This window comes from Pseudopodoces humilis, chromosome 1 (genome assembly GCF_049639895.1).
Source record: "Pseudopodoces humilis isolate 2021_Gansu_Grassland_sample_001 chromosome 1, ASM4963989v1, whole genome shotgun sequence".
NCBI classification, from domain to species: Eukaryota; Metazoa; Chordata; class Aves; order Passeriformes; family Paridae; genus Pseudopodoces; species Pseudopodoces humilis.
In genome coordinates this window covers 9,042,253-9,186,431 of record NC_142200.1, presented here as the reverse complement: position 1 = coordinate 9,186,431, position 144,179 = coordinate 9,042,253, and the positions used below count along the sequence as shown (strand labels likewise).

The following is a 144,179-nucleotide window of genomic DNA, read 5'->3' as shown; positions in this document are numbered from 1 at the left end:
CAGCAAAGCCTTCCCATCCTGTTCCCCAGAGGCAAACTATGCTCTCTCCACCATCCCACGCCACAAACCTGGGACATTGCCAAGGATATCTGCAGCCAAAGGAGGGGAATGTAGTTTCCTACCACAAGAAACAGAGCTGCCAGTGCAGATGTTTAATGTGTACTCTTCTCTGCAGATCTGTGCTAAATAGGGAAGCACTACCCAGTTCATATGGAGGAACTGATGTGAGCCTTCATCCACAAGTCAAACTACAGCTGGTCTGAAAAACATGGGGAAATGTGAGCCAGAAGCAAATACCCTGGCACTGGACACAGCTTTGTGTTACTCCAGTGCTAACATTGCTTCCTACTTACACCATACTGCATAAGCCACTTCAAGGAGTGCCTTAAAGCTAATGCTAAAACATTACAGAACAAGAATGACGTGCGGGATATAACTGAACCATGCACTGGAGCTGCTTCCCTCCACAGCCAGAGCTATGAGACACCACCAGTGGTTTGCTCACATGTGCAATTAACCAGCAACACTTTCTGCAGCAAGGTTAGGACACAAATTCCTGTCATGTGCTCCTCAATTTAGCCTCTCCCTCTTTAAGAGCAATCCTAGAGGTAAGCATTGCTCACACTGTTTGCAGCACATATCCCTGCATTTAAATTCACTCACTGAGATGCATGACTGCTTCTTTTGGTCATACACTATGTCTGTGAGTGCATATGACACCTGTAACTTATAAAGGAACATTTTCTAAGCTGCTGTGACATTCATCTGTTTGAGTTCAAACAACCTCTATTCAGTTATTCATAAAAATCTCAGTTTGGGACTCCAAACTTCTGGTCACAGAATACAGTTACAAAAAAAGTACATCAAGAAATCAGGAAGACCCCAGACTTATTTCTTGTTTAGAAAATCAGTTAGATATGGAACCTTTTTCTTTTCAGGCGTCCAGATCACATGCTTTCACCTTTTCTACATATCCAGTCTCAGTCCATGATACAACTTTTTGGAGAATATCAGCTAACACATTAGGTTACATATGGGTATAGCTGAGATCAACATCATTGGCCTCTGCACAGAGTTTGGACATTAAAAACAAGGAACAAATATCCTAAAAAACCCCAGCTAAATCCATTGAAGGTTCTTTTATCAGATACTTTATACCCATCGAAGCAAGTTTTCTGAAGCATACAATAATCTACATATTAAGATTTGCTGTTAACAAAGGTTTTTTTAGACATCCTTGCAATTTGGGCTTGTGTAATCACTCTTTCCTGAAGATACTTAATTCATTTGGAACCAGCATTTCTTCAGGTATCTCATTATTTTCATGTTAGTTTTGCATCGTGCATCAAGTTTTAGAGATTGATCCTTCACTATCACACCCCCCCTACATAGAGAGTATATCTAAATTGTTCTGATGCATAGAAATTGTCCTTCTGCATAGAAGTTGTCCTTCTGCCATCATGCCCCATCCTCTTCCCACCAGCACAGGATGCAGACCATGATGCAAATAATTAATATGCTTGCCTCCCTTTGGGTTGACTGATAAAATGGAATCAGACAAATGAATTTTTGGTCCCCACTGATCTTTGAGTACACTGTGTTATGACAGGGTGTGAGATGACATGTCAGATAATGTATAGTGTCACACTCTCCAACTATTTGATGCCATTTAATGTAATGCATCCTGGCATGCCATGATGGGATGACACAAAATGAGAAAGAAGCCAAACTGGAAATACCAATTACCCATTCTTAACCCTGAGGCAACAGGGGGAAAATATGCCTGTGTCTGGGTGACCCTTGCTCTGCTTATTGCCTAATCTTCATCATTCAGGGAGCTTGTTTCGGGTACTCCTCAGTCCGAGGTCATTACCGACCATTCCGATGGTCAAAGTGTCTGTAACTCTCCCCTTCATCAGAAATCCAGGAGAAGCAGCAGAGAAATCAACTGAAAAAAAATTGTAAATCGCTGTTCCCAGAGTGTCAAGTTGAGCTGATATTTCATGTCTAATGAGCTGTAAAGCCACAGGGAATAAGGAATAAAGAAAAGGCAGGAGGGAGCAGGGAGAAGGGAGAGTGTGCTGGCAGGCAGGCTGAGTCAAAGCATCCAAGGACTGCACAGACAGACAGGGTCGAGGCTTGTAAGCTGCCCAGCAGAATGGAAACAAGCAGGTGTAGGAATAACACATCCTGTTCTGCTGCAGGCCAGTCCTGGAGAAGGTCACTCTCCCAGCCCACCCTGAGAAGCTCACTGTCACCTTTCCCTCCATTTGAAGTCGACTTTCTGACCTATCAATAACCTGCTCAGGTATTTCCTGCCTAAACTGGTCTCCTCAAAAGATCTAAGTCAAAGCATTGCTTCCTCTTTGACCCCTCAAGTTCTGAATGAGGCCACACTTTCACACCAGGGAATGTTGGCAGAGTGGAGGAAAAGCAAACCCCCAGCTGAGAGGCAGGGATGGGATCCCATGGGATCCCATGTCTCTCTGCTGCACCAGAACAGCACCTGTGGCCAGCATCAATTAAAGTGCCAAAATAGTCCTGGCTAGTGGCACAAACAGGGTGATAGAGAGTGATGGTTTCATGATACCTGAGTTTAATACCACAGACAGGGCAGAAGTCAACAATGTTTCAGCAGTTCCCTTCTCACCTCCCAGCTTCACATCTTCTCTCACCCTCGCGACATAGCTCTCAAAGCAACAATTTCCACCCACTTGCCTAGACCCCAGATTTCAAATGCATCATACCAGGAATGAGTTCAAATCAAGGAAACTGCTTACATTTGATCTAAATCTACTGTACCTTGTTTCATAAGTCTATGAGGCTCTGCTTTGCAAATACTCCTCTGCCAATCTCAGTGGCCGTGATCTCTCATCACAGTCTTTTTGCCCCCATAACTTGTTCCTGTAACCCTCCCAATAACTGTGCATCCCCACTGCCTTTTTCTTCAAGCATCAGTGGGAATAACTACATATAGTTGCACATGCCTTGCCATCATTTGCTCGTCATTCTCCCAAAACCCATTATGATGGGTTAGCTGAAGACACTTGGTTCTTCAGATTTTTAAATGGGATTAAAGGAAGGCAAAGATTTTTACATGATACAAAACACCTCTCCTACAAATCCTGCCCTCAACATGTTCTATGTTGAAAATCTCTAAAATAAAATTTGTATTTTTGAGCTTATTCATAATACTCTTTAAAAAAACCCATACATCAAAAAGCAAACAAATAAACAAAGAAATCCCCAGCACAATTCAAACCAAAATTACACCTCCTTGAACAATGCCATAAATATACATGCATTCTAAATATCTGTCAGAGGCTGCCTTGATCTGTTCCCACTCAGGCTGGCAACCCTCTAGAAATAAAATTATAGCATATTTTCATTCATTTCTTCCATGACTTAAAAAACATTATCCTAGCTATTGAAAAATATTTGAGCAATATTATGAGAAAGATGGGGAAATGTTCCAGAGCACAATGAACACATCTTCTTATATCAATTAACAGTTAGCAACTATGAATATGAAATGACAGATCACAGCTACACTGGACTTATGTAAGGAAAAATTACATATTTTTCACAAAATTGGGAGAATCCTCCTGTCAAAGCTGAAGGAAGTCTAGATTTATCAAAAGAAGAAATAGTTTTGTTGGGCTGTACAGTGTTGTTTATTTTATCTAATTTATTTGAAGTTCTATTTAAAGGTAAGTTCCCTGTTTGGAAGAGAAAAAGCCCAGCCAGTCTCCAGCAGAGTGGCAAAACTGAACAAATTGCAAAATCATACAGTGTAATTGCCAGAAGAAAAGTGCTAAAAGGATGCAATCAAATTCCAACCAGTGGAATACTGAAAAAAAACCCCAAACAAACCCAAACAAAAAAATGAAAATTCAGACATCTGAAACTCTTGCACCAAATCAATGTGACAACTGCATAGTTTAAGTGAGATCTCTGTATGAGGTCCTGAACAAATGATTGTGGGCAGGAATTCAGACATAAAACACTCAGTTCAGAGACACAGAATAAGCCCCATGACATGGCTCAAAGCTACAGGATTTTTTTCAGACCTGATGATTTCAGAGGTGGGTTTTTTGAAACACAATGTATTCAACATCTGTTCAATCCTTGAGACAATCCTACACAGAATCAAAGTACATTTAGGACCTCAATGGAAGCTAATAGAGAAATCAGGAAACAGATCAGGCAGCCTTGAGGTGATCAGCAAGATTCACCTTCACCTAAAACAAAGAGTGTAGAGTCGAGTTGGTCCTCCTGGTCTCTGGTAAGCTGCATCTCTGCACTAAGTGATAAATAACATTATTCAACACTGTCCCACTTCTGACTCTTCATCCTATAGACCATCTGTGGAGAACACCAGCATAGCCCAGCAATCAGTGATTTTTTGTTAAAGTATGGGTGCATCTGTAGAAATGTGTCTATACTGATATACACACACACATGAACAACTCTTTATAAATAGAATATATTGGTGAAACAAGCCTCATGTGATTCCCAATGCATGTTTAATATATTTATGAGTATTTCTAGTTCATTTTTCCTTTTGACTCCAGACCTGTCTGTGCTGTGATCCTTCTACAGTTAAAATAATACACTGGTGTTCAGTGTATAATAATTCAGTGGTTAGATTTTTCACTTCATAAAAAATTCAGTTAAACCTTCAAGGACAGGCACTACAAGAACAAGAACATAAAGTCAAAAGCATTCCACAGGAGCGTCTCAATTGCTTTAATTCCTTATTTTATTGCAGAAAAGCTTTACATGTTTGAGTCATTCCAGTCTCAACAAATTGGTAACTGCAGGTAAGCAAAATGCTTAAACCATTTGGATAGTGAGCAAAATCTCAGTCCTTTCATTGACTACACTTCTGTTGTTAGAGGACTGTTGGTGCTCTGTGAATCTAAAACTCTGCTATTCAAAGGCCAAGCATAAAAGCAAAGACATTAGCTGGTTAGTTGATAAGCCTATGAGCGTTATAATGTCCTGGAAATTACTTTTATGAGCATATTTCCCCCTGGAAAACCCTTTCCTCTAATGTTCAGCACTTGATCTGTTGACACAGAAAAGACTCATCAATATCCAGCCCAAAAAGGCTACAGTGGGCTCTGCAGGAGCACTTCCTACAGGAGTTACACTGAGCTCTGCTCACCAGGCAATTGCGTGCCTTTAGTGGGAAGGAGACACCAAAGGTGGTCTCAGTGCCTGTGGCCAGAACAGCTCTTACCAGAGCTTGACACCTGTGTTTGTGCCAGCCCTGCTGGGGGGCTTCAGCAGAAGGGACACACAAGTTAGAGTAGGTGACCCACAGTCTTATCCAAGGATTTTCCAGCCCGTAGTTCCATGTCACTATCCCAGTATGTGCTTCCAAGTCTTCTTGGAAATTGGTGGAACATTCCAGAAAGCCTTGGATTTTTTTTTCAATCAACTAATAGACCTCATGGTTTAAATCAGGAACACCTGCAGAAGATATTATGTCACCCATGCTCCAGACCTTAGAGCAGAAATGGTCTCAGACACTTGATCAGGAAATCTTATCCCAACGTTTATATTTCTTTCTAGCTTGGTCCCTTAAATAAATAAGGCTCAGGATACTGATACCTTCTTTCAGCCAATCCTTCACCAATAGTTTGAAGGTGTGAATCCACATCAACTGATTGTGGCAAAGGAACAGCAACCTCAGAGAGGCTGCATTCCTACAGTTTTTGTGGACACTGGTAACTGATGGGACAAAGGCTTGTTACTGACAGCAAGGTCGATGTGCAGAAATTTATTTTAGATACTAAGAATCCATATAAATGGTACCTGTCATGCTTGCCAATAGACAAACACATAAGAAACAAGATTTCTAAAGTTCTACTTACCTCCCTCCATCAGGCAGTAGACAATACTTAAAAAGATCAAGAGTCAAACTCCTTGTGTTAACCCAAAGCAGATCATCTCCCTTTACTACTAAATTTTATAAATAGAGGAAAAGCAAGATCAAGATTCTAAGGCCCTTATTCACAAGAAGCTGTTAAGACATGACTTTAGGTGAGACTTCAGCTCATTCACAGCTGACTGAAGGGAATTGGGCATCCTCTGGAAAAAGTTATTACTCAATATTCAATCCAGTATTGGGTGCTAACCCATAAACTATGCCATCATCTTCATGAGGTTTATGTGGGTATAAATTTACAGTAGCTCTAAATGAAGTCCTGAGCATTGTAGCTATCAGATTCAATAATTCTACATGGAGTCCTTTTAATTACCATCAGAAGCCTTTTTATTCCAGAACAGTAAACAACCAATCCTTATCTAGCTAATTGTCACTGAAAGAACAAATGATACAATGCAAATTACAAAAGAGTAGACATAAAATATTATTATTCAAGGCAAAAATTCTGTAGGTAATCCCACCTGAATAATTGGCAGCACCATCTTTGTCCCTCAGGGGTTTAACAGATGGAGGTATACAGGGGTACATGTACCACCCTCTGATCCTGTTTTGCAAAACTGATGACTTGGTCAAGAAATACAACTGATGGAAATTGAGGGATTCTGGAAAAAGTGATGGAACCAAGACAAAAAGAACATTCAACACTTAAGGCAATTAAGATTGCCTAATTATAGTCTCCAAAGAGGATGATCTTCCTTATACTCACAGAGGGTTTGGGGAGCTCACTTTAATATTCCTTATACAGACATACCTGATTAAAGGTTTTGTGGTTGGATTGTGGTTTTCACTTTCACTGAAATCTTGGGAACCAGTCTGAGAAATGATGTTGTAACATTCCTGGAAGAAATGAAAAAAGTAGCGAGTTCTTCTCCTTTCATCTCCTGCAAAGCAAGTCACAAATTATATCGCAGAGGATTGAAGCCTGAAGTCCTGGGCACCTGTAGTCAGCCTTGGCAGGCATTTTCCCACCTTCCTATACAGAGATTTTGGCAGCATTTTCAGAAGTCAGAAAAAGTAATGTGCTTTTCAGCTGACATAAAATGTAATCAGAGTATGCCAGGAAAACCCCAGGAAAAGCAGATGATAGAAACAATGATCCAGTGGAGCAAAATCCAAAGGGATCAGACGTGCAGTTTTCCTCACTTTCACTAAGGCAACTTAGAATAAAGGCTTGTCAGAGAGGGAATGTTTTCCTATACAATGAACCTCCTGATACAGTTAGAAAAAAATAATTAGATAGGAGTAGAGGAATCCTCTGAAGCACACAGAGTTCAAGTGAGAAAGGAGAAAAAATCAACAAAAAAATCTTTGTTTTAAAACAATTCTTTCAACATGAGCTAAGCATTAGCATGGCATTTTGTTCTGTTTATTATTTGTACATCAGTAGGACAAAGATGTCCAAAACCAAGGTTGTTTGTGTTAGATTCCTCACACTGTCTTTCTAAATAGACATGACAAATATGGAGAGGAAGTAAGCAGCATAATTTTCTGAATGAGTAACTAAGAAGAAATTTAAAAACATGCCCAAGGACATTGCAGAAATCATTATCAAGACACTCATGAGCCCAGCTCCTTGGTCACAGTCACTAGCAAATGACTCTTGATACAGGAATCACCTGACTTAGCACATTAACCACATGTTAACCCCCCTGACTACAACACCCTCTTATTCAGTCCTCAAGTGTTTGTAGAAAATGGAAATTAAAGAACACTACAGATCACTTTAAAAAAGCTCATTTTTTTTTTATTATGAACATTAAAAATGAAAAAAAAATAAGAAAAGCTGCCACTTAATTTTAGCAAAATCCACTTAAGCATGATCTCAGCCATCTTATTAATTCCTGACCCTAATATGCCTGATTTCCCATAGACTGTGGGCTCTACAGGTGCTCACCAATTATTCCTGCTTACTCCAAACATTTCCATCCCTTACCTAAAGTCTAAAGGATCTGTCTATTTCAGATAACTGGTGCAGTGTCTTGACTGGCTGGTCTGAAGAAAACAGGCAGAATCACACCCTTGTTATACACTTTTCAAAAGGCAATAAGAGATCACAATGAGGACAGCCAAACATTGGACCAGAGAAGTTATGGTCTCTCCATCCTTGGAGGATTTGAAAACCCAATGGGATGAAGCTCCAATCTCACAGCTGACCCTTCTTTCGGTAGGAGTCTGGGCAAAAAATTTTCTGTCATCTTTTCCAACCTGGATTTACCCCATGACCTCATGATCTTACAGTGCCAAACATATTCTCAGCAGAATTGGAAGTAGATTCTTAATTTAAAGGTGTCCGAAATTCTGCAATATGATTCAGTTAAAATTATGTCTCACTGTAAGAAACAGAAATAGCAGCATCTCTTTTTTCGACATGGATTTGATACTAAACAAAATCTTCATTTTTGTCATTGATACCAGCATTGGTGTTTCCAACAGCAGTCTGAAAGGCCCAGGTGGTTTCCTAGAATTATCTAGGAAATCTGATAGCGGTGTGATAGATGAGTTACTGAAACCAAATCTCCTGGCCCATCCTGGATCTTGTGCTCCCTTCTCTGCCTAAGTAACAGCTCTCACACCCAGCAGGGCCACCTGAAGCACCACAAAGCTCAGCCTGTGCATGTAGCCAAACACGCTGGTCTCAGATGAAATATGCTGAATTCACTGGACAGACAAACTGCAAAGCACATGGGCAGTAGGGGCTGAAGCTTTTCAATGAGCAGTAAGGGCTGCACAAGGCAATAGGATACAAACCCATAACACAAGTGAGTGTTGCTTACTTACCTTACATAACATCGCTTGAGGCAGACAGACCTCAAGTGACTGCAGTCATGACCCCAGGGCAGTTGTTTTTTTGTTTTACCCTAAAGCCTTTGGAACATTAAATTTTATAGACAAAAAAAATCACATCTACTTCCAGACTTTAAGACATTTACAGGTGATCTGACCTCTTTTCAGACAGACCTTGTCCTCTATCTATGTTTTTCAAGAATACCTATTATAATGGGTTCCACATTTTAACTGGGCATATTCATTAATATTTAACACACAGCAGGCGCATTTCAAGGTTCCAAATCTACAAAATTATTTTTCTTGCTTCCTACTGGAAATTTACATGTTATATTATTCTAGATGCAGGATGTTATTTCACTCTGAAAACTTTGATTCTGTTGTGATCATTTTCCCAACATTTTATGCCCCTGTTGTATGACACATCTGATTGATGCAGTGTTTGCTGGATAATGTGTGATGAGCACAAGAGTTTATAGGATACACTCTGGTTGGGTTCATTACTTACACTGTTGGTTGGTGACTTCCAAACTGACTCAAATCCATCCACACAACTGGTCTCAGTTTGCTGAAATGTGCAATTGCCAGCACAGTTTTAGTCTGATGCTGCTGTAGAATCATTCTACAGAATATTAAAATAAAGAACACGGGCTACCACTGTGACAACCTTGAGGATCTGCCACTTCACAGTAGCCAGTAGCTCTATCAGGTACTAACATCACCAAGGACTTGGTGCACACAGTTGAGAAACAGTGGTTTCATTAGCTATCACTGATCAGCTAAATTCTGGAGATTGTCCAGAGGATTGCTTATCTCCAGATACGTGGAAATATAATGCAACTTTAATGCTTTTTATCAAAGTTTGAGATAAAAGACTTGACCTCATTATCAGGTCAAGAGTATGTGCTCTGAGGGTTGTGGAGAGCTACATCAGCCCAGCCCCTACACTTCAGTGGGTTTAATTGCCACATCTCTGATGCATGTTTGAGCCCTGTGTATGCTTGACTTAAGCTGTTTGACCCCATTTCCTGAGATCCCTGTGTGTTTCAGAGATCCAGACCTCCCTCCACAGCTTCCATCATTACTGAAAAAACACAAATACCAGCTTTGAGTTTATAAGAACAGCAAAGGAACATGCAAACATAAAAATATTTGAAGAAAAACCTGCAACATTCCAATAAAATCATATTGGTGCAACTGTTTGAGGATAATCATGGTGTACAGTCAAGGATCTGCAAAAGCATAGCAGCAATTAGAGGCACCACACTTTCTCTTCCCCTGAGCATCAGAAAACACATCAGATAGGCAGCAACAGTTATGTAATAGGAAGCAATAATTTCCTGCAATTTCCACATCAGCATATTATATAATGAACACATTGATGTGTAGCAGACCAACGACCAAGCCGCAGCAGGACGGAACACCGGCAAGCAGATTTATAACTCTTGAAATAAAAAATTTGAAAAGCAGAAGAAGAAAAGGTGTCAGCTCCAATACCACGCTTTTTCAACTAGAAATCTTCCAGGAACCCTACAAATATTGTGCAACATGATTCCACAGAGCCCCAAGAAGGTTACTGAATGAGTACAAGAGCCTCTATTTCGTATCAGTGTAAAGTAAGGCGAGGATGAGAAGCTGTAAGGTAATAGAATGAGACTGCGGGAATTTGGATTCCTGTGTCAGTCCCAACAGAAATACACAAGGTGAAACTAGGAAAGCTACTTTGGGCCAAAGTTCAGAAGTATCTTAAAAAATTAGTTTACCCAGACAAAAATACTCTGTAGCTGGAGATGATTTGCTCTATAGGAAGTTAGTATGGAATTTCTCAGGAATCTTTGGGGAAAAAAACCAACTGGCACTTCTTGAACCTGGCACTGGTGATTAACCCTGAAGACTATACATGTGCTTTGTGTTATACATATGCCAATGTGAAAGTTTAAGCTAAAATCTCTCTCTGAACACTAGTTATTAATATTGTCCTCTCATGCATTCTCATGTTTAGGAGCTTTATGGAGCAAAGACAGTAACCCACATTTTATTGGCTGACAGAGCCCCTTGGGAGGAACTTCTGGAATGGCAAAGGAATCCAGGAAGGCTGGACATTGTTCAAGAAGGAAATTTTAAAGGAGCAGAAGTAGACTATCCCCGTATGCCAAAAGATGAACCAGTGGGGAAGGACACTGGCCTTCAAAGACTTTTGTCTAGGACTTAAGAATAAAGGAGTTTATGGCATTTGGAAGAATGGACAGGCAACTCAAGGATGTCATGAGGGTATGCAAGGAGAAAATTAGAAGGGCCAAAGCTCAATTAGAATTTAATCTAGATACTGTTGTAAAGACAATAAGAAATGTTTATATAAATACATTAACAAAAGAGGGAGAAGGTGAACCTCCACCCTTTATTGGATGAGGGAGGAAACATAGTGACAAAGGAGAAGACTGAGGTACTTAACACCATCTTTCCCTGAGTCTATAAGAGCCAGTTGCTCTCAGCCCCTTGAGACGGAAGACAGGGACAGACAGGAGAATGAAGCCCCCATAATCCAAGGGAAATGGTCAGTGAGCTGTTACAGCACTGACACTCACAAGTCCATGGGGCCAGATGGGATCCACCCAAGAGAACTGGGGGAGCTGGTGGAGGAGCTGAGCAAGCCACTCTCCATCGTTTGTCAGCAGTCCTGGCTCAGCAGGGAGGTCCCAGCTGACTGGAGGTCAGCAAATATAAGCACCCATCCATAAGAATGGCTGGAAGGAGGATCTGGGGAATTACAGTCCTGTCAGCCTGAGCCCAGGATGGCTGCAGAGCAGATGGCCTTGAGTGCCATCAAACAGCACATGAAGGATAACATGGGGATCAGGCCCAACCTGGAGGGGTTCATAAAAGGTAGGTCAAGCTTGATCAATGTGCTCTTCTTCTATGTCAAGGACACCAGATTGGAGGGTGAGAGAAAGGCTGGATGTGTCTACCTGGACTTTAGTAAATCTTTTGCCACCATTTTCCACAGTATTCTCCTGGAGAAACTGGTTTGCTATGGCTTAGACAGGTGCACTGGGTAAAAATCTGGCTGGATGGTCAGGCCCAGAGAGTGGTCAGTGGAGTCAAATCCAGCTGGGGGTCAGCAGCAGTCATGCTCCCCAGGGCTCAGTATTGCACATAATTCTATTTAATATTTTTATCAATGATCTGGAAGAGGGTGTCAAGTGCACTCTCAGTCAGTTTGCAGATGAAAAGTTAGATGAAAATGTTGATCTGCTGGAGGGTAGTAAGGATCTGCAGAGGGATCTGGATAGGCTACATTGATAGTTTGTAATAACAAACCAATATTATATAAAGAATAGAATAGAATAGAATAGAATAGAATAGAATAGAATAGAATAGAATATATAATTATAAGAGGCAATATTTAAAAGTAATCTTTAAAGGGACAAACTCAAAGATGATTATTCTCCAGCTCAGGCCATCACAACTTTCCTAAGGTGTAAGAAGGCCCGATTCAAAGCAGGGTTAAGGTTCATCTATGTCTGCTTAACTCCCTGGGCTAGGAACCCTTCCCACAACATACCATAGTCTTTACCACTGTTTTACCACAGTCTTTGTAACCTCAGTCTTGCATAAAGTACAGTTTACTGTGACTAATAAACACATGAAAGGGTCATGGTACTTCTTCTAGGAAAATCAATTGAAACTGCACAAACATCAAGGAAACCACCTGTGGCCCAAGTAAAAAACTATCATAATCCCTGTGGGGTTGTTTTTTTTCCTAGCAGTGAAGTCTACAGTCAGGGCATGATGAACAAAAATATCAGCATATTAGTATCTATTCAGAAATGGCAGCACTGTGTTTTACAAGACTGAATGCAACAAGTCTTTAATTTTATCAGGCAGTTTCTTTCCAGAGTCCAGAAGGTTATGTGGACCAGGAGACAATTGTTTTTATATTCAGTCTGCAGACTCATGACTCCAGGGAAGTTTTTTTGTTTTACCCTAAAGTCTTTGGAACATTAAATTTTATAGACAAAAAATCACATCTGCTTCCAGACTTCTAAGACATTCACAGGTGATCTGACCTCTTTTCAGCCTCATTAGACTCACTAAATAATTTCAAGCAAACAATTAGACCCCCTCCAATGAGAAAAGCAGTCTGATGCACTCTTAATTGGCACATCTATCCACCACTGAGTATTGCTTGGCTCGTTGCTGCTGTGTGATTTAACACAGTGGTCTGTGCTTCCCCCTGGGTCTGATAGTAACATGACAAGGGATTTTAAAATGTATACATCTGGGAAACATAATAAAGTAAAAATCCTGGGGAGAAACCAAGGCAGCAGCTGTATATTTATTGTAGGTTTTGTGTAAACAGGGCCAAAACACAGCTCTATCAAAGTTTGAAGTTGGGGAAAAGTGATGTAAAGGTGTATTCGGATAAAAATTCATGACTTAAAAGTGACAGAACCTGTGGATGTTTGGACTCACTGAAAGTCATGCAGCCATAGAATTATTTGGGTTGGAAGCGTCATTTAAAGGTCATTTAGTCCCACCTTCCTGCTGTGGCCAAGGACATCTTCCACTAGATTAAGTTGCTTAAAGTCCTGTCCAACCAGACCTTAAATACTTCCAGGAAAACAAAACCTAGGTGTCCCAAATAGGGAACTGTAAATGGAGGAATGAAAACACCCAAGACTCCTTTAATAGAAACACAGATAGTTCTTTGCTTGGAATCTGACATAGCCACAAGGATTTGCACAAAGAACTGAAATCCACGATTCTGTAAGTGTTCTCAGTTTAGGCCAGAAATGTTTCTATGGTCATGCTTCACTCCCATGTCATACATAGCTCAGGAGGTGATAACAAAGGCAGCACTGTGACAGTTCTTGATTTCTTCTGATCTCCAAAACATTCATCACATTCTTGGAAGAAACAAAAATAGCATAAAGAAGTGACCACCTGAGTGGTCAAGAAGAACTGTGTGGAAGGAAGTCTTGGCAGTGCCTCCTCTCTCTCTGTGACACATGGTCATATTGACCAAGGAAAGAATTTGCTCCAGTTATTTCAATTCTCCAAAATTTGTCTTCCTCCTGGGGAGGATTTTTCTTCAGTTCATTAAGCAGGCTTTGGTGGCAGTGCTTGAACAAAATACTTAATGTGCCAGAGTACTAAATTAACTTTCTTCAGGCATAAATGTTGATTTGCAATGTTCTTTACATTAGGCTCCCACTTTAGAACTGGTCCAAAGGGAAAAGACTAGAATGTGCTTTGTGGGAAATCCAATGAAATTCTAGTTACACACGTGCAACTTTGATCCTAAATGTTTTGAGATCTCTCTAAAATATGATGCAAGCTCAGCTATGAAGGGATAAAATGTGCCTCTAACATTCCCCTCAAGTAGCTAATGATGAATGTTGATTACCCAAAAGTCTGGTCCAGCAAAACCACCTCAGTCCTGCCCTCAGGAACCACAGTTGTTGAAGGAGGAGTTCATTTTCCACAACCAAGACACATCAAGGTCTCTGCTGAAAGCACAGGCAATGCTGTCAGTGCAGCTCCACAAGACTTCTGTACCCTAGGGTGAAAACAGGTGTGATCACTGGAACATGAGCAAACCCTACCAACTCATTCCACTTTCCAAGGGAAAATTTGACCACTGCCTGGAAGGGGTTGCTGCAGGCTGGAAATGAGAGATATCCATCCAATTCTAATCCTGTCTGTCAGCTTCTTCTTGTGTCACCTGTGAGATGGCAGTGACATCTCTGCATTTATAGACATCAGCATCAACCACTTATCTCAAAATTTTCTTTAGCTCTCATCAGCACAGAGAAAGTTAACAGTAAAATTCTGGGCAGCACACACCCAACACTGAGGTTCAATAACATCTAGCCTGGAGCATTAAGAGGATAGAAAGAGCTTTCTCTGTTTCACACGGACAGGGAGATGTGGAACATTTAGTCAGACATGATCTCGTGTCCCATCTTGGACAGCAGCCAGGAGCTGTAGTCTGAGAAGGCAGAAGGAGAACCAAGCTGGTCCATGGATGTGGACTAACAATGCTGCCTGAAGAGTGTGCTCTTCCACGTTTTCACAGCAGCTGCATCACATATCAAACCCTGTTCCTCTCTCCCTAAAGCAGCATGACTCATCTTTGAGTTAACCCCACCATTTTTACTGATATCATTTCTAATTATTCTGGGGATTTGGAGCAGAGTTAATGCATTTTATTTTCTCTTTTTCAATGAAAACTATCCAAATATTACTGAAGTCAAAAGGAGTTTTTAGCCCTTGATGGAATCTGGACAGAGACAAACACACAAAAGCTTTATTTCAGGGGACACCCAGCAGATATTCACTGACAGTGATCAATGGATCCCAAAGCAGAAGAGGGAGGACTGGGAACACTGATCTCATTTGGCATGCAGACAGCATCTCCAGTTCCCTGCACGTCCAGCTGGGTGGCAGAGCGATGAGTAAAGGTCGCCCTGGTGACCCCGGCCTGGGTAATGTCCCCATATGGAGCACTGAAACACTGACCTGCACAATGAGCTGTCAGAGCAGAGAGGACTGGACACTTCTTCACAATCAAATTGCAGTGTCAAAAACTTAAGACAGAAACATGTATTTTCCGTCTTAAATCACACTGCTCAGCATAGACAAAAAAAAAGTTTGGGCTTAGAAGGCTTTTCAAAGTCTGTTTTCAGTAAAATAAGGAACTCTGTACCAATTTCCTCGTTAAAAAAATCATAACTGATACAGTAAGATTTATTGGATGAGATTACACAGAAGCATAACATCATTTATGAAGATTACTCTCAATAACTATGAATTTACTTCAAGAATGAGATCCTTAATAGGGGTTGCTGAATTCATTCTGGAGAAGTCAATAACAATATAAATATCAACTTTTCAGTCACGTAGCATAGCCACCAGGACACTGCAGACATTAAAAGTGCTCTCTTTGGCTGCTGGAGGAGGCTCCAGTGATTCCCTCAAATGGAAGTATTTTGTCCTTTTTTGATCTGGTAGGCCAAGTCTGAAATAGAGATTTTGATTTTGGAGATTTTGCAGACTGTGTGCAGCCAGTCTGAGCACCAGAGAGCAAGGCTTTGTATTCTAGACTTTGTATCCCCATCTAGTACCTTGCACCACAGACCAAACAATTCCCACACAGCTCATCCTTTATAGACCTTGATGAAGTCCCCTTTCAGTGGCCTCTTTTCAAGGCAGAATAGGCCCAGCTCTCTCAGCCTTTCATCATATGAGAGATGCTCCTGCTCCTTAATCATTTTTGTTGCCCTCCACTGGATCCACTCCAGGAGCTCCATGTTTCCCTTGTGTCGAGGAGCTCAGAACTGGACACAGCACTCCAGATACACCTCACAGGGGCTGAGGGGCAGGATCACCTCTCCCAGCCTCCTGGCAATGTGCCCCAGGAAACCACTGATCTTGGATGCAAGGACATCGCTGGCTCATGGACAGCTTGTTGTCCACCAGGACCCCATGTCCTTCTCCCCAGAGCTGCTTTCCAGCAGGTCAGCCCTCACCCTGTCCTGATGCCTGGGGTTGTTCCTCCCCAGGTGCAGGATCCTTTGTACTTGCCTTTGTTGAATTTCAGTTGATTCTTCTCGGCCCACTACACTCTTCCTCCTGTTCCGATATCATTTCCACCACCAGATACCACATCACCTGAGTGTCTTTGATAAGTAAGACACTTTTGCAGAGGGAAAATTTGGCACATGCATACATGCCCTCTGGCCTGGCTCCTTTTTACTGGCACTAGTCACTGGCACTGAGAGCAGTGGCTGAGATGAGGTGCTGGGAAAAGTACTGGCCTGAGAGCCATTCAGATGCTTGACACAGACCAGCACATCTCCTTGGCTAAACACAGGGAGGAGTATGTGACCATCTGATGGCATTGACCCTTTTTCTGATACTCCAGGCATGGAGGCAGTCCTTGCTGTGTCAACTCACAACAGGCTCTGAGGTGAGCCACAATCCTGTTCATAGGTTCTCCTGTCCTAGAAGGTACATGCATGGTAGAGGGAGCTATGGGATTTCACAGTGAGACAGTACAGACAGGGAGAGGAGCAATGGAAGATTCAGGCAACTTGGAAAGCCCAGACCCATCCCTCTGGATGGATCAAGAAAACCCTTTGGATCAGCAGGACCTGAAGGTATACCTAATGACCATTTTTTCTAAGGAGCCTTGAAGCCCTGCCTGGCAGAAGCAGTGTCTCTGCCTCCCACAGGCTGGAGCAGAGCTGCACACCTGGTGGCACCAGCCAGGACATTTCTGCTGGAAGAGGAACTCATAGCACATTGCATCCAGGAGGGGCTAAGGATGAAGAGCAGCTACCAGCCTCCCCTGGGCAGTTATCTAAAACATCCTCTAAAATGTGACTGACCTGCCCCAAATCCATCTGCTGGCACATGAGGGAGAACTTGGTACCTTTTGTGCCTTTCTAAACCACCGGTAAAATCTCTCTGTGAACTGGACCACAGCAACCTCCTTGGAAGGCCAGGCTGGAGCTGCTTGCCCTACATGTTCACTCTTCATCATGATTAACTCCTCCGTCACAGAGGGGGACACAAGCATCCATCTCTGCTCGGCCAACTGGAATCACTGGCCAGCACAGCCCGTGCCATTTATCACCAGCATTTACGTGGGAGAGGATGACAGCAGGTGCCATTTGTGTCAGTGTCGCTACGTGAGTCGACTGATTAATTAATGCCACTCGGCCCCCAGGCTGCTGGGAGGGCAAGAAGGAGCAGGAGGGATCATTTGTTAGCTCTCCCTTAGCTCTCGCTGTCTCCTTCAAAGGCCCTTTGAATAGGTGAACAAAAATCCCATGGCGCCTTTGGGCACGGAGGTGGGAAAGGTGATGTTCCCTGGGAATGGCTCTTGGAGGTCACTGTTGCTGGAGGTCCATACTCCAGGAGTGGGCATCAGGGCTCCATGGACTCACTCCATCTCCTGCAACCTTGTTTATAAACACTCTACTTTAAAATGTGACAAAAAGGAAGAAAAATACCAGCAAACACTGGGATAATTAAACAATTGTCCCACATCCTGTAAACAAGGAATCTCTATTACTCATGGACCAGAGCTGATGGGTGCAATGCCATTTCTTTTTGTTGTCACGCTACAATGCATCCATCCAGTTTCACCAGCCCTCACATGACCCTCAATTCAACCAGTTCCAGTAAGTCTGGACAGATACTGATGTGAGACCAACACCCACCCTGTCATGCAAGTCCCCAGGCTGTGACAGAAGGGCTCAGTGACAGACCCCACAGCATTCCTTGCCCGTTTTAACCTACCATGAGTTTTGCAACTGCATGAGTCTCAGTGACATGATATGCCATTTAAGAGTTTCTCAGGGGAAATTTGGGTATGAGGCAAGTCTGGCTCACAGGGGATGAGGCTCCACGTTGCACTGGAGCCTCATTTGGGATTGCCATCCATTCCTGTTACAGAGATGCCAACCTCCTTCCCACAGCATTGCCATTTCTCATTCACCCACAGAACAGTTTTCAGACAGTTTTCCTCACTGCTCTGGGATGAAAAACTCTTCCTGATCCTAATAGTGGCCAAAAGCATTTGCCAAACTTTGAGACTAGGAAGTAGATGACACATTTCAGTGTGGAGAGACATCAGCCAGAACTCCACTACTTTTCAAAACTTGCTCACATCTTGCTGGAGCAAAGGGCATTGATTTCTCTATCATGTATTGCTAAAAATAAAGAAAATTCATGAACTTTTAGCACCCCAGAGGTATTGCCTATTTCCCAGACTCAAAATAGCCAGTTGGCACAGCTTAAAGGTGGCTTACACTCAGCCTGCCAAGTAATGCTACTTCAGTGAAAGCACTGCAGCTCTCTCTTCCCAGCACTTGTGCACACCCTCTGCCCTAGTCCTACATCAGCTAAAGCTAGAAGGAGACTGAAGAAAAAAATTAAGGTGATTTTGCTGAGACTGGATGTGGATCTTTCATTGGATTGTCCAAGATGAAAATACAGCTTTCCATATTATCGAGTACACATTCTGGCCCCTGTTCAGTTTTCTAGGGCATTGCAACTGACAGTTCAGTGAAGTTTGTACAGTAGCAGTCAAATGGGTAAATTCCCTCTGCTCCCCAGCAGCAGTTCCAGGGACACCATGGTCAGCATCAGGCCAACACCTCAGTTCACTGAGGAGCATTTATCTGGATGTATTCCCCTGCATCTCTCAGCCCTCTGAGTTTAGGTGATAAGATGGCCCCCAGCTTGGTTACCCTGCAGGGAAGGTATAGTATGGGGTTAATGCACCAAAACTGACCCATGAGTTAGGACAGCTAGAAGAGTTTACCCCTAAACCAGGATGGGTAAGAGTGATGCTCCTGAAAGTCTTAAATGGGAACCCTGTCTTTTGTAGGAGCAAATATCAGGGAGTTCACTGTGATCCCACCTGTTGGATCTTTGACTGAGAAGAAAAGGGAAAAGCAGCCACAGAAGCTGAGACACTACAGGAACAGGACAGGGGAGACTCCATAAATTGCACTCACAGCCAAAATTGTAACATCTGTATATCCAGTTGGGAACTATCATTAAAACTGATAAAGGGAAAAAAGTAATTTAGCAACTATCAAAGCAGAGCAGCAGGACAGATGATTTGCTGCACCTCCTCCACTGTCCCCTCCTGTCCCTGAGCAGTGGACAGGTTCCACCTGGGGAGGAAGCAACACCCTCTGGCCACTGCACTGCACCAGTCTGGTACATGGGACAAGAGAGGGACTGACAAGAGCAAAGCTCAGGTGGGATTTGGACAGTCCAGACAGGGCAGTCCAGCACACACCAATGCAGAGAGCTCTTCTCCTCTACCTTCTCTCTGTTACACTCCTCTGGTCTGCAGGACAGATCCTCTCTGATTTCTTCTTCTCAGCCCCAACCTGGGCTGAGCACCCTTCCTCTTCCCACAGCCTTGCAAACTCGATCCATCATGCACCCACCCACCATCTCCCTGGGAGCCCCTGAAACCAGCTCTGACTTTGCTTTCCCATCCTGCAGCCTTTGCTGCCATCTACAGCCCCATCACTCCCCACGGGATTGGCATGGGTTGCCCATCCCAGAGGAGCCTATCTGATCTGGGATGCTGCCCTCTCTCTGCTCTCCTGCAGAACTCCCCACAGGTGGCTGAATAATGCATGGGCAGTAATTTCATTCAGGCAATCCACCCTTTTCTTTCTGCAGGTTTAATCGTTAGGAGATAAATTGCCCTCATCCCTGGCTTCCCGGATGAGGAATCGTTAGGGGCCAGACCTGCAATTTATTATATTTTGGCACAGAGAAGGTTTAAACACTCTGGGGTGGGGTGAGGAAAGAATGAGCACTCACAAAGACCATGAATTAATGCTGCTAAATACTCATCTCTGATGACATGTGTTCATAGGAAGAGTGATTGCTTTCATTTGAGGAACAAAGAAAGTGAGGCAGTGGAAACTTGCATGAGACTCTGCAGAAGACCAAGCATTCCCTATCACACTCCAAGTCACCTCAGGCTGCCAGGGGGTACATTCCCACTCCATCATCTCTTGGTACCCAGAAGCATCTTTTCAGAGCAGCACCCCAATATAAAAATAACAAACATTCATTGCTATAGGAAGGGCTTTCTCAGTCAGTTTCCATGTATTTTTGGGATTATTTGTATATGTCCTCTCTCTTTGGAAGAAGACACGAAATAGTTTAGCCATGGCATTTGGGACTTGTCCTTGATTATTAGCACAGAAGCCCTCACTGTCTCCTGATCTGGCTTAATCAGAGTACAGGTAATGCCTGGTCTTTATGTCACTGCCTACCTGCATGCTCTCCCTCTCTTCCAAGGCACACCTTACAAAGGCTTTGCCAGCATCCAATGGGAAGACACAAATCCAGGTGTAGGGAGTTTTTTTAAGCACAACAGGAGAGAACTGAGAACAGTTTACAATAACAACACTCCACCACATGCACCCATCCAATTGAAAAAATTAATAATTGCTCAGTATATATTTTAGGAATGCTATTTCCAGGACTCAGGATTTCCTGAGTAGGTTCACAATGACCACACAGGTTTTTCAAGGTCTCATTTAAATTAAAGGTGATTAGTCAGGTGTCAGACCTCAGAATTACCTCTGATTTCCGCTTGTTACAGTGAAATGAAGACTTCAGGGTGAGTGGAAAAGGGGAGATTCATTGGCCCATTTGGCCCTATGCATATTGGCATTTGACACTTGCTTACTCTGTATAGCAGATGCAAAGATAAAAGAAACTTTTAGGGACATCAGAATACCTTTTTATTGCACAATTAAAACCTTCTGCATAAATCCACTAGATTTCTTAGATTACCAATTAGCATCATCATAATTTTTGCTCAAGTAACCATTTCTCTTTACTGGAGGAACAAAATAAGCATCTTTTTTAACTAAAGATGAAAAATACATCTCTCATTTTTATTCTCTACCAGCTTAACTATAAAGTGACAGAATTAAGACTTCCAAGTCTTGGATTATCAACAATGGTTGGTATTTATGGAAGCATAAATACCTTTAATTCAGTATTAAGGCTCTGTGATAAATCCTCTGCTGATGTAAATTTTCATCACTTCATTAATTCCATGTTAAAAAAGGATTGGCTGATTTTCACTAAGAAGAATGACTGGCCATAGCTGCTGGAAAGCTGGTAAGTCAATTGTCTGAAATTTGTCATGCCAGATAATAGGACTGGAGAAGTTAGGAAGGCAGAGAAAGTCTTTCTGCACCTGTAGTAACTCGCTGGTCTGCTCTGTAATTTAATTAATTTGTAACAGCAGAGAAACTAGGTTTTTTTACAACCTCTGAATCAGAAAAAAAAAATATTTCAAGTATCAGATCTGAGACTTAAAAAAATAAACACCCAATATTTTAAAGTGTGTGTAGGGGGAAATCTATCAGTCAGGCAAGGAAAATGTTTATGTAACATTATGTAATTCTACTTAAATTTTCCGACTCATATAATGACAAATCAAAGCATATGGTGCTTTGGCTCTGTAGAAACATTTTCCCTCAAATATAAGAGCAAAAGTTTCTATTGGGAAAGCTATTTAAGACACAGCCACATTCCCTTCAGCGTTTTGGAGTTATTCTGCATAGAAGTCTCACAGCTGCAGGTGATGGGGCCAAATATCTCAGACATATAGTTTGACTTGGTTTTAACAGGCCTTTGAACTTGTCCCATGTCTTGCTGAGGATATCAAGTCAGAACTTCACCTTGCATACCATTGTGTGCATAAAACACAATAAAGACAGGGAAATTTCATTATTGCTGTAGCATCTAGAAATCTTCATAATAAACCAGTAAACACTAGGAACGTTTCCATTACAAAGAAAGACTGGGGAAAATAAAATTAAACAGAATATAAAATAAAATAATAAAATAAAATAAATAAACCAACTCCCTTTGGAAGAATTCACACATATTAAATTTTTTATTTTCACAGAGAAAAAGGCTTTGTCATTCCAAATCAGAAAGTTTTTCTGTAGAGGTTGTTCTACCTGCTCAGTGGGAATTTCTGTGATTCTGACAGGAACAGGATGATGCTTTCAAGGAGCGATGCATTGTCAGGAAAGGGAAGGGACTGATCAGCATCCCCTGGAAAATAATAACTTCTACTGAATATTTTTCAGCATGATAAATGCCTTTGCATGTGCAGAGCAGGTGCATTTTCCACTACTAGCGTCCTGTAAGGCAATGCAAGTCAGCAGCTGCTGCTCACACACAGTCCTGCCCTAAAAAACACACACCTACAGCAAAGCCAAGGAGCAGGAGGGTTGTTATTATCACAGACTAGTTCAGAGTACGCTATTTCATCCCCACAGCTCTTACAGATGTTGGTGTTCTTCTTGCTGGGAAGCTGTTGATTGCAGCTGGAGAAGTTTAAGAACCAGTCTCAGCTACATGAGGTGCTGCTGCAGATTTTTCACAAATGGGACAGGACCGCAGGGTAACGCGTCACGAGCTTTTATTTCAGGCACCAGTCTCAGCCACAGACACAGGAGATGGTGCAACCTCACTTCTCCACGAGCAGACAAGGATCTCTTTGTTTTGAACATTTTATAAGTTTTTCAGCCAATAGAATATTGCTAAAGCTTACAGACAATTGTTCTATCCAATCATTAGAAACACACATATACCTTCTTCAAATAATGCTTGCTTGTTTTTTTTCTATTAACAATACACAATACTCCTTTATTAAGCTTAAAACCTATTATCTTGGTAAACATATTTTTCTGCAGTCTTAAGGTCTATCTCAGCCAAGACTAAAAACTCAACTATTGTTTCATGTCCTTGCATATTGTATTATTGTATCTTCTTTACTTTCAGGCCTTGCAGCTGCAGCTAGCCCTAAGTCCTCTGCTTTGTCTTTTCTGATGCCTATTTTCACAGCTTATAAAAGTCTTCTTACCTTTATTGTTTCCCACAAGACACACAACCCACAGTCTCCCAATCTTCATTCAGAGATTTCCAGCCCCACAGCTCTTGGATCAGAGCTCCAGCAGCCCATGGACCAAGTGCCCCCACCCAGTCATCTTTGGATGCAGCCCCTCATTTTTGGGTTTGCACAAACAACGTGCACACATACGAGTGGAGGAATGCCAGAGCGGGCAGCATCTCCCCTCGCTCATGCTCAGCCACCAAAAGGGAGTGACACGAGTTTGCGTCACTGGAGGAGGAAATAAGTCGTGGCTTGGACCACAACAAACACTTGCACTCTGGCATCCCACTGGAGACCTTGTGACTCTGGTTGTCCCCACAAGGCAAGAACGCTCTCCTTGCATGTGTCTGCCCCACACTGTAGCAGGGACCTTGATCAAAGGCTTGACATCAGTGACACAAGTGCAAAATCAAAGCCAGAGCTGGCTGCACTCCAAGGATTCATCCTGCTGATGTCTCAGCTGTGCCAGTTGGAATTAGTTATCAAGGAAGAGCTGCAGAAACCATACCCCAAGTGCTGAAGGGATTGGGAACGTCATGTATGGCGTAAACAGGAACTGCAGAGCTGTGGCAGGACCAGCCTGGCCTTTGTGGTGTGGGACAAGGTATGATGCAGTTTACTTCAGCACAGCCTTACTCTCCCTCAGCCCAGAAGTCAATGCTCAGGGATTGCTAATGCAGAGAGCCCAAGGGTAAAAGCAGAGGCCTTTCTAAAATATCAGATGGAATTTCTGTCTTCTGGCAAAATGGACAGAATATATCTGTCCATCTATATTCTCTCTGACCCAGACCAGCTCTTTGTACCTTAGCCTGGTTCCATAGCATGAAATCACACTAGGGAAGAGGAGATTCTACCAACTACAGGCTCAGTCACAAAGCTATTTTTTGGTCTCAGACCCCATCTCCAGGAGCTGCCTGACCCAGGCAGCCTCTTCATGGGCTACAGATTTCACTGCAGTGGGACAACCCCCTGTCTGATGTCTAGAGCTACTGTAAATTCAGTCAGAGTCTTTATTAAAGGGACAATTGATACAAGCAGAACAATACATTCTGCATCCTCCCCTACAACATATTCTTGTGTCTTTGCTGGAAATGCTTCCAGCACAGATAAGCAGTTTTTGAATTTCCTCACGTCCCACTCACTGCAGCATTAACACACTCCAGGTTTCAGCTTGCCCAGAGGGGCAGACAAGACACAGTTCTCCAACAACTTTTGCAGCCTACTCTTGTTTCCCCAGATCAAGGTCTGCAGATCCTGAAAGGGTTTGTGTACCCACAGCATCAGCAGGAATCACAAGATGATACAAAATGGGAACACGCTGACCTTCCAGATGCTTTAAATTCTGGCCAGCACCAGAGAGAAAACATGTAAGTCAAAAATATGATCTTCTTGGGACACTTAAGATGAAAAAGAGTAAAATGCACCATTTAAGTCTGACAGTTGTTACCAAACCCACGCATCTCTCCTTACCTCCCTGCCACTGATTTATGAATCAGATGCCTCATCCTCTGGACAGGCACACACACATGTTTCACATTGACACAGGTTTTCTTTCCCACACATCACTGCTGTGTAAGGTGACCATTTGAACTCATTAATTCACCATACAAAGCAAGTATGTTCGCTGAGCTGGTGTCCTACAGAGCTCAAGTTAAGGGCAGGAGAGTGAAAAGGTCTCCCAGTTTAGGGAATGGACAGGAGGAGGGAAGGGAGCACGTGAAAACGATGCACTTTAAACCCAGCACAACCTGCCTTCTCTTCTCCCACGGCATATGGTGTGCACACAATTTGAATGCAAAAAAATAATTCATCACTTGACAAGCTGAGCATATCTGGAACTGGTGGGTCCCCAAGTCAACTTGAGCTTGAGGAGGAAACACTGCAGCTTTTTCTCCACAATGATACCTGGAGAGATTCAGGTTCCCATACAATGTTTCACTGTGTCTTAATCTCTCAGCTGAAATAGTGATGAGGCTCAGCTCAACCAGGTATGACAGGATGAAATAAAGCAGATTTCTCTCAGCCTCACTCTCTTCCTGACCCAGTCTGAGGGCACTGTTTTCCCCATTGTCAGCCCAATGTTGGGAGGTCCCATATTTGACACCAGAAGTTGAGAGAAACAAGCTCTTTGCTCTTCCCATTAACTGCCACACAATTTGGTATGAAAGAGGTGAGAACTTGTCACTAAGGTGCAGAGCAACAACAGGTAAAGTGCAGATCCTGGCACCCCTGCTGCTCCCTGCTTTCTACCTGTGTCTCCAAGCCCCATCTGTGCTCCATCACTGTGGTACCTGGACCCACAAAAAAACACTTCTACTCATACAAAAGGCTAAAGAACACACACAGCTCATGAGTAATGTTCTCCATTCCCTCTCTCAGAGAAATCAGTAACAATTTGGATAATTTGCAACAAATTCATACTTACTCTTGGATATCATTAATGCTAGAGCTTGGGAATGACTCTAAGGCAAGCAAAAAACTGAGGGGAGGAAGCAAATAAAATAAAAGTGGTAGACAAATGATTTTAAGGAAATAAATATGTGGTTTAAAGTAATTCCATGGTCAAGAAACAAGTTTCTCCAGGAAATTTACTGGACATGATATGTAAATGATAAACCAGAGAAACAAGTGGAAAAAAAAAAAAAAAGAGAAATTACCCACAGCCATGCATATGCTCTCTTCTTTGTTAAAACCCCTAACGTAAAAATGGTGCCCCCATCTCCCACTGAACTTTGGGGTTCTTTGTCATATTTCACAGAACAATGTTTGTCACCTCAAATTGTAATGAAGATGAATTGAAATAATTACTTGCTTTAGGATGCTCAGTACTCCTGACTCCCACAGACAGCTCTGTGCAACTGCCTGAAAAGCCCATAATTAGTAGCCATACACCGTGGATGGAAAAAAAACATGCCAAATATTACTAGAATGCAGTAACATTACTTCCAAGGGATTTTGAGATGCATCCAGAGCAATGGAGACCTGGCTAATTTCTTTTATTTTGCTTTTGGCAGAAGGAAATGGAGAAAAGGGGTTAGACTGAGACTGCCAAGCAGCACAAGAAAATGATAAATATGCCATCAGAAGTTGGCCACAGCAGGGCTCTAACTATAGGGTATGTGGGGAAACCATTTGGGTCCCCTCTTCACCATTTCACAATGCCAGAAAATTCAGTTGATGTAAATTATTGCTCCCCCTTTGACTTCACTGGTATTGTGCCAATTTGTAGCAGCTGAGGATATGACACAACAGTTTTCACTCCCAGCAAACACTGACAAAATTATGTAAAAATACAAGTATATAAGAATTTGAGGTCTAACATCCTACTGGGATAATACCACTGATGGCCCTGGTATTTACATGAGACCATAAAACAGGCTTTTTAATCTTTTCTTGTCCTGACCTTGGGTTTAAGCTATTACAAGGCTGGGTGATAAACAAGCAAATAAATTCTTAGAGCCAACAAGCAAAGGATCATCACAGTCACACTGCATCTGAGTTTTAGTATTATCTTAGGCAATCAAAAGTTTAAAGAGAAAAAAGTCAGCTGCAGCAAAACCACCAGCTGTGAGGGCGGTGTGTGTCCTTGTGTCCATATGGCTTGCAGTGTGCCAGGAGGGGAAATGCCTGGAGCCACTGACACCAGCCCACGAAGGGCCAATTCTCCTGACACAGCAGTGTGTGGAAGAACTCCCTTAACACAATGCAGGCTGGAGGATTTACCACCCCTATCTGTCCCAGGCCCCACAGTCCAAAGCTCCAAAGCTCTTGCAGTGATGTGCCAGGACTTGCTCTTTCCTTGCTGAGGCAGACACCCAAACAAGATGTTGAACCCAGCAATCCTAGCTGAACCTTGCCATTAAACCACTTCAGGAACTGAGTGACAATGACCTTACACCTAACAGCCTGCAAGTGAACACAATCTTCCAAATACCCACAATTTTGAATCTTTCCACTGGAAGCAAAGGCAATGGTAAATATAGCAAATGTCCTGGAACAGGGACAGGAAAGGACATAGGCACAGGCCAGGCAATTCAGTTGTCCTTCCCCTACTGTTACATCAGTCTGACCTGCCTCCTGCAGCCTCACAGCACCAGGGGAATATTCCTGTTGTAGCAATAAAGCTAACTGGAACTCGGAGAAGTTTAGTGCAATAGGTAATACAACATTCAAAATTCCAAGGGAAATAAAAGCTTGAGCCCTGCCCTTATACTGTCAATGCAAAGGGCATTTCAGTAGTAAAGATTCTGCATTTTATTTTTGCTGCATCCACATAAGGCTGCAAAGCAATCCCAAGAAAACAATAAAACCCAAGACACAAAATTCAGCATCGATTGGGTTTTCACATGTTAGCAACATCAAAGTTGAACTGGAAGAGGGCAGTAAGCTTTGACTTTCTGTCTGTGCACTTCATCTGAAGCAAACATTATGTAAACACACACACACACACATATATATATACATATATATATATATATTCACACACACAGACTACTTATGCAGGAGGACACCTCTAATAGTTTGTCTTACCAAACATCCCCAGTGGCTTTTATTACAGCACTGCAAGTTTCCTAATGTTTTATGTCCTCAGATCCTAAAGGGAACTATTAAAGGGCCGACGTGTGATTCAGCATCCATTTGTGGATGAAGAATGCTATCGGCCACGCTGCCACGGCAGGGGGGCAGCAGGTCCTGAGCGATCTCCAGACAATCAGGAGGCAGTTCAAAACACTGCTGCAGGGATGTTAATCCCATCTCAGCCTGCAGTAAAAGCTCCCTGTGCCATTTTGCAATGCGGCAAATGTTCTCTCTTAGAGCAGAAATTTCTTCTCTCGGTTATGTCTTACTACATTTAAAGCCAGTGCCAAGGTTCCTTCCTGCTCCAAAATCTCTCAGACACAGTCAAAATACTTGCCAGATGTCTAGGGGAGCCACTGAATTAACGGAGAGAATATGCAGAAAAATATTTGCCATTTTAAAAGAATATATAATTTCCTTAGAACTTCTCTCTTCCCACTGCTGCCTCCCAATAAACAACTGCCATCTAAGTGATATCTCAGCTAAAAAGAAACCATAAAGATGATACAAAACTGCTAGACACAGGATTTTTCTGTGCAGAGCTACAGCACCAAGGGGCAGCAAGATGAAGGATCCAGTGGTCCACAGGGGCAGCTCGATCCAGGGGTTTTCATTTAGGAGTTACAAATGATTGTCTCCAATCCAGAGTTTGAATCCTCAGCCAGCAGATGCTGATTTAACTCATGGCAAGATCTTGGCAGGAAGTCTGACATTTTCAGAAGATAACTGCAGTTAATGGCACAGATCTACTTAATCACCTCAGTCAGGACAGAATGACCCAGTGTTGTCTTTTGATCTGATTTATGAAATGATGACATCAACTAGAATAAAGCAACTAGCTGCTACAGTGTTGATGACATGTTCTGCAGTGCTTGAACACGTGGTTTTGGGGAAAGGAAGAAGGAGAGCTAAGGAAGCTGCTGCGACAGGGGGTCACATCTTCCTCAAGAACCTCAGCTTGACATGTTAGCATCCAAAGGAACAAAAGCTGGGACACATTTTTTCCCACAAGGCAAAATTTAGGCTTGGAAACCTGCATAATCCCCCTAGAAGAGAGTCTGAAGACATAAAAAATAACTAAAAGGGGAGATACAGTTGGTATTTCAAGTCCCTCCTTCCTAATTCTCCTTAGCTACTGTCCCCTCTCTCCAGAGGGCTCAGCACATCAATAAACACCACCATCAATAAACAGAGCTGGCTCCTTACTGCGACCCCTCCACCTTCAGACTCCTTCAGAGGAGTCACCTCATCGGTTCCCCCACAGCCTCTGAGATCTGCCCCCCACACAATGCACTAGTCCAATCCCCAAATGTCTTCTAAACCAGGGGTCTGCAGCCTGTAAGGTGTGGACCCATCCTTATGGGCTGGAACTGGCCTGTGGAATGGGGAATGGGTCTGTGAAATGCTTCAAGGAAAAACAAACAATCCAAAAATGGACATCTCACTTACCAGCAGGACTTTGACAATGTCGATGGAGAACACTAGTGAGCGGTCAATTGTCAGGCAAAGACCATGATTAATACTTTATTATCATTGTTTCTCATTTAAGAAGTTTTTAATTACAGCTTTGCACAGGGTTACAGTTTTGGTGATTTTACTGGTACAAAACAAACTGGCCTGCAGGTTTTTCTTAACAAAGCTCTGTGGTCCAGTCACTTAACACCACCAGTACACAGACATCAGGCTATCCAGTCCTTGCTGCTTCCAGTGTAGAAAAAAAAGAAAATGGAAAGTGTCAGGATATATTTGCACCAGAGTTTTGTGACCTCCTTGTCTTGCAGACACTTTACAACCCAAGGGTCCGTGCCATGAGTTTATAACTGCACCTGTGCTGGCTCAAGTGTTGCCCTTCAGCAGACAACAGCAATAAACCCATCATCATAGAATTATCACAGAATGGTTTGGGCTGGAAGGGACCTTAAAGATCATACAGTTCCAACCTCCCTGTCATGGACAGAGACACCTTCCACTAGACACCAGATTCCTCAGGGCTCCATCACACTTGTCCTTGAACATTTCCAGAGATGAGGCACCCCCAGCTTGTCTGGGTAATTTGTTCCAGCATCTCACCACCCCCATAGTAAAGAATTCCTTCTGAAAATTTAATTGAAGCCTTCTATATATCAATTTAAAGCCATTCCTCCTTATTTTATCACTGCATGCCTTTGTAGATTGATCTGGCACACCTGACCACAGCCACCTAGATTGTCCCGTAGTCACAATGAGAGAGATACCTGAAGGTACCAGGAATGCTCCAGCCTTGCCAGGCTGCCTTCTCCCATCCCATCTCTCTGCTGCCCACAGATGCCAGGGGAAAAAGTCACATCAGTTTCAAGATGTTGCATCAGCTCTTTGGTCTGCAACAGCCAAGCAGAGAGACACAAGGACTAGGAATGCATCCCCTCCTTTCAGCACACCATTTTGCAAAGCATTCCCTCACACAGCTTTTGAAAAAAACCCCAACCAAACAATCAAAAAGAAAATTATTTTTACTGGATTTTCTTGAAAGAATCAATTTGCTATTTCTAAGCATTTGGATAAATTTGAAAGACACAATCACCAGGAAATTTTCTAAATTAAATTCTGAAAAACGAGGATCATGTCATGTCATCCACCATCTATTAGTGAAATGAAAGACAGAGAGGGAAAAACAGTTTTCACCACAGTCAAAATAACACCCTAAAATGAGAATGACCTTTATGTGTTCTTGCTGCTGAATCTTCAGGTCTCGTGTCATGAAAAACCACGTGACAAGATCCCTGCACAAGATTTCCGGCAAACCGTACCGACCGCAGCATCGTTAATTTAATCTTCCACTGCCCGGCTCTTCTCCTGACTGAAAAATCAATGCTAATAAGCAGCCTTGGGAAAAGACTCTGTTGATGCCTCATCTTGTATGGACTAATTTTAACCCGCTATCTAATGACTAAATGGCTTTAAAGAACCTATAAACCCAACAAAGAGATTTTTAAATGTCTCCTTCCCAAACAGTTCTCTCTGCTGATGAAGACATCTAAATGCATGAGGATGGGTTTATGTGCTACCTCAGCCACTCTGTCAGGAGTGCTGGGGGTGAGGGCCAAAGCCTTGCTCCCCAGTTGCATCAGCCCTCACAATGGTGTGCAGGAAAGCACCAGCAATGAATCCCACAAAGAGCAATTCCACGTTGTTGGAGACAGTAATAGGATCTGAATCAGCTGCAGCTGAAGGAAAAGAGCGTGGTGCTCTTTGCTCATTCAGACAAATTGCTGCTGGAGCAATAAGTGAAGCCTGAAGACAAGTGCGATCTTGAGCAATGGTTAGGGTGGTTTGACATGGCTTTGGGAGGCCTGTTCTCAATTCCTATAGCTTCTGTTTTTCTTGGATGTGAGCACTGTATGGTTTTAACATCCACAGCAAGCGGCACAACAAATTCTATTCTGCCCCCTACATGTGGCAGCCCTACTGCAAATCACACCACCTGGGGACTATTAAGCTGTGTATTAGGATATGGTCATTTTTTAAATACTTCCTCTTACAACCACTCAGCTCTTCCAGTTCATTTGTCTCTTCTAGTCCATGTTGTTTTCCAATCTGTAATCAATAATCACATTGGTCTGATCACCAGAACAGCTCCTCTCTTATTTTTTACCCCTTTCTACAGCTTCTAGCACTTTAAATCAATGGTCCTCAGGTACCTTCGTTTACACTCAAATACGAATAAACACACCAGTATTATTAGTAGAGTGTTAGGAAGATGCCTTGTTTTTTGAAGATCCACCTATCAACACTGGAAAGTGCTTATGAATTTTTCTTCCAAATGCAAAGCTTCGTCCATACTAAACTAAATATTTACTGAGTGCTCACTGAACTTCCAAAAGAAGTTCAAATTTGTTTTCCCCACTATTCAGCAGCTTTGATCATAGATGCAGATACAGAAAAGGATGGATCCAAGATTAAATATTGACTCAGCCTGACCAAAGGCTGCCTCCCTTTAACAAGAGAGGCTGAGAAATTCTCAACTGTCAGTTTCACAATTCCCTCTTGAATACATTTATAATAATGCTTGCTATTAACACAAATGAGGCAGGGGGAGATAGCCCTGGCTGCAGAATACAGCAAAGTATTTATCCCAGCTAAACATCACTGTCTTATCTCTGATAGGAGTAGGAAGGAAACTAAACTGCACTGCATCAAACCAGCTTTTAACACTGAGATCATCCTGATAATCTCACAGTAGACAGTTTATCAGCAGGATCTCATCCATCACTAACACAAACAGGGAGTCTGTGATGAAGTATCATCCCACCAGAGCCCTGTTTCATTCCCCAGTGCCTTGCTTTCATCCCAGTGTCAGCATGCCTGGCAGAGACACCAGTCCAGCCCCCATGGGGCTAATCCCAGGAGGACCAAGGTGTCGGAAGAGCTCTGTGCTCCGGCGAGCTGCCGTGAGCCACCGTCACTTCAAACCCTGAGGCTGGAATGAGGCTGCTCTCACCTGTTACACAGACCCCCAGCCTGTGGCTCACAGGGAAATCAGACATTGCTCTGGGCTGTTCTGTGCCACATTTCAGCACAAGGATGATATTTGGGTAACTGACTGGAGACATATCCCCAAGCACACCAGTGTCCAGCCCACTGGATGTCCAGCATCCCCATGAAGCTGAATTCTGTGTCTGACTCTGCTTCCCCTCTATGCCAAAGGTGGCTGTGTCACCCACAAGGACCACATCTGTGTCCATACTGGCACAACTTACCTGCCTCAGATGGCACAGGTTCCCCAGCACACCATGCCCAAACAGCTCCGTGCCAGTGGCCCCTTGTCTGCTCTCTGCAGGGCAATAGCTGCAGCTCTGCCCTCAAGAACCACCCTCGGCACGTGAGGAGGATGAGGAGGGGGCTGGTCCAGACGAGGTCTTGAACCCCAGCACCTGAGGTGGCTCTGAGCCAGCAGCACACTGCAGCTCCCATCAGAAAGGGCCACCTCTGGGCAACATGCCCAGAATATTGCCACCAACACAGAGTTAGCAGGATGGAAAACAACCCAAAATGTTGCACTGTTGTGCTTTTTAGCTTCTCCAACAGAACATTACATGAAATGGAAAAACTGTATAGAGAAAAAACTGTTGTTTTCCAGTAATTTCCACAAACTTACCATTCTTTATTTGGTCATTTTACAGCTCTCACCGGTCCTTAGATTATCATGCAGAAGGAAAATGGGATGAAGCTGAAAGATAACAAAGCCCTAGCAAGACTCCAACCACGATTAGACATTTTGATGAGTAACGAGCATGACCAGTTATAGCAGTAAATATTTGATGTTATTTTTGAAATGAAGTCTCAGGAAAGATGTAAACTCGCATGATTTGAGAGGCATTAGCTAACCTCTAATTACAGAGGGAAGGGGAGGAATGGAAAGTTTTCTGAGATAAGGGATAACCTAACTGCTTGTTGCAGGGTTTCTTGGAACACCCTTGGTCTGCCGTGTTCTGGTCATTGTCAAAATCCTAGGCTAGAAGGCTTGCAGGTCTGAGAGAGCTTAGCAGCTCCTAAATTCCTAGAAAAGCAATTGTAACTTATACTTTGCTTGCTGCAAACATTTGATTTTCTACAGTAATTATAGAAATATATTTTTATCTAAACCCAGATGTTTTGTTACAGGAAAAACATTACCATAGCTACCTTTTTTTTTTTTTCTCCCAGGAACTGTAATTAATACCTTGTCCATTACAAATATCTGGATTTTATATATGCACATATAAATATACACACACACATAAATATACAAATTGGGTGCTAAAAACTATATTAAAGTGTTTTTCTAGCATATAAGAAAGATAGAATGAGAAAAGAGTTTCCCATTGCAGGAGACCCAAGCTTAAATACTTTTATAGGTCAACTGTATAAAGCAATATGGAAGACCACAGGACTCATTGATATACAATATGATCTATTCAATTCTCTGGAAGTTTAATTATTAATGTCCAGTCTGCTTTACTTCTCTTTCCCCTCTATAGTGTTGGATTCATTTATTTTTTGGGTTTTTCCCCACCCCCCAACTAATTTTCACCACCCATTTTGTAACTGCCAAAGCAAGAGCTCTCCAGCTTTGCCTGGATCCCTCAATGCAAACGAGTCATGACATTACATCACTGTGTGTGCCCAGGTTACAGCCCCTTTTGCTTTCAGCCTGCCAAGGCAGGAACGTGGGGAGTGCTTTATTGTGGAAACAGCTGGTTTTGGTTTTATACAGATGGCCAAAAGATGCTCCTTACAGCTGTGAAGGTTGGTCATGGTCCTCACATCCACAACCTCAACACAGGATGGTTTCACCTCTTGTCCAAAAGTGTGTTCTTTTGCTGTAGCAGGTCACCAAAGGAATTTGATGGTAAACCACAAACTTCTGTCTACACCACCTAGTGATTTCTTGGGTATTACAAGCTCAAGACCAGCAATCTTTCCCCCCACAACTCTGGAAAAGGTACAAGCTGAGGAACGCCACAGGTATGCAGAGAGGTGGCCAGAGAGCTTGTGGACTCCCCAGCCCTGGAGGTGTTCAGGACCAGGCTGAAGAGGGCTCTGAGCAACCTGGTCTAGTAGAAGGGGCAAGGTGGTTGAGGCAGGTCCCTTCCAACCCAAACAATTCTATAACTCTGTGATAAAGCAGCACACAGGGCAGGTGCCAGGACAGATGTGCTGGAGCAGCCAGTGCTGGTCCAGCAACAAGCAGCATTTTGGACTAGTGAGAGCCCCCCACAAGCTGCAGGCCACTGCCTCACCAAGGGTGGAAGTGTTCTTTCTGTGAGAGGGAGGTACAGAAATACCCAAGCTGTGCAGGTCAGGCAGCACCAATACAGAGAGCAGCGAACCTCAGCAGAGGTGCGCAGTCAAATGTGCCTGTTGGGGCTCCTGCTGGGGTTCCTTCTGGGGCCCTGCTGAGACACAGCTGAACTGGAGGAGAAAACAGGTTTCTTTAGGATCTGCCAAGCCCATGGAACTGATCAAAGCATGGCAAACAAAGCACTCCAGGCAGTGCCATGACCAACAGACAAGGGCGTAGTGGCAGCACTGACACATTGACAGTGCCGCTGTGACATGCCACGATCTCCAAAGCAGTGGTGCCAGCCAGCTGGGGCTGGGCACACCCCTCATGAGCTGGAATGCTGGAAGCAATGGTCTGACTTTGGTACAGACCATGCAACACAACACACTCCATTGCAGCACTTGCACTCAGGCTGAGCCAACCTAATGAGCTTCCCATGCTGCGTTCAGACAGCAAAATAAAAAAGTGAGAGGAAGGTGATTCCTGTGGGAGTTGGCAAATCTAGCAACACCAATCCTGGGCAGCCCATTTGGTGTTCACTATGTGAGATTCCCTATGAAAAATTCAGATTATTTTTGTGCATTTTCCTGAAAAACTCCTCCTCTGTGAGATGGCACCTAATGGTCAGCAGCACTAAGACACTGCTGGGGTGGGAGGCAGGATTTGCTCTGCATCCTGATTGGTTTTGATCTTTCCAGTGATGTTACTAAAGAGTTACAAGCCCTTCCTCCTGGCCCAAATTCAAATCTCTTTCTTGAAACCTGATGTTCAGCAAGCACTGATGTTGTGTGCCTGCTGAGAAATGGGCATTTCAGGCAACAGGCTGTTGATTAGAGTAGGTGACAGAACTGCTGAGTGGCCAAATCACTCCTGAAGAAGAAATACAGCTCGATTAGCACCCCTAGAAACTCAGGCAATATAAATTTGTCTGCTTTCCCCATTTACAGCCTACACTGTGCCTATCAGTTTATCTGTTTTCCTTGCACAAAAATCTCCTTAAAAAGGGTGTCTCAAATCTCATCGGTGACTTGGTCACACATTGTTTTAGGTTCAGAGCCTTGCTCCCTGATGCTCAGGCATTGTGTGGTTTATCAGAGCATCAGGCTGTGTCTGAAGAGGGGCTCAGGCTGTCTGCTGCCCCTGCCACTCCTCAGTGTGTCCCCAAAACCCAGCGCTTGGCTCCAGCAGCCCTCCATCTCCAACGCCTTGCTGAGGAGGAAGCGGCGCAGACTGACCAAATTCCGATCCCCTTACACAGCCCCTCAGAGTCACTCTCTGGACGCCTCAGCACAGCCTTGGCTGCTTGCTCAGACCTGAAAATGCAGTGAAGATTCAGAGAGCTCCTCTTCCTTTACAGGAGAAATTGAGTGTGCGATATTCCCAGCCTCAGGCTCAACTGACCCCAGAAATTTCTGCATTGTATGTAGTCTCAAGCTGTGGCTGTTATTATGGACATTATTTGAAACACAAAACAAAACAAAATCACCAAACAGTTTTGGGGAAGAATCCAGCAAAAGCCCCAGCCAAGGGGTGGGAGGGAGATGTAGCAGGCTAAAGAAATCCCTGCAGTGCCCAGTATCAGCTCCTCCCTTACCTACAGCAAAGGTTTAATTGTAACCTCACAAGAGTGGCACAGGAGGTGATGAGAGAGAGCTACACACACAGATGCACAGAGCACTTTACAGTAATAACTCCAAATGCTGATCTAGGTTCTGACCACAGAAATTTCCCATGGTCTGATCTCCAGCTTCCCTAGACTGCAGAAGAAATCTATCCCCTGAGCAGATGGGGTGGGCTTGTTCTCACTTTGGATCTTCCTTTTAAGGATTTCCAGATCCAAACCCCAGATGAAACATCCCATTGCTGGGGAGCTATTTGGGGCTGCAGAGACCAGGACTCAGACTTGAAGGGTAAATATGAATCCAAAGCATGGGAGGGGCCGTGAGCTGGCCAAGTATGAAGCAACATTCAGCTGGAGGGAAGCAGCTGATGAACTGTGAACAGCATCATTCCCAAAGCCTCCCAGACAAGAGACAGCTCTCCCTGCTCTAGGTGAAGAGGGACAGACACTGAAGACGATGGTGCCTGTGAGGCTGAGTGTCCTTCAGCTAAGCACCTGACTGAAACGCTCCTGCTGTGCTTCCCATGACAAGAACCTAGAGAGAGCCTGCTATAACAAAACACACAGTAAAAACTAATTCAAATGTTTAATTAGCTTTTGATTAACAGCATATTTCAAAATCCTTTAGAGACTTTCAGATCAGCAGAGGCACAACTTTGGGAGTCCGGGACTGTTCTGTTTTGAAACGCATTCCCTCCTTGAGAGCAGACATGCAATTACGCTCCTGCTTCAATTGCTCCTCATTTGCAAAGCCAGAGCATGAAGCAAGTTGTGTTAATGTGTCAAAATGGGGAGAGAAATAAAGAGAGCAATGGATCACTGAGTCTTTGAAGGGAAAAGCAATATTGCAGTAATTTATAGGAGGGAGAGTTTGCAGGCGGGACAGTCGCTCTCAAAGAACAGCGGCACTCAGCCAGTAAATAGGGCTTGTTTGAGAAGAGCATCACTGCCATCTTCAGGATGGTTACCTTCTCTATCCCAACATGCAGCAGCTTTCCTGGGAGCAGTTTTTGATTTATACAATACAGAAGAAAGCTTTCTGCAACTCCAGCCAAAGTTATATTTTCATTTATTATTGATGCTCTGTGGAGGATGTTTTGGTCCAATGCTTCCCAACTTCTGGATTTTGACACCTCAAATTGCCTATGCAGGAACACCTCATAAACATAATTTCCAGTGCAAACTTCTGGGACACTTCAGTGCAGTAACATTTCCTAATGGACACCTCATACCCTTTATTCAATCCAGATTAAATGTCTCTAAGGAGCCACCCTCTTACACTTCTCTTGCAACATGTTTACGTTAGCGTAAGACAAGTGTTAAGAAACTCCTTGTGACATCAGCCAACTTTCCTTCCAATGGCATTAAGTCATCACTCTTCGAGCCAGAACAGTCAATCAGCTGCCACAAAAAGAAAGCATCTCTAGCCTGGGCCTCCAAGGGACATTTCACTCTCAAGCACTACAAGTCATTTCAAAGATGTACAGTACTGAATGTAGAGTCTATCACCTTAAAAATAACAGTAAGGGTACTAAAGATGATAAAGGCTTTAAAGCCATCTGCTTTAAATCTGCTTTAAACCTGCTTTAAAGCCAGAGAGAGCACAGTTAGGATGGCCACATTACTTAAGATCACATGTTCCAGTATGCACTCCCACACTGTTTAATTGCACCAATACTGATCAGGGGTCACACAGCTGGTTATGGGGACATCAGTTTTATACTGCAACAGCTCATCTCTCTCTGCCCTGCACTTGGACACATCTCACATGCCCCTTCACATGATGGGTGTGTTTCCAGACCAGTGGATGAGCTGGATGTGTGCACATACTCCTTTGCCTAAGTTGGCCCATCATTTGGCCAATGTTAAAGCATCACTTTGACATAATAGGCACATGGGAAATCACATAATGCAGGAACACAGGGAGGAAGGATAAAATAAGCAGCTCAGTTGTTTCCTTGCCAACATCCAAGGAAGAGATGGGTCAGGCCATGTATCAGGCCAGATACATGTTCTTGCCAGACCAGTTCTGACATGGGGTTGTCTTAGACTACCATGACCACGGAAGTCACCTCTGTCACCTGCAGCAGGAGCTCTCCCTGCTTCTGAGGATGGGGACACCAGTGCTACACCCTGAATGGCAAGGAAGGGGAGAATGCAGAGAAACACTCCTCTGGAGACCTTGGGATCAACAAGAATTTGCCACCTCTAACGAGGGAACCCCGCAGCAGGAACCAGGACAGGGCACAGCACTCCTATATCTCACTTCATCATCATGGTCACCAGGTGCTTGTAACTCCTCACCTCAACTCCTGGACACCTCTGATCCCTGCAGTAACATGCTGGCTCTGGGACAGGGCTCAAGCACGAGCAGGGAAGGCAGGGCCCTGGGGCAGGAGCCTGCAGGGGGTAGCAGACTGCTGCAGTTCACAGCACACTGCTGAGGCAGAGAAGACAAATACACCTGAAGTTCTCCAACTCCTCTTGCACAAACTGATGTCTCAGGAGCCCTTCTAAGACCTGTCCTCAATAATTCCTCAGAAGCACATGGAAGATAACTGACAGCATCAACACATTTCCATATGTAAGACAGGTAAGATGAATGCTTTCAAAAGGAAGACAAAGGGTCTGTCTTGGGTGAAGCTGCAGCTGTAAAACAGACATGACTGAGCACGGCAACTGAGGAGAGCCTGCAAGTAAGTGTGGCCCTGGGAGCTCCAGGACCACTCACATAAAATGGCAACCTCAGGAAGCATGTTCACGACACACCAAGTCTGTGTAACTTGTTACCAGCCTACCATGCACTCGAGCATTTGCTGGTAAAATAATTACAACAGTGAATCCACATAATAAAACATCCAAGGGTTCAAGTGATTCAGCAGTGTCAGATGTATCTGACATCTTTCTGCAGCACATGGTATCCCTGTATAAGCCTGGGAGAAGCCCAGTATAATTCTTCAAAAAACTCAGGCTCGGAGAAGTCCAAAAGGGCAAGAAAGAGCAAACAGCTTGGTAATTTAGAACTAGTTTTCTGTTTTGACAAATGAAGCTGCTTTACAAAGTTATTTCTCAAGATTTTGAGAAATCAGCAATTCCACCACTGCAGCCAAAAAAGGCACTCTCAAGGATGCTTCCAACATCCACCAGGACTTGTGACTACATGTGTTTGCAGCACCCAGGAACATCACAGTGAACTTCCTACACCTCAAATTCCACAACTAGCTACAAACTCACAGCAACTGCCTTAACTACTCCTTGCTAGTTATTTCACCAGTCTAAGTCTTTGCAGGGACAGAAAGACAACACCAAGCTTAGCAAACCCAAAGAACAGGAAGATGAGCAGCTTTCAAGTAGAGCAGCAGTCTGAAGAGTAATCACATCCCTGCTGCAAAAGACATGCTGGCATTGGCTGTGCCAGCCAGGAGAAAGCAGCCAGAGGACAGTTCATCCAGAATGAGATGTTTGCACAGGAATGCTCCAAGTCCACAAGAAACAAGGCCATTTCAGGGTCCTTCTCTCCAGATCTGTTCAAATCACAATAAAACTACACTGAAACAGGCAGCATTTCTGGCAAAGTGAAATCCTGATGTGGTTTATTAACAGAAAACATGGACAGGAAAGTCACTTTTTTTAGGAGAGACATTTCCATAATTTAAAGTGAAATTTAAGGAACTGAAATCAACATCACTCAAGCAGGCTGGTACTAAAGAACTGCAGCAACATTCCAGAGCTTGGGGGTGGTGCACAGTGTCAGCCATGCAGCCTCTGCACTGTCTGTGACACACATCATACACACTGGGGATGTTTTATCCAGAGACCCATCTGTGGAACCTGAGGCTCGTAAGAAAGGAGAAATAGTGTTTACACTCAGAGACACAGCATCATGAGGAGAAGGCCTTTCATCCACAACAGCTACAGGCTGGTGACACAAGCTCACAGCACAGGGAGGGTGGCTCATTTGAGCACAGCATCTATTTTAACCATTCAGCACTCCCCAGCCCAGCCCCCCAAAATTACAGGTTATCACACACAACAGGGTGGCGCTTCCAAACAGTGCGAATTTCCCCCCCAAACTTTCATAGAGGCTGTTCAGTGACCCATACTTTGTGCTGGGCCTGCCAGCTGCTCTCCTGTCCATCAGCACAGATAAAATGCAGCAGGCAAGATTAAAGTGTGGTTTTGCAAGGAGCCAGCACCAAAGCTTGAGCAGGAGCACACAGCAGTTTCAGCTCAAAACTGCAAACAGCTGATGCCTGGTGCACTGGAAGAGCCTGTTTTCTTGGAAAGCTCATACGTGGGGAAGCTTGTGGAGCAGTGGGCCAGCCAACTCCAAGGCAAGCCAGCTCTAATCTCCCGTCCCAGCTGCGTACACAGAGAAACTGCAAAACACAAATGCCAGAGGGAAAAAAGGAAAGCTCCAATTATTCTCAGACCACAAGAACAACAATGTTTAAAAGCAAAGATGCTGTCAGGGCAGCAGAAAGGAAGATCTATCCAAAACAGTCAGCTGAAGAAATTGTGCTGTTTTAGTCAGCAGCCACTGAGGCAAGACAAAGAGGAAATCTGCTGTATGGCTGGTTCTCCCACAACAGCACTCAGGACTGATTTACTGTTTCAAGTGTTTTTCAATAAAATCATAAGTGAAAACTGTCAAATACACAAGTTGTGCTTCAAACCCATTCTCTGTAAATTAGATTTCCTTTAGAAAGCTTTACTTACAAAAAGTGATACTGGAAAGAGCATGATTTGCTCATCCTGGGATTATTATTCCTTAACTGTATTTGCAGCAACAAGGCTGACACTACATTATTATTTCCTCTTCAGGGTGATGAACTGATGAGGACAGTTTCCCTTTCAGAGCTCTGCAGAAGGGTCAGTTTAATATAGAGTTTGTAGCATTTACATTAGTTTGGGAAAGATTTTTTTTTCCTTTTTAAAAACCCCAAACAAATCCAATTTTGTCTTTCCTCAGCTTGATTCAACTGTGATATTGTCAAAAGGACTAGAGTAGTGTCATGTCAAAGCAAGAGTATTTTATTCCTGTGGCCAACAAAGCACATGAGCTGGTTTCTCTGTGACCAAGACCCTGGCTAAGCATCTTTGGCTGGAAAGAAAAAAATGTCTTGCCCTAAGAGAGATGCACATACAGATACCCACAGTACACACCTGAACTGCCTCCAAAATCTTCAAGTGTCATGATTCACAATTTTTCAAAACAAAGAAAAGATAGAAAGGAAAACACTTCTTGATGGTGCAGAAGGAATATCCATAGGAACTCAAGCATGGTCACACTGATACATTCTACCTGGAGCCAGCATATGCAAAGTTACGAAACATTACTTGTCCACCAAATAAAGCTGAGGGACTCACACTTGCCTGGAGGTTTCAAGTCTCCTTCCCAGAACACTGACAACTCATGTTAGGCATAATCACAACGGTGCCCCACACGAGAAGCACTAATGCTTCCTCATCAGTGTAAAATGGGTAATTTCTCAGAGTTTTCCAGTTATTCTCAATTCCTTTTCTCACAGAATCCCAGAGTGGGTAAGGCTGGAAGGGACCACTGTGGGACATCTGGTCCAAACTCTCTGCTCAAGCAGGGTCATCCCATAGCACATGGCACAGGATTGTGTCCAAACAGTTCTTGAGTATCTCCAGTGAGGGGGACTCCACACCCTCTCTGGGCAATCTGTGCTAGTGCTTGGTCATTGCATAGCAAAAGTTGTTCTTCCTCATATTCAGGTTGAACTTCCTGGGCATCAGTTTCTGCCCAAGAGCAGAGTCTGGTCCATCCTCTGACACCTCCCTACAGATTCTGACAGACACTGATGAGGTCCCCTCTCAGTTTTCTCTTCTCTAGGCTGAACAGGCCCAGGGCCCTCAGCCTTTCCTTGTAAGAGACAATCTCCTGTCCCTACACTGGACCCACTCCAGGAGCTCCATGTCTGCCTTGTCCTGAGGAGCCCAGAACTGGAGACATCACTCCAGGTGAGGCCACACAGGTCTGAGTAGAGGGACAGAGTCACTTCCCTGACCTGCTGGCAGTGCTCCTAATGCCCCCCAGGACAGCGCAGGCCTTGGCCCGCAGGGCACTGCTGGCCCATGGAGAGCTCCTGTCCCCCAGGTCCTTCTCCACAGAGCTGCTCTCCAGCAGGTCAGTCCCCAGCCTGTGCTGGTGCCCAGGGTTGTTCCTCCCAGGTGCAGGACCTTGTATTTGCCTGTGCTGAATTTCAGACAGCTCTCTGCCCATCTCTCCAACCTGCCACGGTCCTTTGGAAGGGCTGTAACTTTTCCCCTTCAATCCTTTCCCTCCCAAAAAGGCTTTAATTTCTTCACCAACATGTTGCTATAATTTGTTACCCTAAGAAGAGACATTATTCAGTATGCTGTGATTATTCAGATTTTACACAGTACAAATACCTAGATCCATCCTAGATCCAGCAGTACAGAGAGAGGGGAGTTCATCTCCCCACCACTGGTATGGAAAGAGCCCAAAGTGCAGAGTCGTTTCTGATGGCTGTACTGAGGAGGCAGCATGGGTAGCCCAGATGCAGGTTCTTCAGCAACATCCACTGGGATCTATATGGATTGCACCAAGTTCCTCACCACCAACCCTACCTGAGTAATAATTCTCAGGGAGAGGGAAGCAGCACAGAGTGGAGAGCAAGAACCCTAAAACACACTAGGCTTAAATCAGTGGATTAGGTTACTGGTAATGAAACAGCAGAGTTTTCACTATATAAAATTTATAAATTTATTTTTTTGTAAAAATCCAAAGAGCACGAAGACATCTCACTCAAAATACTGGTAAATCAAACCACACTTAGAAAAATGAAAGCTGATTTTATTATCTTATCCACAGCCAATCATTTGACATGAACATGCATACGTAATTTTGCTACGCACACACCACAGTTTAACGTTAGTTATTAAAGGTTAAACATACAACATACATCCTTACAAAAATGAGTCAAAATGCAAACGTAACTTTTAAACAAAACAGTTTTTACTCATTTAAAAAAACTTTTGTGTTGGGTACCATTTTGTACAAACACAGTTAATTTAAACAAATCTGCTTTTAGTTTCCTCATGGTTGCACATGAAAATAAGCTGCAATAGAAAATGAAGTCATCAAGGGATTTTTAAATAGCAGAAGTAGGCAGTCTTGCCATGCAGAAGAAGCAATATTAAATATTAGTTTTTCAAAAAAAGAAAAAAACCACAAGTTTAAAAATATTTAGTTCAAGTCACAAATCTTTCCCCAGTACAGAGAAATCCAAATGCAACGCATAATTAGCTGCCACTTAGGATGGCTATTCTGAAAAGTAGAAATACTTTCCAGAACTGATAATTTTCATTGATTTGGCACAGAAAAGAAGTCTGAGCTTACTTAGGTACAAGAAAGTGATTAAAAAAAAGGGTAAACAGGAAGAGAAAAAATAAAAAGCAAGAATGAACGAGATAGTAGTTGCAATCACTAAAAAAAAAAAAATCTGTGCATCTCAGTCATTGCAGAATACTGTCTACAGCAGGTGCGAATTCCAGGTAATTGTTATTGCAACATGGATTTAATTTGCTTGGAGGTAGTCTCATCATTCAAATGCTTTGTTGTGTACCTAAACACAGAAATAAAGTCAAGATGAGCATAAATGCTATTGCACTTTAGCTTACAAATATGTTATTTCTTATTTTATGGCTCAACCTGACCATACCAGAGCAAAACCCTCAGCCATGGATCATCACCCACTCCATGGTCACTGAGAACCCAAGTCAGACATTCTGATCAGAAAGTGATATTACTAATCAGAACTATAACCTAGCAGCCTTGCACCAAGGGGGGCTCAAAATAAGCCTCAGCTAGACATTGGCTTTCATAGTAAGCTCACAGTACCACCTGTGACATCAGACTGAGGGCTCTGCCCACAGGAAACATCTTCAAATAAGACAGCTTGAGAAACTCTTCATAATTTCCAGTGACCAAATCTTTCTAGAATCCCTCAATGACAATGGATTTAATCACTTTTCATCCTAATTTCCTGCTTAGTTAAGTGACTGCTGCTAAAACTGAAGAGCATACACATGTGCTTATTTCAGCTCCTTTCCTTTTCAAAATTCTCTTAGGATAATAGCACACTTTTAAATCACTATAAAAAAACTTAGTTATCTCTATTTTTATAAGATATCCTCACTGCAGGCTTTTTGTATGATTAATTTCCCTGATCTTCCTTCCTAACTAATCTAAAAGGAAATAAAACTTACTTTGTAATTTAACATGTTAAATTAGCACTTTCATTGTTATCCACAACTGCAGTACTATTTCACTTGTTCACTTGATAAATATATAATGACTTTTTAGTTTCAAAGTTAATAATACTGTGGATTTCAGCACTTTTTGGTAATTTATACTTTCAACATATAAGCAGCCTAAGGTTTTCTGAAATCCTGAAAAGTTACTGCACTTGGTATGCTGCCCACGTGAAAAAGCTGAACATGATTACAATACTCAGATGAATTTGCAATTACAAAGAGCTGATTTCCCTCCAAAAGCCATACCACCTTCCATTTGTTTCTGAAACACATTATCTGTCTCTTGGGAAAACACAAGGACTTCTCACTCCTCCAGAATCAAAGATTTAGATTTGGACCTAATTTGTCACGATGACATCTCAAACTTGTTTTCATCACATGAGCACATAGCAGCTCACCCCTGCATCTCTTCCAAAAGATTCCTAACACGGTTTAGAAAAGATTTAAATATCCTACCCAGAGAGTAATCAAATGTACAAAGGCAGGACTGTTACAGTGTCCAGGCATGGAAAGGGTTGGAGCAGGGAAAGCACAGCTTGAGAGCATGGACTGGATTCACACTGCTAACCACAAAGTGAGTGGTGTAATTAACCCGAAGTTACGTGTCACTGCTCAGTGCAGCACGCACCTGAACTACACCTTCCATCAACTTTTGTAGTGTCAACAATGATGGGAAAAATGGATTACTAGTAAGGACTGGTGATCATGGTAGCTGCAACCACAATAAATGAGTCAGAAATAAATGCTAATGCAGCATTTTCCCTCTGTGTTTTTACTGATCACCATCTCAAAGACTGATCATGTTATGAAGTTCAGAGACGATCATTTTAGCATGGAAATAATAACATGAAGTTTCAAATTAGGCATGGATTTTTAAAAATTTTAACTAATAATCTGAAACAACTTTGCAAAAGAACCCATCTACAATAATAATAAACATTATTTAACTTCTTACCACATCATGACACAAAAAATAAAATGAGGGCAAATGAAATTAAAGCATCTTCACTACAGATAAGGAAAACAAATCACAACTGCACAATTTCAGACAAGACAAACTAAAGCTTCCACATTCCAAGCAAGTGCATGAGTAGCAACACCTAGCTTACAATTATTTGTTACCTAAGTAATAATACTTTTCCAAGTAAGGAAAAGATAAAGACTTCATTTGCCTATCACATTTTTGCACTTTTTGCCACTTCTCCTATGCTGGACACCCACACAATGATCACATGACTGACTGTAGATACAGCTTTACAACCCAAATTAACAGGTTTTAGATTAATATACTGAATTAATCATTTTTCTTTATCTCTCCAATTAATGTGGCAAATTCTTGTCTCGTCTATTCTACAGCACAGACTCATACCTTTACTTCTTTCTGAAGAGGAACAATTTCTAGTTACTTACCGTGCCATACTGACTCATTCTTAACCTGCATGCATGGAAAAAAACCTGCAAATTCACAGCCCTGTTAAAATACAGAAGTTTCTTCATACATCCCTGTCTCAAGATACATTAGAAGAAAATCCTGCAATAATTACATTCACCTTTCCCTGTAACAGTCACTTAATACTTTGTTATAAAGAAAATGCCCTGGACAATTCATAAAAAACTCACACCAAAGCATTAAAAAAAAAACCCCAAGAAACAAAAAGGAGTACCTGAGAGCATTTAGAAGGCCTTCTACACTGTTAGGAGGCTGGTCTTTAAGAACTTTGATGCATCCTTTCATCTAGGAGTTAAAAAAATTACAGTTTTTTCCAGGCTAATACCTTCTGAGTTTACAGGAATGTTTTCTATTCAGTATGTCAAAGATCAAAAATAAGTATTTAAAAATAGCAGCAGAGTAAAGACATGTTCTGGATACTAGAAAGGAATTAAGCTTTCAGTACTACATCTTCCTATCACAGACTGGCTTAGCTACTTAAGAAGCTGCATCAAGTGCATCCTCAGCAACTTTGCTGATAACACCAAGCTGTGTGGTGTGGGCGACATCTGGAGGGGAGGGAAGGCATTCAGAGGGACCTTGGAGAGGCTGGAGAGGTGGGACCTGTGAAACTCATGAAGCTCAACAACTCCAAGTGCAAGGTCCTGCAACTGGAACAAGGCATCCAAGCACAAACACAGGCTGGGCAGAGAATGGACCGGGAGCAGCCCTGAGGCAAAGGGCTTGGGGGTGTTGTTGGATGAGAAGTTCAACATGACCCAGCAAAGTGCTCTGGCAGCCAAGAAAGCCAACACTGTCCTGGGCTGCAGCAAAAGAAACATGGCCAGCACAGCAAGGGAGGTGACTCTCTACCTCTGCTCTGCTCTTGTAAGACCACACCTGCACCCAGCTCTGGTGTCACCAGCAGAAAAATGGCATGGCCGTGCCAGAGAGAGTCCAGAGGAGGTTCATGAAGATTATCAGAGGGCTGGAGCAGCTCTCCTGTGAGGAAAGGCTGAGAGAATTGGGGCTGTTCAGCCTGAAGAATAATCTGGGGAAACCTCAGAGCAACTTCCAGTTCCTAAAGGGGGCTACAAGAGAGCTGGAAAGAGACATTTTACAAGTGCATTTAGTGATGAGAGAGAATGACGGAACTGCCTCATCCCTGGAAGTGTTCAAGATGAGGTTGGACAGGGCCTTAAGCAACCTGGTCTAGTGGAAGCTGTCCCTGCCCATGGCAAGGGGTCTGGAACTGGATGATCTTTAAGGTCCCTTCCAAACCCAAATCATTCTGATAAGTTTTGCAGATGCAACTTTCAAGCTCTGCTTTATCACCCTTAAAAAATAATGGAACTGTGAGCAAAAATACAAGTTTATCATAAATCCATTAAGAATTATTACATTCAGCCAGTGAAATTAAGACCAACTGTAGTTAATACAATGGGGTATTACTCCCTTTTAAATAACCACAAAAGCACACACAATAACAGCATGTATTCCACAGGCTTACTATCAAGCAACAGTAAAAAGTCAGAAACTCAAAGTGTGGTGGGGATGGTGAACTGAGCTATTCACCAGTCAGTGAGGAACAATCCAGGGGCCATTGTTACCCTCTGACCTGGATCTTTCAAGACAACCACAGCTTACAAATATTTCTAGACACTACCTGAATTACATAAGAACAGATTTTTCATGACCCACTTACATATCTGAAGGTCTAGTTTGTGTTTCTCACTACTTAAATATATATTTTTGCTCACAGCTACGCGTTCAGCACCAACCCAGTGTATACATCTGCTACTAGAACCTGCAAGACAGAAAAGGAGCCTACACACAATTTAAATACTCAGGAGATTATTTAGCAACAGTAAACTTACATCAATTTTTGAAGTTTTGGCAAAAGCGCCCACCGGATGCACGTGGTCATAGAGTATGATGACACCCACCATTACCCTCAGACAGAATGATACTGTTTCCTCATTTGTAAACCTGCTTCTATATTCACTGGAATTTAAAAACACAGCTTATTATCTATGAAACACAAGATAACAGTACATACTAGTAACACCCAAATTAAGATTGAAGAGAAAAATTCTACTACAAATCTTCAGAGAAAAAACAAACAAGCCCAACAAAATCCACCAGCCCCAAACTTATGGAAGTTTTCCTTATTCCTTTCAATAACCTGCCAAAAGTCAAATGATTGTTTAGAAAGTTGCATGAAGATTAATGACAATTCTCAAGCTTAAAACAGGATCCTACTTCTACACTATTTGGGTTTTTTCAGGGATAAAAATGATTAAAACAATACATATTAACTTTGTCTCTGGTGCTTCCTACACTTTTCCCTGCCACTTTCTATCTAATACACACCCAAACTTCTGATTTAGGGAAAAAAAAAAAATAAAAAAAATATGCAGGCTGATGGACAACCTTTAACTGCTTTTTTAAATGGAACAGTCCATTCCTAAGAAGAGTGACTGTACAAATACTTGTAGCTCTTAATGTACTCCAAAACAAATGTCCTGTGGTATTTGGATGGAAACTTATTTAAAAAGACATAGCTCATGCCCCAGTAATTTTACCAATAGAAAACTATTTAGAACACAGAAGAAACAGATTAAAAAAATAATCAAGGATTAGTCTGACTTCAGTCATACTCCTAGTGCCTCTCAAATGTACAAAAGACAACTGACTTCTTTCATGCCTGGAAGTTCCCTGTAATTCCCCTGAGAGAAGCACTGTCATTTTGTTAGAGCCATCAGCCAGGCCAGTCAGCAAGGACACACCACCCAGAGCATTGCCCTCAGCCCCTCTTTCAGGAGGCCCTGGGCAATCATGCTCAAATAGTCTATTTCTCTGAATTATACATGAGAAAACCACTTATAAAGAGTGCCAAGAGGTTGTCTAGCTTCCATAGCCATTCTATTTTTAAATATTAATATGTTCAGAAAAGTAGACCGCATGATTTGTGTGGCTGGCAAAATGAGACAAGGTGGTTTCATGTTAAAGTAAGCAACTAGGCTGGTAAAAAGGAAACATCAGGAAAAGTCCCTAATTACTCCAATTATATTTCTTTCATGCATCACAAGTCAGGTCTGAAACAGAGAGGTGACTCACACCCAGCCCAAGCAGTGTTTGTACTCACGGGGTTTCCAGCATGACCCTGCACACGCTCGCCATGGTGCTTAAGCAATCTGTTGTATTCTCTATCGGTAAATTTTTATTCTGCAGAAGAAGGTTAACAGTTTCCACATTTCAATTACTGTGAAATATTATACTACAAACCTAAGTCAAATCAATTATGTACTGGCATAGCAATGTGGAGCAATTAAAAATATCAACGCAACTATGGTAAGTCAGGTTGTCCTTGCACTTTTTTTCAATGCTAACATAAAGATTAACAGTTTATAGAGCAAAGGCTACCACATGGGTTTTGCCTGCTTGTTTACAGTCAAGGAACTACACCCTTGACATAACTGACTTTTGGAAAGTTTTGAAGAAATCATCTAACCTGCTCCTTCAAAGAAAAATTTCTATAGCCAAATATATTCATCTCCTGTAATAGTAAAATTTAAAATTGTGGCAGACAACCATAACAAATAAATGCAAAATAAGAGGACAGTTTTCTTAAAGCATTTCAAGCATAAAGCAGAACTCAGGAAAAAAAGAACATTAAAAGACAGATGTAACTTGGCATTGATCATGTGATGTACAATTATTTTCTACTAAGAAATAGTGAGCATTCTTTGCACAAAAATGATCAGCCAAAAATCACCACAGTAACGAGAAGGTATGCTCAGTACTTGTAGTGACTGGATTTTACAACCAATATTTATATATGTAGTCAAGGATAAATAGGGATGTGTTAAAATGTTGAAATACTTTTCCAGTTCAGGTTCCTTCTCCCTTTTGCAATAATGTAGTATACTTGACTTTACACGGTGCAACAAAAGAATCTTAGGAAGGAGAAGAGGAAGCTACATTTCAATTCCATTCCCTATTTCAAACAGAGAGAATAAAAATGTTTCCCTTTCAGTTTTCCAAAATTTCTGTTCTAAACCACCACCACCACATTGTAGGCAAAATACTTACCAGTCCCACCTCCCTGTTTGAGGAAAGCCATCACTACTGATGTGACACTACCCATCAACTTTTGGGGATGCATACACAAAGTGCCTGTCTGGAGTCCCTAACTCTACAGCATCTGGGAAAGACACATTACATTTCTTGAGGCTTCAAACCCCAAGTTTTATTTCTAGATGCCAGATTAGGCCTGGTGAAGGTTGTGTTGCCCATTATGTCTGGCCCTGCAGTGCTCTGAAGCACATTATCCAAGCCATAAATTTATACCCTTACCTCTGACACAAACTTTGTTGTGGCATCACTTAAGGTTTTCAACATTGGCGTCGCTTCAGCATAAAATAAAGACATTCTGTTTGCCAACTCGTTATTTACTTCATTTTCTCCCTCTGCCTAAAAAAAAGAAGAAAGGGTTTAGCTGTTCTGTACATGGAGAAGAGAGGTGGTAACAGAAGACTACATTACATCTTATCCAAGGGTTACCTACTGGGACATTGTTAATCCTCATACGGCTCAGAGTTCTCCTATAGTAGCTGAAGTCATTCTGAATAGCAGGATTTGTCATCTATGTAGATATGGAAGCAAAAGAGTTGTGAGAAATTTAAGAAAAGTAAGGACAAGTTTTCATAAAATATAATACACCCAACAAGAAAATATTCAACTTCCTGAAGTGAAACAAAAAGGCCTGTGATCTGTTGGGAGCTGGTAAGAGCAGCATAAAGCTTTCTGGTTTCTCAGATTCAGAACAAGCTCTGACAGAAATGAGAAAAGGAGCAGTCTTCTAAATACAAGTTGGAAATTAGTAGGTTGAAAAAAGTTGCTTTGCTAATTTGACTCCAAGAATCAGACCAGCAAATTAGTTATCATTTCAGCTTCCTTCTTTGCACATTAGCAAGAAAGTAGCTGAACTATGGGTGTGCACAAGCTAAAAGCAGCAGCATTAACCCAAGAGATATGCCAAATTTGGGTGAAGAAACATGATTAATGTGAACTGAAATACAACAAGTGCCTAAAGCTAATATGATATTTCATCTGCTTTCCAGTTCAATCTAACTCTAGGTCACAAGAGCAAGCCAAGCATATTGGATACTTGAGTATCCACTGAACACTCTATTCCAGAAAAAAACACAACCCAGATTGCTTTAGTAAACAGACTTGGCTTCTTTTTCTAGCCCTTCTGATTGCAAGCTCTTACCTTGAGCTCATCAAATCGGAGTGTAAAGTGAAGAATTTCTGCAAACTGCTTAGCAAGAGCCTGCTCTCGCTCCAGGTGCTGTGTTGGGGAATATGGGGTGCTCGTCAGGGCTCCCAGCAGGCCCCGCAGTCCTGCCTCTGCAACAACAGGAGAGGAGCTTGCAACTTACAACTGCACCTGCTTCTTGTATCAATATTGGCTGATATTCTGCATGCTAGACCTAAAATATACAGCTGCCAACATACATGGTGATTAATAATAAAGGGACTTGATGAATTGCTTATCTACGTGTAAACTGCTGTCAAATTTACAGACAAATTGCGGTACAGACCAGGTCTCATCAGCACTGACAGCCACAAAAAAAACTTCTTGAAAAGTTTTACTCAAGCTTTGTCTGCAACATTTGTGCAACATATTTCACTAATCTGCGTTAGTAGACTTCAGCCTTTAGGACAACACAGAATTCAAGAGGCACATAGCTGTAAGCAGAAGTCATGCCTTATTTAAGATAAATTTATAATCCAGCTTCCCATTCATCTCCTTGAGAAACAAATCCATTTTATAAAACAGAACTTGCCTGCAAAAAGTTTTCATGTTTTAAACATGTTTTTTACAAGCTACGTTAATAAATTTGATTGAAAGTGAGATAACAACAGAAAGCTGGTAAAAAACAAGTCTCATATATTTTATCAGCATAGCCACCACATCAGTGGGTTTCAGAAGAGGCATGAAGCACCATCTCAAGTACTGCATGTGTACAAAACCAAGATCAGGCATTTCCACATAGCAAATTATTTCTGGTGTTCAGGGAGGAATAACAGTTGCTTTTAAGTACTCTTGGTATCAGAAACACAGACAGAATTAATTCCTGATTATTTAGTCTACTAACTTCCAGTTAATCAGCTGGTTACTACTTTCCTTATTAAAGGAGATATTAAAGGAGTAGAGGAAGAGTAACAAGGATGATCCCATTCCCTCTCTCCTCTCACGTATCCACTGAAGCAAGTTAGCTGTCATCCAGCGTATGGAAGGAACCTGTGCAATAAGAGCTCTTTTCCACATAGGAATTGACCTAGATGTGATCACACCTGAATATGCCAAATATACTGATTAATGAAGACAAAAAACCCCAAGTTAACACCTTTCCACTTACCTAGTCTTTGAGAAAATTCATAGAATTTCTTTAGTTTGCCTACTAGTGGAACAACTGCACCCCATGCTTTCTCTTGCAGCTTCTCATCATTTGGATGCTGTATTGCCTTAAATTAGAAAAAGAGAGGAGAAAAGTATGCTTAGATTGCGAATAACTGATGTGCTGCTGACAAAACAACCCCAAACAACAAAACACAAAAAACCAGAACACCTATGCAGGACAATTGTTTGAAAAGCTAATAATTAAAAATCTACCTACTAGAAAGTTTTCAGTTTAGAGACAAGCATGTACTAACCCATGTCTGCTCCAAAAAGGTCTAAAAAATTGTGTTGAAAGTAAGCATCCTGAATAGGAAAACAACTTGGAGAGAGTATAAAGAAATGGTTAAAAATCAAGTTACTCAGGTAAGAAAATTTACATAACTAGATCTACTTAATTAAAATTAACAACTTTACTGTGCTTACTCCAAGCAAAAAAAAATTAGTGATCAAAGCCTCATTTTCATGTTGGTATCTATCACTAATTCCCAAATTTGCAAAGAAAAAAAATTGCTGTGAAATTCAGGCTATTACAGTAGGAACATTTAAGCTTAATCAACAACACAAAGCACCACCAAGACACGGACTACACCACAGCTTTGAGGGATATATTTATAGACTTCATCTTCACAGTGAACTTCACAGACATATAATACCTTAAATTCAACCTCTCCAGTTAGCAATTGAAAATATACTAAGAAACAGAAATAAAAATGCTCATAACTCTCCTGCAGCATTTTCACCATCAAGTTCTTGATTGCAGGAACTGTTTCAGTCAACAGTGGGCTGTGGCTTGCAGCAGACTCCTCTCTGGTCCTAGAGAGTTTTCTTCCTGCCGTGTCTACCTCCTCCCAGAGGAGGATCTCTCCTACATCCATGGCAGCTGCAGACACACATTCCTGATCCTTCAGCCTGTCCCTGAACACGCTCCGTCCTTGAAGAACAAGTAAGCTATCTCTCCTCCTAAGGGTTTTGTGTGACACAGTTATCCCTCTTAAACCTACCTTATCAATTCCGAAGAGAGAAAAGCTCTCAAAGCTGAATGGTTTTGAGTATCTCAAATTGCTATGGAGTAAACAGAGACTCCTCCCTAATACTATTTCTTAAGGGTATGTTACAGTGAGTAACTCCTTCCTTCTGAGCTAAAGAGCCCCCATTGCTGCATGTGAGGAGCAAAGAAAAGGGGCTGGGAGAATATTTATTCCACCCTTTATTAAACAAAGGAAAAATGGAGTGATGTTCTGTACAGGAACTTTGCTTCTGTTCCAAACATGTACTTTAGTAAATAAAAGCCAATTAAAAGGGATTGAAAATGAGATGCCTTTTGTGGTAGGATTACCAAACCAGGCTTCTCCAGTTACTATACAAGAGGATGTCAACACTACCCAGTATTGCACTGTAGTCCCACCACGCTCTTTCCAAATTCACTGTTAACTCAAGAGCTTATGTGGGAACACAGAGAAAAATCAATAACAAAAACACCCCAAAAACTCTGAGAAACATCATTTGCTATTACATATGCGGATTAATATGACTGAAACAAGCAACATCTGTTTCGCTGTTAAAAAGAAACATTCCAGAGCAGAAATTCAAGACAGTGATTTTAATAGACAACATGCTCTGCCAAAAGAGCTCCTGCAAGCAAAGTTAAACCCCAGCAGTATTTGGTTAGGATCAGACAAAGAACAACCACAGGTTGTGCACAATTGTAACATTCTAGCTCACCTCTCGTATTTCATGGCCAGCTCCTCTATATGACTGCAAGTCTTCCAGTATTCCTTCTGCATCCTTTAACACTACATTCACCTGATTATAAATTTCCTTTTCAGATTCTGTAGGTTGGGCATCTAAACAGCAGAACATATTAAGTGTATAGATATTTATTTTTAACAACAACATGGAATTCAATCGGCACACCATCACCTATGGGACAAATTCTTCATGCAGCAACTCATCAAGAATTTTCATCCTCTGAAGAGCTACTATAATGTATAAGGAACTCCAAGAGACTAACTGTATTCATATTAGTAGTCTCTTCATTTATCATCCCAAAATTCACCTGGATTCTATCTTCTTGACTTATTTAAAAGTGAGTTAGGAGAAAAAATCCTGATGAGTTGTCTGTATGACTATCATGTAATCTCACCTTGGGGTGCAATAGAGGTTCACTGGAAGAAATTTAGGTAAGCATTCAAAAGACACTCACTGCAGATAGCAGAGGAGGTGTCCATGTCTATTGTTACCTAAAAAAACTGCACCAGATTATTTTCTTTCTTGTCTGCCTCATCTTTAACTGCTTGGGAAAGAAGCCATATCTTTTATTTCTAAATATATTTAATTCTCAAAACATTCTTCACTGCACTCATCTCACAATCAAAGCTGAGAACAAAAAGATCCAGTGTGAGCTTGTGTAGGACTTTTTTTTTTGTTCCTTGTCTTTAAAGACATGAGCTGTCTCCCATTCTTTTCTAATTACTTAAGGGCTTCCCAAAAGTATATTAAGTCATAATTTCAAAAAGATACATATATATTTTTAAAGAAATGCGATTCTGTAAGAAGTATGTTTTGAGAATAATCAACAGAAGGTTTTAACCTTTAAAAACAATCACCTAGGACAAGTATCTTAGACATTGTTTACCCGAAGCAATTTTTTTTCTTTTAAAATACTGATGGAAGCTATAAGGTTAGTTCCTTTTAGACTCATATTTGAAAAAAAAAAAAAATATATTTGATAGTTACTAAAGATCTTTTAAAAAAAACTCACTTCTCTGATAACATGGGCAAAATATCTTATGGAACAAATATAATTGTATTTTAGCCCATTATTTCCAATGCCAAAAATCAGGGTATTAACAATAGATTCTTTTTTATAGGGAGAGACAAAAGCTATATAAGGACAATACATCCTCATGACTTTGTGTAGTTTGAAGAGTCTGGAAAATGTCTTTTTAGAAGTGCTTTTTCCATGATCCATATGTATAACATCCAATGGAAATTAGGTATATATTTACATTTGAAATAAAACACCCACAGTAGCTTAGGGTTACACACTAGAAAAACATAAGGGAAAACAAAGTTTGTATTAGGAGAAAATAAATTTCACATACATTGCATGTCTGAATTTTGCTGTAATTTTTGCAAAATACCTCTTATTTTTATAGTTTAATGCATAAAGAGTGGGCATTATTAACAAATGTGCCTATATATAGACCTTGCAACAGTTCAACTGGTATTTTGAGAAACATCAAGAATTAGCACAGGTTAAAAAGAACCTGGACACTCCTTTGAAGATAAATAAATAAAAGAGCACCACATTGATTAGGCATCGAGTAAAAATGGCCAGTGCTTTTCAGATCATCACAAAGGTCACATAATTTTGAAAGCTGCTGAAGACTGCTGTAAGAAATGAAGACAAAAAATGAGGGAAAAGAGCAGACAGGGAAGCACCAGTTGACTGGCAGCAGTTCATGCACGAACATGAAATGTTACAGTGAAATACACACTAAGACGTGAAGCTCTGTAGCATTCCAGATTGTGTTGTTAAATAATGCAATCAAGACTTGTCACTTGGATTGTCTCACACTGAGAACATCTCCTGCCTATTTAATTTTTCATGCCATTTTTTCTTTACCCTGTGTAGTAAGGAGAGTTCATTTTTTCAAGATTGAGAGGGACAGAGCAGAAGGGCTGAAAAGAATTCATTTCAAAACCTGCCAACAAGCAGAACAGCTGCAGTACTACAACCCACCGTGTTTAGAAATTAAAATCATCTTCCAGATACTGATCTAGTGGTCTTCACTGGACAGCTGGCTAGGCAAATCAACACCATCATCACCTCTCTTAGTGTAGGATGTAATCAGCCGACCACGAGATTTAATTTCCTTAAAATGTTCCAGGAAACTTAAACCAATGCACATTGATACTGAATTTGTTGGGGTGGTGTTTTTTTTTTTTATTCGCTTGTTTGTTTTGATTATTACAAACTTCTAAATATCAATCTATTTGAAAACCAAGTAGGAACAGAGTTACTTCTTTTGGTATGTATTTCATTTTTGAAATTCAACCTAGTCCTCTCCAATAAAAGACATCTGTAAATGATGCCTGATTTGTCCCAACTCATTTCCTCTGCCATCTCTAAAAGAGGTCAAATTTAAAAAGCAAGCTTTAAATTATTTTATAATCCCTTCACAATAACATTTAAAATATTATTAGAATAGAATTAAAAAGCATGATATTAAAAAATCATCAGAGCCCAATGCTAGCTGACCCAGAGCAAAATTGGTTTCTTTGCTACCCAGTGCTGATCAGGGCATTGTATCCTGAAATTGCATAACAGGGGAAGAACGAGGGAGCATCCTCTTCCTAAGCACTGTTACCATCTTGAATGGATGGAGGCAGCATTCCTATATTATGGGAATAGTACCCCTCAGTATGTACCTGAGGGCTGAAGCTACAGGACCTTCACTTGAGAATTGTGGAACTCCTCTTCCCAAGGTAGAGTGCACAGAGCAGGAAAGGGAGTTGCACTTCTGGAGTTACTCTTGGCAGCTAAGAAAAAGCAGTGCCAGGCATCCAGACAGAAGGATGAAGGACATACAGTTTCATGGATTTCCCTTCTCCCCTGTCCATTTAAGTTCCTGCTACAAGGCTACAACAAGGCTGTGCTTTTATCAGCAATGCTCTCCACAGAAAGAACAAACCCATGAAGCACAGCACAGCTCACCCATATGTTCTGAGGTTTGATATTGTGGCCACAGGAGCTGACCCCCTGGTTACTCAGGGCAACTCTACTATTTTTAATCCAATAGTAAGAAAAGGGAAGACTGAGGCTCTGCAAGTAAATGGGAGTTCATCTTTAAATTAATCTGTGTTTGTTTAATCACATTCATCAGAATGTCACTGCACTAGAGGCAATATACACTTAGAATTCAGAATGCTCACACAGTAATGTATTAGAGACAGAAGAGGAGACTTGAAACAATATACAAACGCTGTTATGTGAATTAAATACTACAAAAGTGAGACAACACATTGCATGCAGGGAACACACACATTTAGTGACTATTAAAATAATATTTGGCTAGCCTACAGAACTAGTAGAGAGAGAAATTTGGGGTTAAAAGTTTACACTGAACAGCAAACTATTTAAGCTGACATTTTTCCCAGGGAATAACACATCGAGTCATCTGAAAATGTCTGGGACAAAACTCACAAACAAGGGGAAAAAAATGCTAGACTGCTGGAGATAAAATAATTTATTCATCTCTGTTGGCATTACTATGGAGAATGCTGTCTCTGTGGCTCCTCTGAAACCTGGCCAAGTCCTCTGGAGATAATGCAGGATACTGTCAGTGCTAGCTTGATATCACCATCTCTAAGTACACTGTACTTTAGCTGCTATTCAAATCAGTAAATTTGGAAAGGATTTGCAACTGTGACAGTAATGACACCAATGCAAAAGCTGAGCTATAAGTTTCTCACATTTTAGGTGAACAATATTGACCTGTGCACTTTGCTCAATGGCACTGCACAGACTTTAAAAGAACACTCAAGACAACTATTTTTTTCAAACAGGCAAGGTGAATGACCAAAGAAAGCATAAGCTTAACCAGTGTGAAGGTAAAGAAAAGCTTACAGCTCATCATATTTTTTACATGGATTCTCATAGTCAGTCACACCAATCACTGGAACCTAGCACCAAGATAAACATCTGGGGATGAAGTTTCTGGCCCTACAAAGCTTTATGAACATTAGTTTTTAGTTCTTTATAATACTATGTAACAAACATTGGAGCCTGCTCACATACATGGATTTAAGAACAAAAGACTTCAAACTGCCTATTATTGGGGCAAGTCACCTAGAATTGGCAAATTCGTTTTAATACAGAGCTTACTTGTCCTTCCACACAAAACTACAACATTAAGTATCACAAGATTAAGTGCCAAGTCTTGAAGAAAGATCTTGGCTGTGTCAAAGCCAAGATCCTGTCAAGGCAAGCTCTCTGAAACAGAGGAGAAAGAAGCATGGACACACAGTATAGCAGCAGAAACAAATGCAGAACAGGGTCTAAAATGAACAAAGATCAGTCTAACAATTCAGCCATAATATAAGTCACCTAATTTGACTGCATAAGAAAGCATTTCATGTCAGCAACCTGCCTACTCTCATGCCAAATCCTGTTCATGCTCAAAACATGCATTTTAAAACAAAAGTGATAGCTAAAGAGTCTGTATTAAAAAGAAAAAAAAAAGACCAATTTTTATTGCAATTTATTTTAGAATTATGCCTCTTCTATCCAGCTAACATGAATTTAATTTACTGCAATTAAATTTTCAATATTTACAGATTAAGCTAGAGCTTCACAACTCTAATGGCCTCATACATGTGCTCTCCCACTTCACTAAATTTTACCTATTATGACGATATGCAGGAATTGGTCTTAGACAAATTTTGCTTTCTGATTTTTGAACACAGGCCCTGATAATCTTCCCTTTATGAATAATTTGTATGGCTAGCATCTTCCAATAACAATATATTCAGAAGAGACAAATGAGAAAAATTAGCACTACAGGATAAGGGTTTAGAGAAGCTGTAACTTTAAATGTCATTGAAGCAAAACCGTATTTCTTCAAGCACTTGCTTTTGTATTACAACTAATATAAAAAACTGCTACTGTTTCATCAAACAAACAACTGAAAAACAACTCGGGGAAAAATATATAATACCTGCAAATTATCCATATCATAATATTTATTTTTTTTATTATTATTCTATTCCATTGTATTCTATTACATGATCAAAAAGTAATTGAACATTAATCTTATTTTATGCTTGCTGATATACAGCTGGCTAAAGAAACAGCACATCCCAAAAGAAAGTAATTAAACATGCATAGCAGAAGGCAGTAACACTTACCTGCCACTTAGGCTATCCTGTATCATGCAACAAAAACGAAAAGCAGAAATATTGACATATGTGAACCTTCTAGAACACCTGACATTGATCAGACAAACTACATGTCTCTTCTTTCCAAAATCAACTTCATCTCTATACATTTTGAGACCCCCTTTTAAGAAGGCAAGAGGTTAAATTTCAGTGGCAGATCCAGTAAGGTTCACATATAACCTTTAACATGATGATGCTGGAGCTATGAATAGCTGTTGTGAGCCATTCTGTGTATGCAGTATTATTAAGTCACATTGGAAGTGATGAGAATTTCATTTTCAGTTTTTCCTTTAATGAGAATGGGACAAAACTCACAAATTTGAGTAAGTCAATTGCAACTTCAGTAAGTCTTCAATTACATAATTACAACTATTCTTAATATTTTGATTAAAAGTAGGCAGAATTTTGGTTTAATTTACAAGAACCAAATCAGGTTTCAGCAGTCAAATGTAATTTGAAAGCCCTTCCTGAAATAAAGATTTTACATTTTAGGACCTGAGGATATTTTAGAACAGGTTATTGCTTTCTACCGAAATTCACTGAACAATTATCCATAGCTCAGGCATGCAAAGCAGTTAGAAGGATGGCAAAATGAAAACATACATTTAGTACATGACAAATGCAGTCTACTGCAGGCAAAGAGTAATAGATATATAAAATCATCTTCTCACTTTCAAAATCAAGGAAAAAATTTGGCCCCTGCTCAAGGTCTGTGCATGTCAAAACTTTTAGAAGGTTCCCCATGTTAAGGTACCTGCCAAGACAAGAATAAGAGAAAAGAAAATTTTCTTTGTATAAGAAAGTACAGCCCAAATGGAGTTGATTGAAGCAGCGGGAAAAGAAGACCAGAGAGTTCCATCAGGTACGAACCCGTCCTTCAGGCTGGGTGAAGGGACATCCCCACCTCGAGGATGCACAGCTGGTGACCCCAGCAGTGCAGCTTTCCTGCAAGAAGTGACCATGTCACCATCATCCTCACAGCTGCCCCTTTGGGAAAGGGGCAGAATCCAACAGAAGGCTTTGCCAGGGACTGTTCTGTCCCAGTACACCCTAGCACCAGTGTCCTGAGCAGGAGTACTGCCTTGAGGGCCAAGTACCACATTTGAAAGCATTAGCCATGCTTGATTTTAACCTGATGGGACAACAGAAGGAAAGAGCTTTAATTTTGTCAGCCCTTATAATTGTGTAAGGAGGCCATCATAGAAAACCACATCGTGATACATCATTTCAGTGTGCAGAAAATGCTAACAGACATGTGCCACAGATCTTTTACACAAGGTGCCTAAAACATCTGTGAAACTCAAAGACAGTTTCAATTCAGACTTTTGGATGTAAACAAACACACATTAACTGCACGATGAATGACCAAAGCAGGATCAGGAATGATTTAGCACTCACTCCTGTGTATGAGAGGATTACAGTGAACAACTGCTCAGCACAGATTACTATGGCATACTGACAGAATTTCTCATTTCATGATTACTTGATTTGCAGGCAGATGGATGGACATCACTGACCACAGAGACCCAAAATGACTAAGCACATGGAAAGAAAATTTACACAGCAGCATGATGGTGGCTTAGCTACCACTGGAGAGGGGGGAAAAAAAAGGGAAAAAAAAAAAAAGGAACAGAAAAAACACATGCAACTCTCAAATTCCAACTTCACAATTGAGTCCCCTGGCCTTCACTGCAGCAGGTATAAGCAACCCTACTGTTACCATTTGAAATGCACCAGCTGTGAAGGGCTGAGACTTACTTTCAAAATCCAAGAAAAAATGTGCTGCATTGTGGTCTATGTCCCTGGTTAGCACCTTAATGAGATTACCCATGCCAGCAAACCTAAAAATAAAAATGGCAAAATAATTTAGTTCCAATAACCATTTCCTATTTTAAGTACACGCCTGGGTCTCACTGGAGCAGGGCTCCCATAGTGTTTTGCACTCTGGATTCATCAGTTTCTGGTGGGGAGCAGAACTTGTGCATGGTACAGTGCATTTCCATGCCCCTTCTTCTTAGAGAGCAGTGATTGTTGAAAAACTGGAAAGGTTATAATCGTTGACAAAAATAAAGATATGAATTACTGGCTCTTTTTCATCTTTGTTTAATACATATAAAGAACATGTGACCTATGATGACTGAGCAATTGTTTTGCATAACTGCAGCACTGAGTACCAAACAAACCCATTATTGTTTAGGACAAAAGGAACCTCAAATGGAACTGGTGTCATCATAGCACTTTTTTACAACCTCTCTGTAATCCAAAACAGATTTTGGAAAGCCCCTCGGTAGTAGTCATCTGTGGCCAATGAACAGCTTTCCCATAAAATCACAGTTACAAGCAAAACAAAAACTAGACTTTTCCAAGACCAGGAGAAAAATCAAGTTTCAACAGCTCTTCTTATGTTTGCTGTCACATCCCAGCTAAAAGAAATGAAAAGTGGAAGAAAAATTAAATAGTTGTTAGATTACTTGAGATCAGCTAAATTATCAAAACAGTTTCAAATGTTACCACAAGTTTCAGAAATCAGTACCCGCAGCAGGAGTATGAAAACTGCATTTCATAACATAGCAGCCTTTTCATGAACCTTCCCATGTTTTATGTACGCTGAAAATACACATACTAACCATTGCTCTGAAATGCCAAGAGCTCATCAGAGTGCTGCTGCAAGACAAGCAAGACACACAAAAAAAAACTCATCTCAAACTATTTAAGAATAAGCCATCAACAATCTGACATTTTGATTTAAGCACAAGACATAAAAAAAATAAAAAATCAATTTTCAAATTAGTCTAACTACACTAACCAATTTTGACTTTTACTGAAGAATCACATTTACCTGGAAGGAGATAGCAGGATGCCAAGAATCATTATTAGGAGTCAAGGAAACTGAAGCAATGTGAACTCAAAAAAAATTGTCTGGCAAAACAGATTATCAGAACGTGTGTTGACAGATTTATTAGTCAAACTAAGAACAGCATACAATTTATTTTCTGGGATCTTCAAGATTCAGCAGTCAAAGCTTGTGAAGAAGGGGCAGTTAATCCCAAATTGCTGAAAATAACCCATGTCTTTGCTCCAATAACTTCTACAGAATGACTGTTAAGAACCTAGACTTATAGCATTGTAACTTTGAGTGTAACCCAGGTGACCACAGGGGACTGCACACAGTGCTTCATCAGGAGGTGTATGCTGGCTTTTTCACATGTTCAACCTTCTCCTTGAAACTCAAGGAAATGCAAGACCTGCTTCCTAATAATATGAACTTATTTCCTGGAAAATCAGATCAGACTTCTAGCCTGTGAGAAGCACCTATTAATTTAAGGAATTTTTAAGTTAGGGTGTCCAGCTGATGATTTGAAAAAAAATCATTAAAACATGGTTCTTCAAAGAGGCAGCTTTTCCAGGACCTTCTATCCCATAGCATGGCAAACTATTTTAAAGCTACACCTGCACCAATGCTGTGTAAACACTCAACAGCAGAAAGCAGAGAAATTATTTTTCCATATCTCTCAAGCGTGTTCTCTAACACAGGACTGAATAAGCCACTTTGTACTTCAGAGTTTTCCAGATTATGAATGTTCTTCTTGTTAGAGAGCAGACAGAGGCATCCTTAAACAAATATTTTCAATGGGGCCAATAAAAAAATCATAAGCTGCATAATGGTGATCCAGTTTACAGATTCACAGTTTACAGTTTAAAAAAAACAAACTCAATCTCAGCGTATTACACATTTCAATTCCAACATTAACAAACAAGCAGCAAACACGTGGCAGTGAATAGTGCTAATGGCCTAAAGAGAACTCCTGTACCTGCAATTACTGCCATGCTTCAGCTGCATCATCCCCTCCCCCAACAAAATATTTTCCATATCTCAAAAAAATGCCTCTGTGTAGGTTTTGCCTTTGTTTTGATATTAACCAGTCTTCTAAGAGTTTACAGGCTCATGCACATGGATTAAATATTGGATAACATTACTTGTGAAGGTCGGAGTAGGTGCATGCTTATAGGGTTGAAATATTTTGAAGCCAAGTTCACAGAAGAGCACATAAGCACTGCAGAACAGACTGCTTCACTGAGCACCTATCACCTCCTAATACAAGTAGGGAGCTGGGGATTTGGTTTTGTAATACAAATACCTTCATCCCTCAGGAAAGTTTGCCAGGAAGAATATATGGTTTCTTTTCCAGGAGTTAAGTTTAACAAATAGAGAAACATAATAAAAGTTCTGGCATTACAATGGAATAGTCAATGCAATACTCAAGTAGAAGATGGAACTGATCTAAAGGTAACAGCTCAGTGAAGAGCCTCCCTGAGCAGAGAAATTGATGATAATGGATTAATTCAACTATGACAGCAGCAAGATGACAAGACGTGCTATAGGAATGTATTTCAATTTACAACTCACATGAACACAAAGCTGCTTAAACACTTGTTCACAATGAAGCTCCCAACAAACCTCTCCCTTTGTGTCTTCATTGTACTGAAAAAGTCTTGATAAATTTTAGTCATATCAGAGTTTTGCACAAGAGATGTGCAATCACATTTACTTTCTTAGAAGCAAAGCAGCTACTGTATATGGTTTTATGGTGTGCATGGAAATTTATCTGAAACTGGACAAACCCAGTACTTTTTCAAATTGAATCAAGATGCACTGTAACGTTTACTCAAGGATCTCAAGCATTCCTTAAAACTGGAAGACCAGCTATGTTTTAAGAACTGTGAAAACAACCATTTCTCCTAGTTGCAATCCAAAAAGACTTTAAGCTACGAAGAGCTTGAAAACTCTATTTACAAAAATACTGAGAAGATGTAATTTCTCTAGAATTTTTTGGAGGATGCTTTCTCTCACCTTAGCATTCCAGGTAATGAATGCAAGAGCCAAAAGGTCAGAATCTACTCTTCTGCCAAAGCTAAGCACTCCCTTCTTGAGCTCTGAAATGACCTTTTAGAAACAAGACCATGGTGCCATCTGTGAAATTTGCCAGATTCATGGAAGCAGCTCCAGGTCAATATGCCACAGCTAAGGTTAGATGGCCCCTCACATCTGTACATTATTTTCCTTCAGAAGGCATAGCTGAGCAGCAGGCAGAGCTGACCTGTTGTACTCAGAGGGAACACTACAGAAGGGAAAATGGAATCTGACCTTTCTGACAAGGTGCTGCATCAGCAGAATACCTGGACCAATCTAGAGTAAAGCAACCTAGCTCAGAGATACATCAGGCCCCTGACAGATAAGGAAAAGATTTACTAGAGATTCTTGTTTTCTTCAAGATGGCCCATCATTTGCAGTTTTTCTGGGCCCAAAACACACAAAAGAAAGACCACTACTGGCTCTAATACTAATGATGATGACAATTTGCACACAGCATAAGAAGAAGTCTACAAATCCAGCTATTAACATTGAGTTTCAGTGACCTCTTCTGCTCTTTGATGCCCTGCAAAAGCATCACCAGCATGAAGATTTTGGTAGTTCTGTGAATTACCTTGGTAATTAACCACATAGTGGCATGCCCAGCCACTGTTAATTTATCAAGCTCTCTTACAATTTCCTTCCAAGTCTACAACTTTATCTGAAGTAAGCAAAACTACTGGTTTAGAAAGTCAGGTGTGGTTCCAGTTAGGTAGCCCTGACACTGAGCTTCCATTGCATAGTCAAGAACATCTCCTAGCACTGACTGCACCCTTCTTGAGCACATTGCCACATCAATCAGCTCCAGTTCAAGAAAAACTTCAGCCTGTAAGAAGACCAAAGCCATCAGCAAGCACTACGGTTGATTTTGATGTCCTGCAGCTGGGGTTTGTTTTGGAGCTGGATAGCTGGTTCAGAGCACTGACCGGAGGTGACCTCTGTGGGTGCTAACCCACCTTTTCACTCACAACTCTTCCAGCACAAATGGAAAAAAAACCACACACTGAAGCTGTAATCCTTATCAAGAAGAATTCCACACATTGCAATCACTAATATCAAAATATTCACATGTCTGGCCTGAGGTACACTTTAGGTCACTACCTATTTGTCTTTCCACAGCTTCAGAGCATCAACCTCTATCCAATTTTATTTGGTATTCTCATTCAGAATACAGTACACTTCAAATCCTGCAAACCAATTTCTGTCCCAGAGGTATTACTGATTTTAAAATTTTATAGTGCAGTGCCCAGAGGCAACTCATTAGGTAAACTAACATCCTAAGACTCAGTAAAAGCACACATTTAAACCACTGAAGATTTCTCCTGCCACGAATGCAACATCACGAGATCAGAGCGGAACAAAAACACTAGTTTCTGTCCAAAAACTGACTGTCCCTGTGAGGCTGCTCAGAATCCCTGCTGGCATGCTCTGCACTCCAGCACAATACTCGAGCCACGTGGAGCAGGTTATGGGAAATCGGAGCACAAGCCAGGAACACGGCTTAAACTTGACCTACTTGCAGAGGAAGACATACGGAATGCCACACTGGATTAGGATGATTTGGCCCATTACAGCCTTATGGGGTTGTATGATGTTGCGTGTAGAGTCATGATCAGACAAGCGGAAAGCAAAGGCATATTTTCAAAACAAGTCTTGCACGCATGCCCTTCCTTCCTGTGGAAAACATCCCCGACACATTTCAGTGCCCCCCGCCCCCCCCAGGCTAAACCCAAAGGAAATGTAATAGAAATAAGCAATGCAAGTAAAGTTATCTGAGACCCAAAGAAATTTCCCCTCTCACACCTGGAAGAAAAACTTGCATTAACAAGGATATTGCTTGCAACTAGTGAGCAGCTGGAGAACTTACTCTCATTAAAGGTAAAACACTACCAAAGGTGTTCAAAAGCGGTATTTTCTATTTTTCTTTTGTTCTATTACAATATCAATATGCTTTCAAACTAGTTAAAAAAAAAAAAAAAACCAAAAAACCAAAAAAACCCAGTTAAATAAATAGATTAAAGAATTTGTGATCCCTGAAGAAAATCTGCTTCAAGAAAACATCAGCTTACCTTTTGTATAATGTATAGGCTATTCCCAATACTAAAATCCACAGTATGAAAACTGTATTCCCTGAAAATCTCATATGTAGTTAAGCACAACATTATATGGAAAGCACATCTAATGAAACAACAAACATTTTACTCCTGGGATTTGAATTTTAAATTTTCATTTTGTCATACAAGTGTGGCATAAACCTCCAATTCAGAGATATTTTGGCAAAATAGTCAGTAAAAAACATGCACAGCATTATAGTGGAATACCACCAAGTTATAACGCTTGCACTATTACTACATAAAAAAACCACTTACTGAATGTCTCCCTATACTGTTTTTCTAGAAGGATAATTCTATCAGCCTGTTTCAAGGCTTATTAAACAATATCTAGCCATCAACAGGGAGAAGAAAAAAAAAAAAAAAAAGAAGAGAGAAAAGGAATGAGGCAGCGGATAGGTGACTGAATCCAAGGCAGCCCTTAGCAACACATGGCATCACAGCCTGGCAGCCTATGGCATCCCGTGTGGCTTTCTCTGCCAATGAGGCAGCAAAGCTCCACAACCAGTGAGAATTTCTGCCCTCAACCTGAAATGCTAGAGATTGCTGCAGAGATGGAAACAGGCTGGTAAAATGCACTGCCAGAATCACTCTTTTTTGATGGTTGCAGCATTCTCCCTGGATACAAATGTGTTTTTCCTAGACGAATGCATATTCATTTCTCTTCTGAATAGTGCTAAAACAGCAGAGATGCCTTCTGACACATTCTAATTTCATCTGTTGATATTAGTGGTGTTTTAAAGTAATAAAGATCTGCCATGATACAAAATTCCAAAGTAATATCATATACACCAGAAAATAAAATTAGAGTCAATATTAAAAAAAACAGTAGCTATCACTCATTATCACCTTTAGATTTAGGAAGAAAATGCTTGGTGCCATTAGCTTAAAGAAAGTTATACTTTGGATAAACTGCTTTCATTTTCAGGATTCATCATAGCTCTAGTAACATCACTGAAATGTAACAGTTCTGTCACCTGTGTAAATGTGCTGAATCAAACACATGAGTGAAGTGCCAGAGCCACCCCCAGTTCTGCTCAAAACACACAGTTTTACTTCATTGATGGACAAGTTTGCAAGCAAGCATTAAGATTTCAGCAGCTTTCACAGACACTTTTGGGACAGAGTTCCCAGTCCAAACCCATGCCCAGAAGGGCACACGGCTTTGCACTGCTGACACCCAGTGGCCACAAAGCAGGGACTGCAAACCAACCACAAGAAAGGCAAAAAATCCCCCTCCAGACCCCCTAAAACAGCCTATATGCCTGAATTATTTGGGCTTCAATCATTAGCATCTTATCTCAAAAGTGGAAAAACAAATTATACAGCCAGATAGGAAATGTTTTTGTACAGGATAGTAAGTATTCAAACTAGTGAAAAGCTGTTTGAAGCTGCCTCTGATGTCAATTCATTTGGCTAAACTGATTTTGATACAATAACCTGTTTTAGCTGAAGTTGTTTTGGGTTTGTTTTTTCTTGTGCTTTTTTTTTTTTGAGCTCACACATCATCAATAAAGTCTCCTTTAGAACAAAACTGAATTCAAAACTTGTCATATCAGGAGGATGGAGGTCTGCCAGGGAAAACAGACTAGTGAATAGACTCACATTCCTCAAAACCAGAATTGTAAAGTATGGTCAGAGGAGTGTTTATTCAGTCCATTTTTTCTCTTAGAGGGAATCAAGGGAAAGGCACTGAAGAATCCACAGTTTCTTTAGAAGCAGTCTTAGAGCCTTGTTAATTTGGGAAGGTTTTAGCGGCACAGCTGACACTGAATAACGTTATTTGACAGGGACTACAACAAAATAACTAAGCATGCTCACACAAGTCTGGAATAAACCCAATTTGTCTGGAAGAATTACGCTTGTTTTTAAAACAGAACTTGTATTGAATAGGGCAGAGACTATGCTCCACGGATCTGCTCTGACTTACCCTTCAACAAGTAACTGCACAATTTTTCCATGTGTGAATCTGGGATTAAAAAATAATTAATTACGCTTTCCTTCTTCAAAAGCATACAAGCCCGACATGCTTTAACTTAATTTTTCAGAATTCCGTTTTTAATTCCATTACATCGCAGCCATCGGAAAACCCATTTTTCTCAGCTCAGGGCCATTTCCACTGGAAGGCAATTTACTCTCTGCTTTTTCCCGCAGCGCTGGAGATGCGCTGAGCCTCCAGCAGCGCTGCGATTCCCCAGCAGAGGCCGCTGCCTGCCGCTGGATATTCCAGAGCCCGGGAGTATCCAGGGACCAGCGTGTCCAATGGATCCCAGAGCCCGACAGCTCGGAGCGGCCGTGTCCCTCCTGCCCGAGCACCGCGCTGGCATTATCCTGGCAACACTGCCTGACCTCCAAGTCTGCCTTTTTTCAAAGAAAACTGGGAACGTTTTTATAAGGTACATAAAGATACAAAAAAAAAAAAACCAACAAAAAAAACCCAAAAAAACATTTAGTGAGAATTCTGGCAGATTTACACTTTTTTTTTCTTTTAGAGAAAAACTGCTCACTCTATGAAAGATGGCTTGCCTTTAGAACTGTGCTATACTACCACATTACTAAGAAAGTTTCATATTTCCAGGATCTCAGCCTATAATTTAAGAACCCTCAAGCTCTCATCTCCAAAAAAAAAGGAAACCAAACAATAATTTGTACGCTAAGTCCTTCTCCTGCCAATCACCTCTGTATAAAGAAAAAAAGCAAAACCCCAAACAAAAAATTTTTTTAAAAAGCCTAAAACTCCCAAAACCAAACCTGAAAGTTTTATCTAAATGCTAAAAAAAAAAAAATAAAAATAGAAAGGGTATGTTTTTAGTTCCTAACTTTCTAACTAGTCCAGTTGATGTGCTATTTTTCAGTTGGTATTTCATATGTGAAACAGCACTCCTCTTCCAGCCTAGCTTGATTTGGAAATGGTTTTCTTTCAGAGGAGCTGAATTCCCATCTATCAGACTGCAACACATGTCAGGATCAGAGCTGGATGAAGCTGCACTGAGGATCCCACAGCCTTGGCAGTGCTGCCATCTAATGCACCAGGACAAGGCATACAAGCACCCACAGCGTTCTGCAACACTCAGGTAAAATGCTTCCTTTGAGTTCAGTTTCAAAAATGTTGCATGTCTTCAGTTCCTTGGCTTGCAATCCCGCACTGACGATGTCATGACAAATTATCTTGTCATCAAACTGATGGATATAAATAGCCATTAATATTTTCCATTTCAAGGGACTTCTACTGGAATGTCACAGCGCTAAACCACAAACCTTGTGTGCATAAACCTGACACTGACTGTCCATCTGAGAATTCCGCTCAGTGACACAGGAGCTCTGAAACATCAAGGAAGAAAGGAAGCCCAATGGCCTTCCAAACCATGGAGCTGGAAGGGAAGGTTTCCATATTTCAGGATAGCTTTCTGATTATTCTGTGGAATTTCCTTTTTCTGAGACACCAGTCAGACACAGTATGTTTGCAGGATACAGAAGGCTAATGAAGCACATCAAGATGATCATGGTACAACAGAGGATGAGTAGCAGGATGATGCTCCTTCCCATCCCATCTGCTTTCAGAAACAGTAACGAACAGACAGGCATTAGGCAGGGCACAGGGATTAAACTGATCTCTACATGGTTGCTTATTTATTTGAAGTTTCAAAAGTGACTCCTTGCAAGATCAAGGATCTACAGCCATCTTTGTAACATCCAGTTACTTCTTCAGATCCCCTCAAAATACACAGCACCAATTACTTTTACTGAACCTGGGCAGTTTTTCTTGTTGGAAAGCAAGTGTAAAAAAAATCCCAACTAAACAAAAGAACCCAAACAAACAAAAAATCCAAAATACAAAAAAAAACCAACCAAACAAAAAAAAAACAAGCAAGAAAAACCCAAAATAAAACACCTGACCTCACTGGTCCAAATTTCTCTAGCCATGCAAATATGATAATTTTGTATCGCATTTTCCATTTCTCCCATCATATCAAATTTTATTTTAGCCTTAAAATCAAATTAAAGGTACCCAGTAAGGCTAAGGTATTACAGAACAATTAATTCTCATCCACCTGTTGGAAATATGGAGAAACATTCACTATTCTTCAGTGATATCCTACAACCTGAAATCCATTAAGATCAGTAGCAAATATACAGAATATCATGCAGAGTTATGATTTTCTACAGTGGTCCATCTGTGAACTCTACAGGTCCATCTCATCTCACAAGAAGTTTGCAGCAGTTCCTGGGGAAAACCAGGTACACAGGCAGAATAGAAATAAGAATACTGAACACATTTAATAATCACATCTGGCTCTGAAAAATACTCCATCTGAAAATACATACTAGAAGAACCACAAAAACATGGTATCCCTGTTCCTGCTATTCCTTAAGCACCTGATCATACAAAGGTTCAGGTTTTACTGCATCTTAAGCTTTTTTGCAGGTTATAACCTTATTCAACAGCATCATCTAGTTCAGTCTGTCCCATTCTTTAAAACAACCAAACTTCTCCATAGTGTCTAGTTCTTTACATGTTGTTTGGGTAGGGATTGACAGTCCCAACTCTGAATACTGGTGATTCCCTGATGATTTATGATGCTGTCAAGCATCTGGCAGCTAACTTTGTCTTGGCATAGCTAGGAAGTTGAAAGCATCAGGAGTCTGACACCCCAGCTTCTGCTGAAGTGGACACTTCAGCACCCTGACTTACAAACATTCTCCCTTCAATACCTGAAACACTGTTGGTTCACAGTTTCTTCAAAGAAAATAGAAGTTATCTGCCATGTGCTCAAGTAATCTGCTTGACAGCACTCTTCTTCCTGCAGGATCATTCCCAGCAATGCACCCTGAGTTTTCCTGCTTTTTCCAGATGACTCTCACCTTCCTGAGCCGATACAGCATTGCTCTAGTAGAGGAATAAGTGGAGGGTGTGAAAGGATGTGCAAAACCAAGTGCACACATGCAGACAGGAGAAAGATGGTGATCCTACAGGGTGAACTTGACTAGATGGACCCATGGTCTGACTCACTTTAGTGACTTTTATAATGTATAATTTGCAAATGCACATGATACTGTAAATCGAAACTCTGCACTAGTTCCAACTGCAGTTTTAACACCACCCTCAAGGACTTCGTAAGCAAAAGCCATTAAAAGAAAAAGGTACTACTGCTGCTAGCACTGGATGTTTTTCCATTGACTTATTAAAGATTTGGAAAATATTGCTGTATGCTTGCCCAGTTCCTAGATTCTTTCCTTAATGCAGAGACACAAGTCAGTAAGCAAGAAGGACTGTGGGCCTGAACCAGCAATATCATAAATTCTCCTAAGGATGCCAAAAGTGCGACAGTTCATCAAAACCTGCAATTCCACAAAGTAAGTACTTTAAAACATTAATTATACACTAAAATGGAGACAACTACCTTAGTAACACATTTATATGCCATAAATTCATAATTCTGATTGGAGAATTCAAATAGTTTGACACACAGCACTAGAAAATGTTTTCTAACTCTTGTTGACAAAACTGATGACAAATTCTATTGGGTTTGTGTGGCAAGGTTGTTGTGGCAGGAGGGCTATGGGGGGACTCTGTGGGAAGCTTCCAGAAGCTTCTCCCATGTCTGACAGAGCCAATGCCAGCCAGCTCCAGGATGGGCACACCACTGGCCATGGCCAAGACCATCACTGGTGGTGGTAGCACCTCTGGGACATTGTATTTAAGAAGAAAAAAAAGAGTTATGGCACAGAATTAATTGTGGACAGAGAAGAGGAAAGTGAAAAATATGAGAGACACCAAGAATACAGTGCAGACAACCTGGGTCAGTGAGGAAGAGGAGGCAATCCTGACACGGAAGCAGAAATTCCCCTGGAGCCTGTGGTGCAGCCCGTGGAGGACCACAGGGGAGCAGAGATTCACCTGCAGCCCGTGGAGGACCCTGCACTGGAGCAGGTGGGCACCCAAAGGAGGCTGTGAGCCCGTGGGAAGCCCATGGTGGAGCAGGCTCCTGGCAGGCCCTGTGGAAGACCCACACTGGAGCAGCCTGTTCCTGCAAGACTGAACCCCACGGGAGGGACCAACACTGGAGCAGTTTGTGAAGAACTGTAGCCCTTGGGAAGGACTCATGTTGGAAAAGTTTCTGGAGGATTGTGTCCTGTGGGAGGGACACCCCATACTGGAGCAGAAAAGGGCTCCTCTCCCTGAGGAGGAAGCAGCAACAGCAACCTGTGATGCACTGACTGTAACCCCCATTCCCCATCTCTCCTGATGGAGCAGGGAGGGGTGAGGTAAAGAACTGGGGATAAAGTTAAGCCTAGGAAGGAAGGAAGGGTGGGGGGAAGGAGCTCTGATTTGAATGGCAATAAACTGAACAGATTTTCCTAAGCTGAGATTGTTTTGCCCATGACAGTAACTGGTGAATGATCTCCCCCAACCCTTATCTCAATCCATGAGCCTTTTGTTGTATTTTGTCTCCCTTCTCCAGTTGAGAAGACAGTGACAGAGTGCCTTTGGTGGGCACCTGGCATCTAGCCTGGATTAAACCACAACACAAATCCATTTAACCAGCTCCCCAGAATTCAAAGGCTTTTCAAAGATTAATCAAAAACAGAAGAAAAAGAAATCCTACCTCACATTTGGTACCATTACCTTCCCAATGTGACAGAGGATTAACAGCAGTGCTGGCAAAGCACAGTAAACATGAAGTATAACACAGACACTCTATGCAGTAGCTTAGATGACAAGCAGCAGGTTATAAAACTAAGAGCTAACACGTTCACATGAGCATGTGCTACCTCTTCAGTCTCACAAGCTGGGTCAGAGTACTGGTTTCTGGCATTAGGGAGCTGGTTCAGCTACACAGTAGCTTTACTAAAGAGACAGAGAGAAAAACCACCAAAACATTATCTCTTTATTCAAACAGTTCAAGAAGTTGCACAGTCTTCTAGGGTAAGTTCACACAAGTGGCCAAACCACTTTAACTCCGTGCATAATGGAAATGCCTTCTTTGAAGTAATGGGACTTCACACCACTCTAGTGAAGAGTTTTCAAGATCAGCCTTGCCAGGCTGTGTAGTGAGGCCCTGTGCAAGCAAAAACCAAACCCTTGCAGCCTGGTTTAGCATCTTTAAACAGAGAGGAATAAATTCAGTCAGGGATCAGAACTCCCAGAGACCACAAATTTCAAGAGTTTTTGAAGGAAAAGAGGGAAAACAAGTTCTTGAAGGGAAAATTATGAATATTGAAAGAGTCCCATTTTCCGTCCTTTAACATACGACAGTTTTGCTTATTTGTCAGCAGTTTTCAAGCAGCTTAAGTTTCAATTCTTACCTACAGCCAGAGCTGCACTCTGTTCTTGGCCTCCAGTCTGTTTAAAAGAAAAAAGAGATTATGGAAATTAATTATTTTACACCAAAAGTCTTAAATGTGATGCAATACAACACTGGAAAAGCAAACATACATCTGTTCCAGACATACTGTTCTTGTGTATCTGCTTCAGAAACACAGACATGGATCCATACATCACTGGGACTTTTAAAAATACTCAAAGAAAATGTAATTCAGAACAGTGTTTTATCTCTAGGAATACAAATAAATGGGAAATGCCATTATATGGTGATGAATGTGCTTCCCCAGAAAAAGGCTGCCATATTAGATAATCCATAAACACACATATTCCAGGATAAATTTAATAACTGAAGAGTCAAAGCTGCAATAAAATACCAGTGGTAAACTGTTCCACTTGCATTTCACATTGCTTTAACAAGAAAATCACACAATATTCTAATCCAACCACACAAATGTGCACTTGGAAAAAATCCAGGCTTGCCTACTGACCTCCAGAGAAGTCATTTTCAAGTCACCACTGAAAACCATTTGCTTAATAAAGAAAACTAGTGTTTTTGGGCAGCCTCAATGTGCTGTACACATCGTGACCACTGTCCTAACATGATGAAATACTTATGTTAATAGTACAGTTTAAAGGAGAAGACATGAACTGTTACAGTAACCCAAAGCTTCACAGGCAATAATAGTGTAACATTAGCTAGGGAAGGCCCTGAAGATATACAGCAGCACAGGCAAGAAGCAGAGTGGAGACTACAGTGAGAATTATTCTTCACATCCCAGAGAACTGAACATTTGCAAAAAGATGACCAGCAAACACACCTGTAGAAATTTAACTCTCCATTCTTTCCAGTGCATGCATCTCCCTCAAAGAAGTTTTCCCCTTGACCAGACTTAAGTTTGGGTAGTAGCTGCTTTTGCCTCTGCCCATTGACTTCAGCTTCTCCTTACTTTCTCAGAAATAAGCAACACCCAGTACTTCAGGACAAAACCATGGCTAACAGCACAGGCTTTGTAGAAGCTGCTGCAATTCCCTAGAATGCACCCACTCTCATTAGGCATATTTTAAATATGGTTGGTGTTTTTTTCTCTTCTCATAACTTCAGACCTCTCAATTTGTGCGTTGAGACAGCACAACAAAAAAAACAAAAAAACTCTGGAAATCACTGATCCCCTGCAGCTCAGGGCTGACTACAACTAACATTGCAAAGAGAAACTGAAACCAAAGTGCAACCCTACACTACTGTAAGAAGCTAATTTTCTGAAAAAGAGTGAAAGAAAAGTCAGATAGGACTAAGCTATAAACAAAAACAAGAAGCCTAAATTCATTAGAATGAACAGACTACAGAAATAAATTTGAAAAGTAAAGAAAAAAAGCCCACTTTAGCAGCTAGCCTAGGGACTTTAAAAAAAAAAAAGAGTATCTTCTAATGGTACTAGGTCATTACTACAGAAATACTCGTATTTCCAATTGATAGAATTATTAGGGGGAAAAAAAATTGGGCATTGCTCAGCTCTTTCCATCTTTCTGGGCACAGTGCTGCTCACACAGAGACACAAGCACTTACAACCTGCAAGAGTAACATGCTGATGCTCAGGTGGCTTGTCCTGAAGGCTTCAATGAATGAGTGGAAGTTAATAATTAACAAAGCCTTATAGGACTCTTGTGGTAATGAAGGCAGGACGAGAAAAGCAAAGCCATTAGGCAAAAGGGAAGCAGCCAGGAAAGCTGAGAATTATAGGTCAGTTGGACTACCATCAATAATAGGCAGAGAGATGTTAGCACAGGAATCCATTAACTGGTTTCCTATCTTTTAGTTCCTGTGAACAAGCCTTTGTGCAGAACAGCGAGCACTGCTGATGCTGTCGCTTGGTTTACACTGGCAAGCTGATAGGTATTTGATTTTTGTGCATAGCGTGACTTCACATCACGGTATTTTAAATTTAGAGGTTAGCACAGAACAATATAATAAAGCACTGCCTAAATGGACAAGAAATTGACTTGCTGATCTCTAGTCAGGCAGGAACAGCAGCAAAGGTGCATTAAAAATAAGACAGATGTGAAATGACTGGTGTAATGGATTCTTTACAGAATTAATTTTTGCACTTTGGATGCACCTTAATTCAGACAAAAGAGTTTCTAAATGAACAACTCTTTGAGGTTCAAAGTGCACTACTTAGGTTTTCATGCTGGGATAGAGTATCTGCAAAACCTCTGAGCTTCCTTCTGACTTTTCCTCAAGGTTTAGATCTGCAGATTACTATAGAAATACCACAAACAGGCACAAGATGAAACATGTAAATTATACAAATTAATAGGTAGTGAAAATTGAATAATTCAGACCCAGCATTTTTCAATGCCTTGTGATTCTAAGGGAGTCAAATACTTAATGTTACATTACAGAGAAAAAAAAGTTCTGGGCAGGAAAATTAACTTTACTCAATGGGTTACAGCTCATGGAGTAAAACAGCAGAAAGATTAATGCATCCCATCCCAGGGATCTCATTTAGACACAACCTCTTCCCTTGAACTGCAGCCTAACTTCACCACAGCAGAAACAGGCCAAAGCAGATGCCAGTATCTCAGGCCAACTACAACAGAACTGAAAGAATTGTCACAACAGTTGAAGAACCAAAACGGAAAACTGTCTAGGGCCATTAGAGAGGGACAGTGAATCGTCTAAACTGCAGCATAACAAAACAAAACCAAGCATCATTCAGTTTGTCAGAGGAAAAGCTTGATGCTGACAAGTCAAATGGTACCCAGATAAAAAAGCTATGGTAAGTAAACTTGGCAGCACTGTGAATAACAAAACTGGAGAAAAAAACCTCAATGAAAACTGGCTAACCACTGAGTAAACCCTGTGCTTTGGGCATCCACCTTATATTGAACTGATGCTGCTTAAATCAGTACATAAAAACAGACTTCACATGAGAACAGCTAATCATTAACTTCCATGAAACCACTGCCTTCTGCCCAACTCTGGCTGAACTAATTAAGAGGCCTCTACACTCAGGCATAGACTTGTCAGTGACTGTCAGTCATGATTTACTACAAAAATGGTGATTTTTCAGGCTTTCCAACACTCAGGTTCTTCTGCGTATTAAAAACTGAAAACACTGAGTGTTAAGAAATAATTAACAACTTTTCACCAAGAATCTAAATTACTTTCTGTGTTCTCAACTGGTATCTCAGCTCATCAGGGAACTTCAGAAAGTACTAACTTCACAATGCTTACAACACTTACTAGCAAAAACTTGCATAGGATTCTTGTGCTCCATAAAATATCGGGCACCCAGCTTAAAATTTATTTCAAAACACAATAGATTACTACTTTGTCAGAGCAAATGTTTAAATTTAAATGTTTAAATTCCTAGTTTGCAGTTAAAGCTTGCACTAGGACTCCTCTTGGTAAGCACCACCAACTTGAAATCCATATGAACCAGCTGTGGACTATGGCACAGATGTTCTCATTTCATTTATCTTAATGGCCCTTGGATACAGAAGATAACAGGTCTAGCTCAAAGACTACCTGCCTTGGAAATGTTTAGATGCTCCTGCTCTCTTGAATCAGTTTCAGACTTGAAATCAAGTTTGTGGAAACAGATGTAAAAAACTTGTTACCCTTAGAAGCACACACTAAACATAAAAACCAAGCTCAGTCCAAAACAGAACCGCAAGTCAAACACATCCCACAACTTGTGGGTAATAAAAAGAGAAAACTAAGAAATGTTTAGAAATAAAATTTGATTTTTACTTCAGTAACAAAAACAGATGTCTAAGCTATAAAAAAATAATTTATTGCTAGGATCATGTTTCAAAGGGAGTTTCAGGGCATCTGCAGATGAACTCATGGTTCAATGCTAAATGGATGTGAACTCTGGCATTTAACATCAGTGACTGTAGACAAAGATTCATCTATATCTGTATGGCAATTGTGTATGAGACTAAGATTAGCAAAGCAGGCTACCACTACTGCAAAGTGACCTCGGTTGTTCATAAAGAGCAAATATACTGGTTGCTTGTGATAAAACCACTTTTTTGACTTCTGATTGTAAAGCTCCAGCTCAAATCTTCTCTGTTCATTTTCATTTATCTTGGTGAGGCAAAATTGCATCTTAGAAGTCCTTATGTTATATTAAAACTTTCTCTATCCTGTGTAATTTCTCAATGCTGCCATTTTATCTAATATTACTTGCTACACACAAACCCATGTTTTAAATTTGTAATTTAATGACAGAAATGGACTGTGAATGTATCAGAGGGCCTAGTGTTCCATTATAATTTTTCAAGCTTATTTAATTTTCCCTAATTATTATACTTTCACAGGATACATTATGTCTAAACTGTTACTGTTGCATAGCAGCTTCACTTGGTATGATCTTAATTTCAGGGTTTTCCTTTTTTCAATACCTTTTGTGGTTATGTATCACATCATATTGTTGTGGACTTGGCAGTGGTGGGTAATGGTTGGACTTGATCTTTCACATCTGTTTCAACCTAAAAGATTCCTTGAAAGCTTTCAGGAAAGTTTAGAAGCTGCATTATAGACCAACAGGAGGGACACAAGGTTTTATACATACACCCCTTTCCACAACTTAAGAAAAAAAAAAGGGGGGGGGAAACGAAAAGATATTTGAGAAGCTTGTATGGCAGAAGAGGATGTTCACACTAAACTAATATTCAGCATGAAAATTTATATTTTATCCACTTACACCTATGTGCTCTGCAATAAACTGTTACTTTGGCTTAGTGCAAACAGTAAAATAAACTATCATAATCTTCCTTTTTGCATCTCAAAGGTTTACACAGAAAAAGCCCTGCAAGTTGAATATCAAGTCCAAGGGATTTTCAACCAAATCAAGAAGTTAATTTAAATATTGCCAAATAAACTTTTTCACTTATAGAAACAATTTGGGAAAAATAAAGGTTGGGTAACTGGAAGACAAATAATGAATTTTATAAAACAGAGATGGGACTTCTTTAGCTGTTTAATTTAGAGTTGGGTTTTTGTTTGTGGCTGGTTGCTTTTTTTGGTAGTGGAGTAAGGGGTAGAGCTGTGGTACTTCAGTCCGAGTATTTATTAAAGCAAGTCCGGTTTCTAACAGTCAATTACTCAAACAATTGAACTTTCTATTTTTGGTAACACTATCTCCTGTATTTCTTTTGAGCTTTCATAAATCCAGGTCCCGAAGTGATTCAGTACCAGATATAAAAACAAGCAGAATTTTTAAGAATTCTTCAGAACTCAGGCTTTCACCCCTCAAAGAAACTACTGAAATATTCCTAAGGTAGGAAGAGATATGGGATATTATTCCTACACCTTGAAATGACATTGGCATTTGCTCTCCATTGCATGTTTAACTCCCCACGACTACCTGGCACCGCTGTTTTGCCACAGTAGATGCTTCCTTTATGGTTATGGTGTTAACACTCAGTTGTGAAGTGCTCCTGAACACAATCCCAGTGATTCAACAGCTTATTTATCTAACATATACAGAAGATATAATTTATTAGGAATATGACAGAGCTTAACAGAGAGTTCTGGCTCAGTATCATCAAAACAGAAATGAAACCATACCCTGTCCCAGGAAGTCTGCAGTGTTCATCCACTTGCACAATACAAACAGTAAGACAAGGAAAGGTCAGCAGGGCTTTCCCATTCACATTATTAGTGGTGTAGGAGCAGCTCTGAGCAATGCCAAGACCCACAACCCTATTCCCCTAAGGCTTCAACAGAGGAGTCCTTGTTCCTTACAATCTAGATTTCTACTTTCAGGGTAACAAAAACCCACTTTCCTCAGAACTGTACTAGGTCATATGAACAGCAAGAAACTTCTACCACAAAAAAAACCAAAACAACAAAACAAAGCCCAGCCACAGAAGAGTTACAGCCACTTACCACCTAAAGGATCTTTTTAAAGGTCTTACTGAGTTCTAACCATCAACTGTTCATCAACAGTATCAAAAATTGAGAGCTGAAGCCCTAGTTACCCCCTCTGATAGGTAAAACTCTAAGATGAATTTAGGCCTAAGCTGATTAAGCTACAGCTATGGAAGTATCCCATTCAGCATCTCTGCTGCTCAGAGACAATGGATGTGTTTATTTCAGATTGTTAAGAACACAGTTTAGATTTTTAAAAGCCTGAAAAGCCCTTCCTAGGGACACCACCGCAGCAAGTTTTGCCACAGGCTCAGGGCTGAGCAGTTTCTAGTGACAGTCAAGCAGTTCACTTTAACTCCTTCCCTCCAGGGTCCCCAGTGCTGCCCCACTATACAAATCTCAGCAGAGGCAGCTCCTTCCAGTTGTAACTCATCCACAAAAGGAGGCAGGACTTTCCAAAGGGTGGCTTCATGGGAGCCTTGGGATAAGCAGCAATTTCTGTAGTTGAGGATAGAGGAGCTCTGCTCCCACCAGAGGAACTGTCACAGAGCACTGCGACTCTTGAAAGTGCCTCCAGCTTGTCCAGGAGCTCTGTGAGCTTCACCTACACAAAGATTTGCAGTAATTGTTGCATCTACAGTTTAAAAAAGAAGAGGGCAGGTTATGAAGAAGCTTTTCCAATCAGCTATACATTGCAGCAATACAGTTTTGAAATTATTCTAGTAAAAACATGGGTGAATAGAATACTAAAAGCAATTGTATCAATCATTAGCTGTCCATAAAGGAAGAATCTAACCATGCTGTTTTAACCTGGGATCTCAAATGTTTATTGCGTAGGATGTAAGATGGAAAAATAATCAAAAATTACAGAATACAGGATAACAAACATATGAGAGATAATGTAGGAATGTCCAGGTTCAGCTCCTAGGGACTGTTGTGTGTCTTCAACAGCTTTGTCCAACAGGCAGGAAAATAAACCAAAAAACCAGGAGCTATACACAACAAGGTCTTAATTCCTGCATTGTAATTTAATGGCACTTAGTCTCAACAGTTGCGTACTATTTTTAATAATTTTTCAAATTAATTCCATGAACACCTAAAAGGAAGCAAGCTGCATCAGAGGAAGTTCAGATGGGACATTAAGGAAAGCTGCTTCACTGAGGGGCTGTCTGGTCACCGGAAGATGCTCCTGAGGGAAGTGCTCATGGCACCAAGCCTGACAGAGTTCAAGGAGTGTCTGGACAATGCTCTTAAATCATAATTTAATGGTAGGGAGTCCTGCAAGGAACAGAGAACTGAACTTGATGATCTCTGTGGGTCCTTTCCAACTTGAGACATTCTACGATTCTAAATAATAAAATTGCAGTTATGTAGTCAAGCAGTAAGCTAAACACTAACAAGAACTAGAGGACTGCATGTCTACAGTTCAAGTGCCTACAGAGCTAAAAAAACCAACAACCCTCCCTCCAAAAAACCTAGAATTATCCTTTGACAAGTATTTAAGAGTTCTTCTCTAAGTCAAGAAGTGAAATAAGCAACATCTGACATTAACCTAATAGAACAGACCACATAAAACTTATCATGAATGTCCAGTCACCTGTCTCAACAAGCACAGCTTTTCAGGTCAAATGTCTTTCTGATGAGAAAAGTTTACATATTTTTAGTAAAGTATAAAAGTGACTTTTCAAAAAGTCAAAACAACCCTTAAATTAATGCCTTTAATTTGAAGGCTTATTGGACAAACAGAATTAAACAGTTCATGTTGTCCTGAGGAACTATTTACAGGTAAAGAAAAATAGCAGCTTTACCGTCATAAACAAACCGGCATGGCTGAAGTCTCAAGCAGAGAACAGTTTACTAAATAAGCCTTTAAACCAAGTTCAAAACTCACTTGTTTAAAACTACTCTATTAACTGTTGCAGTAGGACTAGTACATGTAAAGGAAGGGTATTTTGGAAGAGCCCAACATTGAATTCCACTTGATTACAGTGAAAAAATCTTGTCACTGATCATCTGCAGATTGTAATAATCTTCTTTCAGGCTTGAACTTATTTTGCATCTACTGTGGGGAAAAAGATATCACATTATGTTTTCTCAGCATAGACATTATTTACATTGATAATACACATTATTAAACTTTAAAAAACACAGAATTGCATAAAAGCTTCTAACACTTCAATCTATTCCTGTGCTACTGCAGCGAGGCACATTAAACAAGCCCCAAGATAAAATACAGCAAATAAATAAGATAGCTCAGCTCAGCCTAAAACAAGTCAGATATTCCTCTTTTTTGCCTTAGATACCACCATTAATGCAAAATAAATGCATGCTGGTAGAATATCAGCATCATGATCAGAATTTCTACCACATCATCTTGAGTATCAAAATCACAGATAGTTAACCCCTAAGTACTAAGAACCATTTACACAAACCCACTTTCACACAGACGAAAAATCAATTCAAGAAGCTCTGCTGAATTTGCAGACAAACCTACAACAATGTATTTAGAGCAACAATACCAAAGGAGATTGCTTTTAACTTGTAGCACAAATGGGAAGTACAGGTGTTTTAAGTTGTCAGACAATTTTTCTTCACGTATTTACATTCCGTAACATCACTTTGGCAGACTGTCTTTTCACCCCTGATGTTCCCACATTACCCTGCTGTGGGTATTTGGTGGGCTTTTCACTGAAAGCTTTTAGAAGTATTTGTAATGTCACCACTTTCTATGTTGGATACACAGATTTCCCCAAACAAACAAACCAACCAACCCACCCTTCTGAAAGTAGCCATTAAAAGCTACACATTTATAAAACCTATTTCCTTGTTTAATAGAGGAAACATTTAGCACTGAGCAAAACAAAACAGAACCTAGCTTTATACTTCTTGCAACATATTTGACTTTTTATAAACTTCCCCACTAGTCAAAACCAAACAGAATTCTGTAAACACACAGAACAGGGCCTTACTCAAATACACTATCTCTTCTGCGTGAGATCCTTCACTTCAAACCTTTTAGGCACACAGATATGGGGACCACAAACTTCCTTACTCTTTTCAAATTTAACACATATTAAGAGATTTGCACGAAAAGACTCACATTGTTACTGAATAAGTTGTGAAGATTCTTCACAAGAGGGAGCAAAACATTTAAAGATGTGTCAGCCAGACAAATGTTACATTCGTAAGCGCTATATAGGCCACAACAAAGAGTACTCAAAATTAATAAGAAAATGGCAGGTATGCATTTGCTTCTACTTTGTAAACATAATACTAAAGGTGTTTTCATATTTATTAAAATTAGCATAAAAGCAAAACCTGTTAATCCACCCAAAGTGCAATAGCAGTACTGGAACAGAGACTTCACAACATGTTCATCAGTTTGCCCAAAACATCTCCCCATCATCATTACAGGGGAACAATTCTAAGTTGCGCTGAAAGATTTTTAAACCTTTAAGCATGCAGACAAGTTCAAGCTACATCTAGGAGATAACACTAAAATGAGCATGAATAATTATCAGAGATTATACATGAAGGCAGAAAACAATTATCAAGATCTTTTCTGAATGACTGATATTCTGGAAAAATAATCCCTTACAAGTTAGCATGATGAAAAAGAAGAGCTAATACAAGAAAATAGGGCAAACACTGAAATGGTACTCATCCTTCAGTCTGTGATAATGGACAGGGGAAACATCAAAAGCAAAAGAAACACCACATTGATAAAATGGGCATGCACATCTACAACCATTTGGGCTAGTCTGCACCATTACCAAGGACCAGCTGGGTTAAAATTTTTAACTTGGCACCAGTCATGCAAGACCCAGACACAGACACCTCTGCCCCAAGGGATGCAACATCCCCATGTCATGTTCTCTTTCCAGCACAGACCCAGAGCTGGGGCCCTGACCTGAGAACCTGGGTCAGGTCTAAAATGCAGTAGAGCTCAGCAGGGTTTCAGCTCCTGTCCTCCCAAATTAAAGTTACTGCTGGAAACAGTGAAACCAAGTTTGTGCAGCACTGTCTCACGCTGAAAAGAACTTACTGATCCTAAAGGAAATACTGAATTAAGACAAATACTTTATCACAGCTGCAGATGAAGAACTACTTCATGGAACTACCCAGTTTTACTCAGCATGGCCATTCTCACTGAGACAGATGGGGAGATGATAGGCTGGAAAAGGAAGCCAAAGTAGGGAAAAGATAGAAGGCTTCAATTCTAGACAATGAGCTTTCCAGTCTTCTATACAGGGCAAGCTATGCGCCCAAATTTAGTGAAAGACACACATTACTTATTCACATCAAATGCAATCAGAATAATCCAAAGTATTAATCTAAAAGTTACTATCAGATAATTATAACGTGGTTCAAAACTTATGTTGGCAATACAGTGCTTTGGTACCTCAAATGGTGGCACACTACATGCCAGAGGTTTTATCTCCTGTAAGCTAAAGTCCATAGACTTTCAAACCCAGTATTTAGGAATGAGTCTCATGTATTTTAGCTTCAGGAACTGTAATTTTACATGCAACAAAACTCTTGAAATTATTGCTTAGAAATAGATGTACGCAAGTTATCTTTATATAAAAAAAAATACTAAAAAAGTCAAACCTTGTTTTTACTATGTCATTCTGACAGATGCACATTGCTGACTACTATAAGCTTTCAAAACTTTCCTATCATTCATCTAGGTTTGGCAGAGTCACCAAACCCAGCATTTTATTATTCTCTGCAACAGCTACACAGAAGAACTTTATAAAGTTATCCTTGACTGCTTATAAAATTAAGGCAAGTTAACTAGCAAGAGAAGATTAATAAAGCATCTGTAAATGCTTAAGTCATGAAAGCTTAGTGTTTTCTTATGGCTAGGATGTGTTTCTTTCCATGTTCACCCTTGAAACCCAGCCACACCACCCCATTTGGGCTAAGAATCCTCTCTTGACACAAGTTTAATGAGTCCTGCAGCTCAAGTGGCAGCAGTAAACAGAAAGGTAAGATCCAAGCTTTATAGAAGGTGTATAGGAAGGTGCAATTACACAGGAAAACTGCTGTTTCATCTACAACATTAAGTATTTGAGAAGTGAGCTATAACTCTGGTACCCATGACAATGTGCATATAATTTACCTATGTCAAGATATTCAAATGTCCTAAATTCTCAGGTTTCCTTGTGATTGCTGTGTAATACTGTAGCTCAACATCTTAACTTATGGGCTGGAAAACTGCTATTAAGTGGTCATAGCTCCTCACTGATGATCCTATTATTCTGTATCCAAAAGCAGCCTGTACATGACTTGGTGTGTCTGGGAATCACAAGATATCCTTAGTTTTATTATCATACATTATTCTCAGTGAAAATTAGTCCTCAACAAACATCCATTGAATAATTACAAGCACATTAATGGCATCTTCCAAAGCATCTGGACTTCGGCTAAGGCTTCCTTTTTTCTCTCTCCAGACTCTGAAGCACTATATTTGAAGTCGCACTGTTTGCACTATCACACTTCAAATAGTATTTATATAGGACACAGTACAGACACAGTGTATTTGTCTCAGCTAAAAAGGCAAACAGACTACGTCTAATATGTAATTACAGGAAAAAAAAACAGTCTTTTTTCTCCTATTAAGGGAGCAGGAATTTAATCAATTTGTATTCCAATTTAAATACCCATATGTTATCCACTGCTACTGATTCTTTACTCTGGTGAGCTACAGACAGTTAGAAAGAAAAAACATTGCATGAACTACTTCTTGCTTTCAACAGATCAAAATACTTGGTACTCCTTGGACTAAAATATTATGGAAAACAAAGAAATATTCTACAAGCAAAGAAACCCAAGCGTTTACCAGTTAGTAGTATCTTCTTGCAGTCTTAACAGAGAACTCCCTTCTTCAGATTACTGATGCAGCAGCTCGTCCTCACAATCTGAAAAAAACAGAAGAACCCCATTAAACATAAACAATACACTGTATTTCAATCACATAAACCAGTGCCAGGGGTAAATCAAAGTTAATCCTGCAGTGCCAAGGAACCCACATAATCCTTTAGGAATGCAAATGAAACATGCCAATTTCAAAAACACTTGGTGATTTTATGGAAGTGACATTACAAGCAAACAGAGAAGCATCCTTACACACTCTTCTGTGAGTCAGTATAGCTATTAGCTAGCCATGATCACCAGCATCAGAAATAGAGCATTGCATCCCAGCATTACCGAGTTAAGTTACATATAGTTACAGCACAAAAAATAGAGCATTACATCTCTGCATTACAGAGCCAAGTTACACATAATTGCAGCAGAAAAAAGTAGGTCTCCGTTCAAGCTTTATTTACAGTGTCACACAGGGAAAAATACCTCATTGCTACAGTTTTCATCAGTTAAAGAGAAATGCCACCAAAGTTTTTACCTATCTGAATTTCTCTAGGATTACTAGGATTTTCTGCTTCAAAACTAAGTTTCTGGTTTAGAAAAATCAGTATTTGCATGGTCAGACAAAACACCATTTCCTATGGCAATGCACCACTGAGATTCCATTGCAAGCAGTTGGAGGATTGCACTTGAGCATTTCAGCTCATTTAGAGCAGATTTATACAGCAAGCAGCCTATCTTTTTTAGTACAGTAACTGGATGATGAACTGCCCAGAACTGGTACCTTTCTCTTGTGGTGAAAGGTTCATATGTCTTTTCCCTTTGGGATTTTCTAGGCTGCTTCTCCTTCAAGGATTTCAGCTAATTTAAATACTTGAGTGCTGTCACTTAACCTGACTCCAGCAAAACCACTGCTACTCCTGCTTCAGGTGTTCCTGGTACAAGAATCCTTCTTTTTAGTATCTCACATCTCAAAGTTTCTTTAAAAGAGAGTGGTCTTCCCATTTTGTCCTCCAATTCTCTTTCTGCTTCTTAATTCAAAGTCAAGCATATTCTGTAACACGTCTGTTTTTAGCACAAACTTGGTTTAGAAATACAAAATCCCTGTCATGTCATTTCAAATCCAGCTGAAGAGGCATGAAATATTCAGCGCTAATTTGTATTTAATCATCTATCAAGCAGTTTCTCTTACATCAGGTAATCCTGATTAACGAGCATTTAACAAAAATATGTTGCTCTGCAGTTAAATTTCTAATCACAAATATCATAACATTACTGATTTGTCCCAGCTTGGGAAGGGTAGAGGGAAGAGCAAGAGTTATAAAATATCAAGGCTGGGGAATGATTTTAGTCACAGTGAAAACTATCATCAAAAGATGCCACCCATTGCCTCCTGCCCTCTCTTCAAAGGAAAAACCTGCAACCTGAAGACCACAGCTAGGAGAAAAGAAGGCAAAGACTCTGAGATACCATGCAAAATATAATGGCCAAATAAAACCAAGGGATTCTATTCACAGCTACATCAAAGCAAATAATTGCAACAGTGGAAAAGCAAAATCAAAAAAAGAATAACATTAACTAACAATAACTTTTGCCAATTTGTGTCAAGGCAGCACCTAAGATAAGCAACTGCCTGTCAAGTTAATGTGTTGGTGTTTTTTTTCTGCAAATGTTGTAAGAAGCACTATTTCTCTATTTCTCAGGAAATCTAAAAAGCACCCAAACCACAATCACTCCATTAATGCATAGGCTTTGTTTTAACAATTGTTCCACCACCCTATTCAGTCCCTTTCATTCAGGGACCTCTTGCCAGACAACTGTGTAGGTTAACAGTTACCTTATAAAGTGAATGGAAGCCATAAGCTCCTTTCATTCATGCTGCTTGGCAGGAGCTGAGCAGAGCAGTTCTATCACTGCCTACAGTCCATAACAGGATTGAAAGTCCTGCTGCCCGAGTGGCCATTTAAGAAATGCAACAAGTTTCTTCAATACACTCAATCAAAAACACTTCCTTCTACCCTGCTACACTGCAGTATGAAAACCTTCTTATTCAGTACCAAAAATGGATTATTTTTCAAGCATGATTGATCATTTCATTAAACAGAAAAACTGTTATATTTCCACCGTTCCACTGTCAGGACACATACAACAATCACATTGCCAAATCTGAATGGTCAAATCTCCTTGTAACTACTGAAATCACAAGCAGGATTTTGGTTCACTGAAAGGATTACCTAAGACCACTGGAGACCCTTCTGCCCTCTCCAGTCCTGCACTGCTCCCGCTCCTGGCTTCTCAGCATTAGCTGTGCTGCAGTTCCTCCTCCCTGACAACCCAGACTGGCTTCAGGTGAGAAAGGAAAGCAAGTGCCAGCAGTAATAGCTGCGGAGCAATTCTGGGTGGGAGAATTCCACCTGGCAGAACTGCCATATGTTACAGTGGATTGAAGAGATGATGGAAACATCCAGAAAAACAGCAGAAGCACATCTGCCAGCATGGGGCAAAGAATTAAGCCTGGTGTGACAGGTGGAACTGGAGAGGAAGGAGGCTGCTGCACAGGAGCACTGGGCAGCACTGCACACAGAATGGACAAAGGTGATCAAGTGGAACACAGGCAGAAAAAGCTGCAGAAAATGTGGCCTCTTTGGAAGATCTCTACAGCTTTCAAGGCAACAATTCCTTATATATGATCTAGATTAATCCAGTCCAGTTCATAAAACCTGTCAAGAGAGATCTTTTCTTTTTAAATAACAGATCCCCAAACTGTAACCTATGATATAAATAGCATAGCTGAGAAAAACCAAGTTAGCTGCCATCTTAGTTTAAACAAGATTTGTTCACAAACTAGTTTTCTTTACTTCAATAGACCTTTGTGGAGTAAGTTAACACTGTTTCTTTGACAGGCTAATGAGAATAGCAGGTGAACAACAAAAGAGTAGCCTCATTCCCAGGAGATATCCTTGCCTGCCCTCCACACACTGTGTTGGCATAGCTTTGTAGAATGATGAATTCAAAAGAAGGAAGCAGACAATAAACCTACTTGTTCCTTCTAAATTAGGGAGACTTCACCTCTTGATGTAAGCCACCATCCCTTACTTCATTAGTTTTGTCACTTAAGGGGAAGGTGGAATTAGTACAGCACCTGATTAAATCTTGTTCTCCATACAAAATTCATGCTCAAGAAAACCATTAGCCATGAAGATGCAAAAAGCCTTCTGTGAATTGCACGGCTTTTGCTTTTCCCTGGCATACATGTTTCAACAGGCAGAGGCACAGGCAGTGCTTCTCAAGCCTCCAAGTTTCACACTTAGCTACAAGGAAGAAAACTTCTGAGAAATTTATTAATGGCTACGTCCTCAGGAGCAAAGGGTAAAGCCACTAACACAGGGCTTAGTCGGTTTTACTGAGGGATTCAGGGTACTCCATTCAAGATGGTTTGCTGAAATACTGAGGCAAATCAGGCAGTTATTGTCAGATACAGCAGTGTCTACGTAGGGCTTCAAGTTAAATTTTGCAATCTTTGCCACCACTAAAGCAAGACTGACAGTGACACAGGTAAGGCCCATGTCAGAGCTGGCTACATGTCTTCACAAGCAGGTAACAGGAATGACTCAGGGCTGAGATGCAGACAGATGTGAAGGTCAGTTTGTCCTTAAAGTCTGCCTAAACCCTCAACTGCTGACCCAAGAGGCCACCTTCCAGCTCTCTGCCTTGCTCCAGTCAGACAATTGCATCCCAGGGACGCTACTGAAGTGACCATCTGGGGTGGCCTGAGATGTCATTTCATTTCCTCTTTATTTGATAACCTACACAGCATCTTCAAAAGCCCAGACAAATGCAGATTTCACAACTTAACATGCAGGCTATTTCAACTCAAAAGCTTTGTCTGAATTCCATTTAGGAGTAACTCCACCTAGTCTGCATACCTAACACTGTTGTATAGATATGAACCACATTTAAAATTACATTATACACATCATCTTTGCCTGTGCTTGATTTTGCATAGTCCAAAACATAGAAAGCACAGGAGAGAGACAGTAGCTTGGATTTAAGGTGATGTATTCTCCCTAACACAGATCACAACAGAGTGTTAGACACAACAGCCCATCATAAGACCTATCTGAAATGCAGGGTATACGAAATGAGCTGAAGGAAAAATAAGCCATAAAGATCCATAAAGATAACTAAGTGTCAGAAGGCTTATGGTAGCTTACAAACAATTCTGGTGTCAGACATAAGACAGCACACACTGAGCAGTCAAAATAACCCCTGCAGACCTTCTGGCAGGCTACTCCTCAGAGTAATTAGCTATGCAAAAAAGAGCAGAAAGCAACAAAACCAGTGTCCTACAAAAGCAGAAAAACATACAAATACTAGAATTCACTAATAGGCTCAAGAAAGAAAACTCGACAATTTTATATCACACTAAAAGGATAGAGACTACTTTTTCCCCTTATGAACATATTTTGCCAAAACTTTAATTTTCAGTTCGAAGAAGAAATTCTCCTGTGATTTCAGGAATTGGTAATCAGAGAAATATTCAAAAATCCCCAGTTATTTGCTTCTGCACAGCTGAGAAGGTAAAGTTGTCATTCCTTTATTTCCAGGACAGAAATGAAACCAAGTGTTTAAGATCAAATAATTACACTAAAACTCAGTAATTTGAGCTTCATGCTCAAACAATATCTTGCAGTTAATAACATTGATACTAGGACACATTCCAAGGCTAAAATCATTTGCCTCCAAAAGACTGCAGCTCTGCTTCCATGTAACACCAGAGCACTCTAGTGACACCCTGATCATTTTCAACACCAAAGTATTTATTTTTTCTTATTCATCAGAACAGCATGAGTTACAGGACTAGCATATTAGTCCTTACAGGTTTGAGCTGCAAAAACACTAAATATGGTTAAAAATGTACCTCTAGTATTTATTCATGTACTAGAAGCTGATTTTGTGAGTAAATTAGGATCATCCAGTTAGCTAAGAGTTGCAAAGACAGAGACGGAAGACACACATAACCTTCCCTTGTCCCACGGCAAACATTTGGCAGAGGTTTAAAGTGTTATCAGCCCAACACAATGTATTCTCTGAAGTGTAATTTACCAAACAGAACACTGACCAGATTTTCCTCAGATAATTACTCCAAAGTCATAGAAAGGATTTCCAATTGTGAACACTTTCTCCTGTCAGTGCCATACTGCAGCTTTCTAACACTGGACTTGGTATTTCAAGCTCAGTACTGTGCAACAGTCTAGCAACTTGCCTTAAAAATACAGGTTTTCAAAATAATGTATTACAAAAGGACTGAACTTTAGTAGATGACTATCCTTATCACTTTTTTCTTTTATTATTAATTAATTACTATTGAAAATAGTATATGCTCCAATTCCAGTAGACTTTGCTCACACTACAGAAGTTCTGACTCCCACCAGACCATTTCTGACCTTCAAGCCCTAATTCACCCAGCTTCTTGGAGCTCAGGAACCTATATCTGCATTTACTACAAATGCACCAATAAGAAGAAAGTAGCTTTCGTATAAAAAAAAACAACTAAACTGAAACTGCTAAATACTTATTCCATTTAGCCATACAATAATAAGAGCATATCCCTCTGTTCCAAGGACAAATGTGGAAGCAGTAAATATGCCTGTCAGTCACTTGAATACTCTTATATTAGATAGGCTTAAAGTTTAACTGTGAGCAGAGAAGAATATATTTGATGCCAGACTTGAAACAACACAAATATTTTCTCTAGTTCCCTTTTAAAACAGAACTACTCTTCTGAGAATGACTCAAGTCTTTAGAGTGACTCAGCTCAGAGATGAAGAGGCAGGACACAGATGACATGTTCTCCAGATTACTTATGGAGCGGGTTTCCATAGCAGGGTGAAAAGGGCACATATTTACACACAGACTGAGACAGGACTAATCTTTTCCTATTTCTAAGGAGAGGATGCTCTTGATAAATACAAGTAGGACAACAATTAAGTTCAGATCATGTAACTTATAGAAACTTGGTCAGAAGTGCAGAGTCCTTGCAGAAAGTCTGATAATTCTTATAATTAATGTCAAATAGGCACAAAGCACAACCTGGAATATTTCTTCACTCTCAAGTACAGATGCCACAAATTGTTTGACCTCAGATCTCAGTTAGTGTATGTCTTCTCCTTGGATACACAACACCTAACCAAGGCACTGAATTACATTATAGAAACCAGGAATTAAAACATGGACTGACTGTCGGATCAGTCCTGTTTCTTCTGCTATCTACACAGCCACAATAAAAGAAAATAAAATAAAGATACTCATGTGACCAGAACCAGTGGACCAGTTCTGCTTTATAAGAGTTTTAACTGTTAAAAGTTTTGAGCAAGCTACACAAACTCTTCAATAAGTTAAGGTTTCTAATTATAGGATAGAAGTTGCATATCCTAACTGCAAGATCAGTTTAAGATCTCCCTTGGATAGAGATCTGTCCTAAGCAAAGACTAAACACAAAAGACTTTCCCACTCTATAAAAATTCCTTCTCACCAGGCTCTGTTGTGCTTAGTCTTACCTGGATACACACCTGAAACCCCTACGCATACCAGGTCCCACCTTCAATGTCCTACATATTTTTACTTACACAGTGTCCCAGCTTCAGCTGGGAGGGAGGCACAAGCCTGGCTCTCAGGTAGACAACCAATTCAATACTCCTTAAACAGAAGGTAGTCAGGTGTCCCTTATACTACCCATCATTATGCCAACAAGTCGGTAATTTAAAAATTCTGAAGGGGGAAGACAGCCTAGGGAAGATGCTATGAAGCCCTTGCTCTGGGTAATTGGTCAATATATCTTTTTTTCCCCCCCATTTTCTCATCAGCTGGATTTAGACAAGCTTGTTATCTAGTCCACAGAGAGGCAGGCATTAGTTCCAGCTCTTAGTGATGTTTACAGAAGCTAACTTTATCTGATGAGTAAATAGTTTAAGCTCTTAGCTTAAGCAGTCTGAATGATCTTTTTAGGATCCAATGTTTGTTAAAAAAAAAAAAAAACAAAACCAAAAAAACTGCAAAGCTTGTGTTTGAGACCTTGAGTAGAAAGTCTCACCCTCAGAAGGTTGTCAGCCGACTCAGCTTTTACATCCGCTTCTCACTACCAAGACATTAAAGGCAATTGGACTCCTATTTCTTCACAGGAAATCTGATGAATTTTCAAGCCATTCTTACACTCCCACATCCTCTCATTTAAGTCTGTACTGAGAGAGCATAAGATCTTTGTTCAAAGGGTACTTGTAGATGTCATCATCTCCAGAGGCATTTTTCCTACATTTAATGTGCAAGTTACAACCTCAGTCAAAACAGGAGCACAACAATTTTTCTATATAACACTGTATTTGGAGTAACAAAGGAAGCATTTAAGAACAAGTCTTACATTTTTCTGCTTCAGCAAAATAACAAACTCCGATGTTCAAATATTCACACATATGTTCTAGAGATTGCAGCAAGGCAGTTAGTTCATACTTTTGAAATTAAACTTTACGGCGGAACAGAAGTCAAATAAAACAACAAAGTTTTTATTTAGACGTGTCACATTACAAAGCTTTTTTGCTATTCTAAGGCAAGATAGACTTACTTAAGAATAACAGATTCTGAAGAACCACTTTCCATGTGTGTGTGCACAAAGGCAGCACATGGAGTTGCAGAAACTGCCTCAAATAGGGGGTTTCCATGAAGAAATACAGCCACAAAACTCAACTTAAATACATACATGAAGAAAAGGAACTGTATTAAAATTCCACCAAAGTTCCACCAAAATTGTGGAATCATTGCCAGCATAATTCTGGTAGACAAAGTTGCTGTATTTAAGTAAAACCCCAATAACAGACATGCATAGGTAGCAGCTTCCCTTCATCCAATTACCACTAATTTCAGGCAGATGCCAGCACATTCAGCAGGAGTATCATCAGCACAAGCACTTCAAGCATCCTGAAAAAAGTCCTAGGACCACCAACTTTGAGACTGTCATTGAAAACCAAGGATAAATTGTACTACTATGTGCAAACAGACTTGAAATTAAGGTGCTTGGCTTCTGCAGTCTTCACATTTAGATCAGACCGCACCATGTGATGAGAGAGTTGCTCTACAGGCAGAGCGTGCTTTAGGCTGCTCCTCCATGAGAAACCCATGGGGCCCTTTACCACACCGTGCAAGCAGAGCATGGGCAGTGCCACATACGAGGTTAATGTTCAAACAAATGAAAGGCAGAGGCTCCTGAGCTCCTCACAAATACAGTAACCAGAGAAGTGTGACAGGAACTGTGTAACAGAAGCCCAGCAGCAAGCTCCAGCTTGGTGAGAGGTATGAACAGAAGCGCAGGCACGCGCACCATCGACACGGAACTTCTAGCAAGGGGCTGAGTCCATCTCGTGGTGCTCATACGGTACTCATCTGTTCAAGGACTATGATTCAGTGCCTACAGGGTGCGTTGGATTCAGTACAGATGCACAGATTAATTGCACACCATATATGTGTCTGGCTGCTGACAGAAGAAGGCTACACACACATACACAGCTAGGAGCACTCAGAAAAGTTAAATCATCTGCTCTAACAGGGCTGACTGAGCCTTGTTGGCCCTGCCCAGTGCAACTACAGAAAGCTTCCATATTTCTCTCTAAATAAGTCTCAGAGTAAGTAAAGTTAACTTTCACAATGTTTAGTTTGAGGGTCATCATGCCCAGCATGGGCTAAAACAAACATTACCTACTATGGAATTATTTGTGTTGCCATTCATGAACTTACACAATTTATCAGGGACATCTCATGTGGCAAAGACGCTGCCAAAGAACTGGATGATTTATGGGTGTTCTTATAGCAGAAATCTCCTATAGCAGGAACTTTCCAACAACAGACATTTTCCAGCAATCTCTGAATACTGGAATGTGACAAAGACAAGACAGAGAAAGTAAGAAGACTTACATAACTATAAATCTTGTTAATAAAGATATGCTTGTCACTGTGGCTGAACTAGGAAATTTCTTTTGCCTAATGGTATTGTCATAGGCATCACAGAAAGCTCACTAACAAAAGGAGGGCTGACTTCACAAAGAGCAGTGCAAAACCCCTTCGGCTGATGAAGAGGCTTCCAGTAGCTTTTTTGTCTCTCAGTAAAAATTAATCTAATTAATTAATTCAAAGACTTAGTGACAAGACAAATATTAACTTATTCATTGTATTATCACTCAAATCTAGAAATGGATGTTGGTCTTCTGGGTCTCCTTCTCAGTTCTGTGCAAATTGTTATTTTCCTAAAAATACAAGTATCAGCAAAAATAGTATTAAAAAGAAAGTCACCAACAGTGACCAAAATCTTCCAGATCTAGAATTATGAAAATGTTTCACTTGGATGTACTTTCAGTTAATATATCACTGCAGAGAAACTAAAGGAGTGCCATATTCTATCACTAACCTTGCTCCCACCTTATAAACATGTTTTATTAGGAGTCATTCAACTACAGAAACTCAGTCCAGTGCTGCAGAAACTAGAGAAATATGTATTTGATCCCTGTTTTTACTACAACTTCCTATTTGCTTCCAGGTAATTAACACTGCCATACCTCAGTTCCTTATCTTATCTTTCTTCATGATGAGGCCAAACATTCAACACTAAGGAGAGAAGGACTTTAGCCAGGTGTGTTGTCTTTGAATTCTGCTACAGCAAGAGCTGCTAGGGGTAGCAATGAATAAAAGCACAGAAGAGCTGTTTAGTGACTCTCCAGGCAGTCAGGGAGGATACTCTCCATGCAGAATACCTCCAAAATCTCTGCACTACATCACATTACAGACAGAAGTTGATGAAGCAGTACAGACTCCAAAAATCAGATACTGCATTCCTGTCCAGCAAAGATATTCATGTTAAACTCTCATCCATCAGCCTGAAAAAATAATGGAAGTTACTGTTCTGCTGCTGAAAACTTGAGCTTCTTAAGCCTTTAAGTTAAGGCCCTACAGACAGTAAGAAGTTAACTAATCATTTGAGACAGTCCAATCTAATCCTAGACATAAACAGTAACTTCACTTCAACATGCATGTTTATATTTAAAAAAAAAAAGCTTAAGACTATTTTGAATTATGAAATCATTCAAGTGTTCCAAACTGCTGATCAAATTATCCTTTCATAAAGGTAACAAATAAAAATAATTAAAAAAAAAAAAAAAGAAAAAAAGAAAAAAAAGAAAATATGCGCATGTCAAACAATGGGCTTCAGGGAAAAAAATTAAGTTTCATCCAAATCAACCAACTTAAACACTGCCTACTGCTGGATTATCTGAGAACAATGTCATAAGATATCCTGTAGTTAGAACACACTTCTTAAACAACACTGAAACTACACTGGGACAATTTTCTAAGATGAAAAATGAGTGTAATGTACAATTTGCATTTTTGTAGGTGCATTTAAGTCAAATTTCTAGAAAAAGCTGCTCCCATGAAAGAAGCCTTTGAGCAAAAGAAATTTGTGCTCAGACCATTAACAGGATCCACAAATTCTATCCTCTCTCATACAGGAGTCTGTAACAAGTCTACAGAACTACTGAAGAATAAACCACACCTGGAAAAGTATAACCAGCTTTTTGTTTTGCTGGTCACCCAGACTATCATCCGTGATCATGAACACCACGCTTATGACACAACAGGGAAGTCATCAAACATTTAATGAGACCATGAAAAACGTTCTCAAGAACCAGGCAAAGAAAAAAGGATAGTTCAGAAAGGTGGCATCTCCAACTCCAGTTCCGTGTCACCTTCCTAACAGATAGCAGAGGGCATGAGCAGCCCCGCGTCCTCTGCCTACTTTGAAACTAGCAAATACTACGTATCACAAAAGGAGATACAAAACCTGTAACTTCAGGCACACAGACCTTGCCCTAAAAGGTATTACATCCTGTTAACACCTGAACACAACAGTAACAAGAATTAATTCACTGAGAAACCCCTTATTTGAGGCAGTTTCTGGAGCCCCACATGCTGTCTTTGTGCACACACACGGCACCACAAGAGCAACACATGGTAGGAAATAAAGCTCTGAGGAAATAATTCTTCCTTACCTTAAACTCTTGTACACACTACCAAAGTTTTGATTATCGTAAGGAATTATCAAACATTATTTTACAGACTTTTAGTTTCTTCCACTGAGTACTCTGTCTGGAATGGGAAAGAGCTGCTTCAGCACTCACTTATGTCAAGGATCACTGCTCCAAAAAGGTACATTGGGGTAGTGCCAAGCCACCGAAGCAGATTTATTTCAGAAAACATAGCTATAACTTTTCTACTAGACAATAAAAGCTACTATTTAAAGGCAGTGATTCTCAACTTCCTTCCAACTGCAGCTCTTCCTACTTTTTGTCATAGTAAGCCCTAACTTTGCCAGCCCAAAGGCAGAACGCTTACTTTACTTCCTCTGAGACATGTGACTGCAAGAGCAGGGAAATGGCAAACACAACCATTCCCCAGTAAACAAACTCAAGTAGAATTAAGTCACACACAGAGTGACATGGAAGTTCAAAAGATACACAAGGTGAAAAGAAGTGTACTTAGTACCAGATAGGGGCAAAAAAAGGGTGGGGGAAAGGGACAGAAAAAGATGCACAGACAGAAACCAGACCACATATGGCTATACCTGATCCATCCTACTCTTCAGAATGCTGCTGTTGATGGGAAGCTTTTCACTATAGTCACTGCACTCTGGGCTCCCACAAAGCTGCTGTCTTGCACCCATAAAAGAAGGAAAGCTCTAGAATTTCTGGTTCAAATTGAATTAATATTTCATACCATCAATTTTATGACTATCAAAGTTACATTGCAAATCCTAGTAAGTAAATAAAACAGGATATACATTTCACATCTTACAGTACCCAAGATATTTACAGTGGGGAAAAAAGTGAGGCAAAGAACCCTTAACAGCATGCTCTCTTTACATAAAAACTGCTCTAAATTACACTCAGCCACATCAGCACCCTTCGTAAGTTAACACACAGAAACATGCTCTACAGAGAGCAACGTAACAGCTTAGTGCTTTAACCTGAATCTATTTCTACCTTTCATCAGAAATCAGAGCTCCTCAAAAGCTTTCTTAACTATGGAATCTTTTGAAAGCTTGAGTATTAACAATGTTTTAATACTTCCTGTTATCCGTGTGACTGTTCATGACTTTGAATCTGCCATCAAGCTGCATACTCCCTCACCCTGCTTCTCTGGTGTGCAAGCACTGTTATCAGGCATATTCAAATCAGTAAAGCACTCCAGTGTTGCAACACAGTTTAAAGTCAACACCATAAACACCATTCCCAACATGCAAATTCATAGCTTTCAGCCTTCTCCTTAGTCTACTGAAGAATAAAAAACTTACTTTTGGCCTGTTTACTCTTTAAAAATGGCTAGCTGGATATTTTTATAGAAAATGAGCACTTCTGAAATGACTGACCTTTCAGACTTCCAAAAATGCTAACCAAGACTACTTTTCCCTATTTATAGAATTGATACTCAGAGGCTAAAATAGACACTATTCTAAGTCAGAGAAACCAAAACCTGTCCACGTACATATTTTTTCCCCCATTTATGAAGGCAAAGAGCAAGCAACTCCAGATCCATAGCTTAGTTAAGAAAGACAAAAAAATGTCCTACAACTATTTGAGAAGAAACCAAGCCAAGCAGTACAAGGCTGGGAGAAATCTCCGTATATGGAAGCAAGTCCCAGGGCAAATTATTCAAATATGAATAAACTTTGCACTTACCTGAGGGGAAAATGAAGAAGTATCTGCATCTACCAGTCCTGTTCTTAAAAATCTCTTAACTAAGAACTACTCCAAACATTAATTTTTACAGCTGTACTGTATCACAGTTAAGAGCAGGCAGGCTTTCAGCCTACCACTGTTACTTGACTAAAAGGGGAGGTTAAGCAAGTCCCAGTATCTGTTCAGTCAGTCTAGATTAATGTACTTCTACTTTTAAAGATTCTTTAATTTACACTGTCTCTAGATAGCTATAATTACGAAGAAATGCAGAAGAGTATTCTTAATTGGCAAAGAAGTCTTGGCAGTTTGTTCTTTTCCATGGCAGAAAAGAGATAAAAATCAAGGAATGCCATTCCTGGATGCTTTCAGTGAGGAGATAGCATACAAACCGTGAAGGCAATTTTGTGGTACATATATAAATAGGCAAAGAAAAAGGGTGAATTCAATACCTCCTTGTAGGTGGAGGGAGTCTCCCATTATACTCTAAAGTACATACAAAACTACTATTAAACCGGCACAACTGTACAGAATTCAAAGGCAGCCATCAGGGCAATCAATCTCATGTTACTCCTGAATCCCTCTGACAGTGAAGATTACTTGTGACAAAGATCACAAGAATAAATTTATCTCCAAACTTTTATTTCAAGCATTTCCCTTCACAGCTTTGATGGGAGGATATCCTATAATAGATACCTGCAAGACAGTAAGTAGCTCCTAATTTAAAGATCTGTTCTATCATCAGACCTGAAAATGCCCATTTCTCCTCCCCACAAAAATAAGTTTAACTGTCTTGAATTATCAGCTTTTTCTTTCCTTGAAAAACATCTAAAAGCAGGAAGGATGCTGGTATTTCCTAGGACAGTTAGACACATAAACGATTCAGGTCCCCACAAGTAACTTGTCAATGACAACCATTTATTGAAATTGGATTAGTAAGAATTATTGCCACTTCTTTACAAGCCTGATGTCATCAGAGGAAAAGCCTTGAGATAGAATTTTTGGGACTTGGAACCACTGAAACTGAACATAATGAACTATAAAGTCTGAACAGAAGTACTACAAATTCCTTTAAGCTTAGAAGGAGCTACTAGACAGAGGCAGTAGTAGGAGGCAATATTAACCACTTTATCACCAGCCTTCATTATCTCCCAGAGGAGACGGGAAGATGTCTATCTTTTATTGTTGTACAGCACAGAAAGGTTAGCTCTGAGAGAGCAGGAAATTAAAAAAAAATAATAAATAAATAGAAATCAGGAGGGGGGAAGGCTGTCATGCCAGGAACAAAGTTAAAGCCTGTAAATGATGTAACTGATTCCAAGAAAGCAGCTGTAGTTATGGGTTATGTAGCAGCCTGTCTTTTCACCAAAGTCAAAATTTCATCAATGCCTGTGTTACAACAGAGCACTTCTGTCTGTCAAGCACTTGCAGGATTTAATATCTGGATACACTTAGACCTTTGCACCATCTAACCATTAAAAACAATCTCCACTTTATTTTTTACAGATTAGAGTTAAAACTGCAACTTTCATCCACCACCTTTAATTCCAAAGGCATTGCCATTAACACCAACGTTTCAGCCTAACTCCAGTCCCAAGCACACACAGCCCTTGACACAAAAAGCATGACAGTCAACATGTTACATCCTCAAACAGATACATCCAACAGTTACATCCTCAAACAGATTTCAGTTTTACTTTTCATGCTTATTCAACACAATTCTTCCCAACACCTATGACTAAATCAAGGTTTCTTTCCCATTGACTTTACTCTTTGAAGACAGCAACACTACAGAGATTGTCAAGCACTCAGAAGTACCCCAGAAAACTCAGCTCTGCCACCATGAACACTTACATAGTGAAACTATCTTATCTCCTGAGTTTATACACCAGAGATCTATTAACAGTTGAGTTTTACTTTGGTTTCTCTTTTCTTTTTTCTAACCTTCCACCCTATCTTTCATACAGCTTAGACATTCTACTTAATGTCACTTTAAGATGTATCTTGGGAAGAAACATACAGTCCATTCTCATGAGATAGTTTTATATGTAGATGTCTAAAGTCAGGTCTAACCAAGAGGATCTTAATGAATACTGAGATAAAAGGAAGAAAAAAGTATCTTTTCCTTGTACAACACAGATAACAGCAAAAAGAACTTGCTGGTGTGTATAATTTTTTTTTTCATTTCCCCAGACATCTTTACAGGACTGTGCCAGTTACTTTAACAGTAGCCAGTAAAAAGGGCTGTTGTGCAGTTGGGACAGCCATCATTTCCTGCTCATCTTTACACACGCACAAAAAGCTGTTACTCAGCAATCAAAATTCTTGTAAGTTGAAAAGAAGTCACAAATACTGCCAAATTACTGTTTCAGTTACATGCACAATTTATATCAGTTTTATACTAAGATACAGTTTAGAGTTTGTGTTTCTTTGTGAATATGACACAACTACAAAGACTGTGATTCCCAATTTTACTTAAACAGAACAGTCTGTCAGTACTATCTGGGAAACCAGTACTTAACTCAAATTTACTTTGAGGCAACAGGTTAATAAATCAAGGTCTTAAATAATGGCTACAGTGCAGAGCCATGTCACATTTGGAACAGATTTCTGAAAAGATCAGAAGTACAGCATTGGTTTAAAAGAAATCTGATCCTGGAAGGATGTCCTGCTTAACTTCTTGGTAGGACTTATGTTTAACATGAAATACAAATCAATAAAATCTTGGATCTTTAGGATATTCCGTAACTGCCAGCATTACATTTGCCTACAGTTTTCCAAGCTACTTTCCCTGGCAGCACAGAAAATATATAAAGCATAATGAGTACAAGTTAAACTCTAGCTTTCCTTGACAACATGTTATTGACTGCCTCTGATGGACTTTGTATTAGGCCACACCGTTCATCATTTTTAGCTGGAAAAAAGTTAATTTCAATTCTCCTGGCTGAGAAGATTCAACTATGTGTTTATGCAACTGCTGCTTCTTTCCTAACAGTAAAGGAGGGCAAAACCTACACAACAGATCAAAACATTCACAAGTCCAAAAACTAACTTGATTTGTTTATCTGATTCTGAACCACTCAACAGAACAAGATGGAAACAAGTAACTCAGACCATGAATGCATAATGCAAAGTCAACATCACCAGATCAGAGAAACATCTCAAAACAGATTTTCCCAATGCATCACTTCCTGCCAAGAAGCAGAGAATCAGAATGGTTTGGGTTAGAACAGACTTTTAAAGGTCATCTAGTCCAATACCCTGCCAGATGGTGGCAGGGACGTCTTCAACCCAATCAGCTTGCTCAGACCTGGCCCTGAATGGTACCAGGGATGGGGCATTTACCACCTCCCTGGGCAACCTGTGCTAGTGTTTCATTATTCTCATTGCAAAACATTTGTTCCTTGGTCTAAATCTGGCTCTTTTAATTTAAAACCATTGCCTCTTGCGCTAGTGCAACAGGTCCATATTGAAAGGCCCCATCTGTCTTACAAGTTGTCTTTGGGTACTGGAAGGTGGTCAAAGGTCTACCCCAGGACCTTCTCTTCTCTGGGCTGAATGATCCCAGCTCTTTCCACCTGCCTTTAATGAAAAAAGTGCTTCATCCCTCTGATTGTTTTCATGGGACTCTTCTGGACTCACTCCAACAAGTCCATGTCTTTGCTGTGCTGAGAACTCCTGAGCTGGACACAGTATTCTACCACATGAGGTCTCATGAGAGCAGAATAGAGGTGCAGAAGCACCTCCCTTGATCTGCTGGCCCTGCTGTTGGGGATGCAGCCCAGGACACATTTGCTCTGGGATGCAGGCACACACTGATGGCTCGTGTCAAGCTCCTCATCCACCAACATGCCCAAGTCTTTCTCCTCAGGGCTGCTCTGAACCCTTCCATCCCCCAACCTTGCATTGCAACATGGGCTTGCCTGGAGCCAGGTTTCTCACCTTGTGCCTGTCATTGTTGAACCTCATGCTGCTCTGGGCAGCAACATAGACACTGTGCTGCCCTCCACATCAAAGCTACAGGGAACCCAGCAGGAGACCTCTCACTGCCCAATGAGATGTACTGGACTGCTTCTTGGTCAGCCAGGATGGTCCAAGAAATGTCCCCATGGGACTGGCACAGGCAGAGGCATCTCCCTCTACAGCACTGGCTTGCTGTCACTGCCCAGAGCTGCTCACTGCTGACTTCAGCATCCCTGACACCTCCCACATTGACCTGAGTCTCAAGCAATTCAAAACCATGAGGACAGGACCCCAGGAGATGTGATGGGATGCAGACAGCCTTGTCACTGACCCAGCCTGGCAGGCTGGAGAAGTAGGGGGGAAAGCATAAAACACCTTTCCAAAATCACACAGGAAGCACAAGGCTCCCTCAGTCAGCACTAGGGTGGGGGAATGAAACCCATAGCAGCAATAAGGTGGAGCTTGGGGGGCTGGGGGTGGATAGGAAGATGTGGTGTAGTGGGAAGTTGTTTGTGTTATATTATTTCAGTTCTTGCTGCACCTTTACCTTCATTATTTCATACAGCATGCTGAACTATACATAAGCTATTAATGTCAGAAAAAAAGGAGAGCCAACAAAATAGCTACGAAAAGTTAATTTGCACAATATTTTAAATACAAACAGGAATCACTATAACTAAAACCCCTGAACTACATCTGCTAGAAAAATCCCACTTTCACACAGCAATATCCATCAAGTTCCGTTTCGTGCAGATCAGTATCAACAACTGAGTTTTTATAGCATTCTCACAATATAAAGAAAACAGTGCTGGCACGAAAAAGTAACCACACAGTAAATACAGCACTACCTTTATACAGAATTGTTCCATACTAAGCAAGACTAACAGGGTACGTGCAGCTCTGTTTGAAAATTACAGGAGCTGTTAATCAACAAGTATTTTCTTCCTGCCCTTCTCTCTCCCCACTTTTAGCACTGTTAGTATCACACAAACAAAAGAGGGAGAACTTGTTTCTTTTCCATTCAGCAGCTTAACCTGTTTCTCCTGCTGCATACAGTAGCAAAAAAATTCTCCAACCAAAGCTTAACCCAGTCACAAAAATTTGGATTTGCAGAGCAGAAATGCAAACAAGTTGATGCCAGCACGTAGGTGATGGGAGGTTTGATTAGAGCCCCACATCAGCAGCTTTAGAAAATCATCTTCCACCATGAAAAGTGATACATGAATAGTCATTCAGCATAAAGATGACTACCACAGGAATGACATGGGATCCTGACTAAGGACTACTTCAGAAACAGCTCTCAAGGTACAGGATTTTGTATCTAGTGGCCTTTAATAACAAAAGATTAGCTTCCCTCACTCTTTCATTCTTCATCGTCAAAAAAACCTTCAAAATCAGTATAGCAACCAGCACTGCCACTAACTTTAAATACATTGATTTTCAGCACTGATAAAAGAAAAAGTACAGACATGCTCCTATTTTTACAGAAGTTATAAACTCAAGCATTACTTAAAGCTGAATATCCTCATTGTAACAGAAGACTTTTTTCATGGAATATCCTTTGTCTCTATACTTGCTAAAATCCAGAGACAAAAAAAGCCCTGAATTTTCTCTTTAAAATGTTAAAGGACCTTGACACTGAGCACCAACTATTACCCATGATACATGCATTAAATGCAAATGAGTGGTTTTTGCAATGTATAAACAACCAAAATGATTCACATAAAGCGCTCACCTAGTCCAATGGCAGGTATTTAGGGAAATATCCTTGGGACCGCTTCAGAGGTAATGCAGAGACTGCTTGAACTACAAGGTACGCCTGTACATTTGATATGAACATGACAGTAAGTGCCACAGCCCAATTAGCTACTGTGTGAGGGGAGGGGGAAAAAAGAGCCTGATTTATACAGATATTGGCTGATAACTGGGCACCAACTTCCAGTGCTGTGAAGCAAAGTTCCTGATTCTGTCAGACTGTGCTACAGAATTTATTTAATATACCTTTACCACATTGCCTTTCGATTTCCTTAAAATTAAGGTAAAAGGTATTCAGTTTAGTAAACAAAATTTACATTCTAAGATTTCCAATCACCTTACACATTAGCTTGGTCTATGACCAGCTTTTACAAAAAACAGACATATATGTTAGTTTGCTAGCCAAGAAACTAGGTCAGCCATTTACTGAAACCCATGCAGACTCAATCTCTGCAAACAAGCAAAAAAAGGCAGTGATGGTATGATGAGGTTTTGTTTGGTTCATTTGGACTCTTCAACCTTTAACAACAAGGCTGATCTACAGAAGCTTCAAGGAATTTCTTTAACCTATTCCTAAAGCCCTGGATGACGGTACTCTTTTAAATGCCACCTGAAAAGATCATTAATCCAAAACTGAGCCCACAAGGTCACAGCTTTAACAAAGTTCATCTTCTGCCACCCCTTCTCCTTCCATCTCTACTTCCCTGATGGTCTCCCCTTTTTCACTTACCCTGTAGCTCAAATTGGAGCACAACAGATCAAGAGCAAGTCCTGGATCAACCAGATCTCAGTTGCCTCCCAAACTTTTGTTCCTACTACCAAAATACTGGGAATCACCACTCGCCTCAGCTTCCATAGAAACTGCTTGTACGGTTGTGCAAGTCTCTCCCCTGGCTCAGAGGTAACACCAGTTGTGCTGTGCGCTGACTTTTTGGAGGTTTTTTTCTTGGTTTTTTTTTTTTTACTTATTATAAAACTTTACTTCAGTACACTGTCCATCCCCCAGTCAGGGGAACACAAAACTAGTCACAGTAATGCCATGAAGGAGGTATCTTTCTATGACTATGGACTATATCAGAAAAAGTGGAATAAAAACATCTTCTGTTCCTTAGCTAGCATACTAATTTTAGACAAAGAAAACTACCATAAACCAAGAAGTCTAATATTTATGATTGCCACTTTGGTTTCTAAATTTGTTTCGAATACAAATTCATTTTGGAACAGCAGATGACAGGAATAACCATATTCAGACCTCTTAAGTGACAAAATGATTCAAGTGCCTATAAAAATGGAGGCCCAGTAGTATTATCACTCTCCTATCCACATTTCTGTTCACACACCGGTGTCAGCAAACCTGAATCCACCACCTCAAACCCACCTGTCATACCAGCAAGGAAGGATAAAGAGCATTTTGTTCCTAATAATCAAAAAACATGGGGAAGGAAGAATGGGATTTGCTATTCCTTTGGACTGAAATTATGTAAATGAGTAGATAGGTTACTTTTGTTGTAGTGACACACAAGATGTCATTAAATGCAGTGTCTTTTCCATAAAGCCAGAAGACTCACACTGCTGTGCTCTCCCTGTCTGTCATGCACAGTACAGCAGTTCTACACTTATTTAGCAACAATACAGAGCCCTCTGCAAAGGTCTGCTATAAGTTCAGAACAGGAGAACAGCCTACATTTCATGTTTCCTTCCTTCTGCAAGGTTGAGTCACATCCTTAGGTCTCCTTTAAGGAAGCTAAAAAACCATGGTCGATGAAAAAAAACCAAAAAACACAAAAAAAACCTTTAACAGAAAAGCCTTGCATGCAGGGGAAGATAGATACAGAACTGCCAAAGGCCACAGTTCAATTCTTTGGCTCATCTTCTGCTGTGTCAGACAAGAGAACTGCACACCTTTTTTCCTGTTAGAAGCAAAACCTGATGCTCTTCACAGCCAGACAACTTTGTCAAAGGATTTCCAAGAGAAATGAAAGGCATGCACATTTGTGAGTGAATAATGCAGACAAATTCCTCATTTGGAATACAAATTACTCTATTTACTGCATTTAAAAAAAAACAAAAAACCCAACCCCAACCACCCTTACATGGGACAAAGCAGACAGTTCTATTAGCTATAAAGACAAAGCCTTTTTACATAGTAAGTTCAAAAGTATGAAATTAAGATTTTTTTTTTTATTATTTTTATTTCCTTTGGTGTCTCTAACAATTTAAATAAAATATTTCAAGCCATGACTGCCAGAGATGAAACAGTTCTTGCCTTACTTCCTCTGTTCTACTAACAGCAACACCACTGGTCTATCATGGGTATGTTCACTGGTCAAAACTACTACAATCCCACAAGCTGATTGTTTGAAGCCTGGACCAGTTTCACAAACCTGTTTTGTGTGGCCCAACCAGCACACAGGCTGGGGCAAGCAGAACTGTGAACTTAAGTAAGTCCAAGCTTTAGATGACTACTTCTATTTATGAATAGACAACTACAGTTCATTTCATCACACTGAAACAGATTGACCTTTTCAAACACCTACCCTGCACACCTGTATGACCAGAACAATAAGTAACTGGGATTACAGCATCTCACTCAATAAAAAAAATTAAACAGTATCTCAAATCAGCTGGCACAACTGTTTCTATTGCATACTCCATCTACTGAATTCTGAAAAAAATTATTTGCATATCCCAGAGTACTTCACATCATGTGTTTAAATATATATTTTATACTGATGTATTATAAATAGTATGTTTATAAGTATTATGCAATAGAATATACATTTCTATCCAAACCTTCCAATGAGTCAGAAGCTGGGCCATGAAACAAAAGCAAATATAATAATTTTCTTATAAATATGATAAGCAGATAGAACTGATCCCCTATTACCAAGAAAATAGACTAGATAACACATTTCCATCCTTTCTGTTCTAGGTAAGCCAATGGTACACTGCTTAAGTCTTTATACATGCTGCACTTTTCTATAAACACAAGTTAGATAAAATTTATATAAGTCAATAGTAAGAGGTGCAAATCTCATTAAGATGGGATAGTTCTGGGGCTGAACCCTCACAAGTGTTTTCCAAAACAATTTCTTTGAAGCGTAGCTAGCTATTAAAACAACAATGCAGCATGTTTAAAAATCATGACCATACTATTTCTATTTAAAGATTAAATAAGTCCCACTTGGCAAAGTACAGAGAGTCAACTACTTGGCACAGGTATTATAGGCAAAGGAGGAACTAATCACCAAGTTTCCAGGCTGAGGACATGGCTACTGTGTCAGAGACAAACTTACCCTACAGACTTCTTTTTGTAAACAACCTATAAAATTTGGAGGGGGAAGGATATTGACTCCACCTGCCTAAGAAAAAAACACTACTTTTTTCAAACTTTTTCAAGAAAAATGACAAAAGTCAAGACATATTTTCAGAATTACTGCCATAAAACTAATAAACACATAAATGTATTCCATTGTAAAACCTCAGGCAGTAGATGTTGAATTTAGTTCTTCTCAAATGATACTAGAAAAGTTTGACGTGTTGACCTTGAAGACCAGTTTCACTGCAAAAATAAGATTTTTTTTTTTTTTTTCTTTGTCTGGAAGCACTGCTTTGGAAAGAGTAGTGTCTCACAGATCCTCACAAAGAAGGAAAGTCTGCTTCGGCACTATAAACTTTACCCAGACCCAAAAGGAGTGTTTGTCAGAAATGCAAACCAGACTACTACAGTCTGCCCCAATTACAAGTACTGAGAAACCCTGAGAACCAGCATAAAGGAAGAAAGAAAAAAAAAAGAAAAAAAAAGAAAGGAAGCCATGTCCTATTCAACAAGCCATCACCAAGTCCAAAGCACAGTTCAAAGAAAACCTCTATGGACTCCTGGCCTGACTGGCCTTGCATTCAGAACTGGTAAACAGGTTCTCTGTCAGGAGCAGGGGACTCGGCACTTGGTGATCTTTAAGGTCCCTTCCAACCCAAACTATTCTATGATTCTATGAAAAAAAAAGAAAAGTTCAAACACAAAATTCAAACAACTTCTTTTTCAGGCAGTTCTAGCCTCAGCTTTGCAGAGCTGATCACAAATATTAATGATGCTAAGTGAAAGAAGCAGTAGGATAACAACCAGACCTACTGTACTACTCAATTACTCTACTAGTAGCTCATTTTAGTTACTCTCTGATTTAGGAACATTCAGGGGAAGTACAAAGAAGAGAAAAGTATGGCTGCTAAGAGCAGAAGAAAACACAAAGAATGCTATCTATGTCAGATATTTCCTGAAGTACAAGCAAGAAGAGCCTTTTACGTAAGTGCCAAATAAAAGATGATAAGGAAGGGCAGAGCGGTGAGAGTGAAACTATCTGAGCAGACGTAAAACAAGAGCACGAACCCCACCTTCCAGTTACTTCTATTACAGCACTGCAGGCAGGACACAGCCTCCACGTTTCTGCTACGAGCCAGTCCTGTAACAGCAGCCTCAGCAATTTATGAAGCAGAGCACAGCTGACAGCAGTAAGGCACAGATGATGTTACACACAATAACTGCCTGATAAGAGAGAAAATACTTTTACGAGGTGCCCTCCTTCAGTGAAGGGCAGCAGATGAAGTGTAGAAATTCACACTCTGGGACTGCCTATGGCAAGGGGAAAAAAAGGATGCCTTAAATAAACCAGCTTTAAATCAAGCAAAAAGCTACACACATGCACTTCAAAGAATTAGGGTATTTACAAAACCCTATGATGACTGCTCAGACATATCTAACAAGGCTTTCATTCACGTCTTCAGTTTTTTTTCTGTCTCAAGAAATTGTAGCATGCCGTCCTTGAAAAGAGATACACTGAAGTATCAACTTAGAGTAACTTATTTTTCTTATGATCAAGTTATGAAGAAATATCTTGAACTGTGAAATGAAATTTTTGCTCATTTACAACACATACAAAAACAAAACACCAATCCTTTTGCAGAGAACAACATGTTATCAAGTAAATACATTTAATTGTTTTTTTTTGTTGGGCTTTTTTTTCAAACACTGATTCAGAACCAGGAAATAGACCATTTCTAAGCACAACAATTGTGCTTTTCATTTTAGAGAAAGCTTTTGACTTTCAACTTTTTTTTAACATGCTAAAATACTAAGACCAAAGATGACATGTTCTCTGAAGAAGTAAAAGCTATGTAACTGTGGAAGCTAAACACAAATTACTGTAACTTACTAAGTGATGTTTAGTTCCTTCACTGAAGCTATGGCATATACATCAAAACCACAAAATTATGCAGTACTGAACCATTCTAGCAGTGTTGTAAATCCAACACATTGTGAGAAATTAAACTTTATTGTACACAGTGTTTTTTATTTCCTAACAACTGTCAGCAACACACAGTGCCCTGATGAGGGAATGTGTGCATGCCTGTCCCCTGGCAGGGAGGATCTGCCCTCAACAGATGGAACATGAGAATAAGCAAAGGCTGTATCACTCGTGTACCAAGATAGAGGCTTAAAAATCACTGAAGTATTTTGATCAGTAATTAAAATACTAGTTTCCTAAAAGTACATGTGCTCAAATTTCCTTTGGATATAAACTGCCCTGCTTGAGTAGTGTCTTGAGACACAATCCAGCTGACTACCTGCACAGTGTGCAGACACACCAAACACATGGGTACACGTGTGGTGTAACAGATTTATACACACACAAAAAATCTATACACACAGAGAGTAACCAAGATACAAACCATACTAAATTATTGCATTCCATCCTCTGGAGACAGATGGCTTTTGATCAGCTTTTGTTTTTTATTAGGTTGATTGCTTTTTTCCCCTTTTTAAATAAAGTTTTATCATGACTGTACTTCCTTTTGTTTTTAGTGCTGCTACTCCAGCTCTCTCCTGACTCAGCCACACGTAGCTATGCTTCAGCATGTTGCAGTTCATGTTCTTTTGTAGTGTCACTACAATTCTTACTTGAACTGAAGAGGCTTAAATTTAATAAATCCACCCACAGAGGTAAAGGTGGGCAGAGCTGACAGATCACATAACTAAACATACAAAAAGCCTACATAAGGCCAGAAACAGCGCCTGAGGTTCTAATTGTTTAAAATCTTTGTTTATGTGTCCTTTTCCACATAAAAGTATCTCAGGTTTGAACACCAATGTTTGCCACATTCTCAATATCACATCAGAAGCCAGATGTGCTTCTGAGAAACCCAGATAGACTCTTGAGATCAAAAGCACTCCCAGGATCATTCGCCTCTCTATGACTCAAGAGAGATTTGCTACCAATGACTGCCACACTTTTAAGAGAGAGCAAGTTTCCACCAAATTTATTCTACAGCAGAAGAATTTCTAGTCCTCCAAGCTGAAAAGCTGGTCAGCCAAATATTAATTGAACTTAAGCCAACATAGTAGGTCTGGTAACAAATGGCAAAACACCACAATTCCACCAGCAGAGGCTACTGGTCTTTACCCAGGAACAAACATTTTTGTTGGTTTTTTTTTTTAAAAAAACCTACTATATAGTTTTCTAACCAGAATAAACTTAATTCATAGTTTTTCTCTTTCATAAAAAAACTTCCAATAAAAACTGAGTGTTGAGCATGATTCAAAATAAAAATAAATTAAAAAAAAAAATTTAAAAATACACACACAAACCATCAAAAACCCCAAGAGGGTAGCAAAAGGTTTTTAACCACTCTTCTACTGACTGAAGAAACAGAATCCTTATACTTCTTAACTTGGTTGATACAGTTTCATTTCTATAGAGAAACTCAAGAAGCCACAAGGGTCTCCAAAACAGAAAGAACTTACAGGAGCGCTGCTGACAGCAGGACAGAACTGTCTGTCAAATTAAACAGGTAAGCTGAGCGACGTGGACAACTGAGAGACTTTCACCTGAAAAAGAATAAACAGCTCATCCCTCCTTCCCTCACTGCAAAGCAGAGAAAGTTATTAATTTCCCACAATTCTTTTAATAAGGCTGCAACACCACTTCAATTTCTCCATAACGCTTAAACACCAAGTAGGTGTCATTTTACAACATGTGCCAGTTTGGCCCTAAAGCTGTGTGAATACAGTACAGAGAAAGAATGCATCAATACCAAATGCTTAAAGGAGCTCCTAACACCAGAGTACAAATTCTCCAGAGTCACACAATTCCGGAATTAACACTTCCTCATTTCTCTGAGCAAGCAACATAGTTACAAAAGAAGAAACTAGAAACAATTTTGCCTTTTGAATGGCTATGTCCTGCTGCTGGAATCACCTGGAGCACTGCCTTGTTCTCCCATTGGATTAGGGCAGCTACATACCCAAGGAGACTACAAACACAAGAAGTAAGCGTGACATTAGGATTCATTATTAAAAGAGAACCATAGTAAGAGAAAGGTAGCAAGTTCTATGGGGATGTGGCTGCAATATGTAAAGCAGTCTAAAAAGAGTCAGGTTACAGTAATTTCTAACCATGCAACACTAACTTAACTTCTTTGTGCCTTCACTCCCTGCATAAAATAGGAAGCAAACTACTTCCTCATCTCACTAGACCATTCTGATAATAAATAACTTTACAGAAAGCAGTACCAGACTATCTGTGAGGAAATGAACTGCTTCTCTGGAGCAATCTAGCAAGAGCATGGTGCAGTCTAAAGCAATGAAGACATAGTATTGAATACTATGTTGACAGAACTAGCCCCACACACTTGGGGGGATGAAGCAAGGTATTAATGGAAGAAACGGCTTACAACTACGTATTCATGGCTGCCTGCTTTCTGCAACTTCTTTGAACACTGCTTCACAGCCAGTTTAAACTCTTAACAAGGAGATGAGCCCAGGGAGTTCATCCTCATCATTACATAGCTCATGACCAAAATCAGAACCGTTTGCTCACAACACAAATTTTTACCACTCAAAGATACATATTAAGCTAAAGTGGTAAAGAGATGGTGGCTACTAATGGCAATAGACAAAACTCTATTTCACTGTAGCCCCTTCCTTACAGATTCTCTAACTTTACTTTTGCTATCACAAGTTCTTTGTCCAACAGACCTATCTGCCTTCTTTACAAAATCCTAGCTTCTACCCTTACTACTCCTGTCCACCTTTCCTTGCCCACCAGCTCTATTTTATGAATTTTTCTTTGTCCAGTAAGTCCTCATTTTCCTTGATGTCCCCAAGATGCTGGGTGAGAGGCAGCATCATTCCTACACACTCCCTCAGTACTGACCAATACTTTCCACACAGCCAAAGAGCTCACAACCCAACCTCTCTGCTAGCTTATCATCAATCTAGGTCTAACTCAGTCCCGGATTCTAATTCATATTCCTCCCTGCTTTCAACTCAAAGCAAGTTGCTCCTCCTCCTCCTAGTTAACTGCCATGTTTCCTCACCTCAGCTGTCCTCTCCATCCAAATCCATTTCTTCTTCCATGCTGCCTGCCTGGATATATGTTTATTAGAGCATGAGTTTTCATAGGACTGTAATGGGGTCAAACCGAGGCCCATTCTGGACTAGGGACAGGGACAAGAGCAAAGCAAGAGTCATCAGCTCTGCAAAAACACTCTGCTCTAAAGCAGAGACACACTAGAGTTATTTGAAGAGCTGTCAAATTTTAAGACTCCCATTACAACATCAGTTCCCAAGCTTCACTTTTGGCAGTTACTGAAGTTGTTTGATTGAAATTCCTTTGAAAACCTGACATAATATTAACATCAATATTATGTCACACTCAAAATATTAGGTCTTAATCAATAGTCTCTTACACTCCATATACTAGACTCTACTGCCAGTCACACCTACAGTGAATTTCCTACTGGGACACAATTCTACCCCATGTTTATTAAGAAGCCAGAGTAACAGAATAATGGTTTCCCCATAAAAACTTGGAACACTGCTAAAACCATAAACTTCAGAAGAGATAAGAAAACAACTTGGGCTTTGTTATACTAGTTGAATGTTCTTGTAGGATTGCCCTCTGAACTTCAAGGTTGGAGATATAAACTAGATTATGCTATTCTGTTACCCCTGCTAAGAAATTAATTCAGTTCTGAACTCCGAGATGCAAAGGCAAGAACAGATAAAGCATTTACTATTTTAGTGCTTAGGAGAACATGACTTTAGTCAGTTATACATGGGAATGAGCAAAGTAGCCATACCAAAAGATTTTAAAACCATCATTACAATGCAATTGCCTGTTCAGCTGACAAATCCACATATCCCCACACAGAAGCAAGAAATCTAAACTCCGAATCAATTAACTGCTTCCATAAGCAATCCTTACACAATGCTCTCTCTTGTCTGTATGATCTTCATTTATATAAAAGGTCAGCAATTTTATCTTTGAAATGAAGCCCCATGAAGTCTAGTGGTTACTTATTTCACTTCCACCTTTGAAGGGAACAGTTTCAAGTAACCGTATGTCTCAGCACATAAAAGGTGCAAATACAACAAGAAATGAACTGCCTTTTCATGCCCAGAATGCATTTTGCCTAAAAATTTTCACTTTCAAGGACACTAAACAGGAAGGTTTTGTTTAAACAACAAAAAAAAACCCTCAAAACAAACCAAAAAATTTTTAAAAAATCTGCTATGAATGTATTTATTATTAATTCTTGAAGCTTCCCCCCCCCTCCCCCCCAGAATAACAGTGCTAGAATTCAGAAAACGGTCTGCTTTTTGTTTGGTTTGGTGTTTTTTGTTTTGTTTTATTCAGTAGAGGGTCAAACTGATTTGTACATCAGAGGCTGAAAAAAACACCTTTGTTGTGCAACACAAAAAGACAAGAAATCCCTTTCTGTGAGGACGTTACCCTCAAGACTTCTATAATAAAAAGGAGAACGAGCCATCATCCAGTGCCACACCTGACTGAGAGAATACACAATTAAATCTACTTTTGAAGTTATTCAGCTGCTACAGCCACTAGACATAGAAACGGGGTTTTCCAGTCACCTAATTTACAACTAGGGCTCCTAGGAACTCATCTATTACCTTGTGTAGTACACCAGAAAAAGTTACTCACACTAACACTCCATTTAATTTAATCATCTAGTACTGAAGGAGAACCAGAATTGCCTCATGGCTGAATTTGAGACTCTTTTGAACTACAGTTAAACAGAATTTGCTCACAGAACTGCCTCCTGCTACCGGGGAACATTTAAGCCCTGTAGTCTGAAGTAAAAAGTGCTTTTAAAAATGTATCTAGGACAGTGTTCTGCTGCACTTTCTTATATATAAAGTGATTACCAATGTAAGATTTTTTTTTTTTTTTTTTGCCTGGTGGACACCAATTTCAGGTAAAGCATTTGCTGATGGAATCAGCCTCCCCGATAAACGTATTAACTGCCTACAGGATCAAGCTTTAGGTTTTGGTGTGGGTGGCAGACAGAAGGCCTGTTTTGCAAGGCATGCTATTTTTGTTGCTACAGCCACACCAAACTGAATGCACTCAAATCTCACAAGCTAAGCTGTCCCAGACCCAGTCACACTGCTTGCACAGGGACCACCTGGGAATCCCAAGTGCTGTAGATATAAGCCAGAGAATCAGTTCAACACTTAGAAATCAACACCACAAACCATACAGCATTTCCATTCAACAAGAGTAAAAGAATAAAAATATATCCTTCCATACAAACATCAGAAACTAGAAAACTAGTTTTATACACTTGCAGATTGTACCTAAGTACAATCTCTTAGTTTCAAAGATATTTAGTCCCCAAATTTTCCTTCAGCCCCACAATGATTTCATACAGTAGGAAAAAAAAATGGCAGGTTTGGTCAGTCAGATACCACCCCCCAAATGCAGCATCAGAACTTTATATTCGTGCAAATAAGGCAAACAGCAGCCTTCCCCAAGACACACAAATTAGTCAGTACATGTCTACGTAGTAAAATAATAAAAATTCTCTTTCCAGGTAAAAAAAAACAGTCCTAAAGAACATTCAAAGATAATAAGTCTGAAACCAAAAATACTTATACAAATCAATTACATGGACAGCATTAGCATTGTCAGAGTTAACCAGAAATAAATTACTAAACATTTCATCAATATCACCATATTCAATAGCAACAGTAAATGAAGACGGCAGCATAACCCGACAACAAAGGTTCAACAAGAGGTCTCAGTTCGTAAGCCACATAAACAGACTGAGCAGGACAGGGTGAGCCCTTACCTCACAAACATGACTGTCTTACAACTATCCTGAAATTCAAATGATTATAAATGAAAGGCCAAAGAATGCATAATTTTCCCTACACTTTTCAATTATGCTTTGTCTGTAACTAGTTTCCACAGTGAAGGTATTCTCTGTACATCAGGCTTTCACGTGACAGAGAGGACAAAATGCCATTTCTAAAAAGCAGAATGCAATTAAAACCAGAGGGGATGGGGAACACAGGAGAAAGTGCTGCAGCTAAAAATACTTTCAGCTTTACCTACTCAATTCTAAAACTGCTCATTGTTTGCTGTTGGTTTCTGTTAAGCTCTGCTGTTTATGATTGAAATACATGTATCCCCAGTAAGCACTGGAACTGCAAATGTAAAACAGCGCCTATGTAAGAGCCTATTACTCTCAGCAAATTTTAGACACTTGGAAACACTCTGCCAGCTGCAGCAGTCAACTTGTGGCACTCGAGAGAACATTCCTGAATCACAGATGGGGGGAAACTGAGGTGATTTTATAAGAGATCCTGAAATTAAAGGCAATCAAAAGAGTCCCTGTCTTCATAAACATGAAGAGAAATGCAGATTTCCCTACACTGGGTAAAGATGTTAAATTTCCCACAATCACAAGGAAGAAAATACTGAAACTCCTAAGTTTATATGCCTGTAGATTAATAATAAATGAAAATTTAAGAGATGTGTAAGAGGACCATCCATTTATTTAAAAATACTCTTGATATAAGCAAAGAAATGGGAGTAGAAAAGACATCGAATGGTACATATAAGTGGCCAACATTAATAGCTGGAAAATTATTTGAAATAATTTTTTACCCTGCCTAACTGGTGCATGTATTTCATGCATGCTAGTAAGCAGTGCCAATGCTTCAGAGTCCCCAGTGCTTAACTCTTTCCAGTCCAAGCAGAGTTACCTTCATACCCCCAGACTCATCACCTCTGAAGACATGTTGACAGTCTGGAGGGACTCAGTTGAACCAAAATGACTACCAGGATAACTCTGCATCCTGGTTCTAAAGCACAGGAGTTGGCACTGACATTCCAGCCTTGTGTGGATGAATCCACATATATTCACATGAGCTGCATGCCTCGCCTGTAGCACATTTGCTTGACAGCTGATAATCCATGAGATGTAATTTGACAACATTCAAAATATTTCAGCTTTGAAGATGTATTTTCAAACATTTTTATGATGAACGTGTCTCATAAAATTGATTTGTAATGTACTTCAGGGTAGTTAACATTATCTTAATGAACAGGAGTCATTCTTCTCAACTTATGCCCATCTACATCAATGACAGAAACTCCTGGTATAATAAAGAGAATAAGCCTTTAGGTAGGACAGGTAAAGGTGACAACCTTGACTTACACCAGTGCCATCATTTCCTAAAAACCACCTACCAAATGAACTACAACAGCCACACACAAACCTGCTTAAAAAAACAAATACAACTCCTTGCATACAAGCTTTAATTTTGCCTGTCTCCACTACATCAAGATATGCATTGGTTCCATCTATGCCTCCAGCTGGCAGGCAGGAACAAGAAAAAGGGGACCGCAGGGTGTTTGTTTTTTTCCTCTCGCTGTGTATTCTCCAAGATACACAGCGAGAGGAAAAAAAATCTGCATTTATGTTTACCATGCCAAAGCAGCTGCAGAAATCCAAAGTGGCCCCTACATATGCTTTTCCAAATGACAGAGACAATTTCTGTTACTGTATTACTCAATAATTCAGTAGTTTGCAATACAAATATTCCCCATCCTTCTGTCTCTTTACAGTATTAATTCCAAATGTTTAGTAAGCATTGTTAGAGGTCTGGTGACAGACACCTTAAGGTGCCCCCATTAGTGTCTTTAAACTATTGCATTCAATTAATTTAACAATTAATTATTTGCAAATATATATAACTACTGATAGACACAAAAAAAAAATATTCCTTTTTTCTCTTTATCAAGAGACTAAGTCTAACACAAAACCCAGATAAGGGGACAGGACGGTTTTGTATGCAAGAAGAGAACTGGCTGACACCAGGTTTCCACAGCCAGTGCAGGGAAGGTTTCACAGGAAGAGGCAGAGACTTTCAGAAGACAAACTCTTCTATAATCTGTCCCCTCAGGTGGCCCCAGCTAAACTGCAAACAAGGAAGAAAATCTAGAGCACCTGATGACAAATGGAAGTTGTATAACAGATGGGATCAAATTCATTCCTTACTTTCATATAATTGTGGCACTTCTTGACGGGGATATTTTAAAACAGATCCTGGGATCACTTCTTTCCACAGCCCCTGCTCTCAGACAGCTAATATATGCAATAACAAATCTGACAGTCTGACTGGGATAAAAAGCTATCTTCTCTCCTACTCAAAGCTTCTGTTTCAACAATAGAATACTCTCTGTATGCCAGGCAAGAAACAATCCAACTTCATGTAACAGCAGTATCTTATTCATGTGGTTTAGGACTTTGCTATTAAGCTTGCCACACAGAACCAAAGATACATTCTGCGAAACAACACAACTTGCTAAACAAAGATATTTATCAGGGGGAACCTTTTAAGTTTGAATCCATGTTCCAACCTTGACAACAGTGATCTCCAGCTATTTACTGTCCAACACCCAAACTTGCCACAACCTACAAGAGAAAATGCTGATTAACTGAAAGTTGTATTTAATGTCCAAGCAGTCAGAGCACAAAGAAAGAAGTTTCTGTGTCAATGAGGGGGGAAAGAATTTGAGCAAAAGAGACTTTGCAATTTTTACCACAAGAAACAGTAGAAAGGAAGAACCCAGATTATCAGATCAATCTAGAAAATGTTTTACTGGTTTGAGGATTAACATTCATGTTAATGTACACTTGTATTTCCATATTATGTTACCAGAAATTCAGAATGACAGATTTTAAATGTTAGTAAGACTCCACTATCACAGCAGCATGACAGCTGTCACCCTGTTGCTGACATTTGGATCCAGGATGCTGATGCCATGGAACACATAAAGGAAAAAAAAACTTCAAGAACCTTCATAACACACAGTCTCTTGATTTCTTTGGGGTCTCAAATGTGTCTGTGAAGAAACTTCCTGTATTTTTTTATCAAGTGAGATATGACAACATTTTTAAAAGTAACAAAAAATTAAGTCGCAGGCGTCCTTATTCTCAAATTACGTAGAAGAAAATTATAATGCAATTAAAATTCGATTTTATCTGCTATATAATGAACAGGTTAGAAACAACACTGTCCTGCTACGGACTCCAAATTCACCTTAACCTCACCTGGAATTACATCCCCAGCATCACAGCGCTGCACACAAACCTGCAGGATACACCCTAACCATGACAAATTTGCAACGATCCCTGCATTCCGCTTAACCCGCTGCATGTTCAGCCACACTCCGAAAGACTGCAGATGTCCCTTCCAGAGCTCTCCCCCTCCCGCCGCTCCCGTTATCCATTAACACTGTCACTCCATCCCGCATCCCGTGGCACTACCTGCATCCCGGGGAGCCGCCCGCACTCGCACCGGGCGCAAACCAGACCCTGTGCCCGCGACAGGGGGAAGGAGCCGCCGGGGAAGCCCAGGGCAGGGCGGCCGGTCGCCGGTGCCCCGCGTGGTTCCCCCGGCGAGGGAGCAGCGGCCGCCGCTTCCCCCTACGTTCCGGGGCCCCTCCTCGGCGTGCGGGGGAAAGCGGCGGCGGGACGGGAGAAGTTGCGAAGAGCTGGGGGAGCGGGGAGAGCAACAGCTGGAGCCGGGCGGGGAACGGGGGCCCCGCGGGAACGGGGCGGGGGTCGCGCCACCGGCGCCGAGGGAACGCGGGGGATGCAGCGGCGAGCGCCCCGCCCGGCCCTTCCCGCCCTCCGCGCCGCTGGCACTCACCGAGCCGCCCCGCGCGCGGCGATGCGGGACGGGGACCCGGAGCGGGACGGGGAGGGGGAGCGGAGCCGAAGCCGCCGCCCCCCCCGCTCGGCCGGAGCAGCGACGGAGCGGCGCGCGGGTGGCGAGAGCGCGCCGGGAGCGCGCGCGGGCGGCGGGAGCGCGCGCGGGGAGGGGGGAGCGGGGGGGGGAGCGGCCGCACAGCACCGCGGGCACCGGCCGTGCGGGCGGGCGTGCGCTGACCCGGATGTACCGGGGGGCGGCCAGCAGCAGGTGACTGCGCAAGCGCGCCCGCCCGCCAGCGCACTGCGCATGCACCTGCTTCGACTCCGAGTGTCTCGGGCACGGGCGGGGGAGTGAAAGAGAGGCGGGCGGGCGAGGCGGTGAGTGGGGCAACCCCTTAAAGGGGCCGCGGGCTTCCCGCGGCCGCCCGGGAACAGCTCATTAACGTCACTCAATCAACATCATTGATCGGACTTTGAGCCGGTTGGGTGCTTCTGGTGGTTTTTAAGGCCTGGCTCAGGGGTTTAAAGCGTTTGTAACTGGCAAAGCCAGGTTGGAAGGGAGATGGGGTGCTTCTTCTCTGGGGGAAACAAGGCTGCTGGCCTAAAGCCGTTCAGAAATGTCTTTCTGTGTGGCTCAAAGCACAAATCAATAAATAAAGAAATAGTGAAAGAAAAGGTGGAAAGTTCCAGCCGTGAGTGAGCACTTCCAGAGCCCCGTACAATTGCGCTCAGGCTGATCCTGGAATGCTTTCCACCTTCCTCTCTGTAAAAACACAAAAGACAAGCAAAATGTGTTTAAAAATCACCAAAAAAACCCACTTTGGGTTATGGGGTTATTTACCCTGGATAAAAGGAGCTTCATGGTTTTTGGACCTTTATGTTTTTCTACAGCTCCCTAAAAGGAGGGTGTAGCCAGGTGGGATCATCTTCTCCCAAGTGACAAGAGACGTGGCCTCAGGTTGCATCAGAGAAGGTTTAGATTGGATATTAGGGGGGAAAAAAGTCCTTATAGAAAGGGTTGTCAAGCACTGGAACAGGAAACCCATAAAAGTGGAGTCACCATCACTGGAGGTGTTTAAAAGACATGTAAATGTGGCACTTGGGAACATGGTTTAGTGGTGACTTTGCTACAGGTTTATGGAAGGGCTCAATGATCTGAAAGGTCTTCTCCAGCATAAATTATTCTAAATTACTCTAAACACAAAAACATATTTTAAGAACATCCCATGGCCTTAATTATGTGCTTTCTGTGCAGGGCCAGGATTTGGACTCAATCTTCCTTGCGGGTCTCTTCCAACTCAACATATTCTGTGATTCTCTGATTTAATGAAGGTTTCACATTCCATATCATACCCTGGATTTTGGTATCCTCACACAGGGACAATGCACACTCTGAACTGCTTCTCCTTCTGTGGATAAATTTGCCACAGCAGAAGGAATGCACAAATACTTTGTTTTAGAGCTTGCTGCTTTAGTGAAACTCCACACAGACCTACTTAGAAAGAAAAAATTAAAAGTTCTGCTGTTTTTGTTTTGCCTTAGTTTTTTTGTTTGTTTTTTGTTTGTTTGGTTTTTTTTAATGTAACCTGGAATCTAGACAATGCTTTTCTAAATTTTGCCATGAAGTCTCACCTGGCCTTCACACCGAGCTGTTCTGACACCAAGGGAAGTTTGCAGCATGTTCGGTGAGGCTGCACAGGGAGTGGTTCAGAGACCGAGCTGGACAGCCAGGCAGTAGTGTATGGACACTGCCAGGAGAAAACTTGCACCCTCGAATAGTGAAACATTATCAGTACAGCTGTAATCAAAGGATATTTCTCAATCTGAAAGAGATAAACCAAGCACCTCAAAGTCCAACCACTTCTACTAGCTTCTCTTCAGAAGCCTGATAGCGGTTTGTTAACTGGCAAATATTAGGGAATATCAGGTGCCCCCAAGCCCACCAAGAAAGCACAAAAATGGAAAATACCTCAGAGATTTATTTATATATCAATCTATTTCTCTTTTTATTTTCATACCTACATATATGTTGACTTAATCTGATAAACTTAGTTTGTCTTTAACTTGTTAGGATTCAAGATATATGGATTGACTATAATAACTTGAAAATATTCTAGGTGAAAGAGTATCCTGGGATATGAAGGAAGCCATTTGTGAGTATAGTTCAGCTGCAAAACCTGTTTGGTGAACTCAAAGGAAATCACCACACTTGAGTTTTGGTCCTTGGGTAGCAGTCAGGCAAGACCAGGGCTGGTGCACACCACATACCTGCCCATTATCTTCACCTAAGCAGGGAAAGGGGAGTGCTCAGGCAAGCTCTGGAGACTCTGAGAGGTTTATACAGACTGGAGCAAACAGAGGAGATGTCAAAGAAGGTATGAAAAAAGATTTTCACAGAAGCACCTTCAGCAGAATGGCAGAAGTTCCAGTTCTGCCTGCGTGTGATTTGTGTAAGTGGCTGAACAAATGCTTGACATGGCTTTTCACTTCTTTTTTTTGCAGTGAATACAAATTTTGAGGTGTGAATCGATGCACACTCCTTCCTGAGATGAAAAAGGTGATTACCACATCCTCATCTTCTATAAAGTCCACAGAGTTTTAAAAGTCTGTGTGCCAGGCAGGAGGTGATCCAGGTCTCACTGAACTGAATTCAAGGCAAGCAGGATTGTGCTCTGAGTTAATGTTGGACTTGTTATCATTTGGGCTTAATAGAAACTGGGGAGTCTCACCTGTCGTACTACAGAACTCTGTTTTGCTACACAGAACTAAAGAACTACACACAACCAACCTCAGAGATGAACAGTTTTTGCTCATAACATTATAAAGCACTCAGGGCCTGGCAGGATGGGATTAGACAAAGAAAATTTCCTATGGAAACCATGAGCAGGTTTATAATAATATATACTCTTTAGGGTTCTCCAAAATTGTAAGATTGTAAGATCCTTTGATTTGGATCTCACATCTTTCAGAAGTACAAGAATGCCCAGACGCTGAGCATCACTGATGCTTTAACAACAGCTGCACACTAAGACATCCACATCCCACATAATAATTGAAGCATAAAAAATTATTGAACACTGTGGAAAATGCTGTATGACTAAAAAACCTAGCAATTTTTCTGTTAGTTCTGCCTTCACTTTTAATTTCTTAATTGCTTCTTCTGAATGCAAAATTGTTTTACCAGGCTACCACTGAAATAAATATTAAAACTCTCTCCAAAAAAACAACTCCCCAAAACAACAACAATAAAACAGAATTAAAGATTATATCTGTAAGTTAGTTTCATAGAATAGAAGAGTGGCAACAGAACATAGCTGTTCCTATACTGCTAAATGCCCGAGGTTCATTTTGTTAGTAGGAGTGTTGGTGCCAGGTAGTTACATCTGACAGGAAAGAAAAAAGGTCAGAGCATTTTTATCAAGAAAAGATTAATAAGCTCCAATGTATGTATTTGTGTTGCATACATGTGTGTATACACCAGTGACAAAAGGTTACTTTATTTTATATATGGATGGCCAGATGGATAAATAAAGCCACAGAAGCAAAGCTGCCCTTAGGTGCCATGTACTGTTGGGATACTTGGGTTGCTTTTCAACTTAATGGTAGCCTAGGGGAGAGAGTCCAAAGGGAAAAAGAAGTGACCATCACCCTGAGCCATGTGAACTCAGCAGGGACAATAGAGTGCCCTGACCACTGACAGCAGTCTTGTTTGTTCTGGGGGGGAGTACAGCAATAGCTCTTCCATTATATGGACGAAAATAGAAAAATAGAAAGTAAACATCCTATGGCTAAACATTATTCTTTTAAAGAAATGGTTAAAGAGATGAAATTTCATATGGAAAACATCAATAATGGAAGAAAGGCAGCTTTGCAGGGCTCCCTTGTTACACTGTTGTGGTTCATAGCACCTTTCAGTTCAGATAAAACTAATATCAGGTTTTGCCCTCCCCTGCCCAGATTTCCCCACATTCTCAAGTATCACAGTAGTAGACGAGGGAATGCAGAGACTGTCACATTTATACCACAGAGTCCTCTAGGGCTTTCATTTAGATAGTACAAATCCTCTGATATGAATGTCACTCTTCAGAATATAAACGGTTGTAACAAAATATGAACAATCTATATAAATTTCCAGAAGGGCAGACAAAACAAAAACCCAAGGTCAAATCACTGGATGCTCAGAAGGATCCCTGAAGCGCTTGTAGATATTGTCATGCCAAACAGTTACGATGTTTTTTACTTGTATGGAGATGGGTACTCACAATCTCAGAATGCCTTCCCCCTCTCCACCAAAAAAGGTCGTTTTGATATTTAGGTGGCAACTGGGAAAACTGAGATGCTTCTGGAGTTCAATCTTTTTACCCTGACAGGCCTGGTGAAATCCTGTCATCTCCTCATGCTATGCCCCAGTCACTTCACATGACTAATTGCATCAGTCATCTCTTCTGCCATTACAAAGTCCAAGATTATTTCTGAGTTTGCTCATGTTGTGATGCAGTTGATCCCTACAATCAGCATGGCCTTTTTGTGTGGGGATCCTCACCTAAAACACACAGCACACTCTCAATTAATGAACACTTCAAGTCCAATAACACAGTGGGGTTCAGTGCCATGTCAGTTGGACTGTGATCAAGAATAATGGAGATTTTACCAAAAAAAGCTCCTTTTTTTTTTCACATTTTGCTTCCTTACCTCAAAAATACACCTCACCTACATGAGACAGGGAAGAAAAAGGAGGAAAAAAGAGAAAATGTCAGGTGTTAAGCCTGCATTAGAAGATTACAGACCAGTAAGCACAGAGGAAGGTGGAAAGAGGAACTGCAGCTATTTTAATCATGTTTTATCTCTACTGGAAAATAGAAAGATAAATTAGACTAGTAGACCTGCTACAGAATAGAACAGAACACAGTATTAGACTCTGAGATTTTTAAACTGCTTATAAAAGTTCGTGAAATATAGAATTTCTTCAGTGATCACCACACGGAGGTCATTCCACTGACAGGTACCTTGAGTAGTTGCAGTGGTGAACCTACTCTGGTAGCAAACTGGCAAGGGAAGAGGCCTGCTAAGCAACTGAGATAATCCAGCACTACCAAGTTTAGGAGGTCATGGAACAGTCTGTGCTTCTGAACTTATGGCACTCAGTGGAGGAAAAGCCCCAGATGCACATGTTTGTGTTTAGTGTAGTGGAAAAGCTGTGATCACCTCAGCTGGTGCTGGGCCATCACCCTTGCTCATATGAGAGGCACCTTTCTCCAGCAAAACTCCTAAATGCAACTGTATTTATTCACTCTGAGTAGCAGTCAGTGCCTTTAAGTAAGGACTTCACCAAGTCAGAGGAGGCTGCAAATCCAGTGATGTAGGGTGGCGGAGTTTCACTTGACCTCTCATTAGCCCCAGTCAAGCCAGTTTATTAAACAAAGTAAACCACCAGGACCACAGGATGAAATAAAATATATATCTGAACTGGAACTTTCTCAGAAACATTTTATTTTCTTTCTCTTCTCTTCCCCACAGAATTTTTCAAGTCAGCAGCATAATAATATTCCAGTTAATGGACAGAATCAATGTTTCAGAGAGTAGGGAAGACAATGTCCCAGAGAGCTAGACTACCTCATGACTCTCTGGAAGAGAACCCAGCTTTTTGTTTTGGTTTGATCTGGGTGTTTTTGACCAAACACAGTTGTGCTGCCCTGATGGAAACAAATATTCATTGATTTAATTGAAATTTCTCCCCACCTCAGGAGCATGAGACTGGCATTTTACTTTGATCACATCCTTTGTCATGATGTAATCATTGCAGGGTTTTTTGTTTATTGGTGAGTGTTTTTGGTTTTTTTTTTATTTTTCCCCAAAGTGCTTAATTCATTTGTTATTAGAAGCCCTTAGAAGAGCTTTTGGCTGTAAGGGATTTTTGGTCTGTGTCTAGATATTACCAACGGACATTGTCAAGAGACCACTTCACTTTGCCTCAGCTGTTTCCTTTGCTACAGCTGTTCTTAGTTTCCTCTTCACATCACAGAGAAGTTACAATCTTCTGTTGGGGAAATAGGTAACTTAAAGCAGCTCAGGGAAGGGCTCTGCAGAGTATCAGTCTCAGGGGACAATTTCAAAACTCAGTGAGTAAACATGGACTTCACAAAATAACAGTGTTAGGCACTTCTGGGCAAGACACAAGCAAGGACAGCATCTCAGGCTGCATCCCATGGGATGTGTTCCTTGAGCTCCAGTGGCACAACCATGAACTAAGGGTGCTCAGCACCTCACAGGACTGCAGTGTCACTGCTGCCACTATTCTGCTGTTACACCACTAGTTCAGTTTGAAAGGACCTGACTGGTCCCATCTGAAAACTAGAATTCAATTTAGTCAATCAAAACTTCAACTGGTTCTGCAGCATTCAGTTGAACTTCTATAAACCAAATTTATCTTTGTGTGTGATCTAAGTGATATTGAGTACAAGGCTACTGAATAATGAGAGAAAAAATAGACTATGATTTAGTTATTAGCTCACCAGCTACATCTAACTCTTCAAAATTACACTGTTTTGATGCAATCATGTGTTGTATCCCTTTATACTGCTGCCTTCTTGCAATTCCATCAATATTCTCCAAAGAGCAGCAGACATTAAAATCATTTTAGTGTGTCAAATTGCTGAATGTAAAGAACTTTGAAGGAACCTTTTCTTTATCAGTATATACATTTTCTTGTAGGTTCTCCCATGACCTCATATGAAGTGGTTAGGTAGCACTCTTTTTCTGTGGGATAAGAAATTCCCAGTCACTCATCACTCTCATGGTAGGCACATTTGGGTTATGAAGCAGAATCTTTGACCACAATCATTTTAAGATGCCTGGGTAGCTTGAGGGACAGAAATAGAGTCCTTACTGGTCCCACAAGCACAAGTCCCTCTAGCTGCAAGGAAGTTTGTTAGCAGAGGAAATGGGAAGCCAGGACTTTCCCGTGCTCTAATCTGTGAGAGACAGACTGAGTGCAGATGAACGCTCCATGAAACAAAGCATTTAGGCAGGCACTTAAACACTTCCTCTGCTGAGCAACTGTAACACTGCACACCAGACTTCTTTCTCTTCCTTTTTCCTGAGCAGGAATATGGCACCTAGGGCTAAATCTAGTACCAGATACAGCTGTTTAATATTCAGTTAGCAAGAAAAGAGAGTAAAGCTGGTATTGCACATTGTAATTGCTTCGACTTATTCTGAGTTTTCCCAATTGATTAAAAGATAATATTTTTTATGTTCAGCTGATAAACCTCGTGCATGAGCTGGAAAACATTTGGTGCCTGTTTATACCAATCTGGATCCAGTCCCATCTGAGACATCTGGGTTCCTGGAGTCACAGCTTAGGTGCCTATTATGTTAATGATCAGACTAGACAGCTTTTCCCCATGACCACACCGCCTCTGCAGGATTGCATCACAAACCAGAGGGACTTTTTAAATACATGCTCATATTCTCCTGATTGTAAATTATTCCTGTCTCTGGCAGTGAATGAGCTAAAAAAGAGAAAGGAGCAAAATAGTCTTCTCTTGTGAGGTGCTAGGCTGCAACTCTGAAGCTTAGACCATATTTCTGACCTCAGACTTCTCGTATGACGTTAAGCAAGAAGGCTACAAAGCCTGGTACCGGTACCTCCCATTCTGACAACTTCTAAGTGCCTAAACTGATACCATTAAACTTCAGTAATTTCATATGCAAAAAGCTAAGTTGGAAATATTTGTACAATGTCTTAAAAAACCACTGGTGCAATTGCTGCTCCAAGCACCTTGCAGACTAAGTCATAGATGGGAGGAAAACACAGATGCTGAGATCTACTGTATACATGGGCTTTCTAGCACCCAGCTAGTCCTAAATCAACAAACTTGGGAACAAAAGTGGGAGCAGCACAGTGTCTCTACTATGTGTTACACAGTGAGGCTGATCACTTGGAGTTGGTTTCTAGCTTGCCTGTGAGCCCTTGGCCTCTGACAGATAGCCATTCTTTCTGTCCCAGGACACACATCCTACAGTGCCCTGGAAATTTGGGTTATGGTGCTGTACACTCAACAGCATGTGTACTGCCCAGTCAATCTGCTTGGGTCATCTCCTGCCTGGCTGGCAAGATGTAAGAGAGAGACTGGGGGAACTGCAGTGGAAGCACTGGGAACGTAGCAGAGAACAGGGGAGCTGGAAACAGGGAGGAGCCCAGAAGTTTCACACTGAGAAAGATCCAGTGGGAAATGCAGGGCACACAGAATGCAAATCAGGAGAAAATTACAATTCATTAGTTACACTGTTCACAGGACTCTGTTTTTCAATTATATTTTCTTCTCTTCTAAGAAAAGATGAATAGTACCTGCTCCTTCATACTCCCATTATGTTGCCATTATTTTAATCTTAATTGTTTATCAGTTGAATTTTACTTTAAAAGGCTGATAGGGGCAGATTTTGAGAATACAACATTTCTGTGGTTTGCTCAAAAATTACCTAGCCTAAGCAGGAATGTGAGATGTCCTGGGGAACCATGTGAGAGCAAGGAGAGGCATAAGGGCAGTGAGCCAGTCATAAGTGTGCATGCATCTAAATGGTTTTAATGGGGTCACTTCTGTCCTAAGGCACAACATGCTGCTGCTCGGATGACAGACTCTGCCCCTGAGCTTGTGAAAGGTTTTGCAGCTGAGTGTGACAAGCTTGGGTTTAGTGCAGAGGGGGCTACACTCAGGACTTCATTGTGGCCAGATGGCAAAGAGGGGTATGTGTGCCCATTGGAAGACTAAATAGCTACTAAAGAACAAGGCAGAGAGTAGGAGACCACGGTTCAGAAAAAGACCTCGTGTCTTGGAGGACTACAGGGATTTGGACAAAGGTTTCAGAAGAAGTGGATTGTTTGGGAAAGGCTGCAAAGGGACAACATTACAATATAATGTCTGTCAGTGAGAAGGAATGGCTGCAGCTTTATTCTGCAATAAACATTTAAATTGTTCAGTGCAGAATGTTTTAAAACCTTCCTCATCCTCACTAGTCAGCTAATCACCCAGTGATTCTGTTTTCTCTTTTGTGTCATGTTCTTCTGTTACTGCAGAGAAATAGAAAATATACTTTTAAATTAAGAAACTGTAATTGGGTAGACAATAAACAACATGAGGTGGTCCAAACACGTAGCTGTTTAGAACTCTCCTCATTTAGAGCCTTTCTTACAAAAGCATTTGTCAAATACTGTTCCGTCTACACTACTGTCTATCCCTGCCATGAGAATATCTCAGGCAGCTGTAGGAGAATTTTGTTAGAATTAGTCACTGATCACCTTCATGTAAAAGCTTTATTATTCCGAAAGAGGGTAAGGGACACACACATACATATAAGCACCCAGAGCTTTAGGGTAAAAGAAGTAAAAATAATGGTCATATAAGCTTCTCCCTCAGGAAGAAAAAAATACAGGCATTTACTAATCAAAAAGGGTGGGTTTTTTTTTATTTTTGTGTTTGTTTGCTTTTGCTAATCTTTAAAAATGCTTAATACATTGCTTGTGAGCTTCATGATATACTTTAATGCAGAGTTAACCCTTGAAATTCATTAATTGACTTTATGTTGCATTAAATGCTGCAATCAATTCAGTCTTAATATTCTACACTTTTATCTCTGCTATAAAAAAAATCTATTAGCTTTACTTGGCTCAAAACCAATACAGTGAACTACCCTTAATTATTAATAATCTGTTTCCCTTTAATAAAACTTTTTGGACCTTTACTACAGTAGGATGAAGTATTTATTTGGTGTGTAGGGTTCAGAGCAATACAGTGCACTTTCTCTGGGAAAGAATCCAAAAATAACTATCTACTTGATATCAACCCAAGGGATTTCCTAAGGGAATGGGAGTATCATTTCAGGGCCGATCATCAGTGGTTTAGGGGAATTAGACAAATTTGTGTCTGGGGAACAGATGCCTCAGGGTTTGTAAATGTGTGAGAGGACCTTTCCCCCCTCGGTCACCAGTTCAGGTCCATCCAGCACAGCAGTGACTGGAAGCTATTAAACATCTAATGAACTTCTGGGGCCTCCTGAAACAGGGAGTGGGATTCCTAACAGACACTTGCTAACATCTTGGAGCTGCTCCTACCCAAGCTGAAGCCTCAACAGCAATACATTGACACAGAAACTGGTAATAAGCATGGTGGAGTGAAGAACATTTCATTTGCTAAATGCAGTAAGCAGGCTGCTTCTGGGCTGGCAATCCAGGTTTAGATTTACTGCTGGCACTTTCTTGTTCTTTAAAAGAAAGAAAATGACATATTATAAAGCACTGCGTTATGTAACCTTTCCTCACAAATGCAATCAGAAGGGCTCAGAAGCCTTACAAATCCACATTTGCAATGTCTCAGGCCTTGGAGAAGATAAAGGAGTAAAGAAGGATTTTTTTTATTTTTTTATTTTTTTTTATGCTTAGAGGCCAGTCCTGGGAGTCCTGGGACACTTGAACTGCTACATGCTGCACATCCAGCTTTTGGGCAGGTCTGCTAGGAGAAAGAAGAGACAAATGCTGAGCATTACAACCACAAACCACAGCTGTTGATGGGAATTGGCAGGAGACCAGGGAATGCTGGGAAACATAGATGGCCTGCAGCAGAAGGTAGGGCTGAGCAAGGCTCTCTGGCACTTGAAGCTTTTTTATTCATGTCCTGGTGCTTTTCCATCCTGGCATCTGGTTTCCGTGACAGCGCAAGGGAGGGACGGTATGGTGCAATTTTATGGTATGTTCTCCTGGGCTATGTTGGCACTTCCTCGGGTAAACATGCCTCGCCTCAGGCTCAGCTTCACTGAGACCCTGGGTTCAGATTATTTGCAGTGCTTTAATTTGCCAACAGCTCAGTCCAGTTGTCTCCACATTTCATTTGAGGAGGAGGGAGGGGGTTGAGACTTGCCAAGTGTCCTCTGCTCCCTCAGGACAGAGCTATGCTGAGCGCAGGGACAAGATCTGGCAAAGCCCTGTCCATCAGTAGAGCTGCCACCAGGAGAGCATGTGATGGGGCTCATAGCCCTGTGCTCCAGTGCAGGAGCTGATGAAGCTGGAGCCAGACTTTGTGCCACAAGACCTTGGATGTACTCTGGTGCTCTCATTTCCTTGCACCCTTTTGAGTGGAAGCTTTTTGGGGTTCTTTTTATCCAGTCATATGTTGCATGTCTAAACTTTGCTCAAATTCAGGCATGGGCTTCTGAATAGTGAAGTAATATAAGATGCAAAGACCATGCAAGTTCTAATGTCTGAAAAAGGATAAGTAAAAAAAAAAAAAAAAAAAAAAAAAAAAGGAAGGTTTCTGTAATGGGATCTGCTGCTCACCCATTTTTGTTACCGGCATGTGCAAATCTTGCTATTCCGGTCCATTATATGCAACAATCTTATACTTAGTGGCAGGTGAAATGTCATACCTCGGGGTAAATTTTCACTGCAGTAGGCAGAGAATTTGTCCTTTAGACACCCTTAGTATTAATGGGACATTGATCCAGCAATTTAAACTCCAGGAGATACAAATGTCTCATGTGGGACCACTTTCAAATGTGTTGACATTTTGATTCACAAAATAAGATACTTTTAGAAACAAATGCAAATTCATTTCATTCTAGATTTGAGGTCAGCTGGATACTGGAAGAGAAATGTAATGAATGTTTAGTATGTTCATCAACTATCTTTTAATCTCTCTACACTCAAGGGATAAAAATGACATCAGAGAGAGGAAGGACAATTTCTAACATTCTCTGTATTAACTAGTGTATCTTCTCATGGGGCTGGAACCTAAATTCACCTACTGCACTTGCAATATTAGTGTCTAGGGCAAAATGAGGCTCTGGGACAAGGGACTGAATTTCAGTGACCTCTGAAAATATGTCTTTCACACATGGGATATGCTTTCATCTCCAAGAGTTCTGATCCTGCTGAGATCCACTGGGGAAATTGTCAGTGTTTTACTGATGTCAGTGAAATTCGCAGTAGTACTGGAGCCCAACAAAATAGTGCAGGAAAGAAAACAAAACAAAGTAAAAACATACCAAGAGGGGGTAGCTTAATTTGTTCCCAGGCCAATGCTCTGCCTGCTCTTCCAGCTCAGAAACTATTCAGCGCACTATGAGAAAGATGATCTAAAGAAATATTTAGAACACACCGCAACTGCCTGACATACAGTGAGTAGGTCAAACCTTAAGGGAACACGGCAAAGCCTGAATGCTGGTCTGGGCTCCATACTGCAGAAGAGGGTAAAGCAGATACAGAGCAACTTTGGAGAAAGACCAGCTTGGCAAGTTGGTGGGTCTGAGCTGGGTGTGAACTACCACCACCCACCTTTGGACCAAGGCTTGGGGGGCTCTGCCCTGGCTGCAGGCAGGGCACTGGGGGCAGAAACATGGCTCAACTCCCTCCTGTGTCTCTGCACACCTGAGCAGGTGGTGCAGCTCCCAGCAGAGGGGAGTGAAAGGGGATCTGCTCCTTGTGCTGAACCCCAGCAAGCAGGGCCAGCAGGGGATTGATCTGGTTTCCCCCAGAAGCAAGGACATCTCCAACTGCCTCCCCAAAGCTCCTCCAGCAGCAGGGCTGATGAGAGGCTGCAGCATGCTGGGCACATGGGTACTAATGTGGATGGGGTGTGTGTTATTATTCCACAGGGGATTTCACAGGAAGCCCACGGCTCCTCTCGAGTAGACTTGAGCATCCCCTGTTGCAGAAACCCCAGCTGGTGAATGTCACCTGATGGGGACATGGGGACTCGGATCATCTCATGCATGAGGAACCAGAGGAGGAGAACAAATATAGGGGAAGTTTCTCACCAAAGTCCCCGTGCAGAGCAGACTCTGCTCTTCCCCTTCCCCAGCAGGGCTGGTGCAGACAGGGTTGCAGTTCTGGGAGCCGCTGTCCAGGGGAAGTTACACCAATTTGGGCACTGACTGAGAACACAACTTCCCTCGCAGACACTTGTACAGCAGTGCCCAACAGAGCTAAGAGGAAGAGGAAAAGCCCAAACACTGTGCAACATGCAAATAACTGTATTCAGCTCTATGAAAACTACCCAGGAACAACTCCAAAGCCATGCAGCACCGGGCAATGTGCTGATAGGGAATGATCTGTTTGGTGGCCTTGGATCAGATAGTCCTCTCCAAGGGCTAAGGATAAGTGCTCCAGCCTGCCAGTGGGCTCAGCGAGCACTCAAGCTTATCAGGATCAGGCCTTTTCTACGTGCTCACTTGAACATAGTATTGTCCTTCTGGGCCTCTGCTCCTCTTTCTTGCTTCCTCAAACTGACTGGCATCTGCAGGAGTCTGCAGGGGGAAGAATTTACTGTTCCTGTGCCAGCTATGTGATCTCCTGGGAGCCCTGTGCAAAACCAAGTGGGGTGGCACAGTCACCATACAGGTGGCCTTTTCCCACAAAACAAGAGTTCTGAGTACATCCACCAAGTGCTTCTCACATCAGGTAGTTTATTTTTTAAGAAAAAAATGACAGACCAAACAGAACCTTAACAAGTTTTAAAAGACCATTTTTTTTTGTATGAACAGCAGCTACAGGTCCTGGGTGCTTTCATACCCCAATGCATAAATGTATTTTAGAGGTGTTGTGATTCATTGTTATGTCCAGGCATACAGGGGGGTAGCAGCAGACCTAAAACGGGTGCAAGTGAGCTAAAGCAGGTTTTGCTTATAAATGCAATTATGGTAATACCAGTAACCAGGATGTATCAGCTGTGGATTCTCGTCACAAGAAGTCCTGGTATAAGATTTGCAACTTGGAGGCACTCCTAAAACCATCTCCTTTCAAGGCAGTAATCCTGGGAAAGAAACGTGGTCCTAGTCCTTAGAGATGGGAGTGGCATCTTCATTCACATTTGATGGATTGCTGTAGGCCATTGACAGTGATATCTGTGATACTCAGAGTGCACTGAACAGAGAACACTAACATGTACAGTAAATATTTTTTAGTGCTTCAAGGTAAGCAGGATGTTTGACAGACCCATTAAAGCACAGAAGATGGTGTCTGGACATCAGCAATTCCTTCAGTGAGCGTTAGGATTCACAGGCAGGAGCACCTGCTCTCTGCAGTTCTAGGAATGCCAGAAGAGTGCTGGGAATTGGACTCCTATTTTTCACCTATAAGTTTTGTTGACTGATTCAGACCAACCACCATGGAAGCCCAAATCATCCCTACACCTTGCAGACCACAGAGATACTCCCCATCACACACTCTGTCCCTGTGTCTCTGGCAAGACACTGAGTTGGTGGAACATAAATCATCCATCATGTAACTGCCCTGATGCCAGCAGCTGTTCACTGCCGGGAGCATGCTGCTGGATGAGGCCTGCAGAGACAGCCTCCAGTTGTCCCTCCATGGGATAGTTCAGAGGAGGCACAACGCAAGGAAACAAGCCAAGTCCAGATCTTCTGTGGCTTTTCCATTTGGGGATGGTCCCTGCCCCTTGCCTGAAGCACCCTGGACACCTCACAAGCCTCTAGTGTAACCCCTGCCAGAGGCTTCTGGGCAGCAACGTGCCTGGCACAGTCCAGCCCTCCCTGGTTTTGCACCCTGCATGCTCTGGTTGGGAGAATGGTGCAAGGAGTGTGAATCCAGCTCTGCCACCCAGGGTGAAGCTCTGCAGCCACCCCTGCCACTGACAGCCTGACCAGAGCCATCTCTGGTGCTGTTATGGGAGGGAGGTCACCAGTTTAACCGCACTGGAGCAACTCCAGCCTTTTGAGTAAACTTTTCAAAGCTGCACTAAGGCATTGTTTAGCTTTGATTCCAAGTGACCTCTGATTCCTCTGGATATGCTAAGGGTGGAAGAACATTCCCTCCCAGGAGTTTGACTCTGGCAGTGGGCACAGAGCCTAGCATGGCAGTTCCCAGGGAAGAGGGGGGAGAGATGAAGGCTCTTGCTGTTCTCCCTCCCTCAAACACATCACCCCACCAATCTATTGCACACTTTAACTTGCACAAATAAACCTGTTTGCATGGGTCATGCTGCGAATGAAAACAACGCCAGGATGTGAGATGAAAAATAGTCTGTGAAGAACCAAACCACCCGAGAGTTATTCTAGTGAGGTGAATAATTCAGCAACCAGTTTTTACTGCAGTCCTGTTAACAGAAACACAATTACAGAAAAGGAAAGTAAACCACAGCTGGGAAGAGGAAACAAGTGTCTTGGGGGCTGCTATCTCACCGAGGAAATGGTGGGTGGATCCGGGCCCCAGCATGGGACTCAGGCCTCATCCAGGGCTCTGACAACAAGTGACCCTAGCATGATGCATCCAGAGCTGCACTCACAGCAGCTGAGCAAAGAAATGAAAGGAGTGTGGTAAAAATTCTCTGGCTGTTGCTAACACTTCACAGTGCTGAAAGTAGCACTCAGTATTGGCACAAGGTCAGTGGTATCTGCACAGCTTTCTGCTAACTGGTGACTGAGCCCTGCGGGAAGTGAAGCTGCAAGGACAGGACTTGGACAAGGCGAAGGAAGTGTGAGCTGCAAACCTCTGCTTGCCTTGCTCAGCATCAGATGAATGTTAATTCTCTGCTGGTTTGCACAGCCACAGACAGGCCTGCTCCTACTAATTTTAGCCCTTACCTAATTTAAAACTACAGACATGTTATTTTCATTGTGGTATTTTTTCCTCTTTTTAACAGGTTGTAAGCTGCCAGATGCACTCTGTGTGGTTAAGAAACTGGTGCTGTCCAAGGGGAGGTAAGAAACGTTTTGTTAAAAATAAAAGGGAGATAGAACAAAATTGCACATTAAAACTTGGAGCTACCTCAGCTGCCTGTGCTTTGCTGAGGGCCTCTGGCCTGGCTGCATTGTGGTCTGGAGATGCACCGTCCTCAAACCTCAGAGGACCCAGCCCAGCGTGCCCAGCTGTCTCCCAGCACATGCAGAGGTTGTGCTGTGCCCCATCATAAGCATAACATAAAACCAGCTGCACTCTCTACCTTCACTCCCTCCACTCATTCACCTACCCCACTTACATGTCTTTGGTCCTGCTGCCCAAAAATACACCTGCACCCAGACCTCCTCTCCCTGCCACTGCACCTTTCCCCTGATATGGGCAAGCACCTTCTCCTCCCTCTTCTCCTCCCCTCACACCTGGATCTGTCGCCCATCTCCCGCAGAGGTGAATGCTAGATGAAGTGCTGAGCCTGCCCGCAGTGGGAGGCAACCCTGTGCTAGAAATGGGTGTGAAAATGTGGTGAAATGAGGAAACATTTGTGAGAGGAAGTGAGTGGGTGGAGGGAAAAGCCTGGAGTGAACAAAAATCAACAAATAACACATTGAAACTTGAGCTCTGAGTGCTCAGGGTGGGTAAAAGTACACCAAAATACAAAAAAAAGAACACAAATTACTACCAGAATGCAAATATTCTATGTTAACATACACCTAATGTATACTATGGAACAAAGTACTGAAAATAAAGAGGAGGCTCAAAATAAAGAAGATGCTGTAAGATCTAATGCCTTAACAGGAGCACAAGTAGCTCCAGTGAGGGTGAAAAAGGGAGGCAGCAGACCATGCACATGCATCTTACTGGATCTAGGTTACTGGATCTCAAAGTCCAAATGGATTGATGGTCTCACTAACCAGACATGGATGTTAGCAGTTGTTAACAGACTGCATGCCTCTGTAAATTTTAATTTAGTACTTTCAAGTAAAGCATTTGAAGGATAATAGTAAAAAAAAAAAAAAGCAAGTTATTTCTAATACAAACAAAATGGAAGCCCAGCTCTGTTGTTTCTGATACAGAAGTAATTCCTTAGTTAAGATTTTTCCCTGACAGACGTAGCAGTGCAGGGACCTAGGAGTACAATTCCCAGTTTTTCAGCCTATTGCATGTGCATTCCTGACCTGTAAACCTTTCCTTCCTTTCTCTAGCCTTGCAGAGCAAGATTGACAGTGCTATGTTTTCAGCAACACACCAAAAAAGTCCTTTTTTTTTCTCCTTAAAGGCCAACAAAATTGGCCCAAAGGGGCTGTACCAGAAGCCAGCCAGTTTTGCCCTCTGAGAATCAGCCCACACAACCACAGCTCCCACTGGTGAGAAGTTATTCAGACAAGTCCCTCCTTTAACTCACACAGTGAGTTGGTTTCATCCAAGTTGCTGCCATGATCATGGGGAATGAACAACAGACAGGTAAACAGCTATTATGGCATGCACAGAAAACTGTCCAGTTTTGGTTGCATTTCATTCCTTCCCACACATTTCAAACCAACCTGTTCCACAGGGATCCTCAGAAGAGGTTTTCTTCCACACATAGTAAGACTGCCCATACCACTTCCATTTTAAAAGAGTAACAAAAGCAACCTGGGAGTTGTCTGTATATTATTCCCAAATTTGTCAGTGGAGAAGCCCAACTGTACTCACTTGGCATGACACTGCTCCCTCTGGGGCTACGGCGAGTGAGCACTCTTGGAAAGCCGGCAGTGCATCCGTGCCACGGGTTACAATGATTGCTACTGACAGGTTCTTCATGGTATCACAACAAATTAGGTCACAGATTAGATTTTCATAGCACAGATTACAACTTGTGTCTACATCTTTTTCTTAAATAGAGAGGGTTGTGGCCAGGAGGTTTGACCTCAAGATTGGGAACAAGGCAGATGCTTGGGGTTGGGGGGGGGTCCTATTTCTGGTTGAGACAAAGACTATCTTAGCAAGACTCAGATAAAATTCCTAGTTTTCTGCTGTAGTCAGAAGGCTTGGTATTTTTCCCTTTCTATCCAGCAAGCCTTTGAGAAATGAGTTCATCTACTGGATACCCTGTGGTAAATCTTACAGCACTCTTGCAAAACAGCAAACCCAGCTTTAGAAAGAAATTTTAGAAAAAATGAATTTTTATGATAGAAATGCAGCTTGCAGCACCTGAAAAACTGCTGCAAATGGAAACCAAAGCTACCTATTAGACTTACCCCACCTATTACCACAAGGTCACAGATACACTCAGTTTGAGCATCTCTAGTGCAGAAATACCTCAAGGGATTAAATTCATGTGTGTAGTATTTGTTTTAAAATATACCTAGCAAAGACAGTAATAGAACTCGAGCACCAAAAAAAAAAAAAAAAAAAAAATTCCAAGCTATATCAAGCTCCACACAGAACAAAGGTTTCCAACAGCTGAGTAACTGCAGACACTGTGCAAAGTGCTTCCTACCCACTGCGAGATACAGCCCTGCTGCAGATTTGAAAACCAGCTCCAGCAACTGTGTTCCAGCAGACTGTCAGGGCTGTGTTCTGCTCCCAGCCACCTCCTCTCTCGGAGCTGAGCTGCTGCAGGGGAGAGAAGGCTCCTGGGAGCCACTGAGCTGGATTCAGCTCCCAGTGGAACCGTGCAGGTCTGCATGGGGGCAGTGGTTCAGCTGATAAGCAGTCTCGCAGCCATGGTAAGCACTAAAGGAAAACCTAAACCAGATGATCAGAAGGACAGGTCTTGGACTGAATTAACCTCAGAGACAAGTCTTTCTATGTCAGGGTTGAGAGAGCAATGCAGGAATGACCTTCAGCTTATAGAAAAAGTCCTGATACCACAATGGAATCACCTTTGTGCTTGAGTAGCCCAGAGACCTACACTGGCTCTCTATGGAGCCTCTGGAGCAAGTACTTACTCAGCCAGAGCAGGGCTGCTTATACCTGCTGGCAGACCAACCTCTAGTCCCTAATCAAGCCCCTGAGGCTGTCTGCAGCCAGAGGACACAGCCTGTCTGCCTGTTCCCAGGGCAGCAAGAGGAGCACATGATGCTGTGCCTGTGCCCTATCTGCAGGTTTAGACAGGCTGGTGCTCAGCACCCTCCCCTCGGCCTCACACCAGCCCAGCTGCCAACACTGCTGGCCTGAATCATCGCCTGTGCCTCCAGCTCCCAAGCAATCTCGCACGTCACTTCAGCAGTTTTTCACAGGAAATATGCTTTTACTTTCAAAATACTCTGGGCCTTGTTTTCCTTCAACAAGCACAGGAAGTATCTCAAATACCAGTCTTTATTTTTGTGAGCCACTATGTATCCTCTGATACCTTTGAGTACAAAGAAATAAATAGTAGTTGAGAGTGGCTGTGCTCTTCCATGCTCAGAGGAAGCATTAATGTTTTTTAATTCCCCTCAGTGCCTCAGCCTCTACCAGTGCTCTTGCTAGGCACACTCGCATTTAGAGACACAGAATGAGGCCTAATAATCTTTTCCTCAAGCCTCAGCTGTGCTGTGCCGATTATTGAGAATCCATCGCACACACTCCTTTCTGAGCTGTCTGAACTACTGATCTCAGTTAGAGAAAAGGATGCTCTGGACTTTATTGGTAATGTCTTTAAAAGTCCTGTTGGTAGAACTGTTCTACTGGATGCTGAGCACTTCCTAGTCTCTCTGCAGAGCACTGCCTCAGACCTGCTCAAAAGCTCCTTCATGCCAGGGGCTCCTGCTGAGCCATGGAGGAAACCACATCACCAACCCTGGGAAAGTGAGCGGTGACAACTGTCAGAGAATGCATTAATGAGGCCTCTGGCCTGAGCAGTGTTCCCAGAGAGCAAGAATGAGCAGCAGGTAGGGGTTGTTGTCTGCAACAGCAGCTCGAGAGCATCCTGCTGCCTGGACTGGCACAGGCTCCTGATCCCTGCTCAGCAGGGAACCCAGGAGGAGCCAAATGCTGCCTCTCTCTAAGGCAAGATGACCCTGAGCAATGCCAAGCACTGAAATGACCCAGGGTGTCTGTGTGCACCTGAGAGGGTCCTTCAGAGCACATGTAGGCACCATGAACAATTCCCAACTCCCTACAGCATCAGTTCTGGTCTCCTCAACATTAAACAGGCAGGAGCCACTGCAAACCTCATCTTCAGCCAAGCCCTGAAATAGAGGGCATTAAACTTCCACCAGAATCCTACATCTCTTCAAAGCACTTCTCAGTTTGGAGTGCAGATGCGGGGTTTTCTTTGTTTGAATGAAATAAAAGGGCCTTCTTACTGTTTTAATCACATACCTAACAAAACACTGAATAAGCATCATCCTTATGGCTTTTTGGGTCTTAAATTAAAGAATGTATACACTTTTTACATATATTAAAAAATGGTTATTAGGGATAAGACTTCATTTTTAAATGGCGAAAGGGTAACTCTGCTCCAAACCATTGAGCCAGGTAATCTTCACTGTTTTGGGGCTCCTCTGTGCTATTCTTTTTCAGCACTAACCCTTTTGAAATGCTACAGCTTGCTCAGGAGAGGGGTAGTTTTCACACAGAGTCACGATCACAACCACACCACTGCTCCTCCCCAGATGAGGAAGTACCAGATCCCCCAAAGCAGAAGTGTTCACCCTCTCACCAGCCAGTCCAGCACATTTCTGCCTGCTGGGCTCAACTTTTAGGTACAAGATTTGCGTGAACGACTAGTAAGTCTTCAGCCTGACACTGCAATCTGTACAAAAAACCTCCATCCAAGATGGTCACTGCTGCTCCCAGCCCAGGACGGCCACAAACAACATCCATGGCGCACAGGACCAAACCATGGCTTCCTGATGAGGCCGGCCAGCCCAGCGTGCTGCTGCTGGGCTCCAATACGGCAGGGACTGGCTTGGTGTCAGGGCTGTCACACCGCTCGCTGGATCTGCCTGGACCCAGGGCACACAGGACTTGCCGTGCTCGGCCTGTCACCCCCTCGCAGGCAGGAGCAGATCCGCCTCGGCCCCTCCTGACCCGGGCGGCCCCGCAGTCCCTGGGCCCTGGAGGAAGCAGAGCTGCCTCCGGCCGCCCTTGGGCTCTCTCCGCGGCCCCACAGACCAGCCGGCGCCGAGGGAGGCGACCGGGAAGGCGCGGGCAGCGCTGAGCATCCTCTGCGGGGCTGCGCCTTCCCGCCCGGGATGGGGGACAGCGGGGCGGGGGCTGCCCCGGGTCCTTCCCGGCTCCTCTCCGCCCCGGGGCTCCCCACGGGCGCCCACCCCACGGCTCGGCTCCGGCTCCTCCCGGCTCCTTAGGCGATCCCCATCTCCCTCTCGCTGAGCCGCCCCTCGCCGCTGCCTCCGCGCCCCCCTCCGCCCGCCCGGGGGGCGCGGGCAGCCCTTACCTGGGCACGGGGCGCAGCCTCGTCCCTCCGGCTGCCGGCGGCGTCACGGCCGCAGGTTGTGGCTGCGGGCGGCGGTGCCGCATCGATATAAAAGGAAGCGGCGCGGGGGGAGGGAGAGGCGGCCCCGGCACCTTCGCCGCGCCCGGCCCCGATTCCCGGGCCCCTCACAAGCTCCCTCCCCGCCGCCTCCGGAGCAGCGGCTGCGGCTCCCCCGGGCAGCCCCCGCGGGCCAGCGGCACTCACGGCTGTTCACCCCGCCGGGCTGGGGGTAAAGGATGAGCGCAGGTCAGAGCCTTCGCATCAGCCCCCACAGCCATCCCGGGGGGCCAGGAGAGACCCTTCGTGAGGAGCCAGATACGGCCCTGCCCTCACGGGCTACTCTGGGCGAGCGCGCACGAAACACACACAACACAGCACGGGCGAGGCTCTGCAGCCATGGGAAGGAGCAGCCACATGCCGGAGCACCTTGCAGGCTTCCAATGTGTGTAACAAAACCCAGCCGTCTCCATCAGCCTCATGCCTGCAGACTCTGCTGGAGCTGCCCTGGCCCAAGCAGCACCTGGGGCTGCAGGTTTGTGGCCAAGAAAGGAGTGACATCCTGGGACGGGGCAACTCCAAACGCAGGTGTTGGTCCCTGCTATGGTCAAGGCCTGGTTATCCAGCCTGGCAGCCGAGCCACTTCAGTGAGACGTTGTCTGTAAGACGAGCTTTAGAGGATCAAAGGAAAAACTCGACAAGGCCTAATTTCTCCTTCAAACCCCAGGAGCTCCTTCCATCTCTAGAGCTACACTTAAGAGTCCAGAGCAGTTGTGACATCTCTGAGGCACCTTGTTCTGTTTTTTTCTTCATCTTCTTCTTCCTGTTGACAACTGATGACATCTTGGTTGCAGAAGGAGTGAGGGTCCCCCCAGGACATGGCCTCTCCATCTGTTCCTCATGAAGCTCTCCCTCCAGCAACAGATGCTGTTGTTCTCCTGCACCATCAATCCCTTTCAGTAAGGGACAGGGATTAGGTGTGGGTAACACGTCTTAAGGTAATTTCTCTAAATGGCATTTTGCTTCCCATCTTTACTGTCAGTTGCTGGAGGGGGGCTGTGGTGCTTCAGTTCACTCTGCAGCCCCCAAGGCCCAGGCCTTGCCACAGTGGCTACAAGTCCTGCCTTTTGCCCAAAGCAGAGGAGCCATGGGAAGCAGTGAGGCTGGGGTGCAGAGAAGTCCTGTAGGTACTGGGACCCCTATGCAGAAGTACTTCATTTGGTGCTTTTGAATTCCACCAGGCAAGCAGCTAAGGCTGTGGATCATAGGCAGAGCAGGTGCCTGCTCTACAGACAGAGGGTAGTGATGACCCCTGGCAGCCCCCATCTAAATAAACATTACCAGGGGTTCCATTTTGCATGAAAAACATTTAGATGGAAGACTGTCATGGGTAAATGAGAACAACAAATCCTGCTCTCAAGGGTTTTAAAGCAGAGAGGGGTTTTCCACTTCCAAATTTCTTGTTATTTTTTTTCCTTCTCAAATTTCTCTACATGCCAGCAGGGAAGGCAGAACAGAAGGAGCTTTTCTGCAGGACCCAGCAGCATCTCATCCAGACAAACCTGGCTGGGAACATAAGTGCCAAGTTAAAGGATGATCTGTCCCCAAGCAAGGTGACTGTTCCAGATCTGCTCCAAGGAGGAACTGGGGATGCCAGAACCACATCTAAGGGTGGACCTGGGTCCTGTGTGATGCTGCAGCCAGAGATTGCTCTGGCAGGGCAGCAGCAGCTCCTTGCTTACAGCCAAATGTGGAAGAACAGGCCCTGCTGCTCCTTCTCAGGGCCCAGCAATTACAGCAGCTACTTGCATAATGCTGACCAGATGGTCTCACTGCCCTGCTGCCCTCCCACCCCAAGTGCTGCTTGCTAAGATGTTGCTGCTTCTCCTGGACAAGGAACCTTCACTTCACTGGAACCCGATTACCTTGACTATCAGGTAAGTATGTGGTCAGCCTAAAGGCAGTGCTCACAGGACAGCTGCTGACTCCTTATGATTGATCTTCACATCAACAATGGAGTCATTTATACTCTTTCCAAGGTGTCCAAGCTGTGGTTTGTGATGGCTTCTGTCCCCTGCTTTTCTCGCATTCTACCTTATAACACATGTAGAGCTCAGATTTATTTCTATACTCTGCAAAAGTCTTGCAACTCCCCATCTTCCAGTGTCACTTGGTGTCAGTTCAGAGATGAAGATGTTTCCTGCTCTCCAGATGTCCAGACTGCCAAATTTCCCTTTTAAGCAGCTCTGTGCACCCTATCAAGGCAGGTTTAGCATTTGTTCTGTTTCTTTCTGCAGAGCTTGTCCCAGTTCCTGTAGGGAGGACAGACACTGAGAAGTATTATGGATCACAAATCTGCCCTTCATCCCCCCACTTCTATCCACAGAGGTCAGAACAACTGCAGTGGTCCTGAAATTGCTCCACAACGTGTTTTTTTTTCCCCAGTGCCTGGGTGGGATTCCACACAATAAAAAAAATCTCAGTTGAAATGAGAGCATGTGGCTGGCTTCAGCTCACTTACTGATCAGCTGCCTGGGGCTCTTGCTTTCCTGCCTACAGTTGTTAAAGTAGGGCTACAGCTCTGAATTCAAACCCTACAGTGAATAAAGGGAAGGCATTTGGATATGTAGATCTGGAGCCATGAATGGGAATAGATGCTGAACAGACAAGTGATTACAGGCAGTAGAACCTTTACTTACTTAAAGAAAGTCTGCTTTGTGTTTGAGGTGTCTAAAGCAGCAAGTGGCCGCTGGTGTCAGGTCATTAAGGAAATCTGCAGGCTCCAACGGAAAACCACAATAAACCTCTGCTCAATCACCAAATAGCTGCTGACCTCTTTTGTGCACATTCAGCTCAAGGTGCCTTGTCTTTCCTTCAGTCTGAAGTTCAGGAGCACACTTCAAGTCTTTTCTGATACCTAAGTTTTTATTTAAAGACTAGGAAACCCAGCTTGGAGGGACTGTTGACACTTACTGTAGCAGGGATGTGAGAATAGGGAGAGATGAAAAACATTACTAAAATAGGTTTAAGAGCAACTTAAGCTTGTAAGTTTGCAGGCAGAAATAGTAAGTTGTTACTGGAGCATTCCCTGAGGAAAAGACTGGGGAAATTAATTATTTATCAAAAAACAAAGCCTAATGCTACTGTTTTTAATGGAACAAAATTAAATACAAGAAACAATCTCCAATACAGCCATTCTAGAACAGTTGTTTCACTGCTCAGGATTGATTAATCCACTCAATGGGACTGTGAGAGAGAAATCAGATTCATAATTTCTGGTGGTAATTGAGGCACAAAATTATCTTTAAGCCTTGTGAGAAAAAAAACTAAAAAACCCACTTGGAAATAGACCTAGTTCCACACAGCCTTTCAGAGAAGAGCAGAATGCACAAGGGGAAGGGATTTTTCTGATCAGACACTACAAGAACCAAGGTCAAACTGGTAGGAACAGCATCAATAGAGTCAACATTGGATTTAAAGATCCTGGTAAGCTTAAACCTTGTTCAAGACATCTTTTAGGTGGTGCAGAAAATGACCGATCAGCTTCCCCTCTGCTCTGACAGCTTAGCAGATGTGACAGCTGTCACAAACTTTCCTCCCTGCCCCCACCATTACAAAAGGACTGGAGCAGACATCCGCCTTGCTGCAGCCGGGAGGATCTGTTCTGTAATTTACAGAGGAACAACGCAGAGCCTGTACCATGACACACTATCGTTTTTACTGTTCCCGAGCAACAGCTGACCAGAACCAGCCAAGACGTGCAGGTTTTGTGCCCGCTGCAGCTCGGGGTGGGGCGGGGGGTGTGTCAGCTTAAGCACGAGTTGACAAACAGCACTTAGCTTATCTCAAGAAACCTGAGCACTCCCTCAGCAGATGACAGAGCTGTAAATCTTGTTATGTATAGCCCTAAAAGTATCATTAAGACAACTCAGAATAGTTCGTTTGTATTAGGTACGAAAAATGTTGTCTTGCAGCTATGCAGAGGAAAACATTTTACAGTCGTTTGTGCATTTTGCATCCACCTGAAAAACCTCCAACTGTTCCAGAAAGCCTAAAGCATCTAATAAAAGTATCCCTGAGAGCCTTAAACTCTTAAGGTGAGAAGGTCTCTGTAA

General features: G+C 41.5%; 1 protein-coding gene and 1 long non-coding RNA gene across 8 annotated transcripts; one reads left to right on the top strand and one right to left on the bottom strand.

Annotated features, from left to right (window-relative positions):
* Positions 1-20,793: 20,793 nt before the first annotated feature.
* LOC148185007 (uncharacterized) lies at positions 20,794-24,759 on the top strand. The gene is made up of 4 exons (XR_015773887.1): positions 20,794-20,912; positions 21,369-21,421; positions 22,597-23,817; positions 24,451-24,759. It is a non-coding gene; the product is annotated as an uncharacterized LOC148185007 (long non-coding RNA).
* Positions 24,760-42,954: 18,195 nt separating this feature from the next.
* CYRIB (CYFIP related Rac1 interactor B) lies at positions 42,955-140,105 on the bottom strand. 7 transcript variants are annotated; one of them, XM_014253510.2, is made up of 14 exons: positions 118,977-119,055; positions 85,441-85,519; positions 73,696-73,732; positions 61,123-61,205; positions 60,036-60,118; positions 54,145-54,266; positions 52,382-52,487; positions 51,229-51,365; positions 50,521-50,598; positions 50,310-50,426; positions 49,099-49,178; positions 47,828-47,954; positions 46,186-46,256; positions 42,955-43,830 (listed from the first exon to the last, which is right to left on the bottom strand). In XM_014253510.2, exons 5-14 carry the CDS (start codon positions 60,106-60,108, stop codon positions 43,767-43,769), a joined length of 975 nt encoding a protein of 324 aa, XP_014108985.1. In that variant the 5' UTR covers positions 60,109-60,118; positions 61,123-61,205; positions 73,696-73,732; positions 85,441-85,519; positions 118,977-119,055; the 3' UTR covers positions 42,955-43,766. The 7 variants fall into 7 exon arrangements, with proteins under 7 accessions (XP_014108985.1, XP_014108976.1, XP_014108991.1 ...); XM_014253501.2 differs by lacking the exons at positions 61,123-61,205; positions 118,977-119,055 and adding an exon at positions 140,029-140,105; XM_014253516.2 differs by lacking the exon at positions 60,036-60,118.
* Between the last annotated feature and the right edge of the window lie 4,074 nt (positions 140,106-144,179).

Excerpts from the sequence above, each read along its gene's own strand:
- CYRIB (XM_014253501.2), bottom strand. The coding sequence starts at position 60,108 with ATGGGGAACCTTCTAAAAGTTTTGACATGCACAGACCTTGAGCAGGGG. Across the intron at positions 51,366-52,381 it reads TGAATTTTCTCAAAGACTAG|AGGCAGGACTGCGGGGCCTG; the intron begins GTAAGTGGAAAG and ends CTGTTGTTGCAG. Across the intron at positions 43,831-46,185 it reads GGCCTTCTAAATGCTCTCAG|GTACACAACAAAGCATTTGA; the intron begins GTACTCCTTTTT and ends TTCTGTGTTTAG.